This window comes from Melitaea cinxia, chromosome 22 (genome assembly GCF_905220565.1).
Source record: "Melitaea cinxia chromosome 22, ilMelCinx1.1, whole genome shotgun sequence".
Taxonomy (NCBI): domain Eukaryota; kingdom Metazoa; phylum Arthropoda; class Insecta; order Lepidoptera; family Nymphalidae; genus Melitaea; species Melitaea cinxia.
In genome coordinates this window covers 13544184-13688362 of record NC_059415.1, presented here as the reverse complement: position 1 = coordinate 13688362, position 144179 = coordinate 13544184, and the positions used below count along the sequence as shown (strand labels likewise).

The window sequence follows — 144179 nt, the reverse complement described above, 5'->3', positions numbered from 1 at the left end:
AGCTGTGGTAATAATGTTAATGTATTACATGTTTTTATTTTATTCGCTTTTATTTAATACCTACATATAAGCTCTTTTTTCCCGTTTTTTGTCAATATTTTAAAACTACGTCGCAGTAAATGCGAATTAAAAACATACCAACGATTAAAAAGTCCTTATCTAAGCTAAGTTCTTGTTTTTGTTTAAAGATACACCTATGTGTGTGTGTATCGTGCGACGTAGGTACGAGTAAGTAGGTCCCAGGGAACACCGAGCTCGGAGTTAGACACTCTACAGGAAAAATACTAAAGATGCAGTTATCGCTGCCACTGATACACCGACACCAAGGAAACGCATTCAAATATTTTTATAGAATAATTAATTATTCTTCCTTATTATGTCTCCGTGACATTGTCGCGCCAACGTGATTGTTCGTGTCAAAAATATGTCACACACTGTCACGCTGTGTACAGTTTTAACATGACTGTGTGCACAGTTTAATGTCATGTAGAGTTTGAAAAAAAACCTGCAACGGGTCCAATTCTGTATAATTGGACATATTTTTAAATTTTGTTTAGAGGACGCCGCAAGCATACATCGTTGGAACAAAATTCCTTATCGCGGCTTTACTGTGATTGAAAATAATGATTAATTTATTTTAACTTTCGTTTATTTCTAAACTTAAAAAACTATAATTAATAAAATAAAATGTATACAGTTCCTAAATTTTTATTTGTTATTAACTTAATTGTCCTCCACCATTCAGTGTTTTGTTTATCATTATTGTTTTTCTATTCCATGTGCAGCTTTGTGCTTTTCAATGTACACCTACCCTCTACTCTTTACATAAAATCATTGTATAGAAATAAATTAAGTTTATTAGAAATTTTCAATGTTACTGTTAACTTGATATTGTAATATGTATATAAATTATAACCGTACAGCAAACGTATACCAAAAAGCGCCGATTTTTTATTTGCAACAACTTGCAACTTTACAAATTGTTTTCTATTCTTTACGCGAATTTCATTCATTATAATGAAACTTTACATTTTGGTCCATCTACCTGTTGCTATCAGGTTTACACATCTCACCACAACAGTGTCGTGAACCAGTTCGAAGCAATAGTCTAAGGATAGGGATGGCGATCGCGACCAGTCTCGTGTTCAGATAGTGACATCGTAATACATCAAATGACACTTCATATCACAGTTCATTTAATTTTGTTAAAAGCACGGCGTAGTGTCATCTCATCGTCGGTGTGCGTCGCAGATGTAACAAACCGATCCAGACAAAATTTATTACTCTACGCCTGAGCTTCCGTTGTTGCTATCACTGAAGCTGTCGGAGTCGGAATGTAGACACTATCGAGCAGCGCTTCAACCTGTCAAGCCCACTTCTGGACTCAAGGATCAGACCTTAATTCACCACACTGCTCCAATGCGGGTTGGCGGATACATTCCCTACTATGAGTAACGATCCCTATCAGGTGTATATGATAACAACCGGGACTGACAGCTTAACTTGCTCTCAGAAGCGCGGTGGGGAGACCCACAAGAACTGCACAGACACCCAGACCACGGCAAACATCTGCATGGCAAAACAAATGTTGGTCATGTGCGGGGATCGAACCCGCAATCGCCAGCGCAACAGCCACAAACCAGTACTGTGACCGTTGCGCCAACGCGGCGTCGAGCAGGACTGCTGTGAATATGCTAAGGTAGGGACACGGACATGGAAATCGCCGAGAATTTCAACACTTTAAACGATATCCATACGACACGATTACCGTTAAAAGATATGAATAGAATTCTAGGTATTGATCAAGCAGTTTGTTAAGATCATTATCACTACAAATTGATACGATGTATCGTAAGTGAATTCACACTAAATTTTTTATCTCTTTTGTATCAATTCAGTACACGTTTACCTAATATTCGTACGTGACAGTCGTTCTAATGTTATGTAGCAATAAGTCGCCTTGACGCGGGTTCGATTACCGCTTAAGGTGGACACATTATTGTACAAGTGTCTGGAACTTTGAATTTATGTCCACTGAGCGGGTTTTGCAGTGCATTGGAATGCTTGTAAAGACAGACGGTGCCGGGTGTTATCATAGACATATTTTGATCGTGACCGCTAGTCAAGTCAGGAGATGATCCGCCAACATGAAGTAGAGCCCAACCATGCTCAGAAGTGGGACTTTACAAGCGGATTGACTTCAGTTACGAACACCTCAACTAAACAATCTTTACTATGCGCTAGTTGACCGACAGATGTCGCCTTCTTAGTTTATCTGAAACTTTCTGATTTTCTCAGTAACTTTCTGGGTTTTGATCCTTCAAACTAAAATATTTGAGCATATCCAAAAGTGCACGCCTGTAAGCTATATTTAGTTAGACAATTAATTATAGAGTTTACCACTCATAAAAATACAACTTGTTGTTTTTTTCATATACTTAACAATTTACTTACTAGCCCAAAGATAATTTAAAAAAAAAAATGTAAAATATTGAAGAATTTTTCAGCCTTCGTATTCAACAGGCTTGTAAGTTAATAAAAAGCAACTTACTTCGCCAAGTGGTTCTCGCGCTATTTTGCTATCATCCGTACCTACATCTCAGCAGTTGACATCCAACATAATATTATTACTATAATAATATTCGAAAAAGACTTCAAATGCAATTTAATTTATAGCTTGATGTGGATTTTATAGTATATATAAATACATTGATATAAAAATATAAAGGTTTAGGAGTAAGCGCTTCCCTGTGTGAGGATAAAGAACAGCCTCCTTGGATTCGTGAAAAAATCCAGCTGTTTTCGAGTTTTGCGCTCAGCAACACTTTAGCGACTTATTTTTTAACCGACTTCCAAAAAAGGAGGAGGTTCTCAATTCGACTGTATTTTTTTTTTTTTTTTTTTTTAATGTATGTTACATCAGAACTTTTGACCGGGTAGACCGATTTCGACAAATTTTGTTTTAATCGAAAGGTGGTGTGTGCCAATTGGTCCCATTTAAATTTATTTGAGATCTAACAACTACTTTTCGAGTTATATCTAATAATGCGTTTTTACTTGACGCTTTTTTCGTCGACCTACGTTGTATTATACCGCATAACTTTCTACTGGATGTACCGATTTTGATAATTCTTTTTTTGTTGGAAAGGGGATATCCCTAGTTTAGTACCGTGATAAGGAAACCAGGATCTGATGATGGGATCCCAGAGAAATCGAGGGAAACTCTCGTAAATCCGTAATAACTTTTTACTCGGTGTACCGATTTTGATAATTTTTAATTTAATCGAAAGCTGATGTTTATCATGTAGTCACATATAAATTTTATCGAGATCTGATAACTACTTTTTGAGTAATCTTTGATAACGCGTAGTTACTTGACTATTTTTTCGTCGATCTACGTTGTATTACTTGTCGATGTAATTGAAGTCGGTTTTTTTTTTCGTTTGCGAGCAAACACAATTATATTTATATAGATGTGTTCTGCCCGGAACCAGCCATCAACGTCGGACATGACGCGATATGTATACCATTTGATTGTCATTACTGATAATCGCTCGAGATAGTCTGAACAATGCGATTGAAAGTTACTCGCTAATTTTAGTTGTAGATACGTTTCAAAAGTCAATCATTAAAATATCAAAACTTTCACTAAAATAAGCCTCAATAGGACTTTGGGACCTATTTACAATAAATTATTTCTAATAAATATTTATTTGTTTATTTATTTAACACCAACAAGATAGACACTGACAATAGACACATAATCGTAATCAAAGTATCTTAAAAGGTAAGCGTTATCTTAATTATAGGTGTTAAATATGAAGTTAAACTCCGAACAGAACTATGATTCACATTTATGTCGGGAATGAATCTGTTGATGTATATATGATTTAATATGACATTGGTCACGAACTATGTAAATATATAATATACTTTATAATATAATTATAAGAAAACAATACGGATTTCTGAATTATTTACACTTTGTTACAGAAAAAATAAACAAATGGAAAAATAAATGTTTTAGCGATAAGAACGTCCTTGTAAATATTTTGTTTATTTGTTCAAATGTGTATGTTTGTAGATTTACGCCCGGTTTCTGAAACGTTTGTCAAAGTATAGGTCTACTAATCGGCTGTTAGATTTAAAACGGATGTCAAATCAATTGGATTTGCTGAAACGTCATTCACAGCAAAATTAGCTAGTCCTCGATTAGTTTGATTTGACATTCGGTTTGTAACATGTGGTCATGTAACATAATTAAATATTATTTTATATATTTGTGATGTATCAAAACCTACAGAAATTGTTAGTTGTGATGTTATTTAATACATATGATAATACTCAAACATCTAATAAAGCATCATATAAACATCTAAGGAAGATACAATAAAAGGAAATAGTTCCTAAAAACAATAACTGACTAGCCCGTTGGCACAGTTTGTAGTGGCCCTGCTTTCTGTTCCGCGGGTTGCGGGTTCGATTCCCGTCTGAGTCTGGGTGTAATATTTGTATTTATATATTTATATATCTATTATTTCTTTGTATATTTATAAAAAATGTATGTTATAAGATATTTATTTATTTATTATTATTTAAAAAAAGCAATATCATGAAAATAAGACGAAGAGCATCTTTAGAAAAAAAAAAAAATTATCAGAATATTGTAGACTGATTTAAAAAAAAAAACATTAGTAGAAAATAGTAAGATGAAAATATGATAAAGTAATTATAATAGCTTGTTTCAAATTTTAGTTATTAAGTAATTATAAGTATTTTTTTAATAGTTCCTATAAATGTATATTTAGATATATATTTTTATGACCTTTTCTTTTAAATTCCCTATTATTTATATATTGTTAGTAATCAAATTTAAAACTTAACAATTAAAATGTGTCAATAATAGAGATGACCGAACTGAAGTGTTTTTATTTATTATTGAACTTTGACCAGTATCTTCTTCGTAATAATAATAGACATCTGTGTAAGCTACAACAAAGAACAAAAAATTTTAGTTTATCAAGACCAAAATGTAGACTATTATAAGATAAAACATACATTACATATATAAAACTTGGTTATAAATATGTTTTACATACCTTTAAAGAACCAAAATGTAGTTTCACGTAGAAAATAATTGTTTTCCTTAAGTTAATTCACCGATATACACCGATTAGTGGACCGAGTATTTGACAGACGTTTGATCAATGATTATAGTTTAATTCGCGTTTCAGAAACCCAAAATGGCGGTTAACATACGATTTCAGAGTCAAATTTGACAGTTATGTCAACTGACAGTATGATTAAATTAAGTAGTTAACCATGCTTTTAGCAACTCATTTCATGCTTAACAAGAGATTTGACAGATGTTTTGTTAATTTCTGCGTTGATCAGCCTTTCGGAAACCGGGCGTTAGTGAATTATTAAAACCGACATTGATTAACAATAATTGTGTTTGCTCGCAAACTAAAAAAAACCGACTTCAATTACATAACGTAGATCGACGAAAAAAGTCAAGTAACTACGCGTTATCAAAGATTACTCAAAAAGTGGTTATCAGATCTCGATAAAATTTATATGTGACCACATGATAAACATCAGCTTTCGATTAAATTAAAATTATCAAAATCGATACACCGGGTAGAAAGTTATGCGGATTTTCGAGAGTTTCCCTCGATTTCTCTGGGATCGATCCCATCATCAAATCCTGGTTTCCTTAACACGGTACCAAACTAGGGATATCTCCTTTCCAACAAAAAAAGAATTATCAAAATCGGTACATCCAGTAAAAAATTATGTGGTATAATACAACGTAGGTCGACGAAAAAAGCGTAAGTAAAAACGCTAAAATAAAATAAAATAAAAATAAAATAAACGCATTATTTGATATAACTCGAAAAGTAGTTGTTAGATCTCAAATAAATTTAAATGGGACCAAATGACACACACCACCTTTCGATTAAATTTTTTTTTTTCGAAATCGGTCCACCCAGTCAAAAGTTCTGATGTCACATACATTAAAAAAAATACAGTCGAATCGAGAACCTCCTACTTTTTTGGAAGTCGGTTAAAAGTAATTGATTTACAATCACCTGCCTAATACATATATTTCATAGTAAAATGGAGAGTATATCCGACTAGACCGACTCCGAGAGTTTACTAGCTAATTGATACCGTGTAGCGTTACTCCGGAGACGAAAAATTACAAAAAAAAAGATGCAAGCTAATTGATTTTAAAACTCTACAAATATTCAAGTCCTAAAAAATTTTCCCTTGTTATTTTACCCTCAGGGGTTGTATATTTTCTTTTAGTTGGTAATGTATTGAAAGTGTATTCGCTTAAACAAAGTTTTGAAGAAAACGGACTTTGGAGGGGACAAACTTAAGAATACAAGCGCATTAACTTCTTTTTTCAAAGTCGGTTAAAATTATTGATACTTATAATTCTTCATTAACAAATCCTAAAATTAACGTTGTGAACGGACCGCTCGAGAGCGGCTCGTTAAAGTCGGAAGGTATGACTAATGATAGGTATAGTCATGATCTTCAACTATAACATCGTTTTAAAATGCAACTAAAATATCGAATAAGAACTTCTTTTCGTAATTTTCCAGAAAACAACGAAGAACGCGAACAGAACGAATGCGGGTTAAATCTAAAAGTCACATGATACCTACAAAACACAAATTAGACTACGACTCTTTCATATTAGTTAAAAAAAGTGACTTTAGTGGAAGGTCAGTAATGTAACTACAACGTCAATGTAAATCGTAATCGTAAACGTACATGCAAACACCCGATCGTTTCTTTTATCTTAAACTAGCGACCCGCCCCGGCTTCGCACGGTCGCAAAACCTATCAGTGTTCCTCTACTATATTATGCGTGTTTTATACATATAAACCGCCAACCCGCATTGGAGCAGCGTGGTGGATTAAGCTCTGATCCTTCTCCTACATGGGGAAAGAGGCCTATGCCCAGTAGTGGGATATTACAGGCTGAAGCGATATACATATAAACTTTCCGCTGGAATCGCTCTATTTACGAAAGAAAACCGCATCAAAATCCATTGTGTAGTTTTAAAAATCTAAGCATACAGACAGCGCGAAGCGACTTTGTTTTATGTTATGTAATGATTAGATAAGCTGATACTTTACAACGCAATATGTAATTATTGGAATGCATTATTTATCATTTTTACCGAAATATTGGTAATTTACGCAGATTAGATTTTTTTATATATATAAGTCGGTCGGCAAACAAGCGTACGGCTCACCTGATGGTAAGCGATTACCGTAGCTTATAGACGCCTGCAACACCAGAAGCATCGCAAGCGCGTTGCCGGCCCTATCCCCAATTACCCCCAGGACATCTGGTCACCTTACCCACCAACAGGAATACAACACTGTTTGAAAACAGTATTATTTAGCTGTGATCTTTTGTAATCCGCCAACCCGCATTGGAGCAGCGTGGTGGATTAGTTTGCGTAGAGATTTAGTGCTCTAATCCTAAGTCTACGCAGGGGGAAAGAAGCCTATGCCCAGCAGTGGGATATTAAAGGCTAAAGCGATTCTGCAAGGTCGAGGTACTACCCCTGTCGAGCTGCACCATATTCTGAGCAGCAAATTTCCAGCTGTGAACTACCTCAGTTAAACAAGTTAGATAGAGTTAGATTACCAGATACCAGAATAACCATTAACTTTAAAAACGGTTCTCTCTCAACGATATCTATCGTATGACCTCAAAGTATCAAATAAATAAATAACCATTATGGGCATGATCTTTATCGGTTTTCAAAAGACTCTGGCTGAGGTCACGCGTCTGTTCACTCATTGCCTCGCATGAGCTTATCAAACTGCTGCTCAATCTTTTACTCCCCAATTCGTAAAGACCTCGCGACCGCGAATGTAAACATTGAAGACACTACTGACACAATCGCTTCTCATTGTGTACGAATGTAAAATCACGTTAAACATATAATTGTGTGCAATAAAACATGATTGCTGCGGCCAGCAGTAAAAATGATAATGGCGCCGATCAAATTTTTATTGACAATAATTGAAGTTTTAAAGCTTAAATTTTCTTCTGCACTACTTTTAGCTTTCTAAATATAAATATATTTACATTTAACTGATCATGATTTAACAATTAGCTCAAAAACAATTCTCAACCGTAAGCTCTAATTGAACCAAGCTGTAGCGCGTGTCATCGTTCAGTAAAAACAAAGCTACAACTAATAGTGTTTGCTCGTAAACGCTCGTAAACGAAAAAACTTCAAATACATCGAACAGTAATACAACGTAAGTAGACGAAAAAATAGTCAAGTAAATACGCGTTATCAAAGATACTCAAAAATTTGTGATCAGATCTCGATGAAATTTAAATGTGACCACATGATAAACATCGGCTTTCGATTAAATTAAAAATCATCAAAATCGGTACCCATTAAAAAGTTATGCGGTATAATACAACGTAGGTCGACGAAAAAATAGTCAAGTAAATACGAATTATTAGATATAACTCGAAAAGTACTTGTTAGACCGCAATTAAATTTAAATAGGACCACGTGACACGCACCACCTTTCGATTAAAACAAAAATCATCGAAATCAGTCCAGCCAATCAAAAGTTCTGAGGTAATACATTAAAAAAAAAAATAAAAAAAAATTTGGAAGTCGGTTAAAAGCGGAGTTTGGAGGTAACATACGTTTGAAGTAGACGCAACATACCTTTTAGGTCTTTCTTTTCCATTTGTTGCAGCGACTTCGCCAACAACAAGGCACGTTCCGGTGCGGTCCAATACGGTACGGAACGGTCAGGTCCGGTCCGGAGCGGTGCGCGCTCGCCCACCGCCGCGGACACAGTGCAAAAATTATCGCCGATCTTCGCGTTAACTACAAGCGGCCGCTAATTCAAATATTGTGTACACATGTGTAATTGATAAATAGCAGCTATTTGAAACTCACAAACCGCTCCGGAAACACTACTACGTTTTACTTCCGTGTCGGATAAAGACTGTATTCGCGTTATAATATTAAATTATCTGAATAAGTTAAATTATCAGATGCTAAGTGTAAGTAAGTACTACATGACTGTGGCTATTTAACGGTCAGTCGGCTCAGTGTAGGCCGCAGCGTATTTCAAAGATCTAATCCAGAGTCTCACAGGTCTACTAGGCGGCAAGTTCAACCAGAACCAATTCATTAAAGGTAGATTGAAATCCCGTTTGTTTCCGACAGCAGTGTGTACTACAGGACTGGGGCGGTGTGTACTACACTCGCTGTATCGACCACCGGCAACTGTTCGACTAGGTGTACTCGTAATACTGAGCGCTCGCTGCGGCTTTATCGTCCGAACATAAGTGTATCAATATCACCAAACAACAGTTTAATGATAAGGACGTGAGGTTAATTAAAGTTTGTGTATTTTATAAATATAAATTTATAATTGTATATATTATTAATATGTTAAATTTATCGCCGCACGCTTGCTGTACTGTGCTGAAATTAATTAAGAGGCGATAACCGTCCCACAGCTGGGCGCAGGCCTCCTTCATACGTAATACCGACCTCCGTTCGTTTCAGTTCCAACGTGTACGATAAAGAATATTGTCATCAAAAATATTCGAAGTAGCACTTCTTTACGCACGCTTGAATTGAGATTTGATTTTAGTTTTTAGTTTTAATTTTGATTGAATTTTAATATTGATCTTTGTTTTTTTTTTTTATAATTTTAATTATTGTAATTTTGAATTTTAGTATTTATTTTAATTTTTAATTTTAATTATTGTAATATTGACATAGATCAAGTAAAAAAAGGTAGATAACGCACCTAGAACAGAAAAGTGAAGCCACTTTTTTATAGATGTGTGAGTAAGTGAAGTGTTGACACCTTTTAAAAAAAGTCCCTAAAATTTTTATTAAACAATTAATTTAATATAGGTAAAATGGGTATGTGAAAATAAAAACCTGTTTATAGTTTTAAATAAATTTACTAAAAATAAAACAAAAAATCGGTAGAATAATAAAAAAATATATTCGTAAGATAATCGTATGAATGGACACTTCCTATCCCCTCTGTTTATCTCTTTTTAGTTTGCAGTCGATTTTTTTTAACTATTTTTCTTAAACCTAGAATCCTTTATGTTGTATAAGTTTTTTAAATTTTGGTCGCTTAGAACTCAGAGTCATAGTCATTGTTTGCATTTTACTAATATGATGTAGTCTTATGTTCAAATATTTTTCAATCACTAATCGTATTAAATTGACTTTATGCGCATGGCCAGCATAATCGTGGTCATTTTCTCAGTCTTACAGCCGCTACCCATTCACCTCTTATTAACATATTCGTTGGAAACTTAAAACCATGAAATTTGATAGTAAAATAAGGGTACCTAGTTTACTCAAAAATTGTAAAAAGTTAAAACATAAAACAAACGAGTTAATAATTCATAAATATATTTTGATTTTTTTATTTTCAATTTATGTAACATAAAATAACACGAGAAAAAAAAAAACAATAACTATGTCTACTTTTTACTTAATTATTTTTCTGATTGCGTACAATTTACTTACCCACATTTTGGGGTATTGAAAAAAAGAACTACTGGCAACACTCCCGTGGTACGTCATTTCGTGACATTGAAATTATAAGTTCCGAATAACCTCAATATTATTTTGGAATAACAATAAATTTAAAGTTTTATATGTACTTACGTGTGAAACGATATTTCTTCAGACTTTTTATTCACTTTGGTATTGTTTTTGCACCATTTAATTACATAAGAACGGCATTTTGAAGGCAAAATTACTGTACGAGGCCCCGTGACATACTAACGAAAATGAGCGTAGTTTGATGCATATGTGTGCGTGAGCGCGTGTATTTACTTGAAGGAGCCGAGTTTTGTGGCTTCACTAACAACAAAGGCCGCGCATTATCTACTTTTTTTTACTATATCTATGAATATTGATTGAATTTTAGTATTGAATTTGGTGATCATTTTAATTTTGGGTTTGATTGAATTTTAGTATATTAATTTTGATTTTAGTGTTATTTTTATTGGTTTTTGATTTGATATAATTTGTTTGGTCACAACTGTTGAAAATAACATAGTTTAGGAAAAAAATGTAACTAACAAAAATATGAACATATGTCTGAATTAAATTATTATTATAAGCTGGTGAATGCGTGACGAGAGCATTACGAAAAGTGTGATCTGATCACACTTGTTTTTTTTTTCAATTAAAATGTATTATCGTCGCTTACTGAAGGTCGAAGAGGCAACGCGTAGATAATTAATCGTTTATCAGAGAAAAAAATATGGGACCGCAGTACAAGATTTATGCTTTTATTATTGTTGTCCATCGCAGAAATAACATATTGAATAATAAATATATATACGGCGGGTCCACGTTATACCCAGTTTTTTTTCTCTTGTTCTTGGTAATTAGTCACAATAATCCACACCGACAGATATCTGTTTGTCCTACTTATTTTTGATAAGCGCTAACAAACCGACCAGTTACTGCGACCACTGCGCCAACGTATCATCGAGTACCTATTCACTCCTTCCTCGAGTAAGTTGGGAGATCGCAAAACTTTAGCGATTATAAGTTCGACTATTGATCAACTTAAGTTAAGTACTTAAGAGCCTCGCGTTATACCTTAACCCCCCCCCTCCCTCTCCTCCTTCTTCTTATTCAGCTGAGTTATTCAGCCCCGGTCATCCCCTACTACCGTCCCAAAACCTCCGTCCGCCACGCACTAGGTATATAGACCAGACCCAACGAATCTCATCTGCATCTCCTCTACCAGTCCATTATTACGTAGTCAGACTTAGGGCCTGTTTCACCGGTTATCGATAACGTTATTTGACGGATGACAGTATCCCTCAGATTAAATTTTTTGATACATAATTATTTCGGGATGCTATCGTGCAGAAGCCAAAAAGCGGTCGGCATACACTGCATGGGCTGAAGCTCGAGCGCGCAAGTCTCCAAATTCTTGGAATTTGAAGAAAGCTTTTAACCAAGCCGCCAAGGCATGTAAAAGGACGTTACGCAAGACTAGATTCAACCATATCAGCCGCATTGGGGCCAAACTAGCTTCTTACCCTTCTGGGAGCAAAGCGTTTTGGTCCCTGGCAAAAGCCGTTGAATCTAACTTTTGTCGGCCGTCACTTCCACCATTGCTGAGGACTGATGGATCACTGGCCCATTCCGCAAAAGAGAAAGCGGATTTGTTTGCATCTCTTTTTGCTGAGAACTCGCGTCTGGATGTTGCAGGAAAAGCTCCACCAATCTCAACTCGTGCTGACTGCATTATGGCAGAAGTACGCATACGCCAAAAAGAGATCCTTAAAATCCTGCAAACTCTAGACGTGAACAAGGCCAGCGGACCGGATGGTATACCAGCGATAGTCCTGCGTACCTGTGCCCCTGAGTTGTCTCCACCTCTTACACGCCTGTACCACCTGTCACTTAAGACTGGCAAAGTGCCGAAGTCTTGGAAGCTTGCCAACGTGCAGCCTGTGCCCAAAAAAGGTAGTCGTGCAGACCCTGTCAATTACCGTCCCATCTCGGTCACATCCATACTCTGTAAGACTATGGAACGTGAACTAAACAACAAACTCTTGGCCCACTTGGAAGGTAACGATCTCCTCAGCGACCGGCAGTACGGTTTCCGCCAGCACCGTTCGACTGGGGACCTTCTAGTGTATGCCACACATATTTGGAGTGAGGCCATTGACAAACACGGCGAAGCACTTGCCGTGTCTCTCGATATCTCGAAGGCCTTTGACAGGGTTTGGCACGCGAGCCTTATAAGCAAGCTTCCTTCATATGGTATTCCACCTGGCCTTTGCATTTGGATTTCTGACTTCCTGAGCGAACGTTCAATACAAGTTGTCCTTGACGGGTACTCGTCGGACCAAAAGGCTATCGACGCTGGTGTTCCTCAGGGATCAGTCTTGTCCGCTACCCTCTTCCTGCTGCATATTAACGATCTGCTCGTCCCCGGTACCTTTGGGTACGCTGACGACTGCACAGTGACGGACAGATACTTTTCGAGTGCAAGGGCTAGTAAGGATGTTATCCAGTCTTGTCGAGAGGATATGGTCAGCCGCTTGAACGTCGCCCTCCAGGCAGTCTCCAAATGGGGCGATGCCAATCTGGTCACGTTCAACGCTACAAAAACACAGGCGTGTGTGTTCTCCTCTAAACGGAGCCCTTTACACCTGGCTCCGACTTTCCGGGATGTTTCTGTGGAAATTACCGACTCCCTACAGCTCCTCGGTGTAGAGCTATCGTCCAATCTGAACTTTGGGCAACACATCGTGTCCAAAGCAAAAACTGCAGCAAAAAAACTAGGTATTCTCTCTAAGGTCAGGCGATACTTCACTCCAGAACAGCTGCTGCTCAATACCAAGCACAAGTTCGGTCTTGTATGGAGTATTGCTGCCATCTTTGGGATGTATCCGCCAAATACCAACTGGCAACTTTGGACTCGGTGGAAAAACGAGCTAAGAGACTCATAGGTGACCCTACTCTGACAGACACCAAGTTGCAGAGTCTCGATCATCGGCGTAGGGTAGCTCGTCTGTCGGTGTTCTACAAAATATATTTCGGTGAGTGTGCGAAGGAATTACACGATCTAATTCCCCCAACAACCTTCCGCCATCGGGACACTAGGCGCGGTCGATCGTTCCATCCTTATGTCATCGATATGCCACCTACGCGCACAAAACGCTTTGGCTCTACTTTCCTGATGCGCACAGCTAAGGAATGGAACTCGTTGCCCGCGTCTGTGTTTCCCGAACGATACAATCTGGGTGCCTTCAAGGCCAGAGTGAATAGGCTGTTATTAGGCAGGCATGCTCCACCTTCGACCGCATCGTCACTTAACATCAGGTGAGATTGTGGTCAAATGCCTGCCTATTTGTCATAAAAAAAAAAAAAAAAAATTTAAATCGAATTCGACTATGTTTATAAGATATTACTATTTGTAATTGAAAATCTGCAGTTTATTATAATGGTGAAACATTCCATAATATACTTTTTCTATCCTCTCTTCGTAACTTAAGTGCAAGGTAAACTTCAGAACCGGTGGAACAGGCCTCACGATTGCACTCAGGAGCATCGCTCCACTGTCGACGCGTATCTCTAACCATTGACGTTTCAAAGCTTGTTAAACAAGATTGTGTAATCATTTAATTTGACGTGATTATCTATAAGTTAAAGTATGGTATAATTGTATTCAAGAGTAGGTATCTTTTCATAAAATAAACATAACTTTTGTTATTTAACTTTTAAGCGAACATTGTGCTTCATCTAATCAAAGAAAAAAAAAATACAACTAATTAATCCTGACCACCCACTGCATTACTTTTCGCAATATTGATAAATGAATTAAAACTTACTTGTATTAGCGCAAATAATCCTTATCAATTCATATGATAAATACTGAACAAATTTATAGAACCAGAACGAATCTCGTCCGTTTCCAACTTTTCTTTAAAGCTTTTGACACATTATGATCTCCAACCAGTGCGATTACGTTAACACGGACGCAGTGGGCGGCGCGCTGTACGAGCGATGGTCGCTGATCGCTACGCTCCGAGACAGGGCACACATGCTCAGCGCCCTGATTACATTACTTAATCGGGAATTTCATTTTATCTTACAAGTCGATCAGCCAAATCGATCCAGATTCTTTAATACAGATAGGCTTGTTGGCAGGCGAGTTCGTGATGTTCGATAGACCATTAAAATGTATCAATCAAAGTGATAAAAGGGAACATCCCCGCGGCACGTGGTCACGCGTAACGTCCTTCAACAGTATAAATACACACGTTGACGTTAGCGCCATCACACAAACAAAACGATTAACTTTTGTACCAATACACATATTTTGAATACTATTAAACACGTGTGTTTGCGAATTAGATGCAAATTATGAAAAATATAAATTAATTGATTTCATTAAGTCAAGATAACAGTTGAAAAGGTCAGGGACGCCGCAGATCCGTCGCTGAACAAACCAATATATAACAGTATAAAAAAGTGACCACTACAAGGTCGTCACACACATAATTTACCAATATTGGGGATCGTATCCGGAAATCGAACAGGTGTGAATGTTAATTTTATAGGTAATAGTCGGTCGGCAAACAAACTTGCGGCTCACGTGATGGTAAGCGCTCACCGTATCTTATAGACGCCTGCAACACCAGAAGCAGACCTTTAAACGTCGAGGCCAGTCATCAAGAGAAGCACGCACTCTTTTCATGGGAAAATTCTTCACTGCCAATCGTATGGATTGTTTTAGGGACTCCAAATTATTAACCGTAACCAAAATCTTTCTCTGACATCCCTTTGCGTACCGCTTAAGTAGTTGTTTAGATTAGAGTGGGGTGGCGACACCCATTTTTTTTTAAATTATCAGTCAAGAAATGACTAGTGCGTCTCTTATAGGCTACAAGTCCTTAAGTCATCTTTTAAAATACGCGACGTGGTTCTAGGTGCAATCTTCATCTCCCGAGGTAAAATCTTTTGCTTTCGGACAGGATTTCTTCGAATTCTTTTCCTTACTGCTTTGGACGGCCAGATATTTTTGTGTCACAAGCAGAGGAGGTTTCGTTGTACCTATCAATAGCCCGGTACACAAACATTTCACCAATACCAAGCGTATGGAGTTTTTAAAATTGTATTTGGCTTCATACCTACACCTACTTTGTGTAATGCAGTCACAGCGATTCGATTCTCTTTATCACCCCACTGCGTTTTAATATCACAAAATATTTTACGACTAGCTGTGCTCGCGACTTCGTCCGCGTGGAATTTAACAAAAGTTATTGTTCAGTTCGCAGCGTTATAAAGTAAATAAATTTCTAAGCTAAAAAGTATAAGTTACTCCTTACTACATCAGTTATCCACCCGTGAAAGTCAAAATCGGTCCAGCCGTTTCAGAGATAAGCCGGTCAAACAAACAGACAGATGAAAATTTTATACAATGTCATTTCGGTATATGTACCGTGTATACATCCATATGTATTAAGTAAAAAGCGGTTATTTTGATATTACAAACAGACACTCCGATTTAATTTATTTGTATAGATGTAATGGCGCGATAACGAGAAAACACGATGAACAATCATATAAAAATAACAGATTCCAAATTCAAATGTAATATTTTGTTTATTTTTAACTGTAACAGTATTTATGGCCAGACTATATCCTAAAACTATTCACACTAAATAAGTTACCTTCTTTTATATTACAGCGAGCAAACGAGGGCACAGTAGCAAAATCAAAATGGCTACACGAAGATAGACATAATTACGTGACCTTAGAAACGGTTACTGGTCATTAGGGAACAAATGTTTGTTGAAAACTCTCATATTGTAGAGCTCAGGACCTTAGGAAGAATATCAAAGGTCATATACTATTTAACTGAAGTCGGGCACAGCTGGAAATTTGCTGCTCAAAATATGGAGCAGCCCGACTGGGGTAGTACCTCGACTTTACAGAAGATCATCTAAATAATGCTATTTTCAAGTAGTGTTCTGTTCCTGTTGGTGAGTAAGGTGACCAGAGCTCCTGGGGGGAATTGGGGATTGGGTCGGCAATGCGCTTGCGATGCTTCTGATGTTGCGGGCGTCTATAAGCTAAAACTGTATCAATCCCATCAGGTACTCACACATTACACCTACAACCAGGACCAGCCGCAGCGACGAACACGCGACACTACGAGTGTCGGGAGATAACGATTGTTCGTTTTATCATCGTGTTGCCGCCTTGTGTGCGTTCATTTGATCAATTTAAAGATTACACTCGACATGGCGATTTGGATTATTTCTAATTATACGCCAAATTATCAAAAGTACGTAAGTGATACGCGAAATTACAATTAGTGATAAAGTTGTTTCTATGCCAACTAATACTAGTGCTAATTTGTCTTCTGTTAATATTTCCATGTTTGCTGTAGAAAAGTACTTAAAATCCTTAAATACATTTAAAAGCAGTGGTCCAGACGGTATACCGGCAATTTTCCTTAAAAATTGCCCTGGAACTCTTTGTTTTCCTTTATACATTTTATTTAACTTATCCTTGAAAACACGTATAATGCCCACTAGTTGGAAAAGGTCGTACGTAGTTCCTGTCTTCAAAAATGGGGATAAACACGATGTCAAAAATTATCGTCCTATCTCAAAACTGAGTTGCATTCCAAAGTTATTCGAAAAGATCGTATATGACTACTAACAACCTATTTTAAGACCTATTATTATAGAACAGCAGCACGGATTTATTAACAGAAGATCTACTGAAACAAATTTATGTGAATTTATTGATTTTGTCGCGAATGCTATGGATGAGGGTTACCAGGTGGACGCCGTATATACTGATTTTTCTAAGGCTTTTGACAACATTTTACATTCTATCCTCCGCGTTCGATTGAATCCTATTTGTCTAATAGAAGCCAAGCGGTTACAATAAAGGGTTTTTGCTCTTCTTTCATTCCCGTGCCATCTGGAGTACCACAAGAATCACACTTGGGTCCATTGCTTTTTAACATATACATCAATGATATTAATTTAGTTTTTTTTTGAGTGTTTACTCAAAGTTTTTACTGTATGCTGATGACAATAAAATATATAAAAAAATCAAAAACCCTGAGGACTGCTTCTGTTTCCAGGAGATCTCTTTCAGCTCCTATTGTTTGAATAATTCCTTATTTCTAAATTTGAAAAAATGTAACGTGATAACGTTTACTAGGAAAAGATTAGTTATTGATTTTGCGTATAAATTGTGTGGGGGGGTCATTTCGAGAGTTAACATTGTCAAGGATCTTAGTGTCTACGTCGATTCGAAGCTGCTTTTTGATTATCACATTGGTTTATATATCAGATAAGGCTTACCGAATGCTTGGTTTTGTGCTGAGGATTTCTAAAGAATTTAAGCGTTCGTCTACGCTTATATTATTATATAATGCTTTTGTTAGGTCTACTTTAGAGTATGCTTCTTCTGTTTGGAATCCTCAGTATAATAATCACGTCTCTAGAATAGAACGTATTCATAATCGTTTTGTCAAGGCCCTTAAGTCGACCACAACTTTTAACCAGAACAATTTTGTTATAATGATGACGACCGGTGACCGACGTGTTCAACGAAATCAAGTACTACTGTTTAAAATTATAAATAGTCATGTTGATTCGCCTTATCTGCTCTCGAGATTATTTTTCCATTGTCCACGAATTAGTTCTAGACGAAAGGAGACATTCTGCGTTCCCGCAGCCAGAACTAATTTCGCACGAAATTTATTTATCAATAGAAGTTGTAATAGGTACAACAGGTTGTTTCTGGACTGTGATATATTTAATCTTTCATTGACCATATTTAATTCTCATATTAGGGATATTTTGTCTAAAGGTAATCGTATTTAAAATTATTTAAAATCTTAATATATATAAATCTCGTGTCACAATGTTTGTCCTCAATGGACTCCTAAACTACTTAACCGATTTTAGTCAAATTTGCACACCGTGTGCAGTTTGATCCAACTTAAAAGATAGGCTATATTTTATTTTGATATATTATGTTATTATTATATTTCAGAAAAAAATAAGGTGATACGAAGTTCGCCAGGTCAGCTAGTTAATGCTAATGGACAAGGACTTGTCAAAATAAATTTATTTATTTATTTATTTATACGGATCTGTGACAGTTATACAAAGGTAATTTGGTACCTACGTAAAAATAAGGTGATACGAAGTTCGCCAGGTCAGCTAGTTATAATTATAATTATTACTATTACTTTTTAACATTTTTAATTTAGATTTTAAATTTTAGTTGAAATTCTTATTGATCGACACAATTGTTTTATTTATGGTATTTTTGATGTAATCTGTAAATTGGATAGTTTCACACTCTCTTTAATCTCATTGACTCATGTAAGTTTGCTTTGTTTTGAGGCGCATCTACGCCACTTACTTGTTATGTGTTATTAGTCGTTGGAAACTGTTCTGGTGATGATTTTCCAAATATGTGCTAATTTGTAAAAATTGTTGTATACTGTTTGTTTCCACTGAAAATAAATAAATAAATAAATAAATGTCGTAATAAATGTTGTAATTAAATACCGCTTTCACTATGCCGTGTCCTATATGCCCAAACTTTGTCTGGAAGAGATCGTTCTTCTAGCGATAAGACAGCCTTAGTGCCTACACCGTTTTTTATTCGCAATGTATTACTGTGTTGTTGTTGTGTACAATAAAGAGTATATTATTATATAAGAGAATCTGATCGTAATCCGTTCAGTTATCAGCGACGCCACACTCGCGCAGTGAGCTCGCCTCATTGTGTATGCACGGTGCATCCTGCGCGCCATTGTGTCCAGTGGAACATTACCTCACTAATTATTTATCAGCACTTACAGTTGTGATATAACAACACCGCATATTATACGCCATGCTATGACCTGATATGGATCAGCCCGCATACTTGATTCTACGTCATTGTGTTTGCTCGCAACTAAAAAAAACGGACTTCAATTACATCGATAAGTAATACAACGTAACAGTAAACAGTAGGCGTCTGACTCGATAAGGTCAGATTTCAATTAAATTTAATAAATGCGATCACATGCCACGCACCATCTTGCGATTAAAAAAAGAATCATCGCCATCGGTCCAACCAGTCAAAAGTTCTGACGTAACATAAATTTAAAAAAAAATCGATCGAACTAATAACTTACTCCTTTTTTGGAAGTCGGTTAAAAATAGATTCAACACAATCGCTACGTCATGATAGTCCCTCTTCGTCTAGTTCTTGTAGCCATGAAATAATAAAAAAAACGAATAATTTCCGTGTCAAGATTTCATCTGAGGTCTAGTACTCGTATAGTATGGTATAAAAAACAAGAGCTAATATTTTAAAAAGCTTTCATTAATACGTTTCTTTTATAAGTTATATTTAATTGACTAGCCCGTTGGCGCAGTTTACAGTAGCCCTGCGTTCTGCTCCGCGGGTTCGATTCCCGCCTGAGTCAGGGTTACCGTGTGTATTATTTTCATGTATATTTATCATTATTGAGTTGCTGTCCTTAGGAAAAACAACACCTCGAATTAAACAAAAAAAAAATTATATCAAAATGTGGATCTGGCTTACACATATATGCAAATCAAACATCAGTACTCGAATGAACTGGAACGGCCTTTGTTATCGTTTGCATTTATCACTGGGCCTATAAACTCTCAGTTTCAATTCGTTGGTTTGAGTCGATAAGCCGATTAGCGAACGACGTAAACTATCATTCCACAAGTGAGACGCGACCGGGCGATTTCGACGAACGCGCCAAAGTTATTCAAATCAAGAACGGCGCTGCGTCCGTTTCTGTATCGCATTTCATCACGCCTCCAACTTCCGACATTAATTGTATCCAATCAGAATAAGTATGATCAAGTATCTCGTCAAAAGTCGCTCGCGAAACCCGACCCGCGATCAGGTTGAGCGGTAATAGATCAGCGACGAGTCCTCCGGGCTCAGTGATCGCCGCTAGCGTATTCAGTAGGAATGTGGGTACAGGTAGTGGTAGCCGTGAGTCAGTGGTCAGCGGGGTCAAGGCCCTCGACCGCTCTAACGGAGAACACACGCGCACACACACACCCGCGCCGTCTCAGCACTCAGTAGTGAACGTACCGAGCAAATTATTATCATATTAATATATCATTTAAATACATTTCATTCAAAACGGGTATTACCAAGTTTTTGCACGAGCGGACATTACCAATTTCGCATTAAATATACGATAATTTTTTACCGGCTTTCAATTTGCCTGTACTTTGTATTTGTGACTTTATACTGTGGTGTATCGATTTTGATGTTTTTTTAACCGACTTCCAAAAAAGGAGGAGGTTCTCAATTCGACTGTATTTTCTTTTATGTATGTTACTTCAGAACTTTTGACTGGGTGGAGCGATTTCGACAAATTTTCTTTTAATCGAAAGGTCGTGTGTGTCATTTGGTCCCATTTAAATTTATTTGAGATCTAACAACTACTTTTCGAGTTATATATCTAATAATGCGTTTTTACTTGACGCTTTTTTCGTCGACCTACGTTGTATTATACCGCATAACTTTCTACTGGATATACCTATTTTGATAATTCTTTTTTCGTTGGAAAGGAGATATCCCTAGTTTGGTATCATGATAAGGAAACCAGGATCTGATGATGGGATCCCAGAGAAATCAAGGGAAACTCTCGAAAATCCTATAAAACTTTTTACTTGGTGTTTCGATTTTGATAATTTTTAATTTAATCGAAAGCTGAGGTTTATCATGTGGTCACATATAAATTTTATCGAGATCTGATAACCACTTTTTGAGTAATCTTTGATAACGCGTAGTTACTTGACTATTTTTTCGTCGATCTACGTTGTATTACTCGTCGATGTAATTGAAGTCGGTTTTTTTTTAGTTTGCGAGCAAACACAATTATGCAAAACCACTGTTTATCAAGTGTCAAGTTTTAATTAAATTTAATCGAGATCAGACTGATTTAATTGACTGTTTAACCGCCTACCTACGTCGTAGTACTTGTCGATGTAATTGAAGTCGGTTTTTGTTTCGTTTGCGAGCAAACAGAATACCCTTAATGAATACCGTGTCACATGACGTAGCACTCTTTGAGGTATCCGAACCTCAACATTCAAATAATTCTCAAATGAACCTAGTTCATCATCACCCCGAAGGTTGGTACCTGCCCAGAACGACGGAGACATTCCACAGATTTCTATAATTATCGGTTCGAGGCTTTCTTCTAGGTGTACTGAGTACGGTGTTAAGTTTCGTGTCATCTCGTAATTGCAACATCTCGGCGGTCGGCCGACGTCGCAATTATCATTTACGTTCTAACGAGGTTTTTTTGTACGTTTTTCTTCATTTTGTCCATATTAGAGACATTAGTGGCATTTGGTTATACGGCGCTCACACAACAGAGTAGCTACAAAGTTTAGTAAACAACGCCAACTTGTTAGATATTTATCATTAAAAAGAACCGAAACTTAACAATTCTATGTCACACATCGTTAAATAAAAACATTTTCCGAATGTTGCGAACACATTCAACGAAACTCTTAAATGGGTTTTAATGAGCATAACTAACACATACTCGTTGAACATATGTATATTACTTATTTTATATTTATACTAGCTGACCCCGCAAACGTTGTTTTGCCATATATTTTATTAACCTTCTCAATATCCCCCCCGCCCCCCCTATAACTTAGGGGTATGAAAAATAGATGTTGTTCGATTCTCAGACCTACCTAATATGCACACAAAATTTCATGAGAATCGGTCAAGCCGTTTCGGAGGAGTTTAACTACAAACACCGCGACACGAGAATTTTATATATTAGACTAGGTCTGCCCCGCGGTTTCACCTCCGCGAAATATCGCTCATTACTACCTATGCAAAAAAAAAGACAATTCGAACAAGGACTTCCCGAGATAAGCGCGTTTAAACGAACAAACTTTTCAGCTTTATGAATTTAGTAGGTATATATAGATACTCTTCAGCCTGTAATATCCCACTGCTGGGCATAGGGCTTGTTCCCCGTGTAGGAGAAGGATCAGAGCTTAATCCACTCCAATGCGGGTTGGCAGATATATTCCTTACTATGAGTAAGGAACGCAATCTGGTGTACATGATAACAACCGGCACCGACGGCTTAGCGTGCTCTCTGAGACACGGTGGGGAGACCCACAAGGACTTCACAAACACCCAGACCATGGCAAACACCTGTATGACCAATACAAATGTTTGTCGTGTGCGGGGATCGAACCCGCAACCGCCGGCGCAACAGCCACAAACCAGTACTGACCGTTGCGCCAACGTGTCGTAGGTATAGATTAATACCTAATTTTATTTATATTAGTGTTCCACCAGATTGATGGACACATACGATATAGTTCTAAAACAAAACCCATTGAAGCAGAGAGGGTTATTATCGTGAAATAATTGTGTTTGCTCGCAAACGAAAAAAAAAACCGACTTCAATTACATCGACCAGTAATACAACGTAGATCGAAGAAAAAATAGTCAAGCAACTACGCGTTATTAAAGATTACTCAAAAAGTAGTTATCAGATCTCAATAAAATTTATATGTGACCACATGATAAAAATCAGCTTTCGATTAAATTAAAAATTATCAAAATCGGTACATCCAGTAGAAAGTTATGCGGTATAATACAACGTAGGTCGACGAAAAAAGCGTCAAGTAAAAACACATTATTATATATAACTCGAAAAGTAGTTGTTAGATCTCAAATAAATTTAAATGGGACCAACTGGCACACACCACCTTTCGATTAAAACAAAATTTGTCGAAATCGGTCCACACGGGCAAAAGTTCTGATGTAACATACATAAAAAAAAAAAAATACAGTCGAATTGAGAACCTCCTCCTTTTTTGGAAGTCGGTTAAAAATTAACAAAATTCTCTTCTTCAGATGCCCACCCACCGTACTGATTTTTATTCCTACTCCTTTACTGTACATTCCGTTAGACTTTGGAATTCCCTACCATAAGAAATTCGCGATTGCAAAACACTATCGCTATTTAAGAAAAGAGTGAAAAAGATCTGCCTTAATCAATCTTAGTCTAAAATCAATTTAATTAAGTGTCCTTATGCGTATTCGAATATATTATCGTATGTATTATATTCATCATCATCATTACAGCCTATACAGTCCACTGCTGGACATAGGCCTCCACAAGTTTACGCCAAAATAAAACGTGAACTCATGTGTTTTGCCCATAGTCACCACGCTGGGCAGGCGGGTTGGTGACCGCAGTACTGGCTTTGTCGCACCGAAGACGCTGCTGCCCGTCTTCGGCCTGAGTATTTCAAAGCCAGCAGTTGGATGGTTATCCCGCCATCGGTCGGCTTCTTGAGTTCCAAGGTGGTTGTGGAACCTTGTTATCCCTTAGTCGCCTCTTACGACACCCACGGGAAGAGAGGGGGTGGCTAAATTCTTTAGTGCCGTAGCCACACAGCACTGTATTATATTATGTATCGTATATGTGTATGTGTGTATGTATAAGTATCATCTTATTTGTTTCTACGTGTGTATACATTATTATGTGTGTGCATTTATATATTGTATTGTATTTATTATATATTATATTTTTATTATCAATATGTTTAGATTGTACAAACTAATTTTGCGAAAGTTTTATAAGTTTCCTGTAGCAGGACTACTGGAAGAGATTCCATCATGGGATAAGTAGTGCCGTTGTACCAGCATTGTTTATAAGAGCTATTTATTCTTTTGCTATCATATTGTACATAAATTGTTAAATAAATAAAAATAAATAAATAAACTGTAAACGAATACCTAAGAAATCACGCAACACCATCGAAGCCATAAACCATAAAAGCGCGACCACGGCCGGTGGAAGGCTGACGAGCGTCACGATAATGTGCAGCTCGGTTCTCCGCTGAGGTCATTTATAAAAAATGCTTCCTATTTAGCCATTCGTGTTATCAGCGATGATATGCGAGCCGCCCGAGCCGCGCTCGCGATACTAATGCACCGACGGAAATACTCAATACTATGAATTTCATCGACACATTCCGTTCACGCAAACATGCAGAACATTCGAGGGCAGTCACGAAAAATTCCTGATAAAATGAATACTATGTAAATACCACAAATTCACGCCATTTCACTAGCCATAGCCCTAGATGTTATTTGGATTTTTTTAACCCGTTTTTATGCACGAAAACGCAAATCTTGAAAATATATTGTAACAATTATTTTAGAAATAATATTTAAATTTGCGATTAAAAATAGGACTATTTCAGTTACAAAGCGTTTTGTATCGTAGATAATGTGGCGTAAAATCCACGCGGGTTGACTAGCTTGTGGCTACCGAGTACTTTAAAACAAATTAGAAATTACACGACTGTTGCTGTTTCAGCAGCTGCTAATAAAATTCTGGCACACAAGATACAGATAGACCACAAGAGACTCACAGCGAGAACAAAAAAAATCCCAAAAGCAAATGAAACTAGGCCTAACTGTTTATTTTGTTACGTATTGAAGACTACTAGAAAAATATTATAAAAATTTAACCGGAAAATATGCAAAACTGGTGATCTAGAGTACAATCTAAATATTAATATACAAAAAACTTGTATTTCCTCACACATGGACTATCGCGATGATGAGACAACAATCCGGTTACCCGAGTTTCTGATGTAATGGTTTACTCAACAGCAGAGGCCCACCGGCCGTGTCGTCCGCCGCCGAACACGAACCTATTTCTTGCAGATCTAACGGAAGACAAGCCAACAAAATTTTTGAAATGGTATACCAACTAATGTTTATCGACATAATTAAACAAATCCTAATGGAGTTCTCTTCTATCAATTACACGCATATGAACGTAGAAACAAGTTTAAAAGGTTTGTTATCATCGTATTCATTAAGTTTATTCAGATGAATGGAGAATGGCTTCCAATGATGTCAAAGGTCGGATGATGTCGTCACGTCACGTACAATAGAGAAGATAGATTGTATTCACTCATTGCAGATAAAAATTATAAATCATTTAATAACAAATTTAAGAAGAATCATAAATTCAAAAAAATTCAATATAATACTATCCTCATTAAGTGTAACGTATTCAAACTCTTCAAAACATCGATTATGAAACAAGTCTACAGTAATTGTATCAGAGCACTGCGTCCTCAGCAACTGACCTGTGTCTCACACACGCAGCACACGCTGAGCTTTGGGGACGAGTGTTTTAATGCATAAGTTGTAAGTAGTTTTTTTCAGTTTGCTTTTTTACCCAAATAAACATTTACAACGGACATGGCTCATCTTTGATACCTCTATGTATGGAAGTGTAGGCCCAACTCTTTAAATCTTTCAATATTTAAAAGTAGCTTAGTATTGTATATTTAGTAGTCATACGCCGAGTTGCACGAAACAAAATTAAAAGAAGTAGAGATAAAACTAATTTAATCGGACGCGGACGGAGGAATATGTAATTACGTACACTTATCTATACTAATACTACTCGTAATATTATAATTGTGTTTGCTCGCAAACGAAAAAAAAACCGACTTCAATTACATCGACGAGTAATACAACGTAGATCGACGACAAAATAGTCAAGTAACTACGCGTTATCAAAGATTACTCAAAAAGTAGTTATCAGATCTCATTAAAATTTATATGTGACCACATGACAAACATCAGCTTTCGATTAAATTAAAAATTATTAAAATCGGTACACCCAGTAAAAAGTTATTGCGGATTTTCGAGAGTTTCCCTCGATTTCTCTGGGATCCCATCATCAGATCCTAGTTTCGTTATCATGGTACCAAACTAGAGATATCCTCTTTCCAACAAAAAAAGAATTATCAAAATCGGTACATCCAGTAGAAAGTTATGCGGTATAATACAACGTAGGTCGACGAAAAAAGCGTCAAGTAAAAACGCATTATTAGATATAACTTGAAAAGTAGTTGTTAGATCTCAAATAAATTTAAATGGGACCAATTGGCACACAAAACCTTTCGATTAAAACAAAATTTGTCGAAATCGGTCCACACGGGCAAAAGTTCTGATGTAACATTCATAAAAAAAAAACAAAAAAAAAAAAAAAAATACAGTCGAATTGAGAACCTCCTCCTTTTTTGGAAGTCGGTTAATAAAGGGATACAGTTTCTAACTTTGATTGTTTGTACTTTGTAGGGCGTAATCTTCGCAAATACTGATTCGATCACGAAAATTCTTTGACTAACAGAAATCTACACTCTTCGGGAGTGATATAGGCTGTATTTTATTGTTATTGAATTAAAAATTGAGTGAAAAATAATAGTATATGTAAATCAAGTCGGAGAAATACGAGCGAGATGAAAACTTTATTATATATTTGCATCACAAAAATAATAATTAACGCCCAACGAACACGGGGTGGACACGGCTCGGCTAGTGGTTTATATGTATAGAGAAAGAGTGCAGAATACTAATATTTTCTTTAAATTATGCATAAAATTATATTAAATCAATAAAAAAAAAACATTACGCACACTACCATTTATTTGACGCACACACGTATATTATTGTACTATTTTGTTGATTGTCAAAGTCTCAAGTCAAATTGAAAAAATTAAAAAAGGTTCTTTATTTTCACTATTTTTTAGCTTTTTGTAATATAAATTTTTAACTATAGTCGAATTTCGACCGCTGGGCAAACACTAGTAAAACTAAATATTCTGTGAATATTTCAAGCGTCTACCTGTTGCTGTTATCAATATCGAGCAAAAAATTACGTGTATTGTATGGTAGCACCCTTAAATATTAATTTTATTCTGCGTTTTAGTATTCGTTCTTATAACGGCGACAGAAATGCATCATCTGTCAAAATATCAACAGTCTATCTATCAAGGTTCATGAGATACAGCCTGGTGACAGACAGACGGACGGAAGGACAGCGGAGTCTTAGTAATAGGGTCCCATTTTACCTTTTGAGTACGGAACTCTAAAAACTATCTATTTAACCAGACATTACGCAATGTTCTCCGTAACTCACGACTCCATATAGACGAGGGAGGACAACCGGCGCGGCGGGGGGCGGGGGGTTGCCTCCCAACGAGACGGCCCTTTGTCTCCGTCTGATCTCTCACTGGAGGAATGAACAGACGAGACGCAGGCCACTCTGTATAAGGTAACCTCAGGTCGCATCTTTACTGAAGTGACTATATGTCTACCACGTATGTCTGTACCTGTGCCGACGGTCAAAGTTAACCAGGAATATATACGACATTTTCAGGAGCTCGAGGAGAAAGAGAAATCAATAAATGTGTATCGTCGCCTCACGTCCAGCCGCCACGTGCTCCTCCTACTGATGAGGAGCATGTGCTGACGACAGTACAGTTACACCGCCCGCTCTAATTGATTGCCACACGACGAGCAGCCAACTCGCCTGTTGCTAATTCTAAAGACATTGACACGACTGCACGCTAAAAACTGAAGGCCAAGCGCAAGTCGCCAGCGACTGCTTCGAAAAATTTACATCGTCACGATTAAACCAGTTAAAACAAATAACTCACCGAGCTCGACCGCGATCTCATATATTTTTAGTCACCGCCGCTTCGTCGATCGATGACTGCTCAGTCAAAGTTGAGCATTAACAAACAAAAACGTTACAGACACGTCGGTCCGGATTTTGGGCTAGAATTGCGACCGAATTACTCGCTGGAGCTCGCCGGGTTCAGCGCGTTTATGTAAGGTTAGGCGCGATCGCAACAAGTCGTAACGCGGCCTTTCATAACAATAAAGAATGTCCCACACGCATGCTCGCCTTTTTGCTGTGAGCGATTTAGACGTAACAATTACTGGAACCGTTGAACACGCCGGACCGGTTGCGCGACGGGCCGGACCGGCCGACGAGGACGAACTCAGAGGTTTACGTAAAAAGAAAAGTGAAAATAAATTATCAACCGTAACATCACCGGTCGGAAGCTGAAGACGATAATACTTCGACACGTTTATTATAACTCGCAATAATTTCATTGTTCCGTCCCGTCCGTGGAGAACTCCTATCGTGATAAACGGCAATCGTGATTTATTACAAACGACCTCGTTAATTATAATAATTTAAATATCAAATTATTTCAAACAAAACATGTTTTTTTTTAATTAACCTCTGCGATTAGGCTTAATTTATAAATATTTAGTTATTCATAGTTTTTCACGTCGCCTGCTGATATTGAAGGGTATTTATTCTATTTCATCTTGGTCTAGAACCGATCGCTGAACGCTCGCAAGCCTCTCGGCGGCGGTGCTCCGACTGCTCCGAGCCACACTTGGTCCAATGTTTGACATTGGTCGGCAGAGGTGGACGACCAGCCATTAGAAACACGTTTTTATTGTAATTGTTGTGCACAACACGCGGTCCAGAGTTTAATTGAATGGAGACCCTGACTAACACATTACGTCACCTTCGACTGTCTCCGTACTCCGAGGTACTCCGAGGTACTCTGAGATAGACAGTATCAGACAGATCAACTGACTTTTATCTCGCTTTCAATGTACAATTACGATTAACGCTCACGAATATAATACAACAATTAAAATAAGACTTTATTACCGTAATTTACCCGATTAGTAAAATTATTACAAATACTAGCGAATATCTTGAAACCGAGAGTGCATTGTCTGATACATAAAATATGTAGGTAAATTAAAAATAGCCAGCAATATAGGTTGGAGCCAATTTTCGGAAAGTGTAATGTTGAAATAAATCTGCCGCGATGTTGACGAGTGCAGAGTTACTGAGAGTTAATTACTCCGCCAGCGCTTTCATTCGGTTCATCTATAAGACACGAGTTATCTTATTTTCCACTAGCTGTGCCCGCGACTTCATCCGCATGGAATTTGAAGAAAGAGTTATCGTTTAGTTAGTAGTTATAAAAAAAAAATCTAAAATAAAAGTAGCCTATAAGTTACTCTTTTTACATCAGCTATCTACCAGTGAAAGTCCCGTCAAAATCGGTTTAGCCGTTTTAGAGATTAGCCGGAACAAACCGACCGACAGACATACAGACAGACAAAAGTTATAAAAAATGTTATTTTGGTATATGTACCGTGTATACATCCATATGCGTTTAGTAAAAAGCGGTTATTTTAATATTACAGACACTCCAATCTATAATATTAACACGATAAGGTTAAGATGTTTGCCTCCCTTTTGAGAAAAAAACCTCACAATGACTCCACATCATTTTATAGATAACTGCTTGCTCTAAGAAATTAAAGCTATTTAAAAAGAAAGCTTAAGTATGCTTTATGGAGAAGGAAGGTTATTTTTTTCTTCAAATCAACAAGGCGAAACCGCGGGGGCCAGCTAGTTTTATTTATTTGTTTGAATAAAGTTATCTCCATTGTAAAATTGTACCCATATATTAAGACGCTCGGAGCACAACGCAATTTTCGTCCTAATTTTTTGCAAAGTCACGTCCTCTCACGCGTCGGCGTAAACAGATCCTCTAACAAACATCACACGTTACACAATAATAAAAAAGTCAACATTGATAGAAGGTCAATCGAAAATAAATATTTGTTATTTGTTCAGACTCGGAGCGCATGTCGCCAGAACTCCCCACGTTTTAAAGCTACAACAAAGAATTACGAAACCGTAAAATCGTAAGTTATGCAAATATTTCATCAAGGTCACGTCTCTTCCAACCAATTCTGTTTCATCAAAGCGCACAGATTTATATTGGCGGTGAGGTTTTTCTCGTTAGCGCCAGTTTAGTCGAGAAATTTGAACGTGACATCAGCTCGATAGGTTATGAAAGCGACACTCGTACGAGCCTCCCTTCCTAATTAGCCGACGGAAAGGCAGTCGTGAGAAAATTTCTTCAACGCGCAGCTACCGACAGGATAACGTAATTTACTAACAATTTTCCTGTCAGATGGTCTTCGAACAAATAAAAAGTAAGTTTCGAGCGAAGCGTTCCGGCGACGAGCGCAGAGCCCGCATTACATCATTGAAGTTTGTGAAACAAAGTAGCCGCGGCCGATTGTCTGTTACGCGCTGTTTACAGTTTGTTTGATAACAAGCTGATAGGTGAGGTAACTAGCCGCCGGCTGCCGGTCAGTGGCAGCTGTTGAATATGGGAACCTGACTCTCATATCATTTTCATACACTTTGAAACTAACAACCACTCTGATGTAGTGGTGCGTTTGACATGTACGCTACAGAGCATCGACGGTTTGCAGGTTCAATTCCCGCTCCGGATGGATATTTGTATTTGTACAAGTATTGACGCCGGCGATCTTGACTCATAGTTGGTAATATATACGCCAATCCGCAGTGGAGCAACGTGGTGGATTAAGCTCTTATCCTACATGGAGAGAGGCCTATGCCCAGCAGCGGGATGTTACAGACTGAATCGTGTTTTGAAACTACCTAGTAGCTGCTTACTGTCACAAATGGTGATCATTTTAGTCACAAGTATGGCTAAATTATAAAATAATTCTTGATTACTAACAATGCAACGTCACGTCACGCGATAACAGTCAGTAAATCTAAACCCTGCACGCCCGCATGTCCGCTAGCCACAAACCGCTAATTCTTCCGTCGACTTCTCTTCACCACATCAAAGAACAGTGTTTTGTCTTTAACAGAGTGCGACGACACATCAGCTGGTGTGTCACATACTACAATGGCGTAGTTATATCACGATATTGATGACTATTATATTTGATATCTTGTCTGTCTGCTTGACTTTAGTTAAACGGCTGATACGGCTGATGAAATGTTTTATTATTATTTGGCTCACCAGAAAAACGTTACGTGAAAACATAACCAATGGTTCTATCATCTGGAAGAATTATTATGTAGTGAAACATCTGAGGACTATCGCCTGTCAGATATCAAAGATGGCACGTTTCTTATGCAGCAGATTAAATCAGGATGAGACACATTTACTATCTCTCTTTTCTTTATTGTTTTACTCACAAAAACCTGGACATTCAGTTGCGGGGGCTTTAACTTTTCCATTGAGTGACGGGATAATTATCGATTTAGCGGCAGACCGTGGAATATTTACCTACGAGCAAAAAGAGAAGTCATACTTTTTGTACGGAATGAAGGTGTGTCCAGTCACTGACAAAATTACAAGGACAGAACTAATGTCTAACATTCTTGAGGGCTACAGACTTATATATCCTGCGAAAGGGGGAAACAAGATGGCAACAGTCAGGGAATTAGAGGTTAAATGTGAAGAAATAGAAATAGGACAGCTGCGCAATGTCTATATTGGAGGCTGCTTACATACAGCGGCAAGAGATGCCCATGTAGCCTATGGCACTCGCACGACACTGTCGAGACATCTAGATGACTTAACTAAAAGAATACAGAATCAGGGAAGAAATGTGATCCTTATCAAGAGATGGTTAGAAGGTGACGCTTATGAAGATGAAGACGTGCTATTCGCTAAGAGAAAAAAGAGAAAACAAGAAAATCAAGATATAGTCTATGACGAAGGAACCCTTACTGAGTCAACAAGTTATATCTTTGATGAGTCGTTTGATCACACTGATATGGAAGACGATATTTGATTTTAATCTAGTTTACAAGAATTGTTTCTTTTTATGAATTACAGATGGCGGTATTGTATCCGACATACTTTTAACATTCGATAACGCAAAGGGTGAAATAATGAATTTCATTTATGAGAACGATGACGAAGGAACGATTAAATTCCTATACAGAAATGGAAATACCTATATACATTGTTAAGGAACGTCTCACATCTTTATTGCGTAGCAACTCTGCAACGGTTCACATCGTGTGGTCCGTACCTAATTCGTCGGTCATCGATGTGAAGTGATTGTATAAACTGTGAGTACAATAGACAATACAGTGGTGTGACAGAACGTTTAGTATAAAAGGCAATGATTTTGACATTTATTCTTCTCTTTCCCATTTTTCTTCTCGTCGTGCGAAGTGTTTGCTAAAACATTGTAATTTTGCAATACAGAATAATTTAGTCTCTTACATCTTTCATTTTTCTCCAACTCTTTTCTTCAAACAACAATAAATACAAGCAAGTTAAGCAATGCAACGAAACATACATATTATATTGGAAATAAATATTTTATACCTATATTTTGATATTGGCAACATATTTTCGAGTGCTGATTATATATTTATGTCCTGGAAAAAGGCAAATAAAGCTTTCAATTATAAATTCATATTGAAAACAAAGTTGATTGTTCTGCACAGAAAAAAAAACATGCACTCCTGAGGGCCATCTAAAATATAATGAGTCAGTTGAAGCGCATCATTAACTATCAATGCTGTTCACAAACCACTCGACAGCGTAAGCCCTGAGCAGACCGACCTCGCTCTTAACCCGCTGACGTGTGACGTGTCAGCCTCGCAGCTACCGGCAACCTCAGGCTCCGCATTTACTGCATATTGTATATATATTTCTACGTATAAAGTTACAGGCTTAGTTCACTCACTTAATGCTCAGAGACATGTTAACGATGAACGTTTCAATAGGTTCTAAATCATATCACCGGTTATTGAATATTATTGTTTTCCATTCTAGGAAATAATCGATTAGATATCGTCTTTAGTTCTTTTGCTTCTCTCATCAAATACTAAATTGCAGAGAATTGTTCTGTCACTCGTGCTGATGACGATGACGACTGTTACATTGCGATGAATTAGGATTTCATACTGTTGGGCAGGCAGGTGTGCATAGATTAGGACGTAATAAAATAACAAATTAAAACGTAACTTTCAGTAAATACAGTTGAACAAATTTTGAATTGAAAGAGATTTAATATTAACCTCGACTATTTTGAAAGTTTACTAATTTTATTTTTTTATTGTTTAAATAGAAAAGACCTTTCTCCAGAGCTACCGTTACGAAATCTTTCTAGAGAATAGTCACTGTGAGAGGTGTGTTATTACGTCGTAGATATCTATGCGAGAGTACTCTCATTTGACTAAAAAAATATAATTAATGTAGTCGCGGTATATACACATATAAAGAAAAAACATCACGGTCTGATGCGTTTATTTTGGTAAAGGTATACCTACAATTATACATACATACATAGTACATACATTGATTATACATACATGATCCCATAGGAACAAGGTGATCTGATGATGAACACGGAGACATTCAACCGAGCTTGCCAACGGCTGAGTTGAGAGTAATATAAGATATAACTTTGCAAAAATATTATTTCCACTCAAGTTATTAACGACCGTAACAGGCTGAAGCTATAAACGACCGGATGTGCTTTTTAACCGACTTCAAAAAAAGGAGGAGGTTACTCAATTCGACCGTATGTTTTTTTTTTAATGTATGTTCGGGAATAACTCCGTTGATTATGAACCGATTTTGATAATTCTTTTTTTGTTGGAAAGAGGACATCCCTAGTTTAGTACCATGATAAGGAAACCAGAATCTGATGATGGGATCCCAGAGAAATCGAGGGAAACTCGCGAAAATTCCCAATAACTTTTTAATGGGTGTACCGATTTTGATAATTTTTAATTTAATCGAAAGCTGATGTTTATCATGTGTTCACATTTAAATTTTATCGAGATCTGATAACTACTTTTTGAGTAATCTTTGATAACGCGTAGTTACTTGACTATTTTTTCGTCGATCTACGCTGTATTACTCGTCGATGTAATTGAAGTCGGTTTTTTTTTCGTTTGCAAACACAATTATCGTTCATACAGCCATAGGGTAGTACACTTCGAAATAGTGCGAATATACTTGTTTAGTTTTTTGTTTTGAACTCTTACTATATTATATAAAGTATTATTTTAGAGATTTGTGGTTTGGTTGGTCTTGAACGTGTCTCGGTAATTGTTTAAAAATTGCGTTTACCTCAATCAAACGGTGCCAACGTGACCTTAGTGTCTAAACTCCGCTGTTCGTCTGACCGTCAGTCACAGAGCTGAGTTTTTGGAAGTGTCGCAGACAGACACAACAAGTAAGCAATTTAATGCTTGCGTTATAGGTAACGGTTGACTGTTATAATTACTTATTTTTTCGATAAACTTAAATAATACATGTATAAAAAATATATATATATTACACCTAGACTCGGGGTGGGGATCAAACCCACAACCCCCGGAGCAGAAAGCAGGGTCACTACAAATTGGGCCAACACGCTAATCATATAATCTTATTTATAAAATTCTCGTGTCACAATGTTAGTTAAAATACTCGTCCGAAACGGATGGAGCGATTTTTATAAAATTTTGTGTGCATATCGGATAGGTCTGAGAATCGGCCAACGTCTATTTTTATAATCCTTAGTTATAGGGGGGGGGGGGGGATTAAGGGGCTTAATAACATATATGGCAAAACAACGTTTGCGGGGTCAGCTAGTATATCTATATATCTTATATGTAAAATTCTCGTGTCACAATGCTAGTTAACATACTCATCCGAAACGGCTGGGCAGATTTTTATGAAATTTCGTGTGCATATCGGGTAGTTCTGAGAATCGGCCAACATCTATATATTATACCCGTTAGTTATATAAGTTTACGGGGGGTTAATAACATATGGCAAAACAACGTTTACGGGGTCCACTCAATAAAACACATTCAATGTAGGCATACAATCATATCAATATATATACGGTCGAATTGAGTAACCTCCTCCTTTTTGCTGTGGATAAAGTTTATCCTGCAAATAAGTTATGATTAGACTTATAGTACAGGCTGGATTTTTACATGATGACGCGTTGGCGCAACGGTCACAGCACGGGTTGTGGCCGTTGCGGGTTCGACATGACAAACATTTGCATTGGCCATACAGATGTTTGCCGTGGTTTGGGTGTTTATGCGGCCCTTATTGGTCTCCCCACCGTGCCTCTGAGAGCACATTAAGCCGTCGGTCCCGGTTGTTATCACGTACACCTGATAGCGATCGCTACGCATAGTAGGGAATATATCCATCCGCCAACCTGCATTGGAACAGCGTGGTGGATTAAGCTCTGATCCTTCTCCTACATGGGGAAAGAGGCCTATGCCCAGTAGTGGGATATTACAGTCTGAAGCGACACACCTGTTTCACCTCAATAAATAAACTATAATACTAATAATATATAGTAATAATTTTACATACAATCAAATAGCCGTGTACAAAAATAATTAATGAAGAAACAGAAAAAACAAAAAGAAACAGGAAAACAATAATAACTATAAGTTTAGGTTCATATTTGCGAATAATAAATATCTCATAGATACAGTGAAATTCGATAGTGAATAAAAAGAAAGATACATCCAAAACTTTTATCTGTTGGATATCGTCATCCGATAAATAACTTTATCCAAAACTGACGAAACAAGCCCTGATGAAGCATGAACTGCTAAAGATTTATGTCAAAAAGTATTAAACTACCTAAAGTGACCACAAACAGAGTAACACGCAAAAACTAGTATGTAAAAGCAGTGTGTACACTAAACTAAAAAACTGTTAACTTCATACCAGCGACTATCAGCAGTCGAGCACATTCGTCGAGATAAAAGCACAGTTTTTTGTAATTACAAACGTCGATAGTATCAACTTTTTGTCAGAACTCATATCGGACGCGAGCTTTTTGCCGACACCGCGTCATTGAGTGATTCATACGAATGAAGTATCGAGTACTCGAAGCTAAATTTAAAAAAATTAATTTCTACATACCTTATAAATACAGCGGAATTAAATAGTAAAAATGAGCAAATAAATACCAAAAACTGTGCGTGTCTGTTACCGTGGTCCGTCGAATATCGCAATCGTAAATGATCCACAACCGGTGGAGCTGGCCCTAATACTCGTAGAACCTACATTTAAAGTTGCGGCAGCTTCTGGTGTTATCTCGACAGTGTCAAAAACCTTCTCGAGTGAAGTAAGCTTGTTTGTTCGTTTGCGAGATCGCTCCGCGAACGTTGCCGATTTAAATAAAAATTAAAAATAATTACATTTTTTCCTCTGTTTTTCTTCATGTTGAAATATTACTTCCTCATTTCAAATTTTCAAGGTCTCCGTTTTATTTTCGTTTCTTATATTTTAAGATCTATAATTTAATTTTACATAACTATACCGATTACCACGTTTAGTTTAAAAGTTCAAATTTCGTGATAACATTTTTTATTTAATTAAGTAATTATAAATTTTATCTGTATGTTCAAACAACAACTTTGTTTAATTAAACAATATTTTTATAAAAAGATTATATTTTTTTTTATAATAATTAATCAAAATATAAAATAAAAAAATCTTTATTTTTACTACAGATACAGAACGTTACTTCAATAAGCTGTCTGCTGTACAAACGTATAAACAAGAATTGGTTCTATGTATTTAACAACTTGTATATTTTCAGTAAATATATGAGGCTTAAAATTAGGCTACAAATATTATTGTGTTGCACGTCACTAACAAGTGAGCTGACGGTCTCTTGATTACTAACAACTGAAACAATGCCCTCACAACATTAACAAAGCACGCACCGCTGTGGTCTCCAAAGCTGATTCAATAACTCTCCCCCGAGTATAAACACACGAATCAAAACCGTTTCCACATTGACTGTACTCATGTTTTTACTTTATAACTAGTATTGCTAGACTGGTTAAAATAGCAGAGGAGTCACTTTTAATAAATAAGCAACTTTTGTTACTGAGATATTACGATATGTTCCTTTTATTGTACTTTTTCTAACGAAAAAAATTCATTTCATTTCATTTCAATGCTTCAATCACAAATTTCCAACACCAACTTGAAACTCTTGAAGCCGACGGACGGCGGGATAACCATTCAACGGTTGCCTTATAAATACACAGACCGAAAGATGGGCAACAGCGTCTTCGGTGCGACAATGTCAGGCATGCGGTCACCGTCCCGCCTGCCCAGCGGGGTGATTATGTGCATTAACCCCATCGTCGGTTTACTGGTCCACAAGTCTCTCACTAGCAACGTTGGCGAAGTCAACGTGTGTCGTGACCCGGGACCACTAGCGACGTGGACGAGATGACCGACAACATGGTGAAGACAATGTTTACACTGGAGCAGGCTGGGTTTAGAAATGGCGACAGCACCGTAGATCATGTGTTCGGTAGATTATATAAAATACTGAAGAGTGTAATCAGCCGCTGTGTATGACATTTGTAGAGTACGAGGATAGGGGGAGGGGGGGTTGGGCGGCATTAGGCAGGTGAAGATTCTGCAAGGCTTGTAGACAAGTCTTCGAGCAATGCGTCAAGCCTGTTTTAACATATGGTGCCGTGACGTGGATTGACGAAACGACTAGTTCACAGGTTCAAAGTCGCTCAATGTGCTATGCTTGGGGCTTATCTCAAACATAGAATCAGGGCTGCTCACCTGTGTCACAGGAGCGGACGTGTCCTGGAGTGGAGACCGCGTTGGCCAATGCAGCGGGAGACGTCCTTCGGCCCGATGGACCAACGTTCTACGTAAAATTGCCGGTGGAGGCTGGATGAGGGCTGCAGAGAACCGGGAAGTTTGGTACGACCTTAGGGAGGCCTACGGCCAGCAGCGGACTGCGATAGGCTGAAGCGAAGGAAAGCGAGTAATGATTCAAGCTTATGATTTATTAAAATATGATATACTAATCTGCGACTAGGCTTAATTCCATCTGTAACGTGTGATATGTTTTGAACTTAACCAAAGACAGGGCCAGTCTGGGCTCGAAGTATAATTTCCATTACTAATTAACGTCACACCTTAATATTAAGAAAGATCTGGTACATAAAAATCCTAAATATGCTTACTATAAAAGTTTTCCAAATGTCTTATTTTAGCACCAAAATCCTGTGCAAAGTAAAGTGTGAGTGTAAAGTAACTTTGATAGTAAAACGGGGAATAACACCATAAATAATGATCATTTACTTTTTTTCCTTCGTCACTTGTCCTTGAATCGGTAGGTATAATTATATTATAAAATGCAAATAAATGTGAAATTATAATGATTTTATTACGAAGAAAGCCTTGAGATAAACAATGGAATTGATTGTGCCTTTGATTTGTGATTGTTCATTCAAGCTTGTCGTTGACTATCATTACAGATGAGGCTTTATTAAATACTAGCAGCCCGCCCCGGCTTCGCATGGTCATCGTCATGCCCTTATCCCACTTATGTTGGGTCAGTTTTGCACGGGTATTTAACAAGAATTTCAAAATTAAAAAATAATACATACACAAACTCTTCTATTTGCATCAGGTTACTAAATAAAGAAAGTATGAATATTATTTTAACAAACTTTTATTTTCATTTTAATGATTTTTTGTTATAATTTTTGTAAAGAATATTTTAGCAAATTTTTTTACACTATCTCTAATTTTTTTTTTTTAAATAAATTATAGCCTATGTCACCCGCAGATAGTGTAGCTTCCCAACAGTGAAAGAATTTTTCAAATCGGTTCAGTCGTTTCGGAGCCTAAATGCAAACAAACAAACAGTCAACTCTTTCCTCTTTATAATATTAGTTAGTGTAGATAAACCTAAGTCATTTCTCACATCCCTACAATATTATAACAAAGAATATCTGTCTGCAATGCAAACATGAATATTTTAAGCAATCACAGATAACTGAACGTCCAGCATACTCTCAGTGTGTTATGAACAGACCTGTGTGTCTGTTTATGTTTTTATTTATTTATGAAAGCTTGAATAACTTTTAATCCAGTTTTAGAAAACAAGTGACCGAAAGGGTGTGTTTTAAATATTAAAAAAACTCTGGATAATAGATAACATTAAGATATACTTAGCAGAATGTTCTTTAAAATAAAATATACTGATTAAATATTACTATATTTTTCATCTGTATATATTCAGAAAACTATCACTCTCAAAAATAGGAGCACTCTCAAAAATAGGAGCATTCTCAAAAATAGCTTATAAAATAGGAGATATATGTGAATTACTGCAATATTTATAATTATTTTTAGATAAAAAGACCAATGTTAAAGTATTTTTTCTTTTATTTATAAGTTTTAATTATAAATATTCACAGAAAAAAAATTGATTGAATGTAATCTAAGATTTATAGATCAAACATACTGTAAAAAATTGTGGCATATTTGTTTGTTTTTTTTTTTTTTTTTTTTTTAATTTAAATTTAGGCGTTTAGGTCTAAAAATTTATTAATTTTAAATGTCGTATTATCGATCAATACTTGAATATTTAATTAACATAAACCATTACCATAAGAGCGAGATATTTATTATAAAATATTACGAAAATTTTCATATAATTTTTAACAAACGAATAATTTGTAATTGAATTACGAATAACTAACAATTGTATATTTCGACTTACCATAATAAAACACGGAAACAGAGATTCGCGACGATAAGGAGATCCGTTTAATTAACTCACTGTTGAAACTGCACTATTTATTCATCACACGACTTAAAATGCAAAGCTCGGAATCTCACGAGTGCAAGGAACTTGTCTCAAGTATAGTGACACAGCCTTATCTGCCCGTAAGCTTGAGAATCGAACGAGGCAACGCCAGTCGCCACCCAAACCGCAGCTCGCTACTTGACAACTGACATTGACAATTGTTTGACAATTCAAGACCGACGTTCCATTTATGCCACTCATATTCAAACAAGCGATATTTATTCAAAATATTATATTCAACATTAATTCAAAATATTGTTTGCAAATACTTTATTTAATAAATACTTTAGTTATTAAATGGTGTTTATTTTAATTTTATGTACACGAAATTAACTACTTACATAAAATTAACTACTAACTACCAAATTATTTGTGTAAATGAGTTGTGAACAAAACCAGCTTTGGTTATAAATTACAATAATTCATTTGAAATTAAATTTATAGCTTTGATGATAATTTTTAATTAATAGGTACTGTTTGTATTATAATTTAAAGTTGAAACCAAAAATTTATAAATGCTAGGCTAAAAATTAAGTATATTTTTTATGAAACAATTTATATGAATTAGCGTCAAATCAAAATTTTAAGGGAGGGATAAAATGTGTTCTCAAAATCAGCTTGCTTCTGTGATGTTGTATGTAGGTTTTTCTGTACCAATACTTGAGCCTATCGCAGTTCACTGCTGGACATAGGCCTCCCCAATTTCACATCAAACATCTCCTTTCTTCACAATCCTCATTCAGCCTCCACCGGCAATTTTACGTAGATCGTTGGTGGATCGGACCGGAGGACGTCCCACACTGCATTTGCCAATACACGGTCTCCAGTACAGGACACACCATCTCCAGCGGCTATCGGTCCTGCGACATAGGTGACCAGCCCTCTTCCACTTCAACTTGCTTATTCTACAGGCTATGTCGGTTACTTTCATTCTCTCGCAATTAGTCTCATTTCTGATCCTATCTTTGAGAGAGACCCCAACTCAGCTTAGTTTTTGTATTTAGTATATGTACTGCACTATATTTATGATTTAAGAGAATAAGTTGATAATTGTGTTTTTTCGCGAATTAAAAAAAAAACGACTTCAATTTACGGCAATAATTAATAAAATGAGAACATCAACGTTGTTGAACTTGATTACATACACATTTCGGCAAAATTTTATATGAGACCAGATAACACACTTTTCCCCACTTAGTAGAAAATGTTTGATTTTACAGACAATCATAATTATAATGTCGTAACTTAATGAGGTAAAAGTAACAACATAAAAATACAGTCGAATTGAAAACCACCTGCTTTTTTTGAAAATCGGTTAAAGAGGCAAATAAAATAACACAAAGTGATAGAAAATTGATGTACCTCATCACGACCCGATCTCATAAAACACACCCTTTGCCGCAAAATTGTATTAAAGGGACGCACACGCTCCAGCGAGCGCTGATTGAAAACGAATTGGCTGTTATCGCCGCCTCGCACGCGCCGTTCAGCTGCGACATCGGAGCTTTTCAACAGGCCAGTCAGAGGCACCACTTATCAGTTTGTCGCGAACCGCACAGAATTGAACTGCTAGTCGCAGGCTGACACTGGTACGATGAAGGAGTATAGTCGGTCGACTGGGCTGATCGCCTTCGCGCTTGTCTACTTGACCTTCTTTTTGGATAATGTTTTGCTTACTGTGCTCGGTTAGTGATTAACATTATTGATTTCAACGTATTATAGTTTTCTTTTATTGTATTTATTGTTTGATAAGGATACGACCTACAAGGGAATGTACTTCACGACTGACAGACAAAGACAATGCAAGCCTCGTTTGTTCTTTTACGGAATTTTAGGAGTGATGTCTGTCTATATCTGCTAGCAATTCAATAGCATACTTTAAAATTCTGAGATGTTCTGTAGAATAATTGCTATAGACACAATCTAATTTCATAAAACTGACACCAGGTACCACATTGACATTTCGCATGGCATCGTGTCTATAACGGCAGTCCTGACGCTTTCTGTTTAGATTCCCATTCAAGACAATATAACTACGTTCATCATCACCCAGGAAATGTTTCTTTGGGTATATCAACTTTACTTATTTAATTGTTAGGCAACCAACGTTAGCTTGGGAGTGTATGTTTTCTGCTGTTTATAACGACCTAGCATCTAATCATCATCAAATTTCACAAACTTAAACAGTGGATCTCAAATTGAGCACTTTGCACACTCACCGACAGTCAAACTGTTTCGCTTTACAACATAAGTATAGCTGTCTTAAGACCATCTTACCGTCAGTGCCCATCATCCCGGATTGGGTGCGCGGCGAGTCTCTGGAGCTGTGGTCGCAGCACGGCGCGCCGCTCGCCGCGCTGCTCAACTCCACCGTGCGCCGCGACGACGGTGAGAGACCCTCTTCATACACCTACGAACATAAATCAGGGTTTTATTTATGCAGCTAGGTCGGCAAACAAGCGCACGACTTAGAGACCCCTGAAACACCAGAAACATCGAAAGCGTATTGCCGACCCTAGCCCCAAGAGCTCTGGTCACCTTACTCACCACACCACACAACACTGCTTGAAAGCAGTCTTATCTAGCTGTGATCTTCTGTAAGGTCGAGGTACTTCTCTAGCCAGGGTGATCCTGATTTTGTGCAGGACATTTCCTGCTGGGCCCTATCTCTGGTACCTTCATGGTTGTTGCTGTGGCGTAACCCGTATAGGATATACTAAAATCTGTTTTAAATTCTATCTATGTCTTACAATTTAAACAAAATCCTTTATACCTAAGAGTATACGCGTTTGACAAGTTATATTTTCTATATGTCACTTCTAAATAACATCATTTTGATTAAGCAGTCAGCACGGAGTGTTAATATAAAGCGAAAAGTTAGGAATGCGTGGGTGTAGGTTTGCTACAAAAAAATACGTAATACGAGATCTACCAGTTTGATCTGTCTGTAAAAGGTACTATAAAAGTATTTCTTTTTCCATTTCTCCCAAAAAATGCGGGCAAAATAGATTATCTTGTATGTGATTTTTCTTGTATATTATTATTATTTAAATTATTTATTATAGTGATGCGTTCACAGTAAAAAAACATACTTACGTGTTATTTTAAAATAGGACTAAACGTTTATGGTTGTGTGTGTAGAATTTTTAAAGTAAGGGTTCGTGCATTATTCACGTGAGGCTCTAAAGAAAGGAGGGGTTTCAGAATCATAAAATTAAAAAGTCAAAATGAATTTAAAATGATTATTATATTTTAAAAGTAAAACTACCACCGATTTGGAATGTAGATTCTGCAGAGAAGAATCGGCAAGAAACTCCGTAGTTACTCTTTTGAAAATAAAATGTAAAAAATCACAAGAAGAGGAAAGGACTGTAACGAAATATCACGTTTATTTATTTTTTGTCGAACGAGAGATTTGAAACCAAACAAACGTTCAACAAACGCCTTTAACCTGAATGAGTCAAATTTGTGTATGGAAATTTATCCCGCCATTCCATTCGTCTTTATAACAAGACTAGCTGGCCTCGCAAACGTTGTTTTGCTATATATGTTATAAAGCCCCTTAACCCCCCCCCCCCATAACTTAGGGGTATGAAAAATAGATATTATTTGATTCTCAGACCTACCCAATTAGTTTCAGCCTGTAATATCCCACTACTGGGCGTAGGCCTCTTTCCCCATGTAGGAGAAGGATCAGAGCTTAATCCACCACGCTGCTCCAATGCGGGTTGGCGGATATTCCCTACTATGGTAACGATCGCTATCAGGTGTACATGATAACAACCGGGACCGACGGTTAACGTGCTCTCCGAGGCACGGTGGGGAGACCCACAAGGACTGTACAAACACCCAAACCACGGCAAACGTGCCAATACAAATGTTTGTCATGTGCGGGGATCGAACCCGCAACCGCCAGCGCAACAGATACAATCCATGGCTGTAACCATTGCGCAAACGCGGCGTCAGACCTACCCAATATGCACACAAAATTTCATGAGAATCGGTCAAGCCGTTTCGGAGGAGTTTAACTACAAACACCGCGATACGAGAATTTTATATATTAGATACTCTCAGGCATCAAAAATATTGACTTGTTGGATATATTCAAAAAGCGACTGTCTCATTATATTATTACAGAAATATCTGAGTAGGTAGAATGAAATAATAGTGGTTTTCAAATCGTGGTGATGTTTGTTTTTTTTTTTTAATTTATTTATCCGGGGTGTCTGGTTGGTTTGTGTTTAATACTTGTGTGTTATTTTCTCAATTGAAAATTTAAGTCATTATGAGAATAAATAATCTTTAAAGCTAAACCTAATTATCGAAAATGTATTCACCTTTAACTGAGGTAGGGCACAGCAGGAATTTCCTGCTCAAAATATGGAGCAGCCCGACTGGGGTAGTACCTCGACCTTACAGAAGACCACAGCTAAATAATGCTGTTTTCAAGCAGTATTGTGTTCCTGTCGGTGAGTAAGGTGACCAGGTGCTCCTGGGGGGATTGGGGATTGGGTCGGCAACGCGCTTGCGATGCTTCCGGTGTTGCAGGCGTCTATAAGCTACGGTAATCGCTTACCATCAGGTGAGCCGTACGCTTGTTTGCCGACCTACTGACATAAAAAAAAATCACCTTATAATTTGATAATTTCAATATATTTCGTACCTATAAATGCATACTTTAAGGGTATGAGGAGGGGGTCTACATCCTCATCCCATACCAGCAGAGTGTGACCCCGGACGCAGTAGTCGGGTGTAGTGTAGATGGCCGGCAGCGCAGGCGCGGGCGCGGGCACGCGGCAGGCGGAGGTGGGCGCGGTGCTGGGCGCGAAGGCGGCCGCGCAGCTGGCGCTGGCGCCCGCCGCCGCCGCGCTGGCCGCCGCGCGCGGGCCCGCCGCCGCGCTGCGCCTGGCCACCGCGCTGCTGGCCGCCGCCGCGCTGGGTGAGCTTCCTGAGGTCTGCCGCCCCTGGGCCGCGGCCTACACGGCCTACTTATAAACCTAGGACTGCTGCGGAGTGCGGGCTGCGCTCCGGGCGTATCTCTGGCCACCTTTGTTTCACTTTACCGGGCACTTGTAAGGAGTGCTAAAAGTGAAACTTGATGGCCTCTTTAAAGTATTGCTTTCTCTATAATGAAAATATAAAATTTTTGATTATGTGCTTCCAAGAAGTCAAAACAATTTCTAAATTGCAGCTTTCAAATGATTCTGACGCCATTGTTTTGAGTTTAATTCACACGATATATTTATTAAAGTGCTCTCTCGGATTCCGATGATAATCTATATCTAGAGAGAAAAATGTTAATTTGTTACGCGTAGAACTAACGTAAAAACTAGGACAATAAATATTAACTGTGCCGTTCCAGGTTCGCACGAGATATCAAGAGGCAATGGGCTGTCGCAAATATCTATTCCAAACTTTGCTTTTATAATTTTCATACGCATTAAGCGTAAGAAAAATTAGTCACTAAAAATTATAAAACTATACTAATATTATGAAGAGGGAAAGATTTGATTGTTTGTTTGCATTGAATAGGCTCCAAAACTATTGAACCGATTTGAAAAATTCTATCACTGTTGGGAAGCTACACTATCCGCAGGTGACATAGACTATATTATATTTTTAAAAAAATTGGGAAAACAAATTATTTTGAAATTATTGTTAAATAGCCGCCGATGCCGGGCCGGGACGCTAGTATTAGGTAACATAAGCGTTAAAAGTGCTATTTTCGCTAAAAATAAACAAGTTTAAATAAATGGCAAAAAGAGAAAGAGAGGCTATACGCACTAAGCGATTCGCTAGTACATTCTTGATACGTACGACCAAAGAATGGAACTCTACCAGCGTCTGTATTTCCGGAAAACTATGACCTGGGGATTTTAAGTCACGAGTGAATAGGCTACTTCTAGGTAAGCGTGCTCCATCTTAGACCGCATTTTCACTTATCATCAGGTGAAACAGTGGTCAAACGCAAGCCTATCATTGTATAAAAAAAAGAGATCTATAGAATATTTAAGCGCCTATTAAATATACTAAACAATATGTATCAAACCATTATAACAGCATTAATGGTGATTGTTATTGCTTATGTCTGTGTTCTCTTTTTAATAAATAATCATTGAGTAATTGTTTTAATAATCAAAATCAGCCGAAACCAAACCGTGGGAAAAATCCAACGACCTCGCCGATTATAATGTACCTGATAATAATATGTTGGACCTGGAGACGAAGAAACCATCTAGGATAATCTCAGTCCATCTCCCGTTCTCTAACGTAGTTGAAAATATTTGTATGAGTCCTCGTCCTCGTCCACTAACTACGCGAGGCTCGAAGGGGAGGGGGATGATCGGAATACGAAAGAAACATCTTTTAACTTTAATGCCTGTGTGGACAATTTTATCACGATACTTAATGTTCAGAAATTATAGTCAGATTATGCCTTTCTTTAAAAATTATTTTCGGAATATTTCGATATACTTTGTACCAAAAAATGCACGTGATTTGAGAGTGTGAGGAGTCTTCAACCTCACCACATATCACCAGAGGGTGTGTAGGGGCTAAAAAGTTGCTGAAAATCTCGTTTTATTAATGGGCGATCGCTAGCCCCATCGCATTCTAGCAGCGAGTGACCGCGTGTGCAGTGTTCGGGTGGTGCGCGGGCGGCGGGCTGGGCGGCGGCGCGCTGTGCGCGGGCGCGGGGCGGGCGGCGCAGGGCGGCGGCGCGGCGCTGGGCGGCGTGGCGGGGCTGGCGCTGGCGGCGCGCGCGCTGCCCGCCCCGCGCCGCGCCCGCGCGCTGGGCGCGCTGCTCGGGGCCGTCGCTCTCGGTACTACCTAGCCGCCAGTCGCCACTACTTTATACTTTAGCGTTTATTTGAGGACATTTGAGACGCTATTTTGAGATGAGGAAGCAAAACGTATCAAAATCTAAAGAATCAAATTCATACAGACTTGAAAAAGAACCTTCGATTCATCATTTTTAACCGACTTCCAAAAAAGGAGGAGGTTCTCATTTTTTAAGGTATATTCAATGATCCTTAATTTTTTCCCAATAAATTTGTTATCACTTGTGAACTATTAACATACGTAACTAATGCATACATGAAACATAAACAAATCATTTTTACACGCCTGTGCGTGCTATCGACAGGAGTGTTAGTGGGTTATCCCTTCGGAGGCACGGCGTACAAGCTGTGGAGCCTCGCCGCGCCGTTTCAACTGATTGCAGTCGCTCTGCTGATCAACCTCGGTGAATATAAAACAAATTAGAAAATATAAAAACTGTCTTCTGCGGACCCAACTGATTCACACTCAAATCGTTTGCAGCCTTGCAGTTCTTACTCCTCAACGAAGAGGAATACAAGACGGTAAGTACAGGCACAACCTACGACAATCACACTCATTTACAGATAAACTCCTATTTTAATTAGTTGGTATAATTAAATAGCAGTAATTAGATATAACTGGCTTAGTTTACCATTAGTTGTCAATTGTCATAGACGTTCCAAGGAGCCGACAGTTGCAGCCTCAACTTAACTCTCATGGTCATGTAGGTTGTTATTCATATTATAGTGTTTATTATTCAAAAGTTCAAAATGGTCATATCACATGCAAACGACCTTTTTCGTAGACATAGACTGCAAGCATAATAATTTTAATAAACAAAACCGATTTTTCAATGCCGTGTACTAGAAAGCTATAAAACGCTAATATGGAGAATCTACAAGGTGGCACTTCTCCAGGACACATTCGAGACGGAAAATCCGGACGGCACAGCGACGAGAAAGAGAGAAAGGATTGAGGGTGCGGGAGGCGTGGTGAGTGGAGCGCGTGTGATGTGGGCGGAAGCGCGGCGCGGGGCGACCGGGGCCTGCGCGGGCGCCGTGCTGCTCACCACCTGCGTCATGGCGGCGCTAGAGCCCTGTCTGCCGCTCTGGATAATGGAGAAGTTCCAGCCTGAGGTGAGCTGCTCAGAACTTGAAAGATTCCTTTACGCAACTAAGGCTGCAACCCACTTGATGTACAGCAAAGGCTGCAACCCACTTGATGTACAGCATTTACTAGCTGTTACTACCCCCGATCCTCAATAGCAGCTCAGACTACGTTAACCTTCACAGGAACGCAATACATCTTAAGAGCAGTGTTATTTAGCTCTGATCATCTCTAAGGTTGAGGTACTCTCCTTGTCATGGATTTTCAACCCATGTTTCAGATTTAGAGCAAGACATTTCCTTTGCACGCTTTAATAAAACGTATCAGTACTCAGTGTGATCTTGTAGTTTGAACTGCTTGTGATTTGAGCTCTAAGTATCCCATAAAAGCTACGTGTGTGTGGCAGCGCTGGGCGCTCGGCTGCGTGTTCCTGCCCGACAGCGCGGGCTACCTGCTGGCGGCCAGCTCGCTGGGGGCTCCGGCGCGGCGGCTGGGGCCCGAGCGCGTGGCCGTCACCGCCGTCGCCGCCGTCGGCCTCGCCGCGCTCGCCGTGCCGCACGCGCCCTCGGTGCGTCACACTGCTTCTGGGCACACCAGTATACCTTCGTGTCGATAGCACGGGACTCTCGTGTCACACGCTATAGTCGAACATAGGGGCGTAACTACCTACGTATCGATAATGCGAGGTTCCTGAGCGACAAGGGACCTCCAAATTTTACAAATATTTATCTACTAGTTTTAAAATTAACAGTTATCTTCTTCTAATATATAAAATTCTCGTGTCGCGGTGTTTGTAGTTAAACTCCTCCAAAACGGCTTCACCGATTCTCATGAAATTTTGTGTGCCTACTGGGTAGGTCTGAGAATCAAACAACATCTATTTTTCATCCCCCTAAATGTTCAGGGCAGACCAACCCTATTTTTTTTTCTAATTTTTAAATAAATTACTTATTTTTTATTTTATTATGATTTGGCGTTGAAAAATACATCAAACCCTAAATTTTCACCCTTTTACCACCAACCCCTATTTTTAAATAGCGTTTTTTAAATAGCCTATTTTTAATAGCGCAAGACAACGTTTGCCGAGTCAGCTAGTATTCATATAATTTATACATTTGGACGGTTACTTTCCTTTCAACAATCTTTTGGTACAGTTCCTATTAAAAATTAGCTAATATCTTGTTTTGCTCGATGATTTCATATAAAATATATAGGTAGGTACTTAGATACAATTCCATATTGAGTCTTGATTCTGAATAACTAATCGCTACATGTTACAAAGTCACTTTTTCTCATTTATATATCAGAGACTGTCAATAAATACAGCCTGATAATTGCATTTGCTCGCAGCAGGAAAATCGGCTTCAATTTACATCGACAAGTAATACAACCCATTATCAAAAATAAACTAAAAAGCACTCCTCAGATCTCGTTTAAATTAATGGGATCACACGAAAGGCACCAGCTTTCGATTAAAATAACAGCCATCAAAATCGATACACCCATCAGTAAAACTTTAGGAGATAACAACCATATAAAAAAAATCTAATTTGAAGTCGGTTAAAACAAAGTGCGTGGCATTAGGAAGCCAGCAACAATGTAGAGCAATTTGGTCACAGCGAAGAAGGAATCATTAAAAAGAAGATTAGACCAGTTAGACTGTTTCTTTGCCTTTATGCCACTACCTGGCCACATGGTGAGGCGCGTCGGCAGGTGGGCTGGCTGGCGGCCCCGCAGGCGCTGCTGGGCGCGGGGCTGGGCGCGGCGGACGCGGCGCTGCTGCCCGCCGTGCTGGCGCGCCGGCCGCGCGCGCTGCCGCACCGCGCCGCGCTGCTGCAGGCCGCCTCCAGCGCCGCCTACGCTATAGGTATCCTGGGGCGGACGCGGCGCTGCTGCAGACCGCCTCCAGCGCCGCCTACGCTATAGGTATCCTAGGACGGACGCGGCGCTGCTGCAGGCCGCCTCCAGCGCCGCCTACGCTATAGGTATCCTAGGACGGACGCGGCGCTGCTGCAGGCCGCCTCCAGTGCCGCCTACGCTATAAGTGTGCTGGGCAGCGCCGGCAGCAAACATATGACCCGACGTCTAGTGGTTACCTTACTTGCTAACACAACGTCTTTAAAAATTAGGGTTTAAAAGACATTTCATGAGAGGCACAGCAAAACATATCCTGTTCAAAATTGGCGAACGTGGACAAATTAGCTACGGACTCTCTAGGAAATCTAGCTTTGATAGCTACCTCATTTCAATTTTCTATGAGTTGTGTCGATATAATCGTAATCGACATACATAGTCTCAAAGCGTCACAGTTGAATGGCTACTGCTAGCTCTTCTCTCTACCCAGCCGCTTTCGCTGTAACACTCATGTGTCCGTGGCAGGTCCGGTGGCGGGCGGGCTGGTGTCGTGGGGCGCCGGCTTCGAGACAGCGCTCCGTGCTCTCGGCGTCGCCAACCTGCTGTACGCCGCCGTGCTCTACCGAGCTCTGTCCGCGGACCCGCTGTCTGAGCAGGTAGTAATAATGATTTCCCAAAACTTGAATCAAAAACTAGAAGGTCCTAAATTTTTAGATACCTTTAAACCGTAAATATATAGGCTTAAATGACACTTAGATGGTTTTTACCAAAATAATATCATCCCTACTAATAAATATTATAAATGTGAATGTAAGTTTGTTTGTAACGCTTTCACGCGAAAACCACTGAACCGATCATCATGAAACGTTGTACACATATTCTTGGTGTTATTAGAAGTAACATATCCTATGTTACTTTTTATGAAAAAAATATACATATTTATTTTTTACGAAAAATAAAAAAATGTTTGTCAAAAAATCTCAAAATCTAGCTACTTCAACGCCATCTAGCAGTCCAGTAATGAAGTTCAAACCGTAATACTGTTGCACTGTATTTTATCGACGGACACGTCAATATCCAATCCAATTGACTATAGTTTCAGCTGTTTGGGATTTTACTATATTTATTGTTATTTTTTTCTGTCATTATATATATCCTAATTCCTAATCCTATCCTAATAATATTATAAATGTGTACGTAAGTTTGTTTGTTACGCTTTCACACGAAAACTACTTAACCGATTATCGTGAAACTTTGTACACGTATTTTTGGAGATATTAGAAGTAGCATAGGATCCTTTTTATTAAAAAAACCAATGCGAGCGAAGCCGCGGGTAAAAGATGGTTACAAATAAAAAAAATTATGTAGTGTCATGGGACACCAGGTAGGAACAAAGTTCCTTCGGATAGTATAGAAGCAACACAATTTGAAAAAAAAAATGTTGAATTTTATATATATTTTCTAGTTCTTGATTTTTTTTTTTTAATTTTGTTGATTGGTTTTTAATTAAGTACATAAAAGTATTTAGGAAATTTAGTATTTTAGAAAATAACAAATACCGTAAAATAAAATAAATCAAACAAAATAATAATAATAACAATAATTAAAAAAAAACATGTGTCTTTATTTGTTTTTGTCGACATTATAAAATTACATAAATAATTTTTAAAAAAGTTTACTAGTAATATTTTAGTTTTACAAACGTCATATTATATAGTCGTGTGACTAATATTAAAACGTCACTTCCGTTATATATTTTTCTTACGGTTTTAGTATCATATTTTCTTCAGTTCGGTCGCCCAGCCAAATGGCAAGCCTGCCGTAAGGAACTTCGTTCCAATATGTATGTAACTAATTATTTTGAGTGATTACATTAAGCTACTGCCTCGGATTATTTATCTCCTTTGCATTTTCTGCTCTAATAAGGCCCCGTGTTTCGTAATCATTATTTATTAATAATATAATAATAATAATAATATTAATTTATTTACGATAATTTACAGTGCACTTGTTAGTTACAAAGAAACCTTACAACTATGTTAGTAGCATAGATAAAGTAAAAAAAAAATAGATAACGCACCTAGAACAGAAAAGTGAAGCCACTTTTTTAAAGATGTGTGAGTGAGTGAAGTATTGACACTTTTTAAAAAAAGTCCCTAAAATTTTTATTAAACAATTAATTTAATATAGGTAAAATGGGTATGTGGGAATAAAAACCTGTTTATAGTTTTAAATATATTTACTCCTTTTTTCGATTCAAATTGTTACATAAATCTATTGTAGCCGTGTTTTGATTTATTTAATTATATAAATCTGTGTAAATGAAAACTTGCGTTTTTAAGTAATTGATGATTCCTCTGAGGGGCAAGTTCCTGCTTTAAAGACGTCTAACTCTTTGCTGTAATAAATTGATTTTATTTTTATATTTTTTTTTTTAAATTAAGTTCCTGTTTTTTTTAACTTTTCTCTTAGTTTATGTTTTCTAGGTGTATCAAAGATTGAATCTTGGTTAACGACTGATTTAGACTCATCCGGTAGGTCCTAGAGCAAAAAATATAACATTAAAATACGTAGTAGTAAGTAGCAGTATGTACTTGATGGTACTCTGCGAAGTCCACGTTTTGTACCGTACATGTCAGCTTTATCAAAATGGTTTGAACAAACCAACTAGATGAGGGTGGCTGTCGTTGTAGTTCATTTCGGCTCAGTCGTAAAGCAGCTACCCATTCATCTCCTATTAAAATATTAGTTGGAAACCTAAAACCATGATATTTAGTAGTAAAATATGAGTAGTTAATTCACAAATTTAAACAGAAACAAACGAGTTAAAAATTCATATTTAACTTGACTTCAATTTAGGAAAAACATAAAAATCACACGATAAAAAAAAACAATAATGTTGTCCACTTTCTACTTAATTATTTTTCTATGATTGCCTACAATTTACTTACCCGCATTTTGGGCTAATGGAAATAAAAATTACTGGTAACACTCCCTCGGTACGTCATTTCGGGACATCGAAATTATAAGTTCCGAATAACCTCAATATTATTTTGGAATAACAAGAAATATAAAGTTTTGTATGTATTTACGTGTGAAACGATATTTCTTCAGACTTTTTATTCACTTTGGTATTGTTTTTGCACCATTTAATTACATAAGAACGGCATTTTGAAGGCAAAGTTACTGTACGAGGCCCCGTGAGATACTAACGAAAATGAGCGTAGTTTGATGCATATGTGTGTGTGAACGCGTGTGTTTACTTGAAGGAGCCGAGTTTTGTGGCTTCACTAACAACAAAGGCCGCGCATTATCTACCTTTTTTTACTTGATCTATGGTTAGTAGTAGGTTACCTATATTACAAATAATTGCGTTAACTCGCAACCGAAAAAATTGTCAAGTAAATACGCATTATTAGATATAACTCGAAAAGTACTTGCTAGATCGTAATTAAATTTTAATGGCACCACGTGACACGCACCACCTTTCGATTAAAATAAAAATCATCGAAATTTGTCAACCCACTCAAAAGTTCTGTGGTAAAATATATTTAAAGTAAAATACAATCGGTTTGAGTTCCTTCTCATTTAATTTGTTACTAGCTTTCCAAAATTTACACAGTACATTATAGTATATAAATATTCTACTCTCTTTACGCATTGCAAAGTTATTTTTCAACAATATGAAAACGTTGTCCGCCAGTGGGGCGCCAGCGCGACGCCGGAGGACAGCGACGAGGAGGGCGAGGAGATGACACCGCTTGAGCCGGCGAATTACGCGTTGCGCTAACCGACGACACGCTACTGTAACTATTGGCTGCAGCCGTTAGCGTACTTCAATAAGCTCAACTTAGCTAAATGAATATCCTATTTATAATTTATATTCCTAAATGCATGTATTACAGCATCGTATAAGTTATACATTTATGATAAGATTGCTATGTCATATATACTAACATTTTAGGCCAAGAGACCGCGAGTAAAATGCCTTTATAAAATGAAGGTCCCGCCCTCGCGGACTCTTGGGCTATATACCTTATAATAAGTTATGGACTATGTCGGAGACAAAATTAAAAAAAAAAAACTAGTCCTTCCATATACGAGTACATCCGATACGAACGCAGTTTGCTAACAACTTGGAGTTGCTTTCAGTGTGAGTTTGGAGCTTACAAGTCACAATGAGCTTGCCGATAGTAAGATGCAAACTACTTGCTATAATTATATCATCACTTCAACTTATCGCAGTCCATTGCTGGACATAGGCCTCAACAAGTTCTTGAGTTGCCCATAGCCCATAGGTGGGTGAATGCAGGGCTGGCTTTGTCGTACTAAAGACGCTGCTGCCCGTCTTCGTTCGTCGTCGTTGGATGGTTATCCCGCCAACGGTCGGCTTTATAAGTTCCAAGGTGGTAGCGGAACTGTGTTATCCCTTAGTCGCCTCTTACGACACTCACGGGAAGAGAGGGGGTGGCTATACTCTTTATTGCCGTAGCCACACAGCTTATTTGCTATATATCTAGGTCATTAAATGTTGTATTATATATAAACTTAAAGTATATTAGGTATACTTACATAAAATATACGTTGTGAAATGTCAAAATTGTCTTTTATTTTATTTTATTCTCTACGAGTAGTTTTTTGGATGTTTGAAAAATTTTTTGCTTTGATATCCCTATCACCTATTTTAATAAAAAATACGTTTACATATTCAAATATTATATCATAATCGTTTGCTAGCGCGAACAAAAAATAAATAAACGAAAAAACCGACTTCAATTACATCGACAAGTAATACAACGTAAGTAGACGAAAAAAACATTACTTCTAGGTAAGCGTGCTCCATCTTAGACCGCATTTTCACTTATCATCAGGTGAAATAGCGATCAAACGCCAGCCTATCTATGTTTAAAAAAAACATAACAAACGCTCTAGTCGCCACTACGATTTTCGAAGGTTCCCCTCGTATTATCTGGGATACCATCATCATATTCTGGTTTCCTTATCATGGTACCAACCAACTAACAAAAAAGAATCGGCAAAATCGGTTCATAAACGACGTAATTATCCGCGAACACACACACACACACACACACATATATATATATATATATATATATATATATATATATATATATATATATATATATATATATATATATATATATATATATATATATATGTATGTATATACTAGCTGTGCCCGTGACTTTGTCCGAGTAGAATTTATCAAAAAAGTTCTTATTCATTTCGCAGAGTTATAAAATAAATAAATTTCTAAAATAAAAGTAGCCTAAGTTACTCCTTACTACATCAGCTATCTGCCAGTGAAAGTCCCGTCAAAATCGGTCCAATCGTTTCAGAGATTAGCCGGAACAAAGAGACAGACAAAAATTGCAAAAAAATGCTATTTTGTAACGTTCACATGCATTTGTTATTTTAATATTAAAAACAAATACTCCAATTTTATTTATTTGTATAGGATATACGGTCGAATTGAGAAACCCCCACTTTTGAAGTCAGTTAAAAACAGTATTGAAATCTTTTTTAAATGAACGCTTATTCCTTATTTAAAAAAATATAAATCTAGTGACAATATGATTTGACGCGAAGCATTAACACGTCGCCGCAGATGTAACGAAATTTTAGTGTATTGTATCCAAAACAAATATATTTTCTTATTAAAAATGGCTTGCAAAAGACCCTTGGGTGAGTACGTCTTACGTCAGTGCAAGTTGAAAGTATTCTACCATACTACAAGAATCTGTATATATCACCGAAGGACAAAGTCCCTAGTCGATTCAAGAGGAGTTTAGGGTTAATTGTACTACAATGATGATAAAACAATTTACATAAAATTGTTTAGGTACCTATGTGGCCATAATCGTGGTGTTGCATGTATAGCGTTTTTTTTTTTTTTTATAAGAGACTGGGGGAAGGCGAATGGCTTTGGAGACTCACCATCATCATCATCATCATCATCACTTCAGCCTATCGCAGTCCACTGCTGGACGTAGGCCTCCACAAGTTCGCGCCAAAATTGGCGTGAACTCATGTGTGTTGTCCATAGTCACCACGCTAGGCAGGCGGGTTGGTGACCGCAGGACTGGCTTTGTCGCACCTAAGACGCTGCTGCACGTCTTCGACCTGTGTATCTCAAAGCTAGCAGTTGGGTGTTTATCCCGCCATCGGTCTGTTATATACTTTTAAGTTCCAAGATGGTAGTGGAGCTGTGTTATCCCTTAGTCGCCTCTTACGACAACCACGGGAAGAGAGGGGGTGGCTATATTCTTTACTGCCGTAGCTACACATCATCTTTACCATTAAAAATTTTAGTCCGAATATTAAATTTCATAAAGATTAAAGAAAGGCGGCACACTATAATAAGGAATTAATGAATTGCATTATTTTATTCGTTTTTTAATAGTAGAAAGTATGAAGCTACACTCAACGTGAGATCATTTCTTATTTTTACGATTACCTGCATAACGCCAGGGCCCGGCCCGGGTGCGTATAAGCTACCGACAACCGTGGGTTTCCCCCAACACGACCCGTCTCGCTATCGCAACCCGATGTTCTCGTTCGGCACCAACGCCGGCTTCCGGCTGAAGCAGCTTGGGCCCGGGCCGGCGTACAGGATCGACAGGATCACGAGAGAGGGGCTCATGTCGGCGCCTGCTTGGAGCTTTGGAGCGAGGTCAGTCTTAAATCTATATACTCGTATGTCTGCTTTTTATCGTAGAAGGAATCGAGTTGGACGTCACATTTTATAAATAAATGCTATTCATATTAGCTCTAAGAGGGAACATAACCACCAACACGCAGTGGAGCAGCGTGGTGGATTAAGCCCCAACCCTTCTCCTACATGGAGAAAGAGGCACATGCCCAGCAGTGGGATATTACAGGCTGAATGCTAAATGTCCTGGATGGAAATCGATAACATCTTCGATATAAATATATAGGTATTATAAAGACAGAGGTTAAAGAGATAAAGAGAGAGATAGTCTTGTACTGTGTGGCTACGGTACTAAAGAGTATAGCCACCCCCTCTCTTCCCGTGGGTGTCGTAAGAGGCGACTAAGGGATGACACAGTTCCGCTACCACCTTGGAACTTAAAAAGCCGACCGGTGGCGGGATAACCATCCAACTGCTGGCTTTGAAATACACAGGCCGGAGACGGGCTGCAGCGTCTTCGGTGCCACAAAGCCACCACCTGCGGTCACCAACCCGCCCGCCCAACGTGATAACTATGGGCAAAACACATGAGTTCAATTTTTGGCGTAAATTTGTGAAGGCCTATGTCCAGCAGTGGATTGTATAGGTTGTAATGATGATAGTTTTAAAAAATCACTGTATCTTAGGACTAGCGAAAGTATAGTTGGAGTTGTGATGACTAAATGTCAAGAATTTATAAAACATAAGCTATACTTAGAGTATTAGGTGTAACAGAAGTTCAATGCTTTAGACACAGTATTTCGACGTTGTCATGTATAATAACCAACTTTTAACTGAGGTAGGGCACAGCAGGAATTTCCTGCTCAAAATATGGAGCAGTCTGACTGGGGTAGTACCTCGACCTTACAGAAGATCACAGCTAAATAATACTGTTTTCAAGCAGTATTGTGTTCCTGTTGGTGAGTAAGGTGACCAGAGCTCGGAGGGGGATTGGGGATTGGGTCGACAACGCGCTTGCGATGCTTCTGTTGTTGCAGGCGTCTATAAGCTACGGTAATCGCTTACCATCAGGTGAGCCGTACGCTTGTTTGCCGACCTAGTGACATAAAAAAAACAGTAGAATAAAAAACAATATTTCCGGCGACCGTAGCGCCCAACAGCTTGCCCGGCCACAGGTTCCCCGCCCGCCCCACCATGCGCACCCCGGGGCCGGGCGCGCACGCCCCGGAGCGCTGCCCGCCCACGCGCGAGCCGCGCACCCCTCAGTACTCCATGGGCGCGAGGCTCGGTTTCGCAGTCAAGCGGCCGGGCCCCGCGCCCAACGCCTACGCGCTGCAGATGGGCCGCGGTTCCCCCGCCTACACGATGGGCGCCAGGGTGGGCTTCAACCCTAAAGCTAAGTCCCCGGGGCCCGCTGTTTACTTCCTGCAAGACGCTGATGTTTACAAAACTAGGTAACACACTTATTATTTCTTACAAGGGCATGTTTTGTACAATGTTGAAAAATGTAAGTAATTGTTATTTCTCAAGTTCCATATTGTTTTTGTTTACTTTAATTTCTGCATTCTGATTCGCAAAAAGTTATAAATTTAGAAACCTTTGTGCTTGTGTAATCTGTGTTTCCGGAGACCCTGGCACAGGAGTGAATCTTAGTGAGGGGGCTAGGGGAGCTGTTTAGTAAGATGTGAGGAATAAATAATTATATTACTATTGTAATAAAACTCGGTACGTTGACAGCTGGAGATCCAGAAGAACACATAGGCTAATTTACACCCCAACATTTCCTGGAGATCGTAAATAGCACAAATTAAACCGCGAGGCCCAGCTACTCACACACGAACGGACACACAGCAGGAAATTTCCTGCTCAAAATATGGAACAGTCCGACTGGGGTAGTACCTCGCCCTTACAGAAGACCACAGCTAAATAATACTGTTTTCAAGCAGTATTGTGTTCCTGTCGGTGAGTAAGGTGACCAGAGCTCCTGGGGGGATTGCGGATAGAGTCGGCAACGCGCTTGCGATGCTTCTAGTGTTGCAGGCGTCTATGAGCTACGGCAATCGCTTACCATCAGGCGAGCCGTACGCTTGTTACCCCTTGTTTTATATATTTGATATATATATGTGTATGTATATGTATATATGTGTATGTGTGTGTGTAATGTGTATATGTATGTATATTTACGTATTATATGTATATATTATGTACACCTCCATGCCGTCTAATTCTTTTGTCATGTCCTCTTCATGCTAGAGGTTGTCTGGAAGAGATCGCTCTTTTAGCGATAAGATCGCCTTTTGTACATGTCTATATTTTCTTTTTCGGTGTAAAAATTATTCTCTAATAGTGTACAATAAAGAGTATTTGTATTGTATTGTCACCCCCCCCCTCCCCCCTTAGGGCGCCGCGCTACACGCTGGCGGCGCGCGCGCAGGGCGCCGGCCGCGCCACTCGCACGCCGGGCCCCGCCGCCTACCCGCCCGACCTCTACAACACCAAGAAGGTACCTCCTACCGCTCCCTGTCTAGTCGTCACAGCTGCTCTCAGTGATTTTTTTTTTTTTTTTATATCACTAGGTCGGCAAACAATTTCTGGGATTTATGTCATGGGTTAAAATTAAGGACTACTTTTTATTTGAAAATTCCAAAAAACAATTCTCATTACATTATGTTCAATAGTCTGCACAAACAACATAATTTCTTTGATGGTTCGTTCAAGGGTTGCGTACGAATTGTAATTAAGTGAAAATGATTTTAAGTCCGTTAGAACTCAATTTATAAAGAGTTTCGAGAGTTTTAGAGTTTTCTCTACATAAATTGAGTTGTACGTCTGTCGCTGTTGCTACAAACCCAAGCGGGGATAGCAAGATTATGAATTTGTTTAGTGTGAATACTCAAATAAAATAATATATATATATTATCTCATTTCAGAATCCCTATGCATACTCCTTCGGTACGAAGCACGGTGACTACGCGTGCCCCATGATAATCAAAGAGGACACCATGGATTGCTTGTGATGGGAATACAATGTGAAATTTTCACCCTAAGAGCTAATAATATAGCCACCATATGGAATGTCAACAGAGCTAGATCTAGCAATGGAAGTGATTAAATGTGGCAATACTGGGTAAACCAACAAAATATTCTTCCAAACGAGAGGTAAAGGGTTGCATGCATCTGAAGAATTATCTAAAATTAGAACATAACAATGATAAAATTTTAAGTAAATTTTTTCGTCTTTGGTTTCATTTGTTTCAATGGTATGTGGTTAATTGTTATACATACAGCATGTCATGTTTCTTTCTGTATAACTGTATTGTGTTAGAATCCGTGTTCTTACGATGGTGAAGTTGAAAGTGAAAAATAAATTTTTTAAATCAACATTTTTATTCACTACTTAACACTACGTTATAAATAACAATTTTTATTTTATTTTTAAAATTCAATTCTGTACAAATATTTCTCTCAAAAGCTATAGAATGTCATCTTTCTGTACAATAGGTAACATGCCTTTGCTTGTGTCCACTGAAGAATAATGTAGTTATGTGTTTACAAATTGAATAATGGTTTTTATATGAACAAAATGTAACTGCAATAGTAAAACATGTAGGTTATATTAACATATAGTTGCTGGGCTGTCTGGATACTTCTGTTAGTGATATTGTCGCAATAATAATTTCTGCAGATGGCAGTAACAGCCTGTTATGAGTTTTAAACCACGAAAATCATTGTGAGGCAAAACACACAATATTATTATTATTATTATTGTGAGTTGTCAAACTGTACATTATTACTAGCTAAGCCGCAAACGTTGTTTTGCCATATATGTTATAAACCCCCTTAATCCCCCCCCATTTTAACTTAGAGGTATGAATGATAGATGTTCGCCGATTCTCTGACCTACCCGATATAAACACAAAATTTCATAAAAATCGGTCCAGCCCTTTCAGAGCAGTGTTGTAACTAACATTGTGACACGAGAATTTAATATATAAGATTAATAATGTAAAGTTTGACAACTCACACTAGTTGAAAGAGTCAAGTTAGTGACTAAAGTTACTAAAGTTAGTTACTAAAGAATAGCTTTAGTGACATAAATGAAAACTATATATGCAAGCACAAACCTTATGGAGCAGGAAAATGATTGATAAATAAATTTAATTTCACTTTTAATAGCCTAAATTCTAGAGCCATAATGAGTTAATTTAACTTCACAACATCGATTAGCATATGGGACACTGCACACAACACTCTCAGCACTTCCTTCTTTTAGATGTACACTATTCTAATTGCCACTATATAGTCTATATCATAAATTTGACAGTCCGTTAAACCCTTTTGTTTTGTTTTCACTCTGTCACTAGAACTTGCGCATGGCTCGCAGGCGGTTATTGCGTCGCATACCGGCAGCTCTCACTCGGATCCAGTACTGCTTAGTGTTTGGGTCGAGCTCCTCAACACTTGGAGGCTTGCCGGTATGAAGGGTCCACAGCCAATCGGGGTACTCGCTGTCATCTTTCAGCTGGAAATATAAATTAAGCAATCAAACAACTTATTTATTTAACAAAATTCTTGCAACAGGAATAGTGATTGGAGCGTTGGAGACTCCAAAGAAACATTTATACGAACAGCGACACAATCCAAAAGAAATTTTTATGTACCATATGTAATATTTTTTTACTGTGCTGTGTGGCTACGGCACTAAAGAATTTAGCCACCCCCTCTCTTCCCGTGGGTGTCGTAAGAGGCGACTAAGGGATAACAAGGTTCCACAACCACCTTGGAACTTAAGAAGCCGACCGATGGCGGGATAACCATCCAACTGCTGGCTTTCAAATACACAGGCCGAAGACGGGCAGCAGCGTCTTCGGTGCGACAAAGCCAGTAAGTACTGCGGTCACCAACCCGCCTGCCCAGCGTGGTGACTATGGGCAAAACACATGAGTTCACGTTATTTTTGGCGTGAACTTGTGGAGGCCTGTGTCCAGCAGTGGACTGTATAGGCTGTAATGATGACTAAAAAAAAATAAACAGATTCCCATTTCAATTGTATGTTTGTTATTTGTATCTTTTTACTGGTAACTTGTAACTATGTTGGCACACAAGTGTACAGTTTTACCTGATGGTGACCAATTACCGTATCCGATAGATGCTTGCAACACTACAAGCATCGCAAGCGCATTGCCGACCCTACCTCTAATCCCCCCCAGGAGCTCTGGTCACCTTACTCACCACAGGAATACACACTACTTGATAGAACACAATTCTCTAAAGAGTTTTTTGTTTTCTCTAACTTCACTTAGATTTAATTTTAAAGTTTAGAATGTTCAATGTATGTCTTAGTCATCCGTAAGGGAGGTGGCGAGTCATTACCAATACAAGTGTCTCTGACTACTTACTGGGAAGACTCGGCGATGAATTGTAAAAGAGTTTATAGAAATGATTTTTTTTCTATAACTAAAGTTCTTCACATTAGAAAGTAATTTCGAAGTAAGATAAGCTTATGGGTTTTCAAAATAAAAATAAAAAACTTCAAAGTATACACAGTACAATACACAGAACAACACAAGAAACAGATTAAATCACTTTAATTCATTGAGATAACTACCATACCGTTACCATACCATACAGTTTAGTTCGAAATTTTTTTAGTTTTGCTCAGGATTAATAAATCAATTACGTGTAATTTTGGGATGCTGTCTTTTAGAAATTGAAAAAAAATAAAAAATTTAGCTCAGACAAGCACATATTATTGAAAAATATATGAAACCATAAAAAGAATATTACATAATTTGAGAAATTGAATAAACAACTATTCTAATGACGTCGTATTTGCTAACCTGTAGCATACGTAATGTTTGAAGCAAGCATAACATTATGTGGAAACTTGATTTATTTGTGTTACAATTCAGTCTGTAACATCCCACTGCCGCGTTGTGATTTGAATTTTGTTGAAACGGAAATGCGTCACGACAAAGAAACAAACAAATGTGTAGAAGTTGATGAGATAGAATAAATACATTATTGCTTAAAAGGCGTAAGCGGCACGTCCTCTCCATAAGCCCTTTTACGTGAGACCATGATCATCGTCAATATAACAAATCGTAACAACTACCCCCCTAAAACTTTTCAGAAGTTTGATGTCTGCCCTGTGTAAAAATTGCAGAGTTTTTTTCATTTATTGATTGTGTGTTGTAATAAATTTTGCCCAAATAAATATAAAATAAAATACAAACCTTAACATCCTCTCCAGAGACGTAGATGTTGGAGCCGCAGACATAGTTGACCAGTTTCTCAGGATCTGTCTCCACGGGTAGCTCTTTTTTCTCCATAGCTCCTAGTTTACCCGCTTTCTTCTTACCCTTACCCAGGCCGAGGACACCTGATAAAAAACGTTAACAGTGTTTTAAGCTCTTACTTTTAAACCAATGAAAAAACGAAGGAGGTTCTCTATTTAAAATTGTTTTTTTTCCTATCTGTTTGTTACCTCATAACCATCTCATAACGTGTTACAGGGTGTACCTATTTTGATGATTCTTTGATTATTATAATTGTATAAAATCTGACGAGTACTTCTTGAGTTATGTTCAATAATACACACACCTTACGTAGTATTATTTGTGGATATAAATTGAAGTTATTTTGTTTTAAGAGCACACTATTCTTAATGCTCTGTACTCAAAGGCTTCCAACAGAACCTTTTTACCAGACTCTAGCAATAATATGTATCAATCATTTTTATAGTCATCACAAAATAATAGGCCCGTTTGGACATTTGTCTTTGGAACGTAATTAGCGAAGTAACCATACAACTCGGTATTCGATAGTCACGATAAATCGATTCAAGTTTGTATGAATATTTGATCGATTTGATTATGTCATGTTAATTGCATTTATTTAAAATTTGGATGAGAAATTTAACTTAAACTTTAATATTGTAGGTAATTTGAAATATTTCCATGGTACAAAAGGTCAATTTGTCTTTATTTTATATTTTTTACATTGTTTTCTAAGATCATAAATTAGAACGTAATGTTTAGAACGTAAATGTTTTTGAGATGTATTGTAATAATTAGAAATTGCATACTACCATAAATTAAGCTTTATAGTAGTATGCAATTTCTAATTATTGTTTCTTAGTTTTGTACCCAGTTACGTTCTAGGGTATTTGTCAAATGTCAAAACTGGCCTCTTATTTTGTGACGACTATAGTACATATACTAAACTTTTGTACAAAACTAATATCTACACAGCCAGTATCATCATACTGGGATAAATAAAAGATAAAGAAAAAATTGTAAAAGAAAACCTACACAGTGTTTGGTCTGGAATTTCTTCCAAATGAATTAAATAAGTATTATAAAGTCATAAGCATCCTCTTACAATATATAGGTGCCTTATATATTACTCTTGGCCATATATATATATATATAAATACTAGCTGACCCCGCAAATGTTGTTTTGCCATATATTTTAGCAACCATCTCAACCCCCCCCCCCCCCTAAAACTTAGGGAAATAAAAAATAGATGTTGGCCGATTCTCAGACCTACCCGATATGCACACAAAATTTCATAATATTTTATTAACCCCCTCAATCCTCCTCTCTCCCCTTATAATTGAAGGGTGTGAAAAATAGATGTTGTTGGATTCTCAGACCTACCCAATATGCACACAAAATTTCATGAGAATCGGTTAAGCTGTTTCGGAGGAGTTTAACTACAAACACCGTGACACGAGAATTTTATATATTAGATTTTTAACTGACTACATGTAATAATAGACATATTGCATTCCTTTTATTCCTTTAAAAATAAGTATCTAGGCTAAATAAGAGCCTGAATTCGTTTTGTTTTATTTTAAAATTATAATTATTTATTCGTCCCTAATTTTATGCTACTTGAAATTCGAGTTACTAGTCTTTTGCGTACATTCCAGTTCATTAAATTGGTACGGTAATAACAAGTTATATGTACATTGTGTAACAATATCGCAAAGGTTCACACTTATAAAGCTTTAAATGTGATGTAAATATACCTCCGGCGGCCGATGTAGTTTTCTTAACCGCATAGCTTGTTTCGTTTGTGTGAAATTCTTTGATGCATAATGAATTATTTACAGTTGCCACTTGTGGGTAAAATACGTTTCGAGGTATATGTATGGATTTTTGTAAAATACAACAAATTCTCGACATTGTGTTGGAGTGGGTACAAACACTTTTAGGTTATTTCGTTTGACATTAGCGATAACACCATATCGGTGACATTTGTCGATGTTACAAATGTATAATATTTCATCATATCTTAGACATATTGTACTTTAATTAATCTATTATTGTAAATAAATTTAAAACGTAATCAATGTGTAATAAAATAAGACACTCCAAGGATCCGAATATCTAGAGAACCAGTTTTTAAAAAAAAACTGAAAAAATAATAGTAGGAAAAGTAGCTAGAATATAATGCAAAATCATGATTGGGTTATTGATAATGTTTATTATCGAAACTGACTGGTGTCCGAAGGTGGTACTGGTGTACAAAATTGTATAATTTTTATTTGTTTGACAATATTTGTCAACATTTGTGACAGTTGACAACTTGTTAGGTGTCGATTGTTCGTAATCTTTTGTTAGAAAAATACTCAATATGCACTATTATAAAGTTTATTAATTAACACATCAATACTTAACGCCACTAAGTAGTATCGAGACCGCCTTTCACGTCTGATCTGTAGTCAGTATATATTCTCTCTGCTTTTAATCTATCACCGCCAAAGCTAAAATAAAATAATTCCCCGTCAACGTCCATTCCCCTCTTAAGTGTCAACTGTGTTGCCATGACAAACGAGCTATCAAAGGCCTGGCAATTAACCGATTTTACTGATATTAAAAATGATAGTGTTGCTAAACCTTAAAATAAATGTTTTGATAATTGATCCATATTTTTAATACTCTAACATTCGGCTAATCCTGACGTCAAACGCGGCCTCGCGTTTACAACACAATACAAAAAAAGGACAATAAAATAAGAGAAGAAAAAAAAAACCGGCATTCTTAATCATAGCCAATAACATTTAGAACTAACATCGACTATAGGCTCTCTCACCCATAGCGACTCACTCTTAAAACTAACATCGACTATAGGCACTCTCACCCATAGCGACTCACTCTTAAAACTAACATCGACTATAGGCACTCTCACCCATAGCGACTCACTCTTAAAACTAACATCGACTATAGGCACTCTCACCCATAGCGACTCACTCTTAAAACTAACATCGACTATAGGCACTCTCACCCATAGCGACTCACTCTTAAAACTAACATCGACTATAGGCACTCTCACCCATAGCGACTCACTCTTAAAACTAACATCGACTATAGGCACTCTCACCCATAGCGACTCACTCTTAAAACTAACATCGACTATAGGCACTCTCACCCATAGCGACTCACTCTTAAAACTAACATCGACTATAGGCACTCTCACCCATAGCGACTCACTCTTAAAACTAACATCGACTATAGGCACTCTCACCCATAGCGACTCACTCTTAAAACTAACATCGACTATAGGCACTCTCACCCATAGCGACTCACTCTTTTAACATCTCTTAGAAGTCCGCTTGTCACAACTCTCTTATATATTTCTGGTAAATTGAATGTATTGAAATAAGATGATCCGCCTCTATACAATAATTTAAGTATATATTACTACTATCCATAAATTATAATTATCTCTCTTTATTATTCTCAATATGTTAAACAATCATTCATTCTTTTTATTAATCACTTTTATGGTTAACTTTCGTAATTGTTACATGTTAAAAGTGTATATCTTTATCTAATGATCTTATAATTAATTTACATTAACTTTACTCTTTTTTTTTTTTCTCAATTTACTTCTTTAATATAGTATAATCATATACAGGATACGTAATGTAATCTATAATACATCGGTACTACAATTCACTCAGCATACAATTGTACATAGAATTTGACATATAATTAGATATTCACTTTTATGGTATTACATAAATAACTGTCTTTCATTACCATGATATCATTATTTTTAAAATCATACATACATCAATAATTCATTCTATAACAGTATATAAGGTCTATATCACCTACCATCACTTTAGTTATAACCAAATCCACTTTCTACTCTGAATCACTTGTCATTGCATCATTAAAAACTAGCCAAGGGTGTAGCCTATCAACAGCAAAAACCGACCTATATGGTTTACAACCTTCTTTTCTAGTAATGGGGGTATCCTCTATCTCATAGCGATCATTACCGATAATTTTTGAGATTCGAAATGGCCCTACACATTTAGGCAATAATTTGCGACTCTGTCCCGGATCTGAACGGATATCTCTCTCGACTCTTACTAAATCTCCTAATTTATATTGTGTTGGTTTTTTGTGAGACCTATCAAAACGTTCTTTCTGTTTTTGCTGATTAATTTGAATTCGGGACTCTGCATCAGACCTAATCTTAACTCGATCTAACGCGGAATGAGAATCCGCGACTATAGGGTTCATGATACCGTCCGAAACGCCTGTTGTTTGAACACCAAACAACATCTCAGAAGGAGTGCGATTGGTGCTTTTGTTAATAGTATTGTTTAGTGACCATTGAATTTGTGGTAAGCATAAATCCCATTCATTTTCAGGTTTACCGTGATTAGCAGCAGTTATGGCATCGACTATAGTCCGGTTGTACCTTTCAACCTGGCCATTTGCCCTGGGAGAGGCAACAGCATTCAAAATATGCTTGATACCTCTACCATTAATAAAGTTTGAAAACTCTTTGCTAGTGAAACTTGTACCACGATCTGATATTATACGGCGTGGTACTCCAAACAGCGAGAAATATTCTGTAAATACTTGAATGGTGGTGCTACTCTTAGTATTTTTAACTGGTTTTATGTATATAAATTTCGTAAAGGCATCAATGATTACTAAAATGTGACAATTTTTCTTTTTACTTATAGGAAATGGACCGCAATGGTCAGTGTGGAGCGTATCAAATGGTTTGCTAATTTTAGGTATAGGATGGAGCTCCCCTTCTTTAGCACCGGCCGGTAGTTTGTTATGTGCGCAGCTTAAGCAAGAATTGCAATACTTTTTAATAAATCGTCGCATTTTCTTAAACCAATAAATTTGATTAACTCTACTGTAAGTTTTTTCAAAACCAAAATGACCAATATCGTCGTGATTCATACGAACTACCTGCCACCTTACCGATTTCGGAACTACCCACTTTAAATTGACTTCATTATTTTTATCAATTACTACTCTATATAAACGATCATTTTTTATTGTATAGTTCTTATGAATATCGACTATATCTTTAGTGTCTGGATCATTTAGGATGCTAATTATTCTTTGTATCTCTGAGTCCTGTTCCTGCACTGTACTCAGCCACGCATCATCATCTATTGCTAAAACATCGACAACGTCTACCACGACCTTCGATTCAGACGTACTGGGATTGCGCGATAAGGCATCAACGTGACTCATTTTAGCCCCATCTCTATGCTCTACTGTGAAATCGTATTCTTGCATAGTTAAGTACCAGCGAGCTACTCTAGGAATCAAATCCTTTTTAGTCATTGTACTACGTATAGCGGCACAGTCCGTAACAACTTTAAACGTTTTTCCTAAAACATAGACTCTGAATTGAATTAAAGCACAAACTACTGCCAGAGTCTCTAACTCATACGAGTGTAGTTTGCTTTCATCTGATGTGGTCTGACGACTGTAATATGCTATAGGGTGGAAAGTCTCTAAATTTATACGTTGCATTAATATGGCGCCTATACCGATTTTACTAGCATCTGTATGAATTTCTAATTCGGCCTGGGGATCATATAATGCTAAAACGGGTCTGGTGGTTAATTTAGATTTTAATTCATTGAAAGCCTTTATCTGTGGCTCATCAAAACACCACACAGCATTCCTTTTTGTAAGATTCGTCAGAGGTTTTGCTATCACTGAAAAATTGTGAATAAAACGTCGGAAATAGCTAGTGAGCCCAACAAACTGTCGAACCTCGTGAACGTTTTTAGGTATGGGAAAATCAATTACCGCCTGAATTTTAGCCACCCCAGGGCGTATACCGTCTGCACTGATCTCATACCCCAAATAGTTTATTCGAGTCTGAAAGAAATCGCAGTTTTTTATATTTAACTTAAGTTGAGCTGATCTTAACAATTGAAAAACTCTTTCTAACTTGTCTAAGCCTTCTTCTATTGTTTGTGATGTCACTAAAAGATCATCCATATATGCTAATGCTAGGTTTTGTTTACCTTTCAGCATAGAGTTAATGATTCGCTGGAAAACGCTAGGTGCATTAGCAAGCCCGAATGGCATTCTCTCAAACTCAAACAAACCATCCGGTGTTGCAAATGCAGTATACCGTTTACTGTTTTCACACATGGGCACCTGGTAATACCCTGATGTTAGATCAAGGCTTGTAAAGAATTGATTACCCCCTAACCTATCTAATTGGTCCTCAATGCGAGGCAAAGGATATTTATCTTTAAGTGTCTTTCTATTTAAGGCTCTATAATCGACACATAGGCGTTTATCGCCATTTTTCTTACTGACTAAAATAACTGGACTTGAATAATCAGAAGTACTTTCACGTATGATACCATTGGAGAGTAAATCTTCTATAATCTTATTTAGGTATTCACGTTCACTCTGGGAAACTCTATATGGATTATATACTACAGGTCTATTGTCACTTAGGTTAATTTCCATTTCAGTTAGATTTGTTTTACCTAATTCTCCTAAATTCATTGCAAAGCAATCTCTGTATTTTTTGATTAATTTAAACAATTTTTGTTTCTGATCCTCGGTCACTATTGTACTTATTTTTACATCCGCTAAAGGTAAAGGTTCATACTGTTTGGTTTCTGTAGTTATACCTACATATTCTTTATTTATTTCGTGGTATTGCTGTCCCCGAGCTAACAAAGCTCCTTTAGTAATTTTTAAATCATTAAGTGACAAGTTGGCTAGCATTAGATACCCTTTACCTGCTTTGAACTGAAATATACCAGGTAGAACAATATATTCGTTGTTAGGTAAAGTTCGAAGATTATATTGAACAAATAGCCCTTCCGAGTATTTACTATTTGTAGTGACATCAATGGGCATAGTAGTTTTTGGTTCAATAACGTAATCACTTTCTGCATACACTTTAATTTTTAAATCACTATTATTCACATCTGGGGTTTGTATAAAAACTAAATCATCATTTGTTTTCAAAAGTATTACATTAGGTTTTTCCGTAAATGACTGCCCAACCAGAATTGATGTTTTTAAATAATGATTTTCTACGACTAGAATTTCCGTTTCAGCCTTAACGGCGCCTATTTGTAAAGTGACTACTACTTTACCAATTGGTTTTACAGAAGAATTGCCAAAACCCTGCAAAATCGGTAAGTTATCAGTAGCCCAAGTATCATGCAAGAGTTTTGCGTCAGATTCTCGTATAAGAGTACACTTACTACCTAGGTCAACGTATCCTCGCAATGTTATATCACCCACTTTGACGTCTTTGTAAAATTTTGCATTATCGGACTCACTATTGGTAATACGCATGACACCCTTAGTTCGTTCCGTCGAACTATTATTTTTATTAGCGTCGCCAGTATTATTACTGTTCTTAGGACAATCTTTAGTTTCGTGGCCTAATTTTAAACAAAAGTTACACCTCTTTATTGGTTTATTACATTTTAAGCTTATGTGTCCCATTTCATTACAATTGAAACATCTAACTGTATCTGTGCTATTATTGCCTTTAATTTGTTCATTTGCTACCTTATTAAACTGTCTGGATTGTTGATGACTATTCCGGTTGCGATTATTGATGGATGGCGTGTTGGTTTCATGTTGAGATACCGTGCGCAAGTAGTTAAGGACCTGTTCTGGTTCCTCAAACATACAGGCACCTGCCCCCATTCGTACAAACTTGTCATCGATACCATGTATAAGGCAACCGACTGCCTTTTTACCAGATATCTCACATTTATTTATAAGCGCAATTTTGTCATAGTAATAATGTTCTAGAGGTTGGCCAAACCTACACCTAAGTTTTAACATTGTTGTTAATAAATCACCGTAGTTTTCGTTTGAGGGAAATGCTAATTTTAATTTTTGTGTCCACTCATCCCAATTATACAGGACTGAGAATAAACCCTGATACCACTTTTTGGCTAAACCACTTAATTTAGGAAGAGCATAATGACATATTTGGCGGTCATTCCAAGAATAAATCTGCGCACATTCGTTAACCTTATTTATCCAATTTTCTATTGTTTGACTATTTTCACTAGGGTCAAATTCTGGAACAACACTGAACGCCACCGGAAAATTGTTTTGAGCCCAAAAATTTGAAGTTACTGGCGCAGAATTACTGTTAGGGTTATTTAATCTAGTAACATTATTTGTTGCGCTGTTATTGTTCGACAAACAAAGATCAGTTTGATCATTAACTGCAATGGGTATATTTAACCTATTTAATCGAATCGGCGATGTCAACGGGGGAGTTTTAGTCGACCCCCGGTTAACATTCCTACTGAGAGATTTATGTCTGCGACGCTCAGAATGCGCTTGTTTTTTACCATGTCTTTTATGGCTATGCTTACGACCTCGATTACGTTTCGTTCTACGTCGTGACCTACGTTCATAATCGTCACTATCACTAAAACTAGAATCTGTAGAAGTACTATCTACGCTTGATTCCCGCCGTTTTCGCTTAGATTTTCCCATTATCTCCACTAGTGATGCAATGAGTAAATGATTCAAGATATACTTAGGAACAACAAATACAAAATTTTATATATATATAACAAAACTAAATATATATACTATCACAATATTAAACACAGCATTAATAGACACCGGCAGTAAATCCGGAAACAGCGGCAATAAGTAGGTACATGGAACCTCAATTAAGATATATAAACACACCAATAGCTATGTAGTTTAAATTAATAATAAAAAAAGTCATATAAGATTAATAATAACAGTTTAAAAACAAAGATCAACGATAATTGTACATTTCTATTTCGAAACACATCGCGTAGTCTACGTGTAGGTACTGATTATTATAGTTTATGTATTAAATAGATCACTTTCACTAAACTTCCAAAAACATGTGTGCAGTTTGTTGTTTACCGCTCGCGTACCTTCTGCATATGAGATAATCAGGAGCAATTTAAATTTTGAAGGACTTCGCAGTAGCTCGCTAGTAGAATTTTCCTCGCTTTGGTTCGATATCGATTTTGAGGCGGCAAATGTTAACGTAGCCACATGAAAGTCAAATAACACCAAGATCTGACCTTAACATCCAAGATCGAGGAGACCGCAGCATCGGGCACGTAGATTAACTTTGTCACTTCTGACTGTTAGAAAAATACTCAATATGCACTATTATAAAGTTTATTAATTAACACATCAATACTTAACGCCACTAAGTAGTATCGAGACCGCCTTTCACGTCTGATCTGTAGTCAGTATATATTCTCTCTGCTTTTAATCTATCACCGCCAAAGCTAAAATAAAATAATTCCCCGTCAACGTCCATTCCCCTCTTAAGTGTCAACTGTGTTGCCATGACAAACGAGCTATCAAAGGCCTGGCAATTAACCGATTTTACTGATATTAAAAATGATAGTGTTGCTAAACCTTAAAATAAATGTTTTGATAATTGATCCATATTTTTAATACTCTAACACTTTATTCGAAAAATTTTGTAAATAAATAAAAGTAATAGTTTTAAACGAAATCTTAGAAAGTAGTTTATATAGTACTTTAAGAAGTAAGTGGACTATCCCTAATAAAAGTTTAATTATTAAATATTGCTTTTTATCATTTTTGTGCTTCGTTCCAGTTTGCGGTAAAACCCCGTATTTTTACTCTGAGTCATAGTCCTTATTTTAACGAATGATTTATAGACAACTTTTTCTTGCAAGTAGATTAGTAATCTGAGAGCCATTAAATAAAAAAAGACGTCATTATAGAAGCTAGTGAATTTTATGAAGTTTTTTTAGTCGCTTCCTAAAATACATCAATGGGTCGCGGATACTACAGTAATGTCTTGAATTCCTTATCACATAAAGCACTTGGGTTGTTTGTATAGTACTGTCAGTGCGTCGGCAGACTCCGAGGAGTCTGGTTCTGTGAAATATACAAAATTAATTTATAATATAAAACGTGTCTTGCTCCTGGCCTTCAGTGATCGCATACTGTTGTAACGTGCTACCAGTGACACTATTGTGTATTGTTTAATGATGTTTTAGCCGGATTTAGTGAATTAGCCTTGACACAAGGCTAGGATAGTGTTTGTGTATTCCCAACAGGTAGCCTTTTGTTTGTTTATAATTAGGGCCACCCATAAATTACGTCAAACGATTTTTGACCCCTCCCAGGTCCTTGTCACAGCTTGTCACATTTATGAGACCCCTTCCTAGTGTGACATCACATATTTTGCAATTTTGCACATCAATTTGAACAACATTTACATGTCTATTTATTATCATGTCTCAATAATCACAATTAAATATATTATAAGTATGTTGAAATGTGATGTCACCAAATTTGGACCCCTATCATTTGTCACACTATGTCACACTTCGTCGACTCCCCCCTTAACCTGTAACGTAATTTATGGATATGACTCCCTTATAGTCTTATTAAAAATATGTACCAGTAGTACTTTCACCACTATTTGAAATAGTTGAGTCATGTACAGAAAAAAATATTATCAAGGAACTTCCAATCACTTGATATCTATAAATAAATGTTTAAACAATTAAATAACCGTTTGTGCAATAGAAATATAGTTTAGTTTATTTCACATAAAACAAAAACTGTAAAAGGGAGTAATTTTCTTAATAACCTTGATATAAAAATCTTAAATTAATGGAAATACAACTGCACTCTGACCTTGCGGTTATGTTAAGAGTTATAACATTTCTCTTACAAGCTGTTATTAGCTTACGTACTTTCATTACACTGGTGTGCTAATGTCACACTCATATCAATGACTCATTTGTCTGTAACACACTGGGCACATTACCTAAGTTTGTAATGTATGTTTAGATGTAGACATTTTTAAAATTGATTGATGCTTTTGCTACCTCAACTTATTTTTATTGCAAGCCTCATAAGCGAAGCTGATAAGGTTGTGCTCTACACTCGCCTTACAAAGATCAAACGATTTCTTGAACTTGAATAAATTAGAATTGCTTCTATTTATTTTCAACACTGATGATTGATGACATTTTTAAAAGACATTTTTCTTTTTAAGTAAATAAAAAAAAAAAAAAAAATTATACTGTGCATGTCCGGCTGTCAAATTGTATGAAAACTGGCGTGGTCACGATAACTGCCGAAAAACTTAACTGACCAAGCCCATTTATTTTTTTTATGCTTCAGTATGATTTAAAACTAAGTCCTTTCAAAGATCACGCTGCTGTCTTATAATGAAATTTTTTAGTTTATTGTTTATTGAATAAATTAGTAATTCATCATCATCATCATTACAGCGTATCACAGTCCACTGCTGGACATAGGCCTCCATAAGTTTACGCCAAAAATAGTGTGAACTCATGTGTTTTGCCCATAGTCACCACGCTGGGCAGGCGGGTTGGTGACCGCAGTGCTGGCTTTGTCGCACCGAAGACGCTGCTGCCCGTCTTCGGCCTGTGTATTTCAAAGCTAGCAGTTGGATGGTTATCCCACCACCGGTCGGCTTTTTAAGTTCCAATGTGGTAGTGGAACTGTGTTATCCCTTAGTCGCCTCATCAATCAATTAGTAATTAATTTTATTTATTAATTTTTTATTTATTCAGCAATAGAGTAAAAATTTTCATTATAATATATTAAAAAGCAATCAACAATATCAATTTATTTGTAAAAAATGAGATTATGAGGCGTGCACTTTTGGATTTCCCAAACTTTTTTTTATTTTTTAAGAATTTATTATAGTTACTTTTTTTTCTTTGACTGTAACTAGGTATGTATAATGACCTTATGGCGAAATAACTATTTTCAATTCAATTTATTGCATGTTCTATTCACATTGGTCTATCAAGAATAGAAGTCTGTTAGAACGACATGAAACTGATAATAATATTAATTAAATGATTTAGCAAAAATGAGGACAATAATAATTAATCAGTGTTATAGTATAGCGATATTTCCTGTTTATTTTTGTAACGGAAGTACAAAACAATACATAAATAAAGTGTATTAAAAGTAAAACATACTTTATAAATATTATTAATTTGCTAGAGCACCGACACGGTCAGTCGGAGATGCGGGTTCGATCCCCGCTGGAATGGTCGTTTTCTGATATGATATTAAAAAATGTTTAGAATTTCCTGATGTGTGGGTAACACAAAAATAAAATCGTACAAACACACTATAAATAATTTATTATTAACATTTTTAACGTCATCAACAGAACAATATCAGTAACTGCAAGGATAACCCTCTAAAACTGATATTATAGAGTAGGCAGAGTATTAGTCAGGTATGTCAAATTTGAATAAGTATACTTGAAAATGTAAAAACAATTGTATTGATTGTAGAGTCGTCTGGTCTTATTGTTAGCCCCTGGTGCTGGCAGATTTTAAATAGGAATCCATAATTAGTATATCTGTATTTCCTGGAAGTAATCGTTACTTAGCGTTATATTTATATAGATTGAACTGAAATCATTGCTTCACGTAACGAGTATTGTGCGCTGCGCATTTTGTTGATGACGTCAACTGTAATCGTTTCCTAGTCTTCATGGTTTAGTTTGATATTGACAAAAAATAAACACAAAAACCAATCGAGTATTTCGAAATATCAAACGTTCTTCAAATTTTACTAATGATTTTCGATCGGTTCGATCGATTTTTTCCGAGCCCGCCCCATTATCCTCATATGATTGATCGTCGACCTCTAGGTTACAGTAAAAATAAATAAAAGACAGAAGCACCCTTTCGATCGCTTGCAGGCCACAAGTACCGGTACTGAATGGATTGGAAGCGCATCCTGTACATCGTGGTCGCGGTGGTGACCCTACTGCTGATACTCAGCTGTTGTCTGCGGCGTAGACGGAACCGCGGGCGAATTCTAACACGTGAGTACTGACCTGCTACCTTCTCATTGAGGTAGGGCGCTACTAGTATTGATTACTTCTAATGTATTTCACGGAGATCTTTTGCTTTTTCCATTAAGGAATAACGACAGACACTTGTCTACAAACTCTAAAACATGCCATCGTCTTTCAATCTTATTTTAATATTATTTATTTATTTATTTTACGAATATTTGAACCCTGTATTGTTAATAGTGAATAAGTCGTTGAAGTACCTTTATAAGAATAAATAAAATAAAATAAATTTAAAAGAGGAAGGGGACAGCAGGAAATACCTTGCTCAAAATCTGGAGCATCCCGCCTGGGGAAGTGCCCGACCTTACAGAGGATCACAGCTAAATAATACTACACTATCAAGTATCGTTGTGTTCCTGTGGTGAGTGGGCAGGATTGGGGGTAGGTTCGACAACACGCTTGTAATGTTTTAGATGTTAAGAGGAAAGGAATTTTATGATTTTTGTGGGGTGATTATTTAATTAGTTAAGACTTAAAATTATTATTTTTTTTTTATTGATTTTATTGAATTGTTTAAATTATTTGTTAAAAATGTTATTTGTATACAAAAATCTGTAGATCGAGCTAGAATTTGTGATCAACTTAACTAACGCATTGGGTTCACTGTAATGTTAGTTTTAAGTTTTTTTATGCATAAAAAAAATATGTTTATCTATAAGCTACAGTAATCGCTTGACGTCGGGTGAAGCCTACGTTTTGTCGATCTAATTGTATAAAAAAAAAAAATACTCGAACGACCGGTATCAATCTGACTCTAATTTAGCTAACTATAGACAAATGTTGATACTTTACTTCATGTGAATTGTGCCAGAAAGTTACTGCTAGTAAGCAAAGTCGAAAGTAAAAAATATAAAACAAGTTTTTTTTTTTACTTTTTTATAGCTATAAAAAACCACAGCTTTATTAATTTTTTTTTTTGTTTTTTTTTTTTGGTCAGATAACGTGTTAAGTGGAAAATACGTTTAATCGATGCCTATATTAAGATACAGAAGGTTGGCTGATTTTTTGTTTCGGGTCTTCCGGTTAAAATAATATTTTACGTTAAAGAACCAGTTCATCGAGATTGTAAAATATTAATCGAGCTCTGATTCGGTCGGGTGAACCGCTCGGGGATTGTTGTTAACTGGAGAATACCTGAGTAGATTTATATAAGAACTGCTCGCCATTCAAGCGCTGAAGATAATTTGTAGAATCGTATGATTTTATTTTAATTTTATTTTATTTAGGAAACATACAGTACAATAATACAGTAAATTAATAAATTCATACAGCCAATACACAAACCAGCAAAGTTTCCAACAGTAAATAATTCATAAATGAGCAAAAAGAACACATTAACAAGAAATAGTCGATAAATCGCATACAGAAATATAAAATATAAATAATTCGAGCAACTAGATATCATATTCGCGATGTTTCAAAATTATATGAAAAATTTACAGTGTTGGCGAAAATCGAAAGTGTTATTTGTAGTAGTTTGTACGTATTTTCAAGTCTGATTTGCCTCGCATTACACGCTGTGCAGATCTAGTAGTAAGTTCGTGTTACTATGTGTGTTCAGTACTAATTAAGTTTTAACGCGTCAGCGGCGCCCGCCCCCGCCGCGCCGCCCGGCCCCGCGCCCTACCCGCAGCAGGAGTACACGGCGCCTTACCCCGGTACGTAGCCCACACACACACAACACACACACACACACACACACTGCACACACACACACACACACACTGCACACACACACTTACACACACACACACACACACACACACACACACACACACACACACACACACACACACACACACCCACACCCACACACTGCACACGCAGACACTGCACACACTGCACACACTGCAAGTGTTGCTGTGAATGTTGATCGATTATATTTATTTATCTATTTACACACACTTCGCACACCAATACAAAGCTAAACAATGTGACAAATGATATAAGAAAATACAAGTTGCATCGCTTGCAACAGGCGGCCTTATCGCTAATACAGCGATCTCTTCCAGCCAACCTTTGGGCAGAGGACTAACAGCCGACCGTTATACTGACAGCTGACTATTATTATTATTATTATTTTTTTATTAAGAGAATAATTCAATTTGCATTCAAATTAATTCATTACTTTTTACGCGATGCGAGGCCACGATGTATACGCACAAAAATACAAGAAAAAGTATATTTTTGCTTCAGTTTCGTTTATAGAAAGCTTTACAGCAATTTGTTTTAATTTCGTAAATGCAAAGCATCAGACCCCAAGACAGTTTTATTGCAAGTATAGATGTGTCCTTGTGAAACAGTGGCGGGTGTTATCGGGTTGTAGTTGCGTTTTATTGTGAAAGCGAAATATAACCCGCGCCATGCTTACGATCGGAATGTTCCATTTCTAACACTACACAACTATCCTCGCTTCTCGTAGTAATTTAACTATTTACCACTTTATTGTTGTCAAAAAAAATTTGGTACTAGTATGGTTCTACTCACGCGCTCAATTCTTTTTTTTTTGTGTATAATAGTCCTAACTATATTTTACAGAAGTAAGGTTTTGTAAGAACTGTTTTATATGTATTTTAATAAATTAATACGATTCGATTCAACCTGTAACATCCCACTGCTGGACACAGGTTTTTTTTTCTATGTAGGAGAAGGGTAAGAGCTTAATCCACCACGCTGCTCCACTACGGGTTGGAAATTTCTATGATAAAAAACAAATAAGTAGGCTTTAAATAAGACTTAATTTTACTTTAAACTAATTGCTATTAATTTTACTTTAAACTAATTGCAACTGAGGTAGGGCACAGCAGGAATTTCCTGCTCAAAATATGGAGCAGCCCGACTGGGGTAGTACCTCGACCTTACAGAAGATCACAGCTAAATAATACTGTTTTCAAGCAGTATTGTGTTCCTGTTGGTGAGTAAGGTGACCAGAGCTCCTGGGGGGATTGGGGGTTGGGTCGGCAACGCGCTTGCGATCCTTCTGGTGTTGCAGGTGTCTATAAGCTGCGGTAATCGCTTACCATCAGGTGAGCCGTACGCTTGTTTGCCGACCTAGTGACATAAAAAAAAAAAAAAAAAAAAAAAAAACTTGACTAGCCCGTTGGCGCAGTTTGTAGTGGCCCTGCTTTCTGTGCCGCGGGTTGCGGGTTCGATTCCCGCCTGAGTCTGGGTGTAATATTTGTATTTATATATTTTTATATGTATTATTTCTATGTATATTTATAAAAAAAAAATAGTTATAACAGTCGGCTGTTACCTGTAACACAAGCATTAAGTTGCTTACCATAGGAACAGGCGACCTTGTGTGTATGTTATAAGATATTTATTATTTATTACATAATTAGAACTATTGCCGAGCGAATGTATACAACAGCGCAATATGTGCATAGCGTCCTAATTAGTTGGAGGGTTTTCCCTCTGAATGTTTTGTGGTCTATTATCCGTCGCGTTATTTTTTCCTTAAAAGTTTAATGTTACAATAAAATAAAAGTCATTAGATTTGGTAATTTGTTGTTATATTTAATAGACGATAGAAAATATTGTTATTTACTTAAGATTATTGCATAACACGGTACATTAGAATGTTTGTCATGAGCGGGGATCAAACCTGTGACTAAGCGCAACAGTCAGTGCTGTTACTGCTGCGCCACCGCGTCGTCATAGAACAAATAAATGTTTTCATTTCATTTAAAAAAGTCAAGCGCGACTTCTGTCGATAGTTATAGCCCGCGACATCGTTCGCGAAGAAAATTTTGATGTTACCCCATAGGACTCGTGCGTTTTCCGGCGGGGAGATCTTCTCCGCCTTTTTTTTTAAATTATCAATCTACAGAATTAAATTTCATGCAGTTTTACCACAGGTATATGTGTGTGTACCTAGAGATGTTAGTTTAACAAGTACGGCTCGCAAATTTTTTTAATTTTTTCTTAAGTCGTTAGCTAGCCCTATTATTTAAAAGCCAGCCCTGCGGTCACCAACCCGCCTGTCCAGCGTGGTGGATATGGTCAAAACATATGAGTTCACGCCGTTTTTGGTGCAAAGTTGTGGAGGCCTATGCCCAGCAGTGGACTGCGATAGGCTGAAGTGATTATTTTTTGTAATTGTCTTAGTCTGTTACTCCATGAGTGAATTATAAATTCTTGTGAGTAAATATTGTTTTGTGGAGAATTTTGTTTCGTATTTTTTTAGTTACAGAACTTTAATACATTACTTAAGTCTGAGGCGGTACCAAGTTTGTCGTAAAGTATATTAATACTATAAATATGAGACTATTATGTCATTTTACATATACGCTATAAATACGTCTTATGTGTAACTAATCAAAATGTTTTTGTTTCCAGTGCCCGTAGTGACGGCATACCCAGTGGTTCAAGCCCCAGCGCCTTACCCGGCCGCGCCTTACCCCACTAGCTCGCCCTACCCAACAGGCACGCCCTACCCCCACCCAAGCTACCAAACCGCGGTACTACCCCCCGAGGGCGCGGGCTACCCGCAGGGCTTCGCCCCCGCCGCGGGCTACCCGCCCCCCGGGGCCCCCGCCGCGCCCTACCCGACCTACCCCTCCGCCCCGAGCGCCCCGGACGCTAACGGTGAGTCTACACACAGTGTGTGAGTTGTCGTATTGAATTATTTGACTATTTAACTAATGAATCAGCGCTTAGGGCCGTTTTTCTTATAAGTTACTTTTGGAAGAGCGAATTCATCAGGCTGAAGCACTTCTGCACTTAATGGAGGCAGTCAATCACTATTTGTGATAACTCTTTAGTTCTGATATAAATGTGTATTGTCATATTAAATTATTTATATTTGTAGACTTGTAGGGTTACTTAAAGAGGAACTCGGTTTTCAAAATAATATTTAAAAAATACAACTAGAGAGACTATAACAGAAGAATATTGCTAGTCAGCGGACCCTTGACATTGTAACTTTCAAAATATTAGAATTTCTCAGAATTGAATTGACGAATTATGAACGCAACAGACAATACAACAGCATCAACCAACAACAATTCTGAATCTCTCTCTCCAACATTCAAATGACATTGTGTGCGTGCACTTTCGAACGCTGTGACAACTTATTCTGTATGACAGGAACGTGACGTTTCTATACACTTGATAACTGTCTCCATTAATCACGTGAAGCTCGAAAGGGAATATCACAAGGAGGGGGAGGGGGGGGTCTGTAATGAGATGTGACGTGTATTTTATTCTGAAACTCAATATATTTTGTCTTAATAAAAATACACGTGGTGTGGCAATAAGGGCGGTCTTAAAGCGGGCGTAGGGGGTTGAAAAGTAGAATACGTCACGTGATGAATGGACGATCCCGTATCAATGTTTACAATAATTCGGTGACATGTATTATTTACAATACACTAATAGTAAGTTGTCCGGCAGTCTTCTTTGGGATAGCGGCGCCCGGCTGGAACACGCAAGGTCGGTCGTAGCTTGACTAGCTCGGAACTTGTTCAGACACATCCCACAATATACTATCGGATATGGACCATAGATTATACACGTCATAGATTAATGCCATGATAGGTCAAATAGGCATAAGTGCACGTAGAATGAATAAAGCACGTGTCAGCCCTCGACACGTGACTGGAGCTTACTCTTAAAATACGATTATCTTTTCTGCACGTATTTTTCGTTCCACGAATTTTTAAATCGTTTCTTTTAAAATTTTCATTTAAAATAAGAATGTTATTAGATGATAGAAATTAGTGTTCTGATGGATGCTGTGAAAGCTTAGTAGATGTTGTTTGAGGATTGCACGACTTGATCTGTTTCGGTAGCTAGTGCTCGTTGAAACCTTTTGTCCACTTACCACCGAATTAAAGCACTTATTCCTATGAGTTCAAAACTCAACATTTTTAAATTATTTAGCCAAAAATTTGTATTCGCGTAATCGTTTTGTCCACGCCTGCATTTCCTAAATACTAATTATATAAAGATAAAACGTATGTGAGCTTAAACGCCCCAGTCTCAGGAAGGATTATTTCGAATTAAAAAACTCTTGTGTTGGATCACCCAATTAATAGATATCAATCATCAACATAATAAAAAAATTGAATCCGACTTGATAGTATGAAACCTATAGAATGTGCAGCCGTTGGGTTGCCTGTTATTTGGGTTACCTGAAATTAAATGAAATGAAAGGTGACCAGAGCTCCTGGGGGGATTGGGGATTGGGTCGGCAACACGCTTGCGATGCTTCTGGTGTTGTAGGCGTCTATAAGCTACGGTAATCGCTTACTATCAGGTGAGCCATATGCTTGTTTGCCGACCTAGTGACATAAAAAAAAAATGAAAACATTTATTTCGTCATAAGGTGATATACATACTTAACGAAAGTCAAAATAATGTCATTTACAAAATAAATAATACAAATAAATAAAAAAAAACTCGATAATAATTTTAAAAAAAGTTAAGGCAGCAAAAAATCAAACAATAAAATAAAAATTTATATCTTAACATTGGGTGCATTACAAACTTAGGTAATATACCCAGTGTTATGTGCAACCTTAACTTAGTCAAAATAATCAAAATATTAAGTTACTTTAAATTTCTAATGTCTTGGTAGACATACCTTTCCTATTATGTCCTCGGTTTTATTAAATATTACAATAAATAAGATAAACTAATGTCCCTAGTGTAGGCCGAGAGAAAAAAAAGCCGGAGGAAAAAATCTCTCGGATACCTAGAGGTAACCTGGACGAACTACTGGGTTACCAGGTATAAACAGGTATCTCTGCCAGTTATTTTCTACATTTTAAACGTTTCAGACTATCAAGTCAAATTAAAATGATCTTATCTTGATTTTGCAATTAATTTTTTTTTTTTTATTATTAAAAATAGTACTGAATTTTTTTAGGCAACCAATTTTTAATATATTATCTAATATGCTAAATTTATGACAAAGTATGTTTCATTCTATTATCAGCTCGATGAAGATCGACTTAGGTTCGGATCTTAGACTAGAAGGTAATGTCCATACTAAGTGATAGACAGTTCAATTAATCATTGAGGTCCTAGGTGTAGAGTTAAATTTGCAAATATGTTTGTAGATAACATATTTTATAAGTTCCCTTATGTCATACATATAAAACAAGTTCAAGTCGAGGATACGTCCAAATGTCTTTATGGAGTATGAACATTGTATGGAAATTTTTGTTGCCCTAATTATATAGTAAAATATATTCTATAGCCACTAAAACGATGATAATATAACGTTTTATAACTAAATTATTCACATTGTGACTCACAATATATCGTGACGCAGACTGCACTAAAAGATATGAGTTCGATTCTAGTGCAACATATTTGTTTCATGACAAAAACAAGGTGTTTGTTTCGTTCTTATTAGATATGTGGATTATAATGTTTATTGTGTTATGAAAGTCTCTCGTTATCTTATTATTTGCTCTGATAATAGAAATTCCATTAATGTCTATACAAATAAATAAAATCGGAGTGTCTGTTTGTAATATTAAAATAACATTGCTTACAATTTTTGTCTGTCTGTCTGTTTCTTTGTTCCGGCCAATCTCTGAAACGGCTGGACCGATTTTGACGGAACTTTCATTGGCAGATAGCTGATGTAATAAGGGATAACATAGGCAATTTTATTTTAGAAATTGATTTATTTTATAGTTCTACGAACTGAACAATAACTTTTTTGTTAAATTCCACGCGGACGAAGTCGCGGGCACAGCTAGTCTGTTTTATATCTTGTTGTAAGACATTAGACCTTGGAAAGTAAGTTGACAATATCTGAGCACAATGGTCACAGACTGGTTACGACGTTTATGTCTAGAGCCGTTTGGACGTTCTAGAGTCCTTTATCTATAGACGAGACGTATGTGTGGAGCTGTTGGTCTCTGTATAAACACTTGCTGTGCCGCGGTTTCACTCGCGCTCATTTGAGAGAAAGTAACCTGTAGTCTTTCTCGGTAGTTGAGTTATCCAACTCAAAAGAATTTTTCAATTCGAAACAGTAGTTCCCAAGATTAGCGCGTTTAAAGAAACGAACAAACTTTTCAGTTTTATAATATTCGTATAGATTGTTTTCTTTTCATCACCTGTCACTCCACGCGTCACTCATCTTTCTTTTTACAACTAGTTCGGCAAACAAGCGTACGGCTCACCTGATGGTAAGAGATTACCGTAGCTTATAGACGCCTGCAACACTACAAGAATCCCGAGTGTGTTACCGACCCTACCCCCAATAACCCCTAGGAGCTCTGGTCACCTTACTACACCAACAGGAACACAATGCTGCTTGAAAACAGTATTATTCAGCTGTCATCTTCTGTAAGGTCGAGTTGCTTCCTCAGTAGGGCTGCTCCAGATTTTGAGCAGCATATTTCCTGCTTAGGCCTACCTCAGTTAAATCTTTGACGCAACCTGAATTTCCAATGGTTTCTAATTGGTTATTTATAACGTAATAGTAACCTCCAAGCCTAACCTTATGTGACCAGTCCAGTATAATGAATCAGTCAGTCATCCTGTGTAGACAACATAATCTCCTAAAAGACAACGTCGCTTGTCCCCGTGTATATGTACTATATACATACATATATGTTCAAGATTAGAGGCAGGCGACAAGTCCATATCAAATATTTTTGGCCTCGGTGTTGGTACAGACGCGTAATGTGTAATCGCAATAAGCTCTCCAAACACTTCTTGTATTTAAGTTCGTTATTGCGTCATACATATCATCTGGATGAATAAATATGATTGTTGGCAGTTTTTAATACAGTAACTGTTGAGTTCCTCGTTTCTTCTCGACAAAATTTACACTCCAATTAAGTTGTAACTTCATGTTAATGTGTTACAAGCTTTCTTCAATACATTTTGATTATTATTATTAGTTTAAAAATATATATAATGAGCTTCCAGCAGCCATTAGTTGAATCACAGTATCACAGTAAAATTGTTGTTTTTCTAGTAGTAATGACTAATGCGTAGCAGTCGACTGATCTTATAAAGCCCATTGTAGTGAGCACAATATAAACGGCGCCAGCGGAAACAGGTGGTCCTACAATTGTATTCTAATGATCTACAAGTAGAGTCAAAATATAAGTTATCTATATGTTATAAATGAATGTTTGTCTGTTTGTCCTTTATAGAATCTTAAATTATGCATTTGATCCTGTCATGATCTTCAGCAAAGTATTGTGCATGAGCGAACAAAGGTTTCTGAGTTAGTGCAACTAAAAAAATAGTTATAAATTTTTATGATTATTGGTATGTCGCTAATAAATCGTGACTTTTACGAGGTATCCTTAGGTGTGTTACGTGTGAAGGTTTAATACTATTTTCATTAGCTGTGCATGTGTTTATTGTTGCTTTGTTGTTTATAGAAGTGAGTTAGGTTATGCAATGGAAAGCCTTTATTTGAAATTTATTTGAACTTGTTTGGCAAGTTACAATAGGATTTAAATAACGTTAAGATTTGTACTTCTGTTTTTGGCGAGATAACTATAATTGTCATCTAATGTCAATAATTGTTATATCCAAATAGTATTATCTCGCGCCTGCTTGTGTGCGATCGCTCCATATGCTGGTAAATGTTCCACTCAAGAGAAAGACATCAAATTAAAATATACGCTCCTACAGTAACATACGAACCGTAACTCTCTTGCTATCTTCACTAACTTATATCTCCCTCTGAACTTCCGTTCGCTGCCTCCTATCACACTTTTCGTAACGCTCTTATCATGCATCCACCAGTTTACTATCCAAGTCAAGCGTGCGTAAAGAAATCTTACTCCAGAAATTGCAATTGTATTTAGTTGCAAAGTTTCTTGTAATTTGTACTGATGTGCGTGCCATTGTGCTCCCAGTTTGAAATTTATTAGTGAACGAACCTTACATTACAGTTTACTGTGTGTTTCCAGTGATGCCGCCGTCGTACGAGCAAGCGGTTTGTGCGAAGCCCCCTCCCCACAACCCGTACGCGTCGCACTAGAGTCGCTGCCGTATCGCTGCCGTATCGCTACCGTATCGCTACCGTATCGCTACCTATCGCGTCCGCGCCGACATTTTGTAATGTTTTATGTTGAGTTACAACTGTACTAACTTGTACTGTTGTAAGTAATGTAACGATTAACTTGTACATTGTTCCGAGGATATCTTGGTGCGTGGACTGCGGATTACGACTAAACATACTTTTATGGAGAAAATAAGGAGTTATTGGTTTAAGAAGATATGTGTATTTGTTGTTTCACTGCCTTGTACTTTTAGGTTTCAATATTCACACAGTAACATTGTTAATGATATCAACGTTCATGATAAAAAAGGTTTATGTATATGTTTTAGTTTTTTTAATATTTCGACGAATGCCATAATTATAATGATTCTTGTTGTGATTCGAATATATTAAATGTTAATATTGAATTTTATATTGTTTGCTTGTCCCTTTCTTACAATTGTATAATTATGTTCCCAGAAAGGGATAAATATACGCAGAATAGGTTCAATGACTGTCGGCTGCCCAATTTCAAAACATAGTAAGGGACAAATTTTGCGAAATCGTTTTTTTTTTGCATTTTACGTTCCAATGGAGTCGTGTGAATATGATTCGATTGATATATTCCAATAATTTTATTTTTGTTACTTACTATGTTTTGAAATTGGGCAGCCGCTGTCTTTCGTAATCTGAAACTGAATTTAATATTGAACGCTTGTCCCTTCCCAACAATTGTCTAAATATTTTAAATTAACATAGTTATTTTTATCAATAAAATTATTTAAAAATTATGTATAAGGGATATTTACCATGTTTTTTATTTTCATTTTTCCGAGCTGATATTTCGACATTCTGCAAATGTCTCGTTCACGAGACAATGAAAGTAAAAAACATGGTAAAAAGTTTTTAAATACTATTAGTAATTGTATAAATATGTGTTAGAAAGAGATAAATATACACAGAATAGGTTCTATTAAAATATTTCACTAGTACACGTGTAAGTCGGTCACGAGGCTCTGTGCTCAAATCGAACGATTTTATCTTCCGTAGTCGACGTAGGACTACCCTCGCGTTTTGAGTTACTAATGTTAAGATATTCGAAATTACTATTCCTACAATTATTACTCAATTTTGATTTATCTTTAAGTTATAAGTTTTTAAACGTTCACGGCCTCTATGACCCTATGATCGTACGGGACATGGGCGTGACATGGGCGTGCTCTGAATTTTGTAAAATTTTAATTATAAGTAAATAAAAATGTGATTTTTGTGTAAAACCATCAAGTCGAGCGGATCGATCAGGGTTAATTTTGTTTTGTATCGAGTCCTTAGGGGGCGTCCATAAATTACGTGAGGTGTTTTTTTTTTTAATTTTCTGCCCCTCCCTCCGCCCTGGTGAGATATCGTGAGATTTTATTCAACCCCCTCCCCCATCCACCCAATCTCACGTGAGATTTTTCAAAATGTGGGTTTCTTACGTAAACGAGTTGGATTGTTATTGAAACTATTTTCTTTCGAACGAATTAGTGAATGATCTTAATCGTATTACGTTACGCCTAAGATTAAATCTTAAGCATGTACAATCTGGATTAAATGGACCAAAATAGTATTTTTTTTTTGTTTCAATCAGAAAAAATGCGTGATATTTGCCGCCCCCCCCCCCCCTCCCTCCTCGTCAACGTAAGATTAGATGAGATTTGACTCGACCCCCTCCTCCCCTTAAACACCTCACGTATTTTATGAACGTCCCCTTAGTGAACTGTGTCTGAATTTATACCGTACTATACAACTTGAACAAGCTAAGTGTAGTTCATAAGACTGAACTGTCGTAGTATAGGATGTGACGGAGAGGTCGCCGGTTCGATTACCGACATGAGATTTATGGTGCGCTTTATTTTCCTAAGCAGATACAACGCTCATGACATTCCTCAGTAAGTAATTTAAATATATATGAACAGTTAAGCGATTGTTTCTTAGATAAATTATACATAAACGGTTTAAAGAAGAAATTATATGTTAGCGATTCAAAATATATAATTAATTATTTCTTCAACATGTGATATTTTGTATTCGTCCGCAGTCATCAGTGACTTGTTCTTTTAGTTCCGTTTTCAGAGAGAAATAAAAATTATCGAAATACAGATAAGGAGCCGTCCATATTGTACGTCACAGTAATGGATTCAGTAAAAGATGTCACAATATTTGGAATCTTGAAAATGTAACGTCACGAAAGTTCGATTCTCTGAAAAAATATTAAAGTCAAACTGTAATGGCTTGCTAAGTTACGTTTCTTTCGATTTATCCTTCACTTTTGTCACGTTTTGTGACAAGTGTGACTGCCCCCCCCCCATCCGAATATGTTATGATCAACACTTTCTAAAAAAAATAATTTGCTGTCACGTAAGAAACGTTATGTCACATCAAGTGTGACTAGAGTGCGGATGTATGTTATGGACGGCTTCTGAGAACAAAATATATAAGTATGTACTCCATAGTCACTGAACAATTTAAACTCAGTGTTGCCAAAAGTATTAAAAAACCAACGACTCAAAATGAAACTTTAAAGTATGATACCAGTTTGCTTTTGTAAATATTATTAATAAAATAATAATATATTTTGTACATGTCCTAAGCGAGAGTCAAACTCAGGAGAGCATATTTATATGTACAAAAGACAACAGATTGTAAATGAAGGAGGAAATACTTAAACTTACAATATAATGTGATTAATACATTTATTTTTAATTAATAGTTAATTTAATTAATACAATTTGTGATTATTACAAATCTTTATTTTATTATTTCTTAAATAAATGTTCGTGAATGTAAAGGGGTACGAACCTTTGTGGCATGTCTAGCCGCCGCCATCTTGGTTTTTTTTTTCAAAATTTCCGAGCACGAGCAAAATTTTATAATATTATTTTAATGATTTGGTATATCTGTAATTCGATTTTCAATGATCGCCTTTGGACTCATATGGCGATCTTTACTTCCAAATATCTTGGAAACGTGACACTTTAGGATACCATGTTATATAACATTTTTCGTTTGTATAAGTGTCCTCTATCCAAATATACCACTTTTATCGTGCTCGGAAATTTTGAAAAAAAAAATCAAGATGGCGGCGGCTAGATATGCCAGGCTCCATACAAAAATGTTCGAACCCATTTGATTCGCTTTTCTAGAACGTTCTCGCTTAGGAACCTCTTTAGCGTCACAGATGTGCATGTTGTATCTGTGGTGTCGAGGAACAAGGAGATAAGTCAATATGTAAAGTTCAATTAATAATTAAAACTGAAAAATTAGATCTTTGCAAATATTGATTCAAAATATAAGTAAATATGTGTTATGCCAAAAAGTTAATTCACTAGTATATTTAACATTGTGTACATTACAATTTTCTAACAAATCACACGAGTTTCTTTGTTATTAATTGCCCGTTGTGAAAAGTTCAAATATATGTTCAAGAATATGAGTATGTTTTTATCTCAACAGCCCGACTGGGGACTTCCCCACTTCGCCCGACAGAAGATCACAGCTAAACAATACTGTTTTTAAACATTGTGTGTTCCTGTTGGTGAGTAAGGTGACCAGAGCTCCTGGGGGGATTGGGGATTGGGTCGGCAACGCGCTTGCGATGCTTCTGGTGTTGCAGGCGTCTATAGGCTACGGTAATCGCTTACCATGAGGTGAGCCGTACGCTTGTTTGCTGGACTAGTTGTTTAAAAAAAAAAAAACATATCTCCCTTTTCCTTAACAACACATATATATCATAATTGATTTGTTACATTTGTCAGTTAACTGATCAGTCGCCACTCAGTGTCTGATACCTTTTGTTGGAAGTCATTAATCTGAATGAATTAATGAAAGTCTGATACCTTTAATAAATGAAGTGAACCGCTTCAGAGTTATGATTAGTTTCATTCAATTCGTATTGAATGGAGGGAGTGAATAAGGACAACGTTGTAATAATGCTGTCACGTTAATAAAATATTTCTAAAAGTAATTCGTTTTTTATTTTGTTCGTGTTGGAAAATTGAATATTTGACTGACTGCAAAATGTGCATTTAACTGAGCTATCATTTCATTTTATTTATTCTTAATGTACACAGACACATATAAAGAAAGATACAATACAAGATGTACAAAGGCGATCTTATCGCTAAATAGCGATTTCTTCCAGATAAACTTTGGGTACTGGACACGATACAGTAGCGGTTAGAAGTGTGCACAAATTAAGGAGGAAAAATCAATTATAAATAGATAAAAACTACGATATGATAGTCTTACATAATTATTAAAAAAGAAAAAAAAACATATAAATAAGTAAATATATTAGTATATAATACATAATACACACATACATCAACATTTCAACAAAGGCCTATAGTTTGCTTGGATTCATTATGATGTTGGATCTGAGTTTAGGAGACCTTCCACGCTTATTCTTCTTTACAACTCCTACGTTCGCTCTGTACTTGAGTATGCCTCTACGGCCTGGAATCCACAGTATGACGTTTATAGGAATCGGATTGAGAATATTCAGAATAAGTTTCTGAAGTATTTTTTCTGAGTCTGTCTAGTCGCCGTTCTGTTCGAGACCAAATATTTTTATTTAAAACTAGCTGACCCGGCGAACTTCGTATCGCCTAACACAAACTTTATCGTATGGTATTAAAGTTCAAATTGACTTTTAAGTATTATCACAAATCTTTTGTATGGGAGTATAGAAAAGTGTTGTTTTTAGACTTTTTCAGGAAATTTAAATTTTTTTTTTTTATTATAATTTTTCTCTCCGTAAGAACCATCCTCGTACTTCAAGGAATATTTAAAAAAAAGATATAGCGAAATCGGTCCAACCGTTCTCGAGTTTTGCGCTTAGCAACACATTCAGCGACTCATTTTTATATTATAGATTGCTAATAATCACATAGACTCTTCATTTTTACTTAGCAATCTACTTTTGAACTGTCCACGGTCTGGTTCACGTCATCCGAGGTGCTTTCATACTCCAACTTGTCGTACATCCTATAACATATTATATATATAATTCGTTTTGGATCAGAACTTGTCGTGAATACAATGAGCATTTTGAGAATTTTGATTTATTTCATTTATCTTTCCCTGAATATAGAAAGCAGTTGTCGAATTTCCTTAAAACAATTGAATGTGGAATGAATTTTATATCGATGATTTTTGCTTTTTTTAACCGACTTCCAAAAAAGGAGGAGGTTCTCAATTCGACTGTATTTTTTTTTCTTTTTTTATGTATGTTACATCAGAACTTTTACAGAGTTATATCTAATAATGCGTTTTTACTTGACGCTTTTTTCGTCGACCTACGTTGTATTATACCGCATAACTTTCTACTGGATGTACCGATTTTGATATTTCTTTTTTTGTTAGAAAAAAGATATCCCTAGTTTGGTACCATGATAAGGAAACCAGGATCTGATGATGGGATCCCAGATAAATCGAGGGAAACTCTCGAAAATCCGCAATAACTTTTTACTGGGTGTACCGATTTTGATAATTTTTAATTTAATCGAAAGCTGATGTTTATCATGTGGGTCACATATAAATTTTATTGAGATCTGATAACTACTTTTTGAGTAATCTTTGATAACGCGTAGTTGCTTGACTATTTTTTCGTCGATCTACGTTGTATTACTTGTCGATGTAATTGAAGTCGGTTTTTTTTCGTTTACGAGCAAACACAATTATTAGTTTTTGATGTTGATTCATTTATTATAGCTTATCATTACTTTGGAGTGCTTTTATGAAATAATAATTGGTGGAAACTTTGCTGGATTTTGTAAAATTAATTTGTGTTAATATTTTTATTATTGTTGCTCCTCGCCGTAATAATAGATTGGGAGAAGAGTAAATATCTCGTGTTGTTCTCGCCGCGGTGTCAGATTGGGAGTGTCTCGCCGTGGCCGCCGCCTGCGTCGCTGGGCTCGTTCCCCGCCCCGCACTCCGCAGACCGCAGACCGTCGATCGAAACGTTGTTGTAGCGTAAACAATAATTATGTATATCTGTTTGTTTCCCAAATATTAAATAAATAAATAAATATAACATACACATACATAACTACATTGAGACATACATATATTTACATAATAATATGCATAAAAAATAATTAGATACATAAAAAATACATTAATATATAATTATTTACTAACAATAATATATAAATATCATACAAATAAATGTTATTAACGATATGTAGATAGAAAATAGAAAATGGTTTTTAACACGTCGTTTAAAAATATCAATCGACTCTGCTTGGCGAGTGTCTCGCGGGGGGGAATTCCACAGTTTTACAGCCTTAACACAAAAAGAATCGCTGTAACATCGACTGTGCGATATAGAATGTTTAAGTCTGTTGTCACCCTGAGAACGAAGGCTTAACGTACTGGGCACGTCCGAGCCAAGAAAAGTAAAACATTTTTTTTAGGTATAGGGGAGTAGTGGAATTGAAAAGGAGGTAGAGAAAATACCGGGTGATTTTGAAAGCGTTTTGGAAACGAAAATTTTGAATTATTTATCAATAACAGAACCTATATATAACGTTAATTTAATAATATATGTATTTTTTTTTTCATCAAAGTCGATATTCATATCGTTTACAAATAAAAAGTGAGAACCAGTAGTAGCGCTACACGGTAGGTACATTCTAAAAATAGAAATACTATACGTTTTAATAGCGAGTCACAAAATCGTATTAGCCAATAAAAACAAAGCTACCGAGTTGCGCCGGAGTCGACCAATGACGGCGTTGCTCACTTGTCCTTGTAATCGTCGGCGTCCCTCGTCCCTGGCTTTCAGTCGGTCAGTAATACCATAGCGGTACATGCGTAAACAAGGTCAAGGACGTTTAAATTATTATTCGTCGGAGTTTGAAGATGTTCTTGAGTACTTCGAGCGCGATCCCCGGCGGAGGACAAGGATTGCAGCACGAGAATTCGATGTTAGCCAAAACTTCGTATGGAAGATATTACGTACACAAGGATTACACCCGTATCATTTTTGTAAGGCTCACGTAATAAACAACGCACCGGAAAGAATCGCCTTTTGCCAGTGGTTGTTAAATAATACAAACGACAACATACTCTGGACGGACGAGTCACTGTTTACTCGAGTGGGACTATACAATGTGCACAATGAGCATTACTGGGCTCTAATTAACCCCCACTTGATACGAGAAAACCATCACCAGGTTTGTTTCAGTGTGAACGTGTAGGCCGGTATTATTAACGACCAACTAATAGGGCCTATTTTTATTGAAGGTCATCTAACCGGCAATTCGTACTTAGAGATGTTAAGGAGAGTAATATCTGAGTTAGTAGACGATGTACCTGGACAGTGAGTTTAGTGATAGGTGGATAGGTCGAGGAGGGCCTGTGTCTTGGCCACCTGGAAGTCCTGACTTAACGCCCCTGGATTTTTTCTTGTGATCGGAAATAAAAAGTTATACACGTCAGTCAATATGAAAGCTGTGATGATTTACGCATTGCGATAGTGGACGCTTTTGATAAAGTGAAAAGTGATCAAGACACATTAAGAAAATTAAAAGACAATTGTATTAAACGCGTACGTTTGTGTATTGAACGCAGCGGACTCCATTTTGAGCAGTTGCTTCGATACAGAGAAGTGTAAATAGTGTAAATAAACTGTTAATAGGTATGTAAATTAATTATTCTGTAGAAAACTCCGCTTTTTTAAATACGCCTGAAGTTTATACCTACAGTCTGTTTATAAATTGATTTGTTGTGAAAAGAACAATCGTGGTTAATAATCGAAAAGAAGTTTAAATAAAATAGGTATTTCTGACGGTCCTAAGCCCGTGTAAAGTATGAAGGACAAACGAGTCTATCTACGTAAGTACTCGCTAGCTCGCGCCTATAGGTATACTTTTATCAACCGAAACGCGCACGGACGTGTTTCATTCATATAAAATAATGAATGAATGATCAGTGCCTTACTACTTTCCAAGTCGATCGAATAAAAATGAATATTAAAATTGAAACTTTTTTTTAGTCAACATTACAATTGATTTATCCATTTTTATATGTACTATAGATGATTCCAAAGTAAAATATTTCGTTTCCAAAACGGTTATAAAATCACCGTGTATAGAAGATGTAAGTTATCATTTTGTCTTACTGAAAAAAAGTAATTTTAAATTTATATTTCTTTCCTGTTTTTAAATCGATAATCTGAAGATAATTCTTCAAAATGTTTTTATTTTGTAAATGCACTAGTAGCGTTTTATAGTCACGCTGTTTGAGCGCGCCGTAACCTCACAGGTCCCGCCTTGCATCAAGCAATAACTGGAGAATTTTAAGGCTGGAATAAACTTCATCTGGACTTCGCCGAGGCTCGAGGCGTGGTATGCCTACGAGGAGTGCCAACTTGCGCGGCGCAGTCTGCAAAGATAAATGTCCATCCTCTGTTCTTCCTAACCAAACTACCTGTGTACATATCCTTTTAGTCGAAATTGCAAACAATTTTTTGAAAGGTTAAAACTATTTTGAAAAATTAGCGTTAATTATATTAAATAGGTGCTTCAACCAACGAGTACCGAGCACCTAACTTATATATCTCTTAAATCTACATTCTTACTTCTAATTGTTTAAATAAATGGTGGCCCATGTTTAAATCAGTAATCAAATGGTATTAAAAATACATTTTTTTAAATAAAATTACATTTGTTCATTATCGATATTAAATACTTGATTGCTCATGCATAGTTAACGGTAAAATTAGTCTTGTATACTCGAGTCCGTGATTAGCGGATAATTCATTCGGCAACGCGCTTGCGATGCTTCTGGTGTTGCAGGCGTCTATAAGCTACGGTAATCACTTACCATCAGGTGAGCCGTACGCTTGTTTGCCGACCTAGTGACATAAAAAAAAAAAACATAGAAAAAATAACTACATAAGTTTAAAAATTACTAAACTACAATTAACGCACAAGGGGAAGTTTCAAACATATCTCTTGCGGGGTTAAGTCTAAAGCTGAGCAAATTTGAAATTTTATCGTTGAAATTTGATGAGTTGCAAAGTGAAATTGAGATTGTTAATTCTGAAAAGGAGATGAATACGATTCCATACATTCTTGGGCCAAAATGTAATGAAATGAAAATGGTATCAATTAATGCATTTAGGCTTATTGATCCCTCGCTGAAAATTATCTATATTTTGGCCATCTGAAGTGGAGTTATTAGATTTTTTGTAAAAGTGAGGTTATGTTACAATGTCTATAAAAAATCCCGATCACTAAGTTCTTGTAGCATTAATGTTTGTTATATTTAGTGAAATATGATGATGATTATGAGATATCAATCTTAATAAGATATCAATGCTATCTGGAATGAGATGCAGCCAGGATTATATCCAACCTGGAAGTATCTTCGATTAACTACACGAAGGCCTGGCAGCATCTCGGAGATCGTTATGACAACAAAAGGTTGTTGACTAATCACCATTTGAGTTCATTGTTTAATATACAAGCTCACACCCGAGAATCTGAAAGGTCTTTGCGCTTTTTGGTTGATCATGTGACTAAAAACTTACGTGCCTTGGATAGCTTAGGCCAGCCGACTGCTAGATGGGATATTTGATAATTTTTGTGTTATCGTCAAAACTTGACAGCTGGCCTCTGATGAAATGGGAGGAGTACCGTACCACTCAATATTGTCCCGAATTTGGATCGATTTCACAATTTTTTTATTGGCCGCGCTGATATTTTAGAGGCACTCAACCGTAATAAATACGATAATTATTACTTACTTGATATGTCACGACCAGCGCCCTCTGCGCCTACCTCCAATAATAGCAATAGCGATAAACACAAACAAAATAAGCATATAAAATCGTTTGGGAGTATTAATGGAAAAATAAAAGGTTTTTCAAGTTCAAATCAAAGCAAGTGCAGCGAAAATCATAAGGTTTTTGAATGTCCCAAGTTTATCAATAAAGGCATCCAAGATAGGTTAGCAGACGTGGCCAAGTACAAATTGTGTGCCAATTGGCTCAGGCAAGGCCACCCAGTGAGCGAGTGCCGCTGACACAATACTCGTAGTTGTCGTCGTTGCTGATTATATGTATATGTATACATGTGTAGTGTGTGTGTATTATGTATAAGGGTACGATGTGTAGTATATATAATATTTTTGTACATTTTACGTGTATTTCTATTGAACAATCTGAATAAAAGATTCTGTTTCCTCAAACCTGAGTGATGTTCCACCATTCTTTAATTTTTTATCTTGCACTTATAATATAGCATGGCATGGGATATATATTTAATATTTTTTTATTACAAAAAGCATGAACGTGACTCATATTGAATGCTAGCAAATAAAGTTCTAGTTCCTAGGGTACGTGCTATTATACATATAAATATTTCCATCCCTTATGTTCTAATTTGTGTGGCTACGGTACTAAAGAATATAGCCACCTCCTCTCTTCCGTGGGTGTCGTAAGAGGCGACAAAGGGATAACACAGTTCCGCTACCACCTTGGAACTTAAAAAGCCGACCGGTGGCGGGATAACCACCCAACTGCTGGCTTTTTGAAATATACAGGCCGAAGACGGGCAGCAGCGTCTTCGGTGCGACAAAGCCAGCCCTGCGATCACTAACCCGCTTGCCCAGCGTGATGGCTATGGGCAACACACATGAGTTCACGCCATTTTTGGCGCGAAGTTGTGAAGACCTCTGTCCAGCAATGTACTGCGATAGGCTGAAGTGATGAGTGATGATTTTCTAATCGTGGGTCATAGGGAAGGGATTTATGCCTTTTCAAAATTAAGTGCAACAGATAAAGCTTTCAAACCGTTAGTAAGCAACTTAGTTCATACAGTTGGTTCGTAGGAAACATTATATTTTTAGGCGTAGGTTTTATGTTTATTAGTTCCATATTCTGATTTTTGGTATTATTTGTGTATGTTTAACTAAGGTAGGGCACAGCAGGAATTTCCCGCTCAAAAACTGAAGCAGCCCGACTGGGGTAGTACCTCGACCTTACAGAAGATCACAGCTAAATAATGCTGTTTCCAAGCACTGTTCTATTCCTGTTGGTGGGTAAGGTGACCAGATCTCCTGGGGGGATTGGGGATTGGGTCGGCAACGCGCTTGCGTTGCTTCTGGTATTGCAGGCGTCTATAAGCTACGGTAATCGCTTACCATTAGGTGAGCCGTACGCTTGTTTTCCGACCTAGTGACATAAAAGTTTTTCCAAAGTACTTTACTATTTTTCGTCGATTTAGCTATAAATCCTCATTTCATAATTCCTTTTCATTTTTTAAATTAAAATGTTACAAAAGTATTTTATCGTGTGTATATAATTTTTATTATGATATCATTGTTATAAATCATTCTTTAGTTTCATTTTTACTCACCACAGGAACACACAATGCTTAAAAACAGTATTGTTTAGCTGTGATCTTCTGTAAGGCGCGGTGGGGAAGTCCCCAGTCGGGCTGCTGAGATAAAAACATACTCATATTTTTGAACATATATTTGAACTTTTCACAACGGGCAATTAATAACAAAGAAACTCGTGTGATTTGATAGAAAACTGTAATGTACGCAATGTTCAATATACTAGTGAATTAACTTTTTGGCATAACACATATTAAGTAATATTTTGAATCAATATTTGCAAAGATCTAATTTTTCAGTTTTAATTATTAATTGAACTTTACATATTAACTTATCTCCTGTTCCTCGACACCACAGATACAATACGCATATCTGTGACGCTAAAGAGGTTCCTCAGCGAGAACGTTCTAGAAAAGCGAATCAAATTTACATTCACGAACATTTATTTAAGAAATAGATTTAATAAAGATGGAATATTGTACTAATCGCATTATATTGGAAGTTTAAGTATTTCCTCCTTCATTTACAATCTGTTGTTTTGTGTACATATCATAATACGCTCTCCTAAGTTTGACTCTCGCTTAGGACATGTACAAAATATATTATTATTTTATTAATAATATTTACAATAGCAAACTGGTATCATACTTTAAAGTTTCATTTTGAGTCGTTGGTTTTTTAATACTTTTGGCAACACTGAGTTTAAATTGTTCAGTGACTATGGAGTACATACTTATACAGGGTTACTTGTAAAACACCAGCATCCTCGCAGGACAAGATAGCTTATATTATTTACAACAACATTTGTTCTACGACTTTTGACATAACTCAATACATTAATTTAAAATGATTTTTTAAGTTTTTATTGTACTGTCCTGACATTTGTAAGTCTATGTTTCATTGATTCATTCATTGTCGAAAGGACGACACGACGCTCGCGCGCGCTTGCACTGCTAATAATAATAATAAATAACACTTACTCTGCCCGATAATTCTAGTTAATAAAATAATTCTAGTTAATAATATAAATTGCTTGGTGGGTTTGTAGGCAGTATCACAGTATGTATGTCGCAGTGACTAGGTAAATGTGTATGTACAAAGAGCAACACGGATGTGTATGTAGATTAACTATCTGAATTCTGAAAATCCAAAATATGTGAAAATTATTAACGTAGCTAATTATTATTCTTTAAGGTTTACTAAGTTTAATTAAACCAATTTAATATTCAATATTGGTAGCTAGGTATAATTCACTTTTCATTGTGTAATGCAGGCGTATTTAAAAAGTGGAATTAGCATGTTTACAATAATTAAAATATAAAAAATAATTGACAATAAAATAATATTTACAAAATAAATTCCTATTACCTCTACATCGCGTAGATAGCGTTCAAAATAGTCACCATCACAACCAACACACAGACCACACCTAAAAATCAGCTGTTCACTAACACGTACAAACACTTCCGAATTAGTTTTAATTTTATTGAACGCACAAATTATTTTGTCAATGAGCATGTCACCGCTCGTAATTTCGCGATCACACCATTGTTTTAATGTGTCCCCATAAATAAAAGTCCATTGGTGTAATATCCAATCCATCGACCGGTAACATTGTCTCACGGCTCGGTGTAGGTAAGTTCAGATACCTAGCTGCATATTGCCGACAGGCTTCCGATACATTGTCATCACACCTAGCCAGCATCCTCACCATTTCCGTGTATTCGACATTAGAATAGCGGTACGCCATGGTTATAAAATAACTTTAGTACTTACAGATACAATACATCGATCGATACGAGTAAAAGAAATACGAGTGGCACACAAAATCATATGACGCGGGCGCATCAAAGTCGCCGCGCCGACTGCTTCGGCTAGCGAAATAGTTCAAGTTCAAGGGCGCTAGCGCTGCTCCGGCCCTTCCTTCCCCCCTCGCATGCACACCCGCAAGTAGTAACTGTTTACCTAATATTTGGGATGCGCGTAGAGTTTATAACATTCAAACGGAAAATTAAATTAATATTTTTTTTTGTATGAAAATAAAATCTAATAAATTATCAAAAGTACGTACGTACGTACGTAGAACAAATGTTGTTACTTATGATGTTAGCTATCTTGTCCTGCAAGGATGCTGGTGTTTTACAAATAACCCTGTATATTTTGTTCTCAGAAGCCGTCCATAACATACATCCGCACTCTAGTCACACTTGATGTGACATAACGTTTCTTACGTGACAGCAAATTATCACAGATATTTTTTTTAGAAAATGTTGATCATAACATATTCGGATGGAGGGAGAGGGGGCAGTCACACTTGTCACAAAACGTGACAAAAGTGAAGGATAAATCGAAAGGAACGTAACTTAGCAAGCCATTACAGTTTGTCTTTAATATTTTTTCAGAGAGTCGAACTTTCGTGACGTTACATTTTCAAGATTGCAAAAATTGTGACATCTTTTACCGAATCTTTTACTGTGACGTACAATATGGACGGCTCCTTATCTGTATTTCGATAATTTTTATTTCTCTCTGAAAACGGAACTAAAAGAACAAGTCACTGATGACTGCGGACGAATACAAAATATCACATGTTGAAGAAATAATTAATTATATATTTTGAATCGATAACACATAACTTCTATTTTAAACCGTTTATGTATAATTTATCCACGACGTCCATGTCCCGTACGATCATTAGTGTTCAAGACCGTGAACGTCTAAAAACTTATAACTTAAAGATAAATCAAAATTGAGTAATAATTGTAGGAATAGTAATTTCGAATATCTTAACATTAGTTACTCAAAACGCGAGGGTAGTCCTACGTCGACTACGGAAGATAAAATCGTTCGATTTGAGCACAGAGCCTCGTGACCGACTTACACGTGTACTAGTGAAATATAAATTATACAGAACCTATTCTGTGTATATTTATCTCTTTCTAACACATGTTTATACAATTACTAAAATTACTTAAAAACTCGTTACCATGTTTTTTGACTTCGTTAGATAAATAAGAGAATGTACTGATGCGAACACCTCGTTATACATCGTTAGGAAACAACTTAGGCGCGGACGTGATACGGTAGCGATACGGTAGCGATACGGCAGCGATACGGTAGCGATACGGCAGCGACTCTAGTGCGACGCGTACGGGTTGTGAGGGGGGGGCTTCGCACAAACCGCTTGCTCGTACGACGGCGGCATCACTGGAAACACACAGTAAACTGTAATGTAAGGTTCGTTCACTAATAAATAACTGCGACTGCGAACGGCTGCTGTGATGATGATGATGATGATGATGAGTTGGACCCTTGGACGTTTCGCGATATGTGACAAAATAATACCCATATTTTTCAGTTGTATCACATAGAGACTAGGAGCTCATGTCGCTTTTATTTTTTCAACAATTTTATTACAGTTTTTAGTACAATTATCTTCTCACCACTTCCGTTTAAAAAGAAATTAACAAACGTGAAAATAAGAGAAGGAAAAACAAAACAAATAAGACAATAAAAGCGAAGGAAAAAAAGAAAACAAATATAATAATATAATCTATACAAATATACACTCACAAACAGACACACAACAAACAGACACTCCAATTTTATTAAATTGGAGTGTTTGTTTGTAATATTAAAATTACGGCTTTTTACTAAATGCGTATGGATGTATTTACGGTAGAAATACCAAAACAACATTTTTTTAAAATTTTTGTTTGTCTGTCTGCTTTTTCCGGCTAACCTCTGAAATGGCTGAACCGATTTTGACGGGACTTTCACTGGCAGATAGCTGATGTAATGAGGAGTAACTTAAGCTACTTTTATTTTAAATATTTATTTATTTTGTGTCTGCGAAATGAACAATATTTTTTTCTGCTAATTCCAAGTCGTGGACACAGCTAATCTAATATAAAATTCTCGTGTCGCGGTGTTTATAGTTAAACTCCTCCAAAACGGCTTGACCGATTCTCATGAAATTTTGTGTGCATATCGGGTAGGTCTGAGAATCGAACAACATCTGTTTTTACCCCTAAGTTGAAGAGGGGGGGGGATTAAGGGGGTTAATAAGATATATGGCAAAACAACGTGTATATAATTACTTTTTTCAAAAATGTACTAGACACAACAATAACTCAGTTAATTTAACGTTTTGCAGTCAGTCAAATATTCAATTTTCCAACACGAACAAGTTTTAACCGCCGATTGTAGAGAGAGATTCAGAATTGTTGTTGGTTAATGTTGTTGTATTGTCTGTTGCGTTCATAATTCTTAAGTTCAATTCTGGTAAAGTCGAATATTTTGAAAGTTACAATGTCAAGGGTCCGCTGGCTAGCGATATTCTTCTGTTAGAGTCTCTCAAGTTGTATTTTTGGTACATTAAATATTATTTTGAAAACCGAGTTGCTCTTTAAGTACAAGTCTACAAATATAAATAATTTAATATGACAATAAACATTTATGTCAGGACTAAAGAGTTATCACAAATCATAGTTATTGACATAAGTGCTGAAGCGCTTCAGTCTGACGGAGTCGGTCTTCCATTAAAAAGTAACTTATACGAAAAAAGGGCCCCAAGCGCTGATTCATTAGTTAAATAGTCATAGAATTCAATACGAAAATGTAGACCCACCGTTAGCGTTCGGGACCCTCGGGGCGGAGGGGTAGGTCGAATAGGGCTCAGCCCTGGAGGGCGGTAAGCCCGCGGCGGGGGCGAAGCCCTGCGGGTAGCCTGCGCCCTCCGGGGGTAGTACTGCGGGTTGGTAGCTTGGGTAGGAGTAGGGCGTGCCTGTGCGGCGAGTTAATCGCTGCCGCGTGACTGGGTGGAGCGCTCGGGCTTGAGCCACTGGGTATTCCGTTACTACGGGCACTGAAAACAAAAACATTTTAATTAATAGAGTTCAACTTACACACTAGATGTATTTATGGCGTAAATATAGACTATTATTACTTTTTGTACATAAGACTAGCTGACCGGACGAACTTGGTACCGCCTCAGATTTATATAATATGCTAAATAAAGTGCTGTAACTAATATATATATATATTAGTATATATGAAACAATATTCTCCTCAAAACAATATTTACTCTCAAGTCCCCTTATCTACTAAGCAATATATTATTTAGGTGTCCCAAAATAAACACACGTAGTAGTCAGTCCCTATTTCCTCCCTAAAGCTAAGACCAAATACATCCATTGATTTTGTTACTTGTTCAGTGCAATCTTTAAGGGGTGAATTACGATATGCTATAAATTTTTAATTTACTGTTAATTATTTACATAATCCATAAATTTCTAGTAGGTTAGTTTGATTTTGTTTAAAATTAACTTAATTATAATTGTATTGTAATTGGTATGATTGATTTTTAATGTTATATGTAACTGAATTTGTTATCTTTTAATTATTTATTATTTAATTGATAATTGTATGAAATGTTTGTATTCGCATTTGTTTACCTAATATTCAATTTACCACTGTTTGAATTATTTATATCTTCTGTGTGTAATGTATCGATTATTTCATATTAATGTGTGCTTTTTAGCTCATTGATGAACAGTTTACTATTGGAAACTTTATTTGTTTATGTATCAGTTGTATAAGATTTTTTTCTTTGTATTATTGTACGGTTTGTTTCGTAAATAAAATAACAGGGCTAGCTAACAACTTAAGAAAACATATTTAACTTTTTGCGAGCAGTACTCTTAAAACTAATATTTCAAGGTACACACATCGTCACTTCAGCCTATCGCAGTCCACTGCTGGACATAGGCCTCCCGAAGTTGGCACCAAACATTATGGTGTGAACTCATGTGTTTTGCCCATAGTAACCACGCTGGGCAGGCGGATTGGTGACAGCGGGGCTGCCTTTGTCGCAACGGAGACGCTGCTACCCGTCTTTGGCCCGTGTATTTATTTCTGTTAGAATATTATCAAAATATAAGTCAAATAAGCTAGTAGCTAATATTTCTTACAGGTCTAGGTTTCTTTCTGTCAGGTTTCATACAGGTATATGCGCCGACTTCGGCACACTCTGACGATGAAGTCGAAGCCTTGTATGAAGATATTACAAGGGCCATACATGGCACTACTTCGACCTTCTACAGCGTTGTTATGGGAGACTTCAACGCTAAAGTGGGAGTACAAGGCCGCGACGGATCGAGCATCGGACCACACGGATTGGGGCACAGGAATCACAGGGGGCAGACGCTTGTCAACTTCCTCGAATCGGAGGGGCTCTTCTTGATGAACTCATTTTTTGAGAAGAAGCCCCAAAGGAGGTGGACATGGCAAAGCCCCGATACTGTGACGAGGAACGAGATAGATTTCATCATAGCGGATAAAAGGCATATATTCAGAGATGTCTCAGTGGTTAACAGGTTTAACACCGGCAGCGACCACCGGCTAGTACGGGGCACTCTGAATATATGTCTCCGAAAGGAACGGACCCGCTTGATGAAATCTACTCTCCGACCTACGCTGCCCCAAATACTATGTGGCTCCGAGCAGTTTCAGTTGGAACTCCAAAATCGATTCGATTCGCTGGAAACTACTAGCGACGTGGACGAGATAACCGACAACGTGGTGAAGACGGTGTGTACACTGGGTCGCAGGCACTTTCCACCAACAAAGCCAACGAAGCAGTCCAAACTTTCTCCCGAAGCCTTGGATCTGATGCGGCAGAGGCGCGAGTTGCCGGCTGCTTCGCCAGAACAGAGGGCTCTTTCCAAGAGGGTACGGAAAATTATTCGCCGAGACGTCCGCTGCTCAAATACGAGAGAGGTTGCTACTCTGATTGAGCAGAATAGGGGGTCCAAAGTTTTCCAAAGACCATTGGGGAGAAGCCTTCTTGCGAAGCTTAAAACAGCAGATGGCAGAACCGTCTGCTCTCGCCCTCAGGTCCGAGAAGAGGTTGAGAATTTTTATGGACAGCTGTACTCGTCGAGCCCACGCAAGCCTGCGACTTGGGACACCGAAGATCCACGGGCACCATTGTTGCGCCATTATTCGGAGTGTATCCCGGACTTCGAAGAGGATGAGATTGGTGCAGCGCTCGGGCAGCTTAAAAACGGGAGGGCCCCGGGGGATGACGGAGTTACCACTGAACTCCTTAAAGCCGCAGGGCGACCTGTCCTGAAAGCCTTGGCACGACTATTTAACGCCGTCATCCACCGAGGTACCACGCCGGAGGCGTGGTCCAGGAGTGTGGTGGTGCTGTTCTTTAAGAGAGGCGATAAGTCTCTGTTAAAGAATTACAGACCGATCTCACTTCTGAGCCACGTCTATAAGCTGTTTTCGAGGGTTGTTACGAATCGTCTCGCCAGAAGACTCGACGAATTCCAACCACCAGAGCAGGCTGGGTTTCGAAATGGCTACAGCACCGTGGACCTCATCCATACTGTTCGGCAGATTATCCAAAAGACGGAAGAATATAATCAACTGCTGTGTATGGCATTTGTGGACTACGAGAAAGCCTTCGACTCCGTCGAGACCTGGGCTGTCCTGGACTCTCTGCAGAGATGTCATATCGACTGGCGATATATCGAGGTACTAAAATCTATGTACGACGCGGCGACGATGACCGTTCATGTCAATGACCAAAGAAGACCTAGACCTATTTCCCTCCGGCGCGAGGTAAGACAGGGGGATGTAATATCACCGAAACTGTTTACCACTGCGCTAGAGGATGTTTTTAAGACCTTGGATTGGGGGGAACGGGGCATCAACGTCAACGGTGAATTCATCTCTCACCTTCGTTTCGCCGACGATATTGTCATCTTTGCGGAGACGCTGGATGAGTTGGGCCAAATGCTGGCCGGCCTAAACGAGTCCTCCCGACGTGTCGGTCTCTGTATGAACTTGGATAAGACGAAAGTTATGTTTAACAACCAAGTCATACCGATACCGGTATCGGTCGATGGTACCCTTCTCGAAGTTGTTCAGGATTATATTTACCTAGGCCATACTATCCAACTAGGCCGCAACAACTTCGAGGAGGAGGCCGATAGGAGGATTCGGTTGGGCTGGGCGGCGTTTGGCAGACTCCGTCGAGTCTTCACTTCGAAGATTCCGCAATGCTTGAAGACAAAAGTTTTCGAGCAATGCGTCCTGCCTGTGTTAACATACGGAGCCGAGACGTGGACACTGACCAAGGGACTGGTCCACAAGTTTAAGGTCGCTCAACGTGCAATGGAACGGGCTATGCTTGGGGTCTCTCTCAAAGACAGGATTAGAAATGAGACTATCCGCGAGAGAACGAAAGTAACCGACATAGCCCACAGAATTAGCAAGTTGAAGTGGCAGTGGGCTGGTCATCTGTGTCGCAGGACCGATGGCCGTTGGAGTAGACGGGTCCTAGAGTGGAGACCGCGTCTTGGCAAACGCAGTGTGGGACGTCCTCCGATCGATCGACGATCTACGTAAGATTGCCGGTGTAGGCTGGATGAGGATTGCGGAAGACCGGAATGTGTGGCGCGAACTTGGGGAGGCCTATGTCCAGCAGTGGACTGCGATAGGCTGAAGTGTGTGTGTGTGTGTAATATTTCTTGTGTTGACGATAATATATTTTAGGTTTATTATTTATGGACTTGTCTGTGGTTTATAAAAGTGAATAAAATAACTATCAGTCTTGTCGCTACAGCTATTGTGTATTATCATCTTATGGGCCCAGTCCCGGTTTTTTCCAAGTATTAACTAAAGTTTATTAAGCGTTTTCGTTAAAAATGTCGTCTGGTTACATACTTGGTATTCCGAAATTGAAAGAGCGAGAAAATAACGACAATTAGGCGTTCGCAGTAAAAAACTTTATGGTGTTTAAAGGTATTGATTTGGACAATATTTCATCGGATTGAAATGACAGTGAGCAAGCAAAAACCAAAGCGAAGCTAGTTATGACTATCGAAGTTTGGGAGTGTGAGGAACGGGGTGTTGAGTTCCTCATTTCCCATTGAAAAGGAAGGATCCTCCGACCAGACGGGTGTTGTGTCTGGTGGGCTACTGCCCCGAAGGTTGTTGTCGGTTTCTAGTATATATGTTAAATCTACGAATAACTTTGATATCGCGATGTAGGATACATCAGTTTTCTCTAGTTTGAATGTCGTGAGATAGATGCCGCCTCAGAACCTTCGATATTCGTACATATCAAGACAGAGTAAACGGTTAACGCGTTGTGGAAAAAAATTAAAGCAAGTTTTTGATGACACCGGATTTATTTATTTTTTCCGAACATTAATTTCCATCCGCTTAAAAACCAGTGAATCCAGGACTAATTATGTGACTTTGAAATTAGTGAGTGGATTGCATCATTACTTAGCTGGTCTACCCAAAAAGTTCGAGCCAATGATCATGGCGGTTGAACATTCGGGTTTGAGGGTGAGCGCTGACGTCATTAAAACGAAACTTCTAAATATGTCATCTGATATTGGCAACAGTGGACAAGAAAAGCGTTTTAGGTGAATTGTCGACCAAAAGTTGGCACCACTGTGCAATCCAAGCAAAGACAAACGTCAAAATCAATGACTCACATGACAGCGAAAAAAGAAAGTTTATTGAAAATTCAAAAACACACGATAAGTGAAATACTTGTGGCGAATAAAACACCTATGCCAGTTATGTGTAATAAATTTTGGATTTTGGAAAATTATCTTCAGGGCTTGAGTGGGCTAAAGTTCTTATACAAACATACTCAAGGTATATAAAGTACACACGATGTCTGAGTCAAACCGTGTCACTTGTCTCGTTAATAAACAGCCAAAATAAAAATTCCCAAATGGTCCCCGAGCGAGCGGCTTACCCGACTGAATCATAGCTCGATGATTATTTTACAATCTTGATGATCGATTTAACGTAAAATATTATTTTAACCGAAAGACTCGCAACAAAAATCAACAAATCTTCCGTGTGTACTTCCGTGTGTTTTTAATATAAGCATCGATTAAACGTATTTTCCACTTAACAAGTTATCTGACCGTTACAGTAGCCTATAGATAGACGTCTGCAACACCGAAATCGCAAGGGCGATGTCGAACCCCCGATCGTGCACAGGAGCTACCTCACTCACCACAGGAACACAACGATACTTGACAGTGTAGTATTATTTAGCTGTGATCCGCTGTAAGGTCGAGGCACTTCCCGAGGTGGGCTGCTGCAGATTTTGAGCAACGTATTTCTTACTGTCGGCTTTCTTTTTAAAATGAGCTTAAAAGATGATAGCCATATTTTAAAGTCTGCATACAAGTGCCAATTGTTATTTCTTAATGCAAAAAGAGCAAAAGATCTCCGCGAAATACATTAGAAGTAATTAATACCAGTATAATATTTCTTATGTACCGAGTTCTGCTGTGCCCTGCCTCAAAGAGAAGGTAGCAGTATATGTCAGTACTCACGTGTTAGAACTTGCTCGCGGTTCCGTAAAATTCGTATACATTGTCGACAACAGATGATTAACAGCAGTAGTTTCACCACTACGAACGGGATAAGCAGGAGGTACTCCAAATCCATTCAGTACCGGTACTTGCCTGCAATCGGTCGTGAGAGTGCTTCTGTCATTTATTTATGAGGTTAAAGAAATTTTGCTCTGACTCGTATATTCCGATGAGGTCTTTCTTTTGAATGAAAGTTGAATAAATAAACTCTGAAAAAAAGATTAGCAATAGAAGTCCCATCCGTCGCATTAATGCTACCACATTTCTTGGTATTCGGCATGTTATAGGACCTTTATTATTCTTGATTTATATTAATAGCATTAGTGAACTCGACCTAACTGGGGATATAATATTATATGCAGATGACACATGCCTTTTCTACTATGGAGAAAATATAAATGAAATTATGGCAAAATCTCAAAAAGATCTTGATACCCTTGAGGAGTGGTTTAAATATAACCTTCTCACAATCAATACCAGCAAAACAGCATACATGATTTTCGCCGCTAAAAACAAAAATATTAATCAAAATTTAACGCTTAAAATAAATAATGACATTCTAAAAATATCCGAACAAGAAAAATATCTCGGGTTAATTTTAGACCATAAACTAACATGGAAACCCCACATAATGAAAATACGTAAAAAACTAATTTTTTTACTTGGTTGCTTAAGAAATCTATCCAAATGCATACCAGAAAAACTACGAATTGTTATATACAATACCTTAGTTAAACCACATCTAGAGTATCTTACTGAGATATGGGGATGCGCAGCTAAGAGTAACTTACAACCTTTACAAAGAACACAAAATAAACTAATAAAAGTACTGTATAAAATAGATTTCTTGACACCTACAAAACATGTTTACAAAATAACAAAGCTTCTTAATGTAAAACAGATATATACCTACAATACATGCATGTTAGTCAGAAAAATACTCAAAGGAACACTACAAACACAGTTACGTTTTGATCTCAAAAATCCCAGTAAATATAGTAAACGCAGGAAAAATACCAATTTAATACAGTTACCCAGAACCAGGACAAATTACGGTAAATTAAACATAAAATATGATGGAGCTAGAATGTATAATAACTTACCCGAATGTATAACTAACGTAAAGTCCGTGGCAGAATTTAAAGAATTGCTAAAAAATTACATTCTTAGTAACTTTGATTAAACGTAATATTAACATGCCTCTATTATAACAGGCTTTAAAAATAAATAAATAAATAAAAAATACTAGAAAACACAAATTCATTAATAATATTATATCAAGCACGCATACATAAAAAAACACACACAAATACACGCTACATACGCACGCATGCACCAACAGACGACCGCACGCACCAACACACACACACACACACATACATACACACATACACATTTATAAACAAACAAACAGACACATACATACACACACACATCTACAAACAAACACACACACACACACACACACACACACCAAAACATATAGACACGCGCACCGAACATTACTATACCGTTTTCATATTCTTTTTAATGTTTCTCATTTTAAGTGACTATATACTGAAATTGTATGTCTTATGAGAAAATAAAGATTCTTTAAGCCGATATTATTTATGTCGTGATTTTACAAACGTCAAAAAATATTTAGGGTTGTCTTTAATTGATTTTCGACACTGTCATGATATATGTATAATTACGATAGCACTCGGATTCAAAGTGATTTACACATTTTTTGTTGGTTATAAGTGAGAAAGTCTGAATGATTACCATAGTTTTTAAACTTTTACATATGATATTTACTACACTTTTCTTTTATACATTTTTTAAAGGACGGCGAATACCAAAAAAAGATATTTATTTTCGTGACAAGTTTTAAAGTACAGTGGCATAATATATTAAAATATACATTTGAATATATTATTTTATTTATGAGTGAGTAAAAAAGACAGTAGTCAGCGGATTCAATATCTCTGTTCAAAAATTCTTCATGCCAATCAATAATATCTATTTGACGGTTTATTAATTCGTAATTAAATCTTGTTTCTGGCTTAACGATACATTATGATGGGAGTTTATACCAATAATAAGGGCTTGGTTATGCGGATCGAGAGGAACTAATGGATCAAAACATTCAGTAACGTCTACGGTAGTGTTAGATATAATAATTAGGTACGACATACGAGTTAAGGCACATATTTTGATAGACAGCCTAGTCTTGGATCGCAGTCCCCTGACATTCTGATAGTATATGTTCACATTTTAGGTATTTACTTACAATATTTCCACTATAAGAATCCATTGCTATGTTTTAAATTATTTTAAAAATAACTACAAAGTAAAAAATAATAATCGAAAATATAAAACTAGTACAATATTATATGAAAATTAGTAAGTAACTTTTCCATTGCACCCATGATCTCGTTTTGAGATTCTACAATGCTAACGTAGTCTTCCATTATTAGAAAATAAAATGAAACGATTTTACTTCTACTACTGTGTGGCTACGGTACTAAAGAATATGGCCACCCCCTCTCTTCCCGTGGGTGTCGTAAGAGGCGACTGAGGGATAACACGGTTCCGCTACCACCTTGGAACTTAAAAAGCCGACCGATGGCGGGATAACCATCCAACTGCTGGCTTTGAAATACACAGGCCGAAAACGGGCAGCAGCGTCTTCGGTGCGACAAAGCCAGTACTGCGGTCACCAACCCGCCTGCCCAGATGGTGACTATGGGCAAAACACATGAGTTCACGTTATTTTTGGCGTAAACTTGTGGAGGCCTATGTCCAGCAGTGCACTGTATAGGCTGTAATGATGATGTAATGATGATGTAATGATGATCTTACTTGTTTTCTGCAGCAGCTGATGTTACTCAACCAGGACGCCGAGTGTATCACTACCTTTGTTTTCGGATTACAACGAATAGTAAGCCCGACACTTTGTTAATGTTTATTAACTAAGTTCAAGCACTGACTGTTCTCCAAAGTTCTCTGTTCACCTCAAACCACGAATATTTTAACACGCGCGAGGTTTTTGCTCGAAGGACCACAATGTAGGGTGCCTGAGCCTTAGCGAAATGTTTTGTTTATGTTTTATGTTTAAATGTTAAAATCAGAAAGAACTATAGGTTCAAGATGTTTATTGGATTTAAATGTTATTAATGTTAAAGAATGTTAATGAGCGCATCCGATGATAGACACGGTGAATTATGCACTGAAGTAACATGCACGGCGTCGGCCTAATTTATTTAGTGCGGTGCCATGCATGTGCGGTGTTGTTTTGCTGAGCAACACCTAAATGCTCGGTAATTGACCGAACATGGAACCTTTATCTGTTTTGCCATTTGTAGTTTTCCGGATCGAGATTTATGAGCTTCGCCTAAATGACAAGCACCTTCCTTTTTTCATCCAGCCAGTTACATTTGTTAGTAACTCTGTTCCTTGTTATTGCTTTTTTTACATATTGACGTTTTTTTTTCATTGGTGAGGTGTTGATGAATCAGGCATTTTTAAAGGGCTTGATCTTAGAGTTTCATCAGATAGGATAACAGAACTTTCGTTCAAATAGTTTATTTATTTTATTTATTTACCACCGCACCGCTGTGGAATTATGGCTTGAGCCAGATAGGCAGAGAATAGTCCTCGAACTCGCGGCGCCAGGTGGTTCAGCGCCACCGCTCACGCCCTCCCCGGAATCCCATCCGGGCCTGGAGCGACGTTCTTCCGTCGCAGCTGCGCGACTGCTTCGTCGAGTTCGGACTCTCCGACCTCCGGTGCCTCCTCTCCGTTATTCTGGCCACCAGCCAGTCTGCCACCCTGTCCGGTGGACCGTCGACGCGCGGCTGACATGACTGGATGCCACTATCGCCGCTTCGTCGAGTCGCTCCCGGTCGAAACGCTGCAGCTGCCACCGAGGACCCTCCTCCGCCGAGGCGCGGCTGGAGCTTGGCGGCACCGCCGGACGAGCGGAGATCTCGAAGCGGACGTAACGGTGATCCGAGAGAGTCTCCACGTCGTCCAGCACTCGCCAGTCCCGAACACGGCGCGCAAGGCCGGGGCTCGCAAACGACACGTCCACGATTGAGCCACCCGACCTGCGCACGCACGTGTTGGCCGTCCCGCGATTGAGGACGGTCAGGTCGGTGGCAACGAGCCACTCCTCCAGTATCGCCCCCCGCGCATCTGTGGCAGGACACCCCCACAGACGTGACTTGGTATTGAGATCGCCCAGCACGAGCACTTCCCTTGGATAAAACCTTCGCAACATCGACTCGGTCCCGTCGAGGAACGCCTCGAACTCGGCGACCGACTTGATCGGGGAAAAGTACGCCTCGACGATGGCCATCTCCCCCAGCAGTGCAGTGCCGCGACGCAACCCGAGCCCTTCACAATGTTCTAAAAGGGCGGGGCGCCCGCGGCGACCTGGGTCACTATGGTCACGACACCATCGTTATCGCCGATCCAATTATCCCTCGGCGGGACCGAGTACGGCTCGACCACCACCGCCGCCCGCACGGACCACGAAAGTGGTTCAGGTTGGCTTGGAGCACCTTAAACGCCATGACACAGTCAGGTCTCCATGGTCACCTCCCCAGCTCGGTTGGCAGGCGGTGCGCGGGTTTTATCCCTGGGTGCCGCCTTATTCTTTCTTCTCCCCGCTTTGTTGCGAGAGCAAGCGACTAAGCTATGATTCGCCGGTCGGTTTTCCGCCTCACAAATGGGGCAGCTGGCCTCAGCAGTACACTGCCGGCGAATGTGCCCCTCCTTGCCGCAGCGGTAGCACTGGCCGCTGCGGTCCACCTCCTTGTGGCACTTCGCTACCACGTGCCCAACCTCGTGGCAGCGATAGCACTGATGCGGTCTCATTTTGAGCAGGGACACACTCGCCGACACGAACCCGACGAGTAGGCGGCGCCCGTCCACCACTTTCTTCGCCGCCTCTACTGGGAGGCGAACCCAAGCCGTCCCGACGCCGGCGAAGTTTTGGCGTATTTCGCCGACTTTGATTGACTCCACGGCGCATCCTCCCGCCTTGGCGATCACACCGGCCAGCTCCTGGGGAGTGACCGAGTCGTCCAACCCAGACACCCGCAGGTCGGCGCACTTCTCCGGCCGGGTGACCGCCACGTCCTCGCCGACGATCGTCTTGATGCGCCGGGCAAGCTCCTCCGCCTTTTCCTTGTTACCGGTGCCGGGCAGCTCGAGCCTGCGCGTGCCGGTCTGAGAGACCCTATAGCGAGTCTCGACGTCCATACTCGCTATAAGGCCGTCAGCCTTTATGGCACCGAGGACCTCCGCGTAGGTCCTCGTGCTGCCCGGCAGCAGCATCAGCTGCACCGCCGCCGATCTCGGCAACCGTAGCTTCGGCGTCTTCGGCTTTTTTAGCCGGCCCACCTTTGTTCTGGGGCTGGTTTTTGGGCGGCCCCACCTTCATTCCTTTCCTCGCCACCACAATCCACCCCTCCGTCAGAGTGGCCGAAGCAGGTGGTATGGGGCGAGGCTCGTTAGGCGCAGCGACTTGATCAGCCGCACCCGCCTTCTTCTTCTTTTTCTTCTTGCTTCCCTTGGCAGGCTTTGGGACCGGGTTCGCCTGGCGGAGTCAGCGTTATTACACCTGTCTGCGGCGGCGACGTTAAGGTCTTCTTCGAAGCTGCAGATGGTCGTTCCCGCGCTTCAGGCAGGAGTCTGCCAGACTCCTCTAGCTTTGCCAGGCGGGAGTCGAGCATGGCGCCCACCCCTGCCATGATGCGGTCGATCAATCCGTTTTCATTCATCGCGGGAGGGGCTGGAGTGGACGTCGAGCCCAGCTCACGCCTGATGTCGGCCACACTCTGTCTCAGCTCGGAGATCTCCGAGCGGAGCTGAACGTTTTCCGCCTTAAGGCGCTCATTAGCCTCCCGCAGCTGCCTGACCTCATCATTGGTGGTTCGCTGGTATAGGGCGCCGAGTACTTCCCCTATACCCTCAGCGGACTCATTGAGAGCTTTTTTGCTCGTCCCTTTTAGGTTTTTTGAGATCTTCGTGACGGTGAGAATGGCCTCGACGTACTCTTGGGCCTTCCGATGTAAATCTATCGTCGAGCATTCCCCCGATATCGTCCCACCTTCGGTGTTTATAGTGGAGCGCGAAGCTCTCACTTTCCGCGAGATCTCAATTGCCTCGCTTTCGGCCTCAAGCTCGAGCTCCCTCTCGCACTGTTTGAGGTAGTCGGCCTTGGCCTTGTTGAGGCCAACATATTGCCCCGTCGTGGGCGGTCGACCACGACCCCTGCGCGCCGTGTGCAACTTTCCTCCTGTAGACTTATCATCACTGTCATCTGACGCGTCTTCTTCCCTGTCGCGCTTCCGCTTCTATAGCCGAGCGCGAGACGAGTCAGAGTCGCAAGGTGACCGCGACCTCATGCCGACGTCAGATAAGTCTCCATCAGAGATAACTCCACTCTTCTCGGGCCTCTCATCTACTCCGCCCTTCTCGGGCCTCTCATCAACCTCCACACCATCATCGTTTAAAAGATTTAAGTTTTTACATGCCATTTTTGTTCCCACGAGTATAGGGGAAAGGGTGGTCCACCACAGGTAACACTCCCTGTACCTGGGCAAGCCTCACGTAACCCTACTCTGGCCTCGGCGGGGCTGCAGAGCCGGGGATCGCAGTAGAGACTGAACTTCCCATCAGCCATGCATCCCCTCGCGCTGCGTCGCCGCTTGGGATTCGGGGTAATTTTTTATAGAGGTTTTCTTCCTCGCGGTCCGGCCGGTTAAGGCAAGACTCTCGATCCCGTAGTCCGTCTCCGACGGTGAGCGAACAGGACTCCTGCCCACTCTGTCGGACGGCGGGGTAAGCGCACGCCGAACCCATCTCCCCCCCCCCCCCTGATGCGCTCACGGGACAACTCTGATTTAGAGCGCCGGAATGCATTCCCATACGTGTCGGTTGTCAGCCGCGACGGGCAGCAGTGCCGCGATTGTGATACTGCTGCCCGCCCCGTTGCCCAGGGTGCACCACGAGGAGGTCACCGATAAGCACCCCAAAGTTCTTTAAGCCTAACCTAACCTATTGTCGCTATCATTTAATATTATACTAGTTCTTATTTCGATTATACGGCACTGCACTGCTGGGGGAGATGACCATCGTCGGGGCGTACTTTTCCCCGATCAAGTCGGTCGCCGAGTTCGAGGCGTTCCTCGACGGGACCGAGTCGATGTTGCGAAGGTTTTATCCAAGGGAAGTGCTCGTGCTGGGCGATCTCAATGCCAAGTCACGTCTGTGGGGGTGTCCTGCCACAGATGCGCGGGGGGCGATACTGGAGGAGTGGCTCGTTGCCACCGACCTGACCGTCCTCAATCGCGGGACGGCCAACACGTGCGTGCGCAGGTCGGGTGGCTCAATCGTGGACGTGTCGTTTGCGAGCCCCGGCCTTGCGCGCCGTGTTCGGGACTGGCGAGTGCTGGACGACGTGGAGACTCTCTCGGATCACCGTTACGTCCGCTTCGAGATCTCCGCTCGTCCGGCGGTGCCGCCAAGCTCCAGCCGCGCCTCGGCGGAGGAGGGTCCTCGGTGGCAGCTGCAGCGTTTCGACCGGGAGCGACTCGACGAAGCGGCGATAGTGGCATCCAGTCATGTCAGCCGCGCGTCGACGGTCCACCGGACAGGGTGGCAGACTGGCTGGTGGTCAGAATAACCGACGCGTGCGACGCGGCCATGCCGCGGTCGAGGGGTCGCCCCCGGGGGGCTCAGGTGTACTGGTGGTCGGAGGCGATAGCGCAGCTGCGCAGGGAGTCCGTGGCCGCCCGACGCCAGTACACGCGCTGCAGGAGGCGCATCTTCAGAACGCCCCCCACTACGCAGGACAGGACACGGCACGAGGAGGAGGGCGAACGGCTGTACGCCCTCTACACGTCAGCCAAAGCTAGCCTCCGTCGTGCCATCGGCGAGTCGCAGGCCGCGGCCAGGGAGGAAATGCTGGACGGACTGAACAGCGACCCGTGGGGGATGCCCTACAAGCGGGTACGCAATAAGGTCCGTCCCTGGGCTCCTCCACTCACGGAGACCCTGGACGCCGAAGTGGTCCGTGAGGTGGTCGCGGCCCTGTTCCCGACGGCGCCGGCCGAGCACGAGCCGCCGTCGATGGCACCGCGAGGAGTCGATGAAGACGTCGGAGAGGAGGCACCGGAGGTCGGAGAGTCCGAACTCGACGAAGCAGTCGCGCAGCTGCGACGGAAGAACGTCGCTCCAGGCCCGGATGGGATTCCGGGGAGGGCGTGAGCGGTGGCGCTGAACCACCTGGCGCCGCGAGTTCGAGGACTATTCTCTGCCTGTCTGGCTCAAGCCATAATTCCACAGCGGTGCGGTGGTAAATAAATAAAATAAATAAACTATTTGAACGAAAGTTCTGTTATCCTATCTGATGAAACTCTAAGATCAAGCCCTTTAGGATCCAGTGAAATGCCTGATTCCTCAACACCTCACCAATGAAAAAAAAAACGTCAATATGTAAAAAAAAGCAATAACAAGGAACAGAGTTACTAACAAATGTAACTGGCTGGATGAAAAAAGGAAGGTGCTTGTCATTTAGGCGAAGCTCATAAATCTCGATCCGGAAAACTACAAATGGCAAAACAGATAAAGGTTCCATGTTCGGTCAATTACCGAGCATTTAGGTGTTGCTCAGCAAAACAACACCGCACATGCATGGCACCGCACTAAATAAATTAGGCCGACGCCGTGCATGTTACTTCAGTGCATAATTCACCGTGTCTATCATCGGATGCGCTCATTAACATTCTTTAACATTAATAACATTTAAATCCAATAAACATCTTGAACCTATAGTTCTTTCTGATTTTAACATTTAAACATAAAACATAAACAAAACATTTCGCTAAGGCTCAGGCACCCTACATTGTGGTCCTTCGAGCAAAAACCTCGCGCGTGTTAAAATATTCGTGGTTTGAGGTGAACAGAGAACTTTGGAGAACAGTCAGTGCTTGAACTTAGTGAATAAACATTAACAAAGTGTCGGGCTTACTATTCGTTGTAATCCGAAAACAAAGGTAGTGATACACTCGGCGTCCTGGTTGAGTAACATCAGCTGCTGCAGAAAACAAGTAAGATCATCATTACATCATCATTACAGTCTATACAGTGCACTGCTGGACATAGGCCTCCACAAGTTTACGCCAAAAATAACGTGAACTCATGTGTTTTGCCCATAGTCACCATCTGGGCAGGCGGGTTGGTGACCACAGTACTGGCTTTGTCGCACCGAAGACGCTGCTGCCCGTTTTCGGCCTGTGTATTTCAAAGCCAGCAGTTGGATGGTTATCCCGCCATCGGTCGGCTTTTTAAGTTCCAAGGTGGTAGCGGAACCGTGTTATCCCTCAGTCGCCTCTTACGACACCCACGGGAAGAGAGGGGGTGGCCATATTCTTTAGTACCGTAGGCACACAGTAGTAGAAGTAAGATCGTTTCATTTTATTTTCTAATAATGGAAGACTACGTTAGCATTGTAGAATCTCAAAACGAGATCATGGGTGCAATGGAAAAGTTACTTACTAATTTTAAAAAAGATTCATCGGAGCGTAAAACTCCGTCTTACATAAGACGTCGTCTAGAAACTCTCGAGGCATATTGGAAAGAATTTCTAGAAAATCATAACAAATTAGAACAAATACCGGAAAAAACGAACTATCCGTATTTTATAGAGAATTATTATCAACAAACATTACAGTTTTATACTGAAACAAAAAATTATTTGGAAAAGTTACACAACAAAGTAAACAGGAAGTAGGTATGTCTAAGGAGTCGTATTTTAAGGAGTATACGAAGGCTACTACCGAGGAGAATTCAGGGTCTACTTCGAGCTTAAACTTGAGTAATCTTTTACGAAAACAGGAGTCCAAATTTTGAAGCATTTGAAAGGACTATTAGGCTCATAGACGTTGGTTGCATATCCGAAAAATGGGAGTTTGAAGACGCGCTTACATCATTACAAAACAGGTGGTCGGCCGTGGATAATTTACACTGGGAGATAGTTTGTGAAATGGGTGAAGAAAACATTTCATACGAAACACGTTTTGATTCCTACGAAAAACAATATAAAAAAAATTAAAAGGGACATTAACTCCAAGATGTGGTCAGTCACGCATCGCGAAAAGTCAACCCCTCAACTAGAAATTCCGGTTTTCAACGACAATCATAACCAATGGGTGTCGTTTAAAGATCGCGAAAAGTCAACCCCTCAACTAGAAATTCCGGTTTTCAACGGCAATCATAACCAATGGGTGTCGTTTAAAGATCTATTCACGGAGGCTGTGCATAGCAACCCTACTCTCTCCAATGCCCAAAAAATGCAGTTTCTTAAAAACAAGGTGCGCGGAGACGCGAAAAGACTTATTCAACATCTCCAAATAAGCTCTGAAAACTACAACACTTGTTGGGATATACTAAACAATCGCTATAATAACAAAAAATTAATATTTACTTCTTACATTTCAACTTTATTAAGCCTTCCTAACATACAACAACAGTCAGCGGGACAACTAAAGAAAATGCATGACGTCATCATTGAAACCTTAAATGCTATCAAGAATTTACAGCTCGATATATCTACGTGGGATCCAATATTGGTCCATTTGTTGTCTCAAAAATTGGATTCAGAAACCCACGCTGAGTATATCGGATCTCTAAGAAAACCTCAAGAACTGCCTGTACTACAAGAACTTTTAGAATTTTTAGAAAGAAAGTTCTTTGCCTTGGAATCGTCACGACGAAAATCTGATAACATTAAAAAAACAAGCTACTTTAACAAAGACATACCACAAAAATCAACATTGCAAAATCATCAAAACCAACATTCATTTCCTAAACAGCCATTATTTGTTCAAACAAAAAATAACAATAATTTTCATATGAAAAACACGAAACCTTTTATGAAAACATTTCACATTTCATCCAACTTCGAATGCCCTCTCTGTAAGCAAAGCCACGGGCTTTACAACTGAAAAAATTCTTGGAAATGTCGAATGAACAAAAATTAAAAACAGTAAATAAATTAAAAGTATGTAACAATTGTTTATTTCAACATAACGGAAATCCATGTATTTCAACAAAAACATGTCGCAAATGTCTTAGTCAACATAATACTATTTTGCACGACGCATATGAGTTCGCCGTGCATGATCAAGGGTCAGCTAGGTCATTGACTGGAGACTTGAAAACAGAAAATGCTTCGTCAAGCTCACATGTGTCACAAAATGATTATTCTGAGACTTTGCTAGCAACAGCGTTATTGAAAGTTAAAGCAGCGGACGGAACCCACCATCAATTACGGGCCTTAATCGATCAAGGGTCCCAAATATCACTAATAACAGAGAAAGCGGCTCAACTATTGCGTCTCAACCGACAAAAATGTAAGGGAGTTATCTTTGGAGTAGGACAAAAAGAAAACTCTTGTAAAGGAGTTGTAAACATCGAGTGTAATTCAATCTATAATAATTTTACATTTAATGCAGAAGTATTTATTATGAACAACTTAATTAAAAATTTGCCTAACAACATTTTCAAAAAACCAAATTGGGAATGCTTATCAAACGTTCAGTTAGCGGACCCAGAATTTTATGTAAGTCGCTCCGTCGACTTATTATTTGGAGCCGATATATATTCGAAAATTATTTTAAGTGGGATTATTAAAAACGACGACGACAACTTGCCTATTGCGCAACAAACTCAGCTGGGCTGGGTGTTATGCGGTAATACGAGAACATATCAGTGTAACGTTATATTAAACAACGTACAAAACATCGAACGGTTTCGGGAAATTGAAGAAATAAATGAATCGTCAACAAACCTATCAGTCGAGGATCAGGAATGCATCGATTTTTATTTAAAAACAACAGTAAGAAAAGAAAAAGGACAATATGCGAGAACCCAGCCGCTGGAAGCCTTTTGTATCACATCGCGTTATAAAAATCACCAACGTCATTCCAAGAAATTGTTGGCATTACGTAAGATCTAGTGATAACCCGGCGGACGCAGCTAGTCGGGGACTATATGCATCTCAATTTAAAGATAATGTACTATGGTGGCAAGGTCCCTCTTGGATTGGAGAACACTCTTGTCAACATGAGCTATTATTAAAACATGAAAAGTACCATACAGATTTAGAGTTGAGATCAAAAAACATTAAACAAACAAACATAATGCATAAAACAACAATTAAACGTATTATTGCATGGATACGTAGAGCATTGAACCCGCAGCGTAAGCAGTTGCCGGGTCACCTCACATTACAAGAATTAAATAAAGCTGAATTATGTATTTTGCAGTTTGTGCAACAAAATGAATTTAGAACAGAAATCGAACAATTAAACAAATATGGAATTGTGAAATTGGCGCGTTTACCAATAAACTCAAAAGAACAAAATTTTACACCAGAGTCATCGTCAGCAAAAGTAAAGCAAGAGTCCATTATAAAACCTAAAAAATTCTCGATAGCAAAATTTGTAGTGACAATAATCTATTTTCTATCATTATTTACTAAAACATACACAAAAGGTGTTATTACAGAATTAAATGAAAATCAAGTTTTATATTTCGACCCCATAGCGAACATGCAATTGATTCGGGACAGTTGGACTTTAGTAGTTTCTTACGACATGTCTCCATACTGGGAAGGAAATAAAGTCCTTGAAAAGATGAATAATTATTTAATAAAGTCATGTGCTGCTATGAATTCAAACAATAAATGTAACATGATAATAACGCAATTAAATCACCAATACACTGAGTTACAACATTACAATGAACTTTTAACATGTCAGCATTTTGCCGGCCACGCCAGACAGCGTCGCGGACTCGTAGACGGAATAGGATACTTAGCGAATACGTTGTTCGGAGTATTAGACGAGCGTTTCGCCGAACAGTATACCAAAGATATAAAACAGATACGTGAAAACGAAGCACATTTAAACACCTTGTGGAAAAAAAAAACCACAATTATAGAATCAGAATATAATTTACTCAAGCGGACAGAGGATATATTTAGTAAACAACACAAAACTATTAATAAACATTTTAACAGTGTAGAAAAAGCCATTCAAACTATGCAAAGCGAATTAAATGAAATTTCACTCTCGGAAGATTTTACATTGATGGTCTTGACTGCTCAACAAATGTTAAAAACATTAACAGATATCCAACGAACACTCCTGGATACAGTGACAGATATATATCAAGGTCACTTCAACGTGCATCTGTTGACATTCAAACAGCTACAGGCCGAACTCCTTACTATCTCTGGGTTATTAACAGCTGACGTCACACTCCCTATTCCTAATCTTCAAGCAAATGTGAGAGAAATTTATAAATTACTGCGAGTTAAAGCAAGAATGCCTAAAGACTTCTTTATATTTGAAATAAAAATTCCATTAACACGTTGGTGGACAGTAACGTCCACGGACGTTCAGATAGTAAATAATGATACGACAGAACGCCTGTAGATGTCATAGTTATTACTCGTGTCACGGCAGTACGTCTGACGGCGTTTGATTTTCAATACTTTTACAAGGAAGAACATGTTGTAATGTCACCGCAAAAGTAATGCGGCTTTCCTACTGTCATCGTACATAGTTCTACAACATGTCAAGTTACACACACATTGACAGAATTCCGGTACCCCTCTCCCCGCACAGTACGCTCGTGGGCGTCGTGTTTTCATACATTTAGTCACGTAGTGCGCGTCGGCGGGAGGATTAGTGTCACCTCATACTTTCGCGCGCAAATAACGGTTCGAGTGCTAAGTTATCAACGTATTTTTGTGTTTTTATTTATCGAAACATTCAAATTCAATTCATGTAACTTACGTATAAGGTAATTGTGCTTCTAATATTAGTAGTTGCTTGTTTTGAATGCGGTTTTTTGGTATTGAAACAATAATGAATTTATCTGCAGATGGCGCCTGGAGATCCGTACGAAAGGGAACAAAAACGGTTGTTAGAATTGTTCAATGAAGTTGAAACTCCGGAATCTAGTGAAGATCCATATGCTGATGATGGGGAATACGGGTCCGACAAGGACTACTATCTTTCAGGCGACGAGTCGTTGAGTTCTGACGATGCTGCTGGACGCCGCCCACAAAAACACGCTAGTAACTCATCTGGTGAGTCTTCTTCGTCTAGTGATTCGGATGATAGTGAAAAAACATTTTGCCCTTCCGAGGACGAACAACGGAATGAGAATATTTCAGTTACCCAAAACCTTCATGTTTCGGAGGCGACGTCATCTGGCATTCCTTTATCGTCAAACGATCGGCTTATAAATCAAGATGATCGCCCCAATTCACCAGATATTTCTGATCAGCTTACTAGCCCAATCAGTCATGCTCCCAGGACATCTGCTGAGATACCTTCAGTAGTAGAAGGTTGGTCTGACACGGTGACCGATATACCTGATTTTAATTTTGATAACGCTGCTTCTGGTATTCAAGTAAACATTGATAACATAGAAAATGTTATGGACTTTTTTCATCTTGTTTTTCCACGGAATTTCGTTGAATATCTGGTAATATGTACTAATAATTATGGTAAATCTTTGTGCCAAACTAACAAACCACATACAAGATATAGCCGCAAAGCTGTCTTTCGTGAAACCAATTATGAAGAAATGCTGAAATTTCTAGGACTTAGCCTTCTGAAAGGTCATATAAAATGTCCTAAACAAAGGAACCTTTTTACTTTAACCAAAGCAATGTATTATCATCCGATCTTTACCTACACTATGTCAGGGCGACGGTATGAACAATTATTACGCTGTCTATATGCATCGGAATTGGAGGCTAAAGGACAACAGAAGATTATAAAATTCATAGATATGTTGACTATTAACTTCAGAAAAATATATAGTGCAGGCGAGAATTTGTCATTAGATGAGTCCCTACTTCTATTTCGGGGTCGGCTACATTTTCGACAATATATAAAGTCAAAAAAAGCCCGATACGGAATTAAATTCTATGAACTTACTACGTTTGATGGCTATGTACTCAATATATTGATGTACTCTGGTAAGGAAACAACAAATCAGAATATGGATGGCGATGAATCTAAGACAGAAAAACTAGTATTAAGGTTGATGCGGCCATATTTGCTTCGTGGTCATCACTTATTCATGGACAACTATTATAACTCTGTAAAGTTGTCACAGAAATTGCTTGATTTGAACACTCATAGCACCGGCACCTTACGTAAGAGTCGTAAAGATAATCCTAAATTTATTACGACAAAAAAATTGAAAAAAGGCGAGCATGTATGGGCTCGCAAAAACAAGGTATATGTTTCCAATTGGAAAGATAAACGCCCTGTCCTGATGGTTACAACTAAAGTTCATCCCTCGATTATAGAAGTTTCAAACAGATTTGGCAAATCCCGTTTAAAGCATGCCGAAGTTGATACATATAACAGAAACATGTCTGGCATTGATCGTTGTGATCAGATGGTATCTTACTATTCTTGTCCCCGAAAAACCATCAGATGGTACAAGAAAGTAATATTTTACATGATGGACATTGTAGTGTGGAACGCCTTTTTTCTTTATAGAAAATATAAAAAAAATAATTCAAGCTTGTACTCGTACATAAACTACCGAGAAGAACTGATACAGGAATTTATTGGGCTGGACAAAAATTTGAAGGGAAGCGACTTGATAAAGACGTCCAGTATTCACGATAACAGGCGATTCCGACCCACGACGACATGCACTGCTAATATACCCGATAATGATGGGAGTGTAATTCAAGGTCACTGGCCAGAACAAATGCCTGCACGACCTGGAACTACAAAAAAATTTGCATTTTTGAAATGCAAATTTTGTACACAAAAAAAGATACGAAAGGAAACGAGTTATCGTTGTAAAGGCTGTTCTGATAAACCTCCTCTTTGCCCATCTTGCTTTGAACCATATCATGCAAGTTTACTAAATCCTGATGATGATTAAATTATATTGTAACGAGTTGATTTAAATAAGTTTTAACTTACAAGAAAATATTATTAATATTAAGGTCAGATTTTGTCATTAGATTGCTTCTTAAAATATAATGCTGGCAGACTACAATATTTTGATAATTTAATTTCGGAATTTAAAAAAGGCTGATTACATAAGTAAATTTAAATTAAAATTAACCTTATAGAATAGTATTGTGTTCAAGTTAGTACTTAAATAACATTGTTAGTGAAATGTTGCTGTGATTACTATCATAATACCTAGTGGTAAACGTACATCTAAAGCTAAAAGAGTTTTAATGTTTTATTTGAATTTCAATACAGGCAAGATAAAAAGATGATTATATTAGCAACTTGTTAATTATAAAAGAGGCTGATTAATTTTGTGATTATTATTAAACAAATTTATATATAAAATACTGGTTTTATTACTATTATCTGTATAATCAACTTTACGGCTATAGGCGTGTAGTCCCTATGCGTAGTATGCGCGTCATGACATGCAACATGACAGTACGCTCATAGACGTAAGCGCCTATAGGCGTTCTGTCACTCAACAACATTGTACATACAACCGCATTGACACTACGCCCATAGGCAATGTATGAGAATAAGAAGTGTCATTTAGGAAGAAATTCTTAACTTGTACTGTCCACCAACGTGTTAATAAGCAGGGACACCTATGACTTGTACAAAATTATTCCTCTTCCACGACGAAATGGTAATTATATTAGAAAAATAATCCCCACGTATGACCGAGTTGCGATAAGCCTTCAAAAAGACTCCTACATTCCTGTATCTAAAGAAGATTATCAAAATTGCATGATGAAAGATAGTTCAACATTAATTTGTAACTTACAGAGCCCTATTTACAAAATAAAAAATGATCAAGAATTTTGTGTCAAAGACGAGGAAAACCCTAACATTTGTAAGACGAGAATAGTCGCGTGCCAAAACGAGTGGCACACCTTAACAAAATTAAATACCTATCTGTACATTTGTTGTGGTTCGAGTCCAGTCCGTACCATATGTCGCGATCAAATTTCATCACAAACATTACAAATTCCCAGCATTATTGTAATAGACGACGACTGTGTAATAAAAACCGATAACTTCACCGTATTTGCTCGCAAAAGTCAGAAAAGCACTTTGAATATAAAGGATAACCTTAATTTTAATATTATTGCGCCAATTAATAACATCATCAACATCACCGTACACAATTTTACCGAAAGTGATAAAGACAGAAAATGAGCAGCTAAAAAAGGAGATAGAATGAAAGCTCCAACTGCTAAACGAAGCTGATGGCCCTTCGGATTTATCGAGTGGAACTATAACATCCCACGATATACACCATTACATTCTTCTGTATTGTATGATTACGGGAGCAGCTTTTACCGGCGCGTTCGTACTGTATCGGAGGAGGCGGCGCAATCGACGGGAGCCGGCGGCGGCCGCCGAGCCTGCAGCGGCGGTCGCGCGCACCGAGGCGCCGGCGCCGCCGCCGGCCCGCTCCACCAGCATGAGTGAACTGCAGTGTCAGTGTAGTGCCAGTGAGTGTAGTGCGGGAGTGCGCAAATGTAACAGTGAATCCGAATTAAAGTTTTTAAAACCAGTTTCGGTTCCGAGAAAATTAGTGTTTAGTAAACAATCAGACTAACAGTGATTAATTATTAGATATATACATTTTTTTACCTATTTTATTATACTTTATTTTATAATTCATCAACAAAAAAATGTCCTAACAACAATCATTAGTTTAAAACAAAAATTGTATCAATCATTTGTCGCATACTAACCCTCATCCAGCATTGTATCATATTTTAAATTTTTAAGTTTTTTGTGATCTTTTCCCGCCCGGGAATATGTTCGGTCAATTACCGAGCATTTAGGTGTTGCTCAGCAAAACAACACCGCACATGCATGGCACCGCACTAAATAAATTAGGCCGACGCCGTGCATGTTACTTCAGTGCATTATTCACCGTGTCTATCATCGGATGCGCTCATTAACATTCTTTAACATTAATAACATTTAAATCTAATAAACATCTTGAACCTATAGTTCTTTCTGATTTTAACATTTAAACATAAAACATAAACAAAACATTTCGCTGTTCATCTAAATGTCGATTAAAATGTTTTGAAAAGTCTGATGTGGTAGCTCGTCAAAATATATTGAAAACCTTTTGCAATCTAGGTGACCATTCTCCTCAGTGGTCTTTTATTGCGTTACATGTGAAAGAAGTCAGAAAAAACAATGGACACAGGGTTCCGAGAGGTTAAATATTTATAAGTTTTTTTTTTCGCTTTCGTCTGGTAGTGGCATTAAAAAGAAGATTGGTATGAAAAACCATGTTTAAAAATACATTTTCAATATTCAACACTTTTATACAATCTTCCATCGACAAGCATAAAAAAATATGGGTATTTGTACTAAAGACATGAGGGGCTTTCATAAAAATTATCTCACTATTATAAATGCGGCAATGAAAGAAAATGTAATTCAACATGTAAAATGTTTTGCACCCATAGAGAGTCATTATACGCGCAAAGACTCAAATAAACAGTATTTAGATAGTGAATTGACGTTTAAAAAATGTACCTGTATACTGTATGGTGTAAAGAGCTGAACATAACTGAAAATATAGCTGCTTCAGTAAGACAATACAAAGATATTGATAACAAAGAACTAAATATAGCTTTTCACATACCGAAAAAAGACCAATGCGACCTGTATCACGCAATGAAAAACAAAACCTCACCTACCAATGATGAGAAACTGACACACATGGATAACAAAAACTTACAAGGCAATTGAAAAACGTTGATAAAATTGAAGCTCAATCGAATCCTTCTGATATTTACACAGCGATGTTTGACTTCCAAAAAGTAAATAACACTCCACATGGCGAAATTAGCGTGCCGTATTACAAAAGGAAACTATCAGATTTTAATTTTACCATTTTCGATGCTGGGTTAAAGGAGGCTTCGTGTTACATATGGGATGAAACAGTTGCTAAACGTGATTCGTTGTTTGTTTACTTTCATTGAAAACAAGGTTAAAGCTGGCATAAAAGATTTTAGATTCTGGTCGGACAACTGTGCCGGTCAGAATCGCAATCGCATTGTTTTTTTTATGTACTTATGTGTAAGCTATACATTTAAGGTAGATGTGTGCCATAGATTCTTGGAAAAAGGCCATACTCAAAATAAGGCAGATAGCGTTCACGCATTAATAGAGCGTTCTTCAAAAAATAAATTTATTTATACCCCAGATCAATGGTACACACTGGTTCGCTGGGCGAAACAGAATAGGCCATACACCGTCGTAGAAGTGAACCAAGACTTAGTCCTGGATTTCAAATGTGACTTCAGAGAAAATTTCTTGAAATAAGATAAGAGAATTAGTGCAAAGTAATCTAGACATTATTGAATTTAAGTGGTGGGACGCCACCATGTTGTTGGCTCACTTCTCACGCGACGTCTGCTGAGGACGGTAGTTTGGTGAGTGCTATTTGAAATATTGCTATCTGAATTATTTTTACTTTTGTTTAGAAAACAAGTGTTGACTTAATATATTAGTAAAATTTATAAATTAAGTAAAGTGTTGACAGAGCTGGGCATTAACTCGTTAATCCGTTAACAGTTAATTAACGAAGTTAACACTTCGAGTAACGGATTAACTTTTAAGCTAACTTATAAAATGGTTAACGGACTCGTTAACAGTTAACCCAATGGAAGTATGCACCGCGCGCGGCGGGAAAAACAGGTTTCGACAAGTTTGGTCGAGCGCGCCAGCACTTGCAGCGCGGAGCGCGTGCCGCGGTGTGAGTGAAAAAAAAACGGGAAAACTGCACTGTATGAAATTCACTTCACATTGTTTTTGTTTTGGTTTCATTACTTATTATCGGCGGTTACGGTCAAGAGCTAACGAGTGTTTGTTTTCTTGTCTTTTCCTGCTAAATTGCGTATTTATATGAGCAGTGCAGTTGGTGTGGTGTAAGTTTATAAATAAAGTGTGTGATCATTAAAAAAATATCATGGATTCAGATTCCAGTGAGACTGAAGAAAATCCATGGCCACATTTGAGTGAGTATGTTGATTTTGTATCCAAATCGGGACAACAAATACTCTTTGTATGTAAAAGATGCTTGCCTAAAGAAACGAAAATAAAAGTTCATGCATCGAGCGTCAACAACACATGAGGAGAGTTCACGAGTCCCAATACATACGGTTTGAAGAGATTATCAGGGCGGGATCTAATCGGGGCAAGCCTAAGAGGAAAATCGTTGAAGCTGAAAATAAAAATGACGATGATAGCGCTGCAAGTACCAGTAATCCAGGTAAAAAAATACGTCAGAGGAGCATTGGAGAATCTTTCGGTATTGCATCTACCGGTAGTGGTGTACCTCAAACCAAAGTCTACACACTCCCTACAGAAGTGCCATGGCCAAAGCACGTGCTCTCTGGAATCAGCAATCACGCAGTACAGTAGCAGCAGATACCATTCACGCTGAATTAGGCAGACGACTTGTCGTCCCAAATACGAGGTGGAACTCACTGTACGACGCAATTGTCGTTCTAAATGGAATATTGGAAACCAAAAGGCCTTCTCTCCACAGGGTCATGAGTCTATTAAAAATAACAACTTTCAGTGACCAAGATGTGACTGTGATGAAGGAGTACGCGAAGGTAAATTTTAAATCTACACTAATATCAATATATTATACATAGGAAAGATTTGTATTTTTGTGTGCATGCTGGTGGGTTTGTAATGATCAAACTAAAAAAAAAAAAAACCTGCTGGTCCGATTTAAATAAAATCTTTCGCCATTGGAAAGCTTGTTTCACGCTGAATAACATAAGCTTCTTTTACCACGGGAAAATATTTCATTCCCATGCATGGTAAAGGTAAAAGTGAAATGTGTGGGTTAATTGTTTAAATATTTTGTGTTGTGTGTTGATTAAATGTTTAACTATATTATTTTTATTTTATCTTTTATAGCTGACCCGGCGAATTCTGTTCTGCCTAAGGTCAATTAAAAAAATGTTATATTTTCTCATCGTTCAAACCTTCTCTGGACTTTTACGAACATTTCAAGACCAAATTTAGCCAAATCGGTTCAGCGGTTCTCGAATTTTAGCGAGACTAACGAACGGAAATTCATTTTTATTTATATAGATAAAATGAGGTTAATTTAAAATACCTATACTATGTATAAAAAACTTAAACAAAAACAACCTACTAATCCTTCTATTATATTATAACTAATGAATGACGGAATACATCAAATAAAATTAATAACTTATTCTTTTTCACAGGTTATGGCTCCTGTCGCTATTGCCCTGGATCGAATCCAAGGAGAAGCCCAAGCCTATCTCGGGTCGCTACTGCCGACAATAGCAGCAACAATTCTTAAATTAAAACACATCAAGACCAAGGGGCTTATACACTGCACAGCCTTAGCCAATGCCTTAATAAATGGCATTGAAAAAAGGTTTGGCCCACTGCTCAATGACGAGCATTGCCAACTTGCTGCTGGGTTTCACCCAAAGTTTAGATTAATTTGCCTTGAAACTTACGACAGAGATAGGGTGAATGCCGTAAAAAAATCCATGGAAAGTAAAGTAGAAGAGGCTTTACGACAAGAAGTGCAGGTAATTTTTTTTTTCTGAATTAATCCGCCAAAAAACTGCTCTGTAGGGCGGAATTTTGTATGGAATAATTGTTTATTTTTCTGAATAATTTTTAGGAAAACTCCAAGAACAGTGTTAGTGGCGGAGGAAGTAATGGAGGGAGTAGTGATAACGAGGAAGACTTTTTTAAGTCGGTAACTACCCAGTGCAAGGAAAGGCCAACGAGGCAGAACTCTTTGAAGACAAAAGCTCAAAGCATAGTCAAAATGTGGCTAGATACACCATCCAAGGACTCACTTGACGACGCTGCATTCTTTGGAGACTAGATTTTGATTAATCTTTTTATCAAATATAACACGGCAATACCTTCAAGCGCAGCAGTTGAACGTCTTTTTTCAACGGGAAAAGATATTTTAGCACCGAAAAGAGCATCTCTTTCTGATGAAAATTTTAATATGTTGATGTTCATGCACATAGTGCCGGACAGCTAAATTTAGTTGAAAAAAGACGTTCAACTGCAAATACAGAATGTAAATTTAGTTAAATCAATCAATTGATTTAATTAAATTTGAATTCTGTATTTTATTGTTTTTAAAAAAATAATTAATAAATAAAAAATAAAATAAAGTTTATTTCTTTAACTAGAGCTTACAATAATATTTTAAATACTAGGGAGAACTTCCATTAAGCAAATTAAAAAATTTGCTTTTATACTTCATTCTTTATCGGTATTAAATAATCAGCAATTAATATAATGCTTTTTTTAGTCATATGTTAACGATTAACGATTAACTTTAACTTGCGTTAAATCTTCTAAAATGTAGCGTTTTAACGTTTAACGAAACTAATTTTTGTATTAGCGGAATAGCGATTAACGAAGCTAACCATTTGATTAACGGTGCCCAGCTATGAGTGTTGATTGTAAAACGAATGTAATAAAGAGTTTATTTTAAGCGTATAGTTGTTTTATTTCGTTATCTGTTGATTATGAGTGACGTTAATTATGGTGACGTCAGCAATGCACAATATCACAACATCACGCTTTCTAAAAACTTACACGATAATAATGCTTCGTTATACATATTAATAAATTTAATTGAAAAATACTACTATTTATAAAGCTGTTATATGAAATCAATGTAAAAATTTGTATACGATTTGAAATAAATAAAATGATTTATTAAAATAATCCTGTTTAATATATTAAATATATTTCATCACTATTTGAAATGATTGGTTTGATAAAAATAATTTATTAAACCAATCATTTCAAATAGTGGTAAAAGTACAACTGCTACATATTTTTAATATAACTAGAAGAGGTCATATCCATATCCACATCGATAAATTACGTTACACGTGTAGGGGGGAGCCGACAAAGTATAACATAGTGTGGACAAGGGGTGGGAGGGGTCTAAAATTTTGTGATATCACATTTCAACATACTTATAATAATATATCTAATTGTGAGTATTAAGACATGATAATAAATGAACATAACAATGTTGGTGAAACTGTTGTGAAAAATTGCAAAATATGTGATGTCACACTAGGTAGGCGGTAAATGTGACAAGCTGTAACAAAAACCGGGCAGGGGTCAATAATAGTTTGACGTTATTTATGGATAAACCTAATTTTATTATAAACAAACAAAAAGCTACCTGTTAGGAATACAAACACTACCCTAGCCTTGTGTCAAGGTCAATTCATTAAATCCGGCTAAAACATCATTAAATAATACACAATATTGTAACACTGGTAACACGTCACAAGTACGGTACGCGATCACTGAAGACTAGGAGAAAGACACGTTTTATTAGTTATTATAAATTAATTTTGTATATCTCACTGAACCAGACTCCTCGAAGTTAGCCGATGCACTTGACAGTACTACACAAACAACCCAAGTACTTTGGGTGATAAAGAATTGATGACATTACTGTTGTATCCGCAACCCATCGACTTATCTTTAAAGGAAGCGATTATATAAAACTTTATAAGTGCTTCAAATTGAATTGGAAATAAAGTAGCGTAAATCTCTTACCGTGACGCCGCGTTGGCGCAACGGTTACAGCCATGGATTGTACCTGTTGCGCTGGCGGTTGCGGGTTCGATCCCCACACACGACAAACATTTGTATTGGCCATATAGGTGTTTGCCGTGGTCTGGGTGTTTGTGCAGTCCTTGTGGGTCTCCCCACCGTGCCTCGGAGAGCACGTTAAGCCATCGGTCCCGGTTGTTATCATGTACACCTGATAGCGATCGTTACTCATAGTAAGGAATATATCCGCCAACCTGCATTGGAGCAGCGTGGTGGATTAAGCTCTGATCCTTCTCCTACATGGGAAAGAGGCCTATGCCCAGTAGTGGGATATTGCAGGCTGAAGCTTTAATCTGTTAACCTTATTCCTTATTCACCATTCCTATTCCAACCTATCTAACGCTTCTATCATTTAGCAGGCGTTAATATTAATCCGCCCCAGTTAGTCTCATTCCCGTCATCTATCCGCGTTAGACGTGTGCATTAAAAATAAACATTTCTTTTCTTTTTTAAAAAAGACTTTCGCTTTGAAGCTTTTAACAACGATGGTAGCGGAAAAGGCATCTGGCGGTCCCAGGAAAAACGTCTGTCTTTTAAAGTTTAAATAAACCGCTCAATATCGATTCGATATCCCAAAAGTACGCGGTCTGAATGAGTTCTAAGGACCTTAAAATTTATTTTATTTATTTTATTATTTATTTATTTATTTATTAATCAGTACGGATTTACCACTTACACTAATTAACATTTCAATTAAGTCACATTAATTAACATTCCAAAAAAAAAACTAAAAGTACAATAACAAGTAAGATTAATTGATCATAATAATATGCATAAAAACAAACCAAAGAAAAAACAAAAAAAAAATTTAAAAAAAATTAAAATAAATAATAATAGTAGAATTTAGATTCAGTCAAAATTAAACAAAAATATAAACAAAACGCAAAAAAATAAAATAAAAATAATAAATAGCGATAAAAATATAAATTGTGTGACAAACACTCGAAGTTTAATTCTTATTGTAAATATAAATCATCAGTAACATAGAACCTGTGACCGAGAGTATAACCGATCGACGCAACGCTTGGAGGCTTGGAAATACGATACGCATGACGACGTGTTGGGCGAGGCGATATGATAAGACGCATCGCTATCGCTCTAGCTGCATTCCTGTAAGTGGAATTCTATTTTTGTCATTGGTTCATTGCGATTTTATCACCATTATCACCATTAACTGTTTATAACAATAATTAATAACTATTATATAAAGAATTTTCATTGTTTATTTATTTATTTATTTATTGATCCACCAACATTTGTTTACATCAATACATACAAAAACAAAAATACATAATATAAATAACTTAATCTAGATGTAACAAACACTTACAGGCAGATACATCATGCTTAATAGAAATAAAACTTCTAATCACGAGTCGAAGTAAAAACTAAATAAAAACAAAATAAAAAAAAACACAAAAAAAGAAAGAAGTATAAACACATTTTAAGATGATTGGAGTTCGGTATTTAACAGCGATCGAACTTTATTAGTTGAGTCTGCATTAATATCAAACAGGTCACTATGGCCATTAACCAGCTTGCAAAGCCTAGGAACAGGGGAGTTTGATCCAAACACTGTTTTACGGGGTGGTGGATAGAGGGGAGCTATTTTGTTACGAGGAGGCCTAATTGGTACACGTATATTAAATTTATGTAACAGCTGAGGGCAATCAATTTTATTGGTGAAAATTTTAGAAACAAAAAGTAAGTCTAACCGCTTTCTACGCTCGTCCAAGGAAATCATTCGGAAGTGTTTTAGCTGCTTATGATAAGAAGGTATTTCCTTTTTTGAAATTCCGTTTGAAAATAATAAATACCCCAGGAATCTTTTTTGTATTCGCTCTATCTGTAGAGAATGAGTTGCATAGTGAGGCCTCCACACTACCGAACAATATTCCAACACGCTGCGCACAAGGGAGTTGTACAACAGTATTCGAACCCTGTTATCACGCAACCCTTTCATATTCCTTAATGCAAACCCTAGCATTCTTGAGGCTCGACCCACAATCTGCTCAATGTGAGGTACAAATGTCAACCTTTTGTCAAAGACTACACCTAAATCGCGGATTTGCTCTAGTTCCTTGATGTTATTCTGAGCAACATGATACTGGAATGAAATGAAATTTCTCTTTCGACCATACCTTACAAAAAAACACTTTTTTGGGTTAAGATCCATTTCATTACGCAAACACCAATTGACAAGCTCATCGAGATCCTTTTGAAGCTTCACGGAATCCTGCACAGTGTCTATGACTCTTGCTATTTTCAGGTCATCCGCATACATGAAAGTTTTAGAGTACTCGTATTTAATGACCGTCGGTATATCATTGACAAACATACCGAATAAGATTGGACCCAGGTGAGACCCCTGCGGCACACCAGAAGTTATTCTCCGCGAGCGAGAATGAAAGCCATTAACCACCACAGAAAAAGTACGATTTTCCAAGTAGGATTTTAACCACTGTAAAAGTTCTCCAAAAACACCATAAGCAGAAATTTTACTTAACAATATATCGTGGGGCAAACGATCAAAAGCCTTAGTAAAATCTGTATATATAACATCTACCTGCCTATGAGAATCCAGAGCCTCCGCCAAGTTTTCCGTAAGATCTACCAGATTAGTACATGCCGAACGAGAGGGAACAAAGCCATGCTGTTGAACGCACAGACTCTGTTTAAATGACATTGCATAAGGGGACAAATAAGCGATTCAAATACTTTAGCTAATGTGGATATAATGGAAATGGGTCTGTAGTTTGAAACGATATCATCTTCATTTGCCTTGTGAATTGGGACAACTCTCGCTTTTTTCCACTCCATCGGAAATGTTCCCGTCTGTAAAGATGTGTTAAATATTTTTAATAAAGGCTCAACTAGGTACGTAGCACATCTTTTTATAAAAATAGGTGGAATCCCATCCGGGCCTGCACCTTTGCCTTCATCAAGACCCTCCAGCTTCCTCAGTAGAGTTCTAGAGTCTATAACAGGAATCGTTAAATATTGACTGCTACTTCTGATGTACCGCAAGGTGTCTCTGTGATCATAGGTTGGAGGACTACTATTCGTGTATGCGGATGCAAAGTGTGACGCAAACATTTCACAAATTTGTTTACCGTCTGAGGTAGAAACTAAACCATCAGTCATATTAATCGGGTAAGAACTCGTGCCACCACGTTTAGCCTTTACATATGCCCAGAAATGTTTAGGGTTCCTTGAAATGTTTTTTTCAGATTCACTAATATATTTATTATAACAAGCAATAGCCAAACGGGTGCAACGTGAATTTAATAAACTCAACTCCAGTTCGTCCATAGGATTTTTATATTTTTGAAAACGACGCCTTAGATTATATTTTTCTTTCAAACATCGTTTCAAGTTACGATCAAACCAAGGTGGGTAACGTGATTTTATCAATTTTTGTTTAGGAACTAATTTTTCAATTATAGCACCAATAGTAGTATAAAAGTTAACAAGCATAGTATTGACGTCATTGCCCTCCCCAATAATCTTTACCCAATCACACTTTTGAAGTTCTTTATAAATATTCAAAAAATCGGCTTTGTAGAAGTTTAAATTGAAAGTTTGGTGATTAAACGACAGTCTTGGTTCCCCATTAAATGAAATATCTATATCTAAAGGCGGGTGTAGCTGGTCAATGGTACTGAACGTAGAGTGACTTGGACGGACCGTGCAAGTTGGAAAATTGGACAGCACCAAATCAAGTATTCTGCCGGATCTATTAACTATATTGTTATGCTGTTTTAGTTCATATACATTTAATAAATCTATTAGAGGTTGACATAAATCTGACACTTTATAATCACAGGAAGAATCCGCTACCGAACTCCAATCGATACTGGCTAAATTAAAGTCACCTAAAATACAATAACAATCACAATGATCTAGCACAACACTACAACTATCAATAAAGTGAGTCAACATCGAACTATGCACTGGAGGAGGTAAATAAACTGCGCAGAGGGCTACACGGCGTGCTGAGGCATGCGATATCGGAATTTCAAGTATGATCCAGAGGTCTTCAAGTTTTGACTCCCAGCCAAACATACGTTTGGAGAGTATTCGTCTGGAAACTGCCACAAGAACACCACCACCTTCTTTTTTGTGGATTAATTCAGCGCTACTCGTATCTTTTCTATAGACCACATACCTCTCATCGAACAGCTCACCGCTAGACACAGAGTCGTTTAACCATGTCTCCGTCAGAACAATTATGTCGTAATCATTACAAAGTACTCCCTGAAGAAAGCTATGTGTTTTAGTTCTCAGTCCACGTGTATTTTGGTAGTATAACTTAATTAAATCGAATTGTAAAAGAAAATTAATAATAATATACCAGCACCGCAAAAGACATTAATCAGAGTCATGACCTACGAATTATTTTATGTTTTTTAACATATCCACGCTTTTCACCAGAATGTATTCAGTTTCCTCACTTTTCCTCAAGAACACTCTGCCATTTCGAATCCATACAAACTTATTTCCTGCTTCCTTCGCCCTCTTTCTAGCTGCAGCGTAAAGAGCCTTGTTCGTGGGAGAAAAATGTTCGCAAACAAAGACCGGTGTTCTGTCTCCAGGAAATCCTAGCAATGCAGTATTCAGTTTATTTTCGAGAGGTTTTCCTTTATTATATTTGATAGACGCAGCAAGAAGCTCATCGCGCAACCTTGGTGAAGATAATTGTACAATTATAAATCGTGGGCGTGGGGAGCCTCGATTAAGCTTGGCAGTGCGGGTACAGTTTAGTATGTCATTCTCCTTCAATTGACAACCGACTGTTTTTCCTAGATCACAAACTATTTTAATGAGGTTTTCATTTCGGTTTTCAGGCACACATTGAAGCTCAACATTGTTTTGTCTCGACTGTTGCTCCATTAGATTAATTTTCCGATTAAGATCATCAACTGTAGAACTAAGGTCTTTTTTTGTAGCTTCCAAATCAGATATTCTGAGCTTAAAGACTTCGACCTCCCTTTTCATATCTTCATACTTCTCGTCAGTGAAGTTTAAGAACCTTTTAATTTCTGTCATATCCTCCTCTAACGGCTTCATTTTACTATCGATAATGTTGGTAATTTTATCTTCTATTCTTAAAAAAATTTCATCGATTTTATTATTAATAACTTCTTCTATTACCTCGCGCAAATCATCCCGAGAAATGCTACTATTCTCCTGGGTTGGTGGAGACTGCAGTGCAGGTCTTTTACTTCCTCTTACATTCGATACGTTTCGAACAGGTGCGTGTGTTATCCTTTCTTCCAGATTTAGAGGTATTACGACTACACTCAGGGCAATTCCAACTACTTCGCATATCGGTGCTGAATACAGTAACATCAAGGGACATGCATGCAAAATGATAATTCTTTTTACACTTGGAACATATTATAAAGTCATCGTCATTATCAATTTGCGGCACACAACAACCCCACCTAGAACGTGACATCACAAAGATAGAAATGTTGTCCTCTCAGAGTCAAACGCGTAGTTCTTCGTTTGCGTATCTCGTCTGCGAAGCTTAATCTATGACGCGTGATTTGAGCAACGTCATACAATATCAACGAGTAACTTCTGCACGCGATAATGGTACCTCTGCGCAGCACGTAACCGTGAGAATCGAATCACTAATGCACTCTGGACACTGTAACAGTGCAATGTTCAACTGACCGCACAAATTATCACAAAAATATTTCTTTTGATAATATTGAGTTGTTTATGATAATTGACACTTTTATTGTGGCTGTTTATATCACTAATATATACCAACACTCCTTATTAACTGAGGTACTATAGCCGATGTAAGAAAATATTAATAGAAATAATTTTTAACTGAATTCTTTCGCGGGACTCGCTCAAAGAAGTATTCTCTGGGTGGTGTCAAAGACTAATTGTTATATGAAATTTTGACTGATGACATGAAAACTTGAAAGTTCTGTAAAGAACTCACTATAGATGGCACCACAGTCGCTTAGACCGAATATAAAATCATCATATCAAAAATTTTGATCTAGCGGGTACATCGTTCTAGAGCACTGACACGGTCAGTCGGAGATGCAGGTTCGATCCCCGCTGGAACGGTCGATTTTTGGTATGATATTAAAAAAATGTTTGTATAAGGAAACTTTTATACGCATCATATTATTTTAATCTACGCACTTCCATAGATTTTATAACCAAATATATTTATACGTATTATATTGTAAGAGCAAAAGGACATCTTCGCAAACGAAGACTATATACATGACGCGACGACCGTTAGTAGGCGATTTTTCGTGCTATACGGATGTACCAGATCACGAGGTCACGTAAGCCACTTTAAATTTGCTTTAATGGTTTTAAAATAATTTATTTATTTCAGTATTTACACAACATATTCAAGTAACAAGTGACAAAAAAGGAACAATCAGTTTCTAGGTGTAATTTGAAAGCAATTACTATTATGATCTCTACTTCTCCTAGCTAGGTAGCTGAGCTATCTGTATTAAGGAGAAGCGATTTTCCTCCCAAGAATTCTACAATTTTTACTTTTCATTAGTTGGCCACGAGTTGTTCAGAATTCAAAGTTACATTATAGATTATAAAGTTACATTATATCCTACAAAAGATTACATACATAATTTTTAATATTAAGTAGGTTAAGAGTGTGTTAAGTACGGAACCGTACTATCTATCATACAGTACCCTAAGCTCATCCATGAAAATGCCGAGCATGCATTTAATATCCATATTCAATAAACAACGGAAAACCGATGCAGCCCATGTCGCAACGTCCGTCCAGCCACGAGCCGCCGACGCAGCGATTTCGTCATATTTTAAATTTAATTTCATTATTAATTTTTATACAAAATTTTGTCATTCCTAATTCTCGCATCGAATAGGTTTCACCTCTCTTAATTGTAATTTTATTTTAATTGATTAAAGTATTTTTTAAGTCATTTTGGTTTTTTTTCGATCCATCGGCTGCAGTAAACGTAATTGGCGCAGTCGGTAGGATACTCGCGGGCCGGTTCGCGAGCATTAGAATTTTCTCATATCGATATTCGCGTTCGCGAGTCGCCCGGGAGGCTGTCAAGTCACGCTACGAGTATCCAGAATCTACGGAGCTGCCAAGCTGAGTGGAGAGTCCAAGCATCGATTCACGAAAAAGAGCCAGAGATGAAACATATGTAAGTACACTTGAATCTTTCTCGTGTTGCTTCCTTCTATCCTAAGTCATTTTATCCTCAAGATTTTTCATCACGAAAAGCCTTGTCCCCGGGAACCTGCATCCCGTCAGGCTCGCCGTTATATAGTAGATAGTTATAGAAATATAGACAGTAAATTAGATTTTAATTTAAATATTTCATATAATTCAAACATGTCATACGATCCCGACGTTATTTTTAAGGCCTTACGCCTGGTGCCAGAGTTCGATGGTAACCCGAATATATTAACTAGGTTCATAAATATATGTGATCAAATAGTTTTGCAATATGCGAGTGCCGAGCCAGGTAGTGAATTAAGTAATTTATGTCTCTTAAACGGTATACTAAATAAAATAACAGGGTCCGCCGCGTCAACTATTAATTCCAACGGCATCCCTGACACTTGGACTGGTATAAGATCAGCATTAATTAATAATTTTTCGGATCAAAGAGATGAAACGGCTTTGTACAATGACCTCTCTTTAGCTACGCAGGGTAATAAATCCCCTCAGGAATTTTATGATCAATGTCAAACCTTGTTCAGCACTATAATGACATACGTAACGTTACATGAGAGCTTACAGACGACAATTGAAGCTAAGCGGACACTTTATAAAAAGGTTACAATGCAGGCCTTCGTACGAGGTTTAAAAGAACCCCTAGGTTCACGTATCCGTTGCATGCGCCCGGAAACTATTGAAAAGGCTTTAGAATTCGTTCAAGAAGAACTAAATGTAATTTATTTACAGCAGCGTAATGATCTTCCTAAGCATAATACTCAGAATACGTCTAAAGCTACGTCACATAACATAGTATTAAATACGCCCAGCGCTATGCGACCCGTACCTAACTGGCCCGTTCCAGTAGGACCGCGTTATTACCAGCCGGAACCCCAAGGTTTTAGATTTAACTCTCCTATCGCACAGCCCCAAGCTTTTAAGTTCAATAGTCAACAAAATCGTTTCCCTAGTCGAACCCAACAAATGTTTCGCGCACCACCACCGAATTACAACCCCCAAAGTAATGTGTTTCGCTTACCACCCCGATCAAATCCACCACAAAATTTTAATGCGAAACCAATGAGTGGAGTTCAACATTATACTCCTAAGCCTATGATATCAGGTCATGATTGGCGTAAATCTGGGAACCCACCACCAACTAATTATTTTAAAACACGCGAGGTCAATCTAAATGAATTTTATTCACCCGACTGTTCATACTATACTGACTATCCGGACTATGACTATTATACAGACCTGAATGACTACTTCAACCCCTATGATTATGCTGCCAACCCGACTTACTGTAACGATAGTTATGACAATGAAATAGTAAATGAGTTAGAATCTCAGCCAGGCCCTAGCGGTGAATCCCAACCTCAGGATTTTCAAGTAGACAAAAAATCAAAAGAGCAAGGATAGACGTTAATTTACAGACTCAACGACAGTTGCCCTATATTGAAATCTCACAGCCACCTTTAAAGTTCTTGATAGATACAGGTGCTAACCAATCGTTTATTAGCCCCGAGGCCGTACAAAATTTTTATCCTAATTATCCTTTAAATTATGACCCCTTCGAAGTTACAAACGTACATGGTATTAGTAGAAATGATTATTCCGTAACACTGCCCTGTTTTAACGAATTCAATGAAGATAATAATATAAAGTTATTCGTTTATCGTTTTCATGATTATTTCGATGGTTTAATAGGGTTAGATTTATCATCTGAGTGGCAAGCTAAAATAGATTTAAAAGATTTCAAATTAATTACACGAAATGCAACAAACTTTATTAAGGTTTACAATTCCCGTAACGTTAATTTATACGAAGATATTATCCCAGGTAGAAGTTCAAAATTAGTAAAAATACCCATTAACGCCCCGGATGGCGAAGTTTTTATTAACGAACAAGTTCTATGTAATTGCATTATTCACGAATGTCTTACAACTGTTACCGGTAGTCGCGGATTTGTAGAAATAGAAAATCCTTCACCTAACGACATCATATTTTCATTAGATCAACCCGCTTACGCTGAGATATTCAATTTTAATTGCAAACCATTAGGAAAATCAAACCGAGTAAATGAAGTATTGTCGCGATTACGTACCGATCATCTTAATGAAGAAGAAAAGGCTAACTTGTTAACACTTTGTGCTCGTTATGCAGATGTGTTTTATATAGATGGGGAGCCATTAGCTTTTACTAACAAAATTAAACATCGCATACGAACGAAGGACGAAGTTCCTGTATATACTAAAAGCTATCGATATCCTTTTATTCACCGACAAGAGGTTAGAGACCAAATCTCAAAAATGTTACAACAAGGTATAATTAGACCATCAGACTCTGCATGGAGTTCACCCATATGGGTAGTCCCTAAAAAAATAGATGCATCCGGTAAACAGAAATGGCGTCTTGTAGTCGATTTTCGAAAACTTAATGAAAAAACAATAGACGACAAGTATCCTATACCGAATATTAGCGATGTCCTTGACAAGTTAGGCAAGTGTCAATATTTTACAACCCTTGATCTTGCTAGTGGATTCTATCAGGTCGAAATGGACCCTCAGGATATTTCTAAAACCGCATTTAATGTGGAACATGGCCATTTCGAGTTTCTTCGAATGCCAATGGGTTTAAAAAATTCACCATCTACATTTCAAAGAGTCATGGACAATGTCCTTAAAGGTCTTCAAAATAACATATGTCTAGTTTATTTGGACGATATAATAGTTTACAGTACATCCCTTCAGGAACATATGGAAAACCTAGAAAAAGTTTTTCAACGTCTTAAAGAATCCAACTTTAAAATACAGATGGACAAGTCCGAGTTTTTAAAACTTGAGACCGCCTATCTCGGTCATATTATTAGCGGAGAAGGTGTTAAACCTAATCCTGACAAAATCTTAGCTATTGAAAAATACCCTATACCTAGTACACCCAAGGAAATAAAACAATTCTTAGGTCTTCTTGGTTATTACAGAAAATTCATCCCTGACTTTGCCCGTATTACTAAGCCCCTCACGTTATGTTTAAAAAAAGGTAGTAAGGTAGTCCACAGTCAAGAATTTATAGAAGCTTTTAATAAGTGTAAGACTCTTTTAATTAACGACCCCATCCTTCAGTATCCAGACTTTAACAAAGAGTTCAATCTCACCACAGACGCTTCAAATGTAGCCATCGGAGCTGTATTATCTCAGGGACCCATAGGTTCTGACAAGCCTGTTTGTTACGCGTCTCGTACATTAAATGATAGCGAACTCAACTATAGTACAATAGAGAAAGAATTATTAGCAATAGTATGGGCAACGAAATACTTTAGACCTTATTTATTTGGCCGAACATTTAAAATAGTTACTGATCACAGACCATTACAGTGGATGATGAATCTAAAAGAACCTAACTCACGACTAACAAGATGGCGACTTCGACTGAGCGAATACGACTTTACGGTCATATATAAGAAAGGTAAATTTAATACCAACGCAGACGCTCTATCTCGTGTTCAAATTCACATCAGTGAAACTGACGAAATTAAATCGGTAATGGATAGTATTAGAGAGCTTGAGTCAATGATTAATAACCCATCAGAAACACCCCCATCTCAACATAGAAACTCTTCAACTGACACCGTACACACTAGTAATGAACAACCTATATTAGAAGTCCCGATCACTGACGTTCCCCTTAACAAGTTTCACAGACAAATTTACTTTACTGTAGTTAGTGATGTAAAACGACGACCGATTATAACTAAGCCATTTGAAAACCATACGCGGATAGCTATTCAGTTGTCGAAATCTAGTTTAGAAAACGATGTTATCAATTCTATTAATGAATACGTTAACCCGAAAGTTAAAACAGCTATATTGATAGATCCTCCCTTAGAAATGTATTCGATAATACCAATTTTACAAGAAAAGTTTAAAAGCTCCTCTCTTAACCTCGTATTAAGTAAAACTGAGCTCGAAAATGTTAAAGATTATCTTCAACAACAAGACATCATTCAGAATTATCATAACGGTAAAACGAACCACCGTGGTATTAACGAATGTTACCTCGCTCTGTCTAGGAAATATTATTGGCCGAAGATGAGAGAGCAGATCACTAAATACATTAATGAATGTACTATTTGTGGTCAAAGTAAATACGACAGAAATCCCATTAAACCTCAATTTAATATAGTACCCCCTGCTACCAAGCCATTTGAAATTATCCACATGGACCTCTTTACAGTTCAAAACGAAAAATATGTCACCTTCATTGATGTCTTTACTAAATACGGTCAAGCGTATCATTTACGAGATGGAACCGCTGTTAGCATCTTACAAGCATTATTACTTTTCAGTACTCACCACGGAATACCTTTCACTATAATAACCGATAACGGAACGGAATTTACTAATCAGCTTTTTTCAGAGTTTATTCGTCTCCATAAGATAATCCATCATAAAACTTTACCTCATAGCCCTAATGATAACGGTAACATTGAACGATTTCATTCGACCCTATTAGAACACATAAGAATTCTTAAGTTACAACACAAAGATGAACCAGTAGTTAGATTAATGCCATACGCTATTATAGCATACAACAGTACTATTCACAGTTTTACAAAGTGTAGACCTTTTGATTTATTGAACGGACATTTCGATCCTAGAGATCCCGTTGACATAGATTTTACCGAACATCTTTTGCAACAATACGCTCAGAATCATAAACAACTAATGAAACAGGTTTATGACATAATTAATGAGTCCTCACTGAGCAATAGAACAGCCTTAATTGAAAATAGAAATAAATCTCGCGAACCAGAAGTAGAATATGTTCCAGGACAACAAGTTTTTATTAAAAATCCCTTTGCTTCTCGTCAGAAAACTGCACCTCGCTACACACAAGACACAGTCTTAGCTGATTTACCAATTCATATATACACGTCAAAAAAGCGAGGCCCCGTAGCTAAGTCACGTCTAAAACGCGCCCCTAAAAATAACCGATTGTTGCAGGATTCTGCTACTGCTGACAATACACGTGACGCATCCTCAAACCATAAGACTTGAGAGCTTAGCCGATGGACCTGGACTTTTGCCCTACAAATTAGGACCGACCAGACTAATATCACATTACCACTCCTTTATACAGTATGTAAAATTGACTGATATTGAAGATAAGATAAATTCTGTACAGACACAACTTAACACTTTTAAGACCAGACTGAACAATGAAACTTACATTCTTTACGAGTACCAGATTAATTATCTTACAGACAAGCTAAACAAGGTACTAAGTCAAGTTAAATCTTTAGAACCCATTAGAGTTAAAAGAGGTCTTGTAGATAGTCTTGGATCATTAATAAAAAGTGTTACTGGTAATTTAGACTATCTTGATGCTCAAAAGTATAATGAGGCTATTCAAATATTGCAAAACAACCAGAATAAAATTATTTCCGAATTCAATAGTCATATTAGTCTTAGTAAAGAATGGATGTTACAACATAAAGGTATTTTAGATCAGTTAACTATAAATCAAGAAAAAATTAATAACACATTAGAATTTCTTATAGAAGTAAATACTCGTAGAGACAACAGTTTAGTCCAGTCTGCTCAGTTTGCCCAATTATTAGGAATTATAAGTAATAATGTAGAGGATTTAGTGCTAGAAATAATTAGATTAGAAAATATAATGGCTTTTATTCGTGCCTCCAGCACTCATCATTCTATGATAGATATAGGAGTATTAAAAACGATGCTAGATAAGTTAATAACTATATACAGTAAGGAGCAAATTCCTGATTTAGAATTACGGGAATATTATGACTTAATCAAACCAGGTTCATACTATCATG

The 144179-nt window shown here is 37.8% G+C and overlaps 5 protein-coding genes and 4 long non-coding RNA genes across 9 annotated transcripts in view; 5 read left to right on the top strand and 4 right to left on the bottom strand.

The window, feature by feature from the left end:
- Nucleotides 1-12318, bottom strand: part of LOC123664656 (N-acetyllactosaminide beta-1,3-N-acetylglucosaminyltransferase 4-like) — a 14292-nt gene extending 1974 nt beyond the window's left edge. Inside the window, exons 1-3 of the mRNA XM_045599174.1 lie at nucleotides 12110-12318; nucleotides 9270-9333; nucleotides 8727-8904 (exon numbers count right to left, since the gene is read on the bottom strand). Of these exons, the coding sequence (XP_045455130.1) occupies nucleotides 8727-8904; nucleotides 9270-9333; nucleotides 12110-12318 (451 nt within the window). The remainder of the gene's footprint in view (nucleotides 1-8726; nucleotides 8905-9269; nucleotides 9334-12109) is intronic.
- A 29256-nt stretch (nucleotides 12319-41574) lies between these two features.
- LOC123664655 (synaptic vesicular amine transporter-like) lies at nucleotides 41575-53550 on the top strand. The gene is made up of 11 exons (XM_045599173.1): nucleotides 41575-41665; nucleotides 42264-42368; nucleotides 44758-44919; nucleotides 46126-46266; nucleotides 46619-46801; nucleotides 47125-47231; nucleotides 47702-47935; nucleotides 48313-48474; nucleotides 49491-49773; nucleotides 50286-50416; nucleotides 53464-53550. Exons 1-11 carry the CDS (start codon nucleotides 41575-41577, stop codon nucleotides 53548-53550), a joined length of 1686 nt encoding a protein of 561 aa, XP_045455129.1.
- A 1894-nt stretch (nucleotides 53551-55444) lies between these two features.
- On the top strand, nucleotides 55445-59676 carry LOC123664654 (outer dense fiber protein 3B-like). Its single transcript, XM_045599172.1, has 5 exons — nucleotides 55445-55466; nucleotides 56253-56454; nucleotides 57609-57887; nucleotides 58834-58936; nucleotides 59364-59676. Exons 1-5 carry the CDS (start codon nucleotides 55445-55447, stop codon nucleotides 59448-59450), a joined length of 693 nt encoding a protein of 230 aa, XP_045455128.1. The 3' UTR covers nucleotides 59451-59676.
- Nucleotides 59677-60585: 909 nt separating this feature from the next.
- Nucleotides 60586-111749, bottom strand: LOC123664653. Its single transcript, XM_045599171.1, has 4 exons — nucleotides 111245-111749; nucleotides 101617-101853; nucleotides 62670-62815; nucleotides 60586-60955 (listed from the first exon to the last, which is right to left on the bottom strand). The coding sequence occupies exons 1-4, from the start codon at nucleotides 111747-111749 to the stop codon at nucleotides 60794-60796; spliced, it is 1050 nt and encodes a 349-aa protein (XP_045455127.1). The 3' UTR covers nucleotides 60586-60793.
- Nucleotides 67048-67612, top strand: LOC123664758. The gene is made up of 2 exons (XR_006744890.1): nucleotides 67048-67315; nucleotides 67431-67612. It is a non-coding gene; the product is annotated as an uncharacterized LOC123664758 (long non-coding RNA).
- On the top strand, nucleotides 80081-85934 carry LOC123664757. Its single transcript, XR_006744889.1, has 2 exons — nucleotides 80081-80209; nucleotides 85522-85934. It is a non-coding gene; the product is annotated as an uncharacterized LOC123664757 (long non-coding RNA).
- On the bottom strand, nucleotides 97108-99792 carry LOC123664759. Its single transcript, XR_006744891.1, has 2 exons — nucleotides 99137-99792; nucleotides 97108-97718 (listed from the first exon to the last, which is right to left on the bottom strand). It is a non-coding gene; the product is annotated as an uncharacterized LOC123664759 (long non-coding RNA).
- Nucleotides 111750-111973: 224 nt separating the features above from the next.
- On the bottom strand, nucleotides 111974-112657 carry LOC123664652. The gene has a single exon (XM_045599170.1). The coding sequence runs from the start codon at nucleotides 112655-112657 to the stop codon at nucleotides 111974-111976; it is 684 nt and encodes a 227-aa protein (XP_045455126.1).
- Nucleotides 112658-113415: 758 nt separating this feature from the next.
- LOC123664733 lies at nucleotides 113416-131945 on the top strand. Its single transcript, XR_006744880.1, has 3 exons — nucleotides 113416-113425; nucleotides 126565-126570; nucleotides 131740-131945. It is a non-coding gene; the product is annotated as an uncharacterized LOC123664733 (long non-coding RNA).
- Nucleotides 131946-144179: the final 12234 nt, after the last annotated feature.

Coding starts and splice junctions, on each gene's coding strand:
- LOC123664653 (XM_045599171.1), bottom strand. CDS start 111,749: ATGGCCATCGTCGAGGCGTACTTTTCCCCGATCAAGTCGGTCGCCGAG. Junction 101,854..111,244: donor GGCATCCAGTCATGTCAGCC/GCGCGTCGACGG, acceptor TTTTGTTTTCAG/TGCCCGTAGTAACGGAATAC. Junction 62,816..101,616: donor GAGGGTCCCGAACGCTAACG/GTGGGTCTACAT, acceptor GTTTTTTATCAG/GTGTCCTCGGCCTGGGTAAG.
- LOC123664654 (XM_045599172.1), top strand. CDS start 55,445: ATGGCTTGCAAAAGACCCTTGG. Junction 55,467..56,252: donor GGCTTGCAAAAGACCCTTGG/GTGAGTACGTCT, acceptor GCATAACGCCAG/GGCCCGGCCCGGGTGCGTAT. Junction 57,888..58,833: donor GCTGATGTTTACAAAACTAG/GTAACACACTTA, acceptor CTCCCCCCTTAG/GGCGCCGCGCTACACGCTGG.
- LOC123664652 (XM_045599170.1), bottom strand. CDS start 112,657: ATGGACGTCGAGACTCGCTATAGGGTCTCTCAGACCGGCACGCGCAGG.
- LOC123664655 (XM_045599173.1), top strand. CDS start 41,575: ATGAAGGAGTATAGTCGGTCGACTGGGCTGATCGCCTTCGCGCTTGTC. Junction 42,369..44,757: donor CACCGTGCGCCGCGACGACG/GTGAGAGACCCT, acceptor CCGGCAGCGCAG/GCGCGGGCGCGGGCACGCGG. Junction 44,920..46,125: donor GCTGGCCGCCGCCGCGCTGG/GTGAGCTTCCTG, acceptor AATCAAAATCAG/CCGAAACCAAACCGTGGGAA.